This window comes from Emys orbicularis, chromosome 1 (assembly GCF_028017835.1).
Source record: "Emys orbicularis isolate rEmyOrb1 chromosome 1, rEmyOrb1.hap1, whole genome shotgun sequence".
NCBI classification, from domain to species: domain Eukaryota; kingdom Metazoa; phylum Chordata; order Testudines; family Emydidae; genus Emys; species Emys orbicularis.
In genome coordinates this window covers 372,113,726-372,257,904 of record NC_088683.1, presented here as the reverse complement: position 1 = coordinate 372,257,904, position 144,179 = coordinate 372,113,726, and the positions used below count along the sequence as shown (strand labels likewise).

General features: G+C 45.6%; 7 protein-coding genes across 8 annotated transcripts; 5 read left to right on the top strand and 2 right to left on the bottom strand.

The window, feature by feature from the left end:
- The first annotated feature begins 5,868 nt into the window (after nucleotides 1-5,868).
- Nucleotides 5,869-6,858, top strand: LOC135890369 (olfactory receptor 52K2-like). The gene has a single exon (XM_065417767.1). It carries the CDS (start codon nucleotides 5,869-5,871, stop codon nucleotides 6,856-6,858), a length of 990 nt encoding a protein of 329 aa, XP_065273839.1.
- A 23,210-nt stretch (nucleotides 6,859-30,068) lies between these two features.
- Nucleotides 30,069-31,067, top strand: LOC135891506 (olfactory receptor 52M1-like). Its single transcript, XM_065419052.1, has one exon. It carries the CDS (start codon nucleotides 30,069-30,071, stop codon nucleotides 31,065-31,067), a length of 999 nt encoding a protein of 332 aa, XP_065275124.1.
- Nucleotides 31,068-53,264: 22,197 nt separating this feature from the next.
- Nucleotides 53,265-54,212, top strand: LOC135895255 (olfactory receptor 52K1-like). Its single transcript, XM_065423330.1, has one exon. It carries the CDS (start codon nucleotides 53,265-53,267, stop codon nucleotides 54,210-54,212), a length of 948 nt encoding a protein of 315 aa, XP_065279402.1.
- Nucleotides 54,213-83,058: 28,846 nt separating this feature from the next.
- Nucleotides 83,059-84,057, bottom strand: LOC135895660 (olfactory receptor 52K2-like). Its single transcript, XM_065423799.1, has one exon. The coding sequence runs from the start codon at nucleotides 84,055-84,057 to the stop codon at nucleotides 83,059-83,061; it is 999 nt and encodes a 332-aa protein (XP_065279871.1).
- Nucleotides 84,058-110,130: 26,073 nt separating this feature from the next.
- Nucleotides 110,131-111,078, top strand: LOC135883980 (olfactory receptor 52M1-like). The gene has a single exon (XM_065411260.1). It carries the CDS (start codon nucleotides 110,131-110,133, stop codon nucleotides 111,076-111,078), a length of 948 nt encoding a protein of 315 aa, XP_065267332.1.
- A 12,252-nt stretch (nucleotides 111,079-123,330) lies between these two features.
- LOC135894824 (olfactory receptor 52K2-like) lies at nucleotides 123,331-124,329 on the bottom strand. Its single transcript, XM_065423197.1, has one exon. The coding sequence runs from the start codon at nucleotides 124,327-124,329 to the stop codon at nucleotides 123,331-123,333; it is 999 nt and encodes a 332-aa protein (XP_065279269.1).
- Nucleotides 124,330-136,293: 11,964 nt separating this feature from the next.
- LOC135883963 (olfactory receptor 52R1-like) lies at nucleotides 136,294-140,793 on the top strand. Of its 2 annotated transcripts, XM_065411241.1 has the most exons (2): nucleotides 136,294-136,313; nucleotides 139,875-140,793. In XM_065411241.1, the coding sequence occupies exons 1-2, from the start codon at nucleotides 136,294-136,296 to the stop codon at nucleotides 140,791-140,793; spliced, it is 939 nt and encodes a 312-aa protein (XP_065267313.1). The 2 variants fall into 2 exon arrangements, with proteins under 2 accessions (XP_065267313.1, XP_065267321.1); XM_065411249.1 differs by lacking the exon at nucleotides 136,294-136,313 and having other exon boundaries at nucleotides 139,801-140,793.
- Nucleotides 140,794-144,179: the final 3,386 nt, after the last annotated feature.

Genomic DNA, 144,179 nt, shown 5'->3' with positions numbered 1-144,179 from the left:
AGACAAATTAGAGGATTGGGCCAAAAGAAACCTGATGAGGTTCAACAAGGACAAGTGCAGAGTCCTGCACTTAGGACGGAAGAATCCCATGCACAGCTACAGACTAGGGACCGAATGGCTAGGTAGCAGTTCTGCAGAAAAGGACCTAGGGGTCACAGTGGACGAGAAGCTGGATATGAGTCAACAGTGTGCTCTTGTTGCCAAGAAGGCTAACGGCATTTTGGGCTGTATAAGTAGGGGCATTGCCAGCAGATCGAGGGACGTGATCGTTCCCCTTTATTCGACATTGGTGAGGCCTCATCTGGAGTACTGTGTCCAGTTTTGGGCTCCACACTACAAGAAGGATGTGGAAAAATTGGAAAGAGTCCAGCGGAGGGCAACAAAAATGATTAGGGGTCTGGAGCGCATGACTTATGAGGAGAGGCTGAGGGAACTGGGATTGTTTAGTCTCCAGAAGAGAAGAATGAGGGGGGATTTGATAGCAGCCTTCAACTACCTGAAGGGGGGTTCCAAAGAGGATGGAACTCGGCTGTTCTCAATGGTGGCAGATGACAGAACAAGGAGCAATGGTCTCAAGTTGCAGTGGGGGAGGTCTAGGTTGGATATTAGGAAACACTATTTCACTAGGAGGGTGGTGAAGCACTGGAATGTGTTACCTAGGGAGGTGGTGGAGTCTCCTTCCTTGGAGGTTTTTAAGGCCCGGCTTGACAAAGCCCTGGCTGGGATGATTTAGTTGGGAATTGGTCCTGCTTTGAGCAGGGGGTTGGACTAGATGACCTCCTGAGGTCCCTTCCAACCCTGATATTCTATGATTCTATGATTCTATGGTCAGGCTTTTGACTAGGGCAAGATGATGCAGCTCTGCGGTCCTAGGCTGGGGAGCTGGGGGGAACTGGCTGGAGTCTCTCTATTGTTGGTTCATGAGTGGCTAGTAAAAGCATAGATGTAATTGCAGCTGGATGTGTCCCTGTCTTTGTATGGTTGTGTAAATGCAAAACCTGAGAGGATGCAGCTTTTAACAGCCTCACAGAGTGAGAGGGGGCCCAGATTGCTATGCCAGAAGGCTCGGTGGTACTGCAGTTCCGTTTCACTCCAGGAAAATCCATCACATCCAGCCAATGAACAGCCCATGCTAGACCATGGGTCTCTTTCCCTCTTGTCATGCTCTCAGTTACTGATGGAGAGATCATGATTACGACAGGGAAGTCAGGACTCCTGGGTTCTGTCTATCATTCTTTGTGTGACCTTCTCCAAGTCACATCTCCCTTTGCCTCAGTTTACCCAGCTATATAATGGGGATTCATAGTGACTTTTCTTTGCTAGGTGTTTTCAAGGTCCTTCATTGAAAGGTGCTGCACAGTATGATGATAGTTACTGATGAGAATTACTGATCTCTGATCCCTTAGTGACAGCCCCGTGTGCCTGCAGAAAGTGTTCGTATCTCACCTCATTCATCGCTTACTATCTACTTACCCATCCTGGGCATTTACTGGGTATCAGACCCTATGGAGACCTAGGCATTATCCCTAGTTTTCTTACTAATCAACTATAATTTTTAAATATACACAAATACACAGAGCAGCCAATTCCTCTCTGACTCAGCACAGAGCCCAAGAGTTCTCATCTCCCTTTGGGAAGGTCCCTTAATTACTGTTTACTCCTAAAGCTGGAAAAAGAGCACAGAAGCACAGACATGGAAACAGACACATTAGCTAGAGTGTCTCCAGTCTCCAGCCTGTTTGTATTCAGATGCCGCATCTCAGCTATAGTCTGAGCAAACCCCACTGGGACTGCAAGCAGCTATATTATAAACAGTGCAAACCCCTGTGTCGGCTCTCGGCGTGGGATATTTCTGCAGATGCTGGGGTGAGAGAGGTGTGGGGAGACACTTGCATCTCAGAATTCACAGGTACCCATCTCTTACTGAGGAGCTCACTGTGACGACGTTGGAATGTTCTTAATGTTTTATCTGAATACTGTGTGGGTGCCTCAGTTTCCCCTATGCATGTCTTAAGTCTCTAGGTGGTGGGATAAGGGGGTGTGATTGTTGCAGAGCCCTAGAGGGCCTGTGTGATGCTGTCTGCACAGAGAATGGCCGACACCCTGTCTCCTGGCAACTGATGGCTGGGCCCCTCCCCTGAAAGGTGCCAACTGAAGGTGCTGGAGAACAAAGAGATGAGGTGGCCTCCTTGCCCAGGAAAAAGAAAAGGCGAGAGGAGGGGCTGGAGGGTGACTGAGGCTTGGCTGGTGGAAACAAGTCAGTCTGATGTTGGGGGCTCAGGGGGGAAGGGCTCCAGGGCCCTGGACTCTGGATGTCCTCCCCCAGGATGGACTTTGCTGAAAGTCCCTGATTCCTGTGCGAACAAGCTCTGTTCTATGCTGTGCTCCTGTCGACTAATAAACCTTCTGTTTTACAACGCTGGCTGAGAGTCACAGCTGACTGCGAGTTTGGGGCGCAGGCCCTTCGGGAGCTCCCGGTGAGAAGAGAGGTGCTGAACGCTCTGAGGTCAGTCCCAGGAGGCGTTGAAGCCAAGGAGGCTTCCCCAAGCAGAGTGTGCTCTGAGGGGAGTCACACTAAAGAGGGTCCTGCCTGGGTTTGATTCAGAGCAGATCCAGAGCCTACCATGGCCTCCTAATTGTAACACTCTGCCAATCTTTGGGTCATCCACAAATTTTATCTGTAGTGATTTTCTATTTGCTTCCAAATCATTGTGGAAAATATTGAATAGCACCAGGCTACATCTGATCCCTGCAAAACCCTACTAGAAACACCCCTTACAATGGCCTATTAACAACTGCTTTCTGCAAACTGTCAGTTGGTCAGTTTTTAATCCATGTAACGTATGCTCTACTGATAGAGTGCAGTGTTCATTATTTTATCTGAATGTTTTCCCCTACTAAAGCAAATGACTGAGAGATATCAAAATGTATTGCATCTGCATGGTTTCCTTGATCAACCAAATTGTTCTCTCATTAAAGGATCAATCGTTTTTTATTTTTGACAAGGCCTGTTTTCCATAAACCATGTGTGACGATGCTGCCCATGGGAGCCAGCAGAAGTCACTCAATTAGGGTAAACTGCAAACTGAATGGGGTAGAAAACCCCCAAACTAGTGGATATTCCAATACTTAGATTTACCAACCAGCACAAAACAGCTTCTATATTACCTCACTGGTTACTCAGAAGTCCAAATAATGCAGTTCCCTTAAAGTGCCCAGCCTCAGGCCTCCATTCAGACACATATGTCAGCTATGATGATGATTACTGAAAATCTTGTCTCATCATATAAAAGAAAAGGTTCCGCCAATCCCAAAGGATCAGTCACACACCCAGGTCCAACTATAACTTAGATCTTACCCAAAATACATGCTTATAGCCAATTCTAATTAACGAAACTAAAATTTATTAAAAAAGAAAAGAGAGAGAGTGTTGGTTAAAAGATCAATATACAGACAGACTTGAATTCAATTCCTGAGGTTCAGATACATGGCAGAGATGAGCTTGTAGTTGCCAAAAGTCCTTTTAGACATTGGCCATAGGTTATAGTCCAATGTCCATAATCAAGGTGACTCCAGTCAATGACTGGGGATCTCAATCCTTGTGGCTTAAGGTTTCCCCCTCTTGAAACCCAAAGCAGATCTGAGATGAATTAGGATCGTGTCCCAGGGTTTTTATACATTTCCAGCAGCCTTTTGGCCTGAGAAAACAATAGGCTCAACTTTCCTTCTTCTAAACATCATGGCAATTAGCACAGGATAATTTATCCATTAGAGAGTTCAGATACAGGTTACCACAACCTTTAAAGAGACATATAGACAATAATACTATTTCACTGAAGTGTCTTCCTAAATATTAATACTCCTTTTTTGATCTTTGAATCAAAGCCATAATAATAGACAAGACTTGTTTCCTTACATCACAAGACCTGAGCAAACACCTACCCTTCTACCTCTAACAATACAGGCTGCATTTCAAAGCTCTGCTCATTTACATATCTTCCTAACCAGTCTTTAAAGTTCAGCCCAGGGTCAGGTCAGTCTGTGAGTTGATTAAGTCTTTCTGGCCCTGTCACCATTTCATAGACTGTCATTAATTATATTCCTAGACTTTCTTTTAACTAATTTCATACCAGCTTTTCCATTGTTCCATTATCTTGTTAAATCATTCTGTAAACTTTCCCTTAAATTTTTAATAGTGTACGTTTAACACAGAAATGTCCTCTATTTGCCTGATTGCATACTTCTGGTTTCGAATGAGATATGTGGCTGATCGGTCAGCTCATAACTCTGGTGTTCATAAGTCTAAGGTTTTGCATCTCCTCATGTGATATGAGTACCTCTTACTGCTTTTTTCTGAATGCAGAAGAAAAATATTTCTTGAACACATCTACCTTTTCTGCAGCATTAACAAGTTTCCGTTCTCCTTCTAAGAATTGGCCTAAACCTTTGTTAGGATTCTTTCCTCTTAATATACTTAATATACTCCTTTCATAGCCCTGCCAAGCACAGATTTTTTCCTGATGTGTTTAACATCACATATCAATTTTCCTAACTTCCGATTGTATTGTTTGCTATTTTCCCTTTTCCCCATTTGTTATACACCTCTACCCCGATATAACGCGATCCGATATAACACAAATTTGAAAATAACGCAGTAAAGCAGCGCTCCGGGGGGTCGAGGCTGCGTACTCCAGTGGATCAAAACAAGTTCAATATAACACGGTTTCACCTATAATGCGGTAAGATTTTTTGGCTCCCGAGGACAGCGGTATATCGGGGTAGAGGTGTATATTGTTTCCCGCCCCCCCATTGCTGCCTTCATTTTGCCACTGAAGCAGGTGTTTGTCCAAAGTTCTCCACTTCCTTGACTGTGGAATTGTGGCTTTTTAGCTATCTAATAAACTCTTCTTAAAAAACTCAGAATGTTCATTCACGTTGTTCTGTCTAAATTTTTCATCCCAATCACTTTTGATGATATTTTGTTTCAGTTTGGGGAATTAGCCCCTTTGAAACGCTAAATCTCTATTGATGTTACTGGTTGGGAACTCTTCTCTATTTGTCCATTTGATTGTAATCAGTTCAATTCTTTATTTTCCTCTCCTCTATCATATGCCCCCTTATTTGTGTCTTCTCTAAACTAAACTGTCCCAGACTTTTCAATCTGACTGCATATGGTAACCTCCCCCATTCTCACAGCCTGTCTCAGAAATCCCCTTTCTATCTGCTGTATGCTTTATAGAGACTGGGTGATGAAAACTGAGCGCATGTCCAGAGCAGGTTATTCTTCATCCTATTCCTTAGGCATCCGAACATTGTCTTTGTTTTGGCCACTACTGCTGTTAATGTGCAGGTGTTTCCATGGGGCTGCTATCAGTGACACCCAGGTCTATTTCAGATATGCTCTATTTGGGATGCATCCCGTTGGCACATATCTTGGTAAAAGATTGTTTTTTTTTCTACTCTCAGATTCTGAGCAATTGGGTGAATGGGGAACTCCCTACAGCATGGACTGTCTAGCATGGGTTTCATTGAATTAAGGAACTATAATGGATATCCATTCTTGTGTTTCCTGTGGGAGTCTATTAATGTTTCCCACACCACGATGTTTAGGAATTATTGACTCATGGAGCATCATGAAATATGGAATTGGCATTAGTAGGGTCAGTTGTTCATAATTCATTTATCTGAATAATGAAAATGTTATTTTTCACTGTGTGAAGAGCAACCGATCTGCTTCAACCATGAAAACAGCCTCCAATAGTGGACGTAGTGTCTCATATTAACATTGTCTCTCCATCCAGGGATTTGTACTGTGACCATCACCCTAGAGCCTGGGCACATACAGGAAGTCACGGGAAGGTACCGTATATGCAAAAGACACCATTCTGCTTCAGATTTGGACACTGTCTCCCTTGCTCCATGTCATATTCCAACACAACCGACTTCACCAACCCCTCCACCTTCATCCTGCTGGGCATTCCTGGCCTGGAGGCGGCCCATGTCTGGATCTCCATCCCCTTCTGCACCATGTACGCCATAGCCATCTTGGGGAACTTCACCATCATGTTCATCGTAAAGATGGAGCCGAGCCTCCATGTGCCCATGTACTATTTCCTCTTCATGCTGGCCATCACCGACCTGGTCCTGTCCACGTCAGCCCTGCCCAAAATGCTGAGCATCTTCTGGTTCAATTCCAGGGAGATCAATTTCAGTGCTTGCCTCACCCAGATGTACTTCATTCACTGCTTCTCAGTGATGGAGTCTGGGATCTTCATGGCCATGGCTTTTGATCGCTACGTGGCCATCTGCAATCCCCTGAGACATTCAACCACCCTAAGAAACCCTGTGGTGGCCAAGATCGGACTGGCCGTGGTGCTGCGTGGTTGTGTGCTCGTACTGCCTTATCCCTTCCTGGTGAGGCGGTGGCCATATTGCAGAACCAACATCATCCCCCACACACACTGTGAACACATCTACGTGGTGACGCTGGCCTGCGCCGACATCCGTGTCAATAGTTATTATGGCCTCTTTGTGCTGTTCTGTGGGAATGGTCTGGATATGTTTATTATTGCTGTGTCCTATACTTACATCCTCAGGGCCATCTTCAGACTCCCCACAAAGGATGCCCGGCTCAAGACATTTGGGACCTGTGTCTCCCATCTCTGTGCCATCTTAGCCTTTTATATCCCTGGTCTCTTCTCCTCCCTCACCTACCGGTTTGGCCAGAATGTGGCCCGGCATTTCCACGTTCTCATTGCCAATGTGTACCTCCTGGTGCCTCCCATGGTAAACCCCATCATCTACGGGGTGAGGACCAAACAGATCCGGGACAGGCTGCTCCGCCTATTTACTCATTAAAGGATGTAAAATTTTCTCCTGGTGCTCTGGCTCTCAGACCGAGCTCCATGCAGAGCTGGTTGGTGACATGGTGCTGGGCCATCTTCCCTAAATCACTGACTGGACAGTCTAAGAGACATAAAATATTTTCCTGGCCTTACTGTGCTGTGTCAGCGTTACAAACTGGGAAAGTGGTCTGTGTACAGCTCATTAACTCATAAGGTTACCACCTTTCTAATTATAATTGTAACTGGATCCATGGGGCCCTCCCCCTGCCCCACCTCTTCCTCAAGGCCCCACCCATCTCTGTGCCTCTTTCCCCCAAGGCCCCATCCCTGTTACTCTTGCCTGTTCTCCCCCCATCACTCTCTGCATCGGGTCCCCCCTGGGGTGCCACCTGGAACTGAGGTAGATCTGAGCCCTCTGTCTCACCAATATGGGATCCCTCTGGCACGGTGATGTTGTGGCAAGCTGCAAAACCCTTCAAGCTTACACTAACACCGACATCCACAGGCAGGGACCACACCCAACTGTGTTCATGAATGCTCTGGCCAGCTACTCATGAACGCACAATAGAGAGGCTACAGCCAAAATACTCCCAGCTCCCCATCCTAAGACCCCAGAGCTCTACCATCCTGCCCAGGTCAAAACGCGACCAGTATGAATTTATTACCCAGTCTGCCACTGCCACAAAGCCGACTCTTGTTCATCAGCTGAGATTTTCCCACTTTGCACTTCAAACAACACATAGTGATTTAAATCTAAGCCTAATGTGCTAGTTAGTATTTGAATGAAGCAGTGTCTCACCCAATTACATAGCACAAGCAGGTTAGTTTTTTCAGGCCAGCACTTCCCCGCCAGTTCAGTCTTTTTCCTCTGGTACTTTCAGGTGTATTTTTGTAGGGAGAATGAGGACCCCGTCATCATATTGCATCAGGTGGATAGAAAGCTAGCTTTATTGTCAGGCTCAATGGGTAGTGATCAATGGCTCGATGTCTAGTTGGCAGCCCGTATCAAGCGGAGTGCCACAGGGGTCGGTTCTGGGGCCGGTTTTGTTCAACATCTTTATCAATGATCTGGATGATGGGATTCATTGCACCCTCAGCAAGTTCACAGATGACACTAAGCTGGGGGCGGGGGGAGAGGTAGATACGCTGGAGGGGAGGGATAGGGTCCAGAGTGATCTAGACAAATTGGAGGATTGGCCAATAGAAATCTGATGAGGTTCAACAAGGACAAGTGCAGAGTCCTGCACTTAGGAAGGAAGAATCCCATGCATCACTACAGGCTGGAGACCAACTGGCTAAGAAGCAGTTCTGCAGAAAAGGACCTAGGGGTTACAGTGGACGAGAAGCTGGATATGAGTCAGCAGTGTCCCCTCGTTGCTAAGGCCACCAGCATGTTGGCTGTATTAGTAGGAGCATTGCTAGCAGATCAAGGGAAGTGATTATTCCCCTATATTCAGCACTGGTGAGTCCTCAGAAGGGAACATTATGATGATCTAGTCTGACCTCCCGCATGATGCAGGCCACAAAAGCTGACCCACCCACTCCTGGAATAATTCTCTCCCTTGACTCAGCTGTTGAAGTCCCCAAATCGTGATTTAAAGACTTCAAGTCACAAAGAATCCTCTAGCAAGCGACCCCTGCCCCATGCTGTGGAGGAAGGCGAAAAACCTCCAGGGCCTCTGCCAATCTACCCTGGAGGAAAATTCCTTCCCGACCCCAAATATGGTGATCAGCTGAACCCCGAGCATGCGGGAAAGATTCTCCAGCCAGACCCTCCGGAAAAAGTTCTCTGTAGTAACTTTTAATATCCCATCATAGACCATTGTTACTAGTTACCAGCGATGGCACGTTATTGACCTATTGACTAAAATCATGTTATCCCATCAAACCATCCCCTCCATAAACTTATCAAGCTTAATCTTAAAAGCCAGAGAGGTCTTTCGCCCCCACTATTTCCCTCGGAAGGCTGTTCCAGAACTTCACCCCTCTGATGGTTAGAAACCTTCGTCTAATTTCAAGCCTCCTTATCCCTACTAGAAATACCTCGCCTAATGCATCCCAAGACCGCATTAGCTTTTTTCACGGCCACGTCACATTGCCGACTCATAGTCATCCTGCGATCAACCAGGACTCCGAGGTCCTTCTCCTCTTCCGTTATTTTCAACTGATGCGTCCCCAGCATGAGGGAGGATGCCAAGACAGAATGTCTGATTCAGTATCTGTGCTGCCAGGCACCCAACCTGTGGCTCAGATTTGAGACTCTTCTCCAGGGGAGCAGTCACACAACTGACCTCTTAGAGCTAGAGAGAGGGGTGATGGAGGGTACGCCAATGCAGGTCCGGATTTTGCAGGACTTTTTTCCTGACATGCTTGTGAAAACTCTGTCTCTTTAAGACAGGATGTAGATCCTACTGACGAGACAGTTTTTTGTGAAAATGCTAATGACCCATCAGACAGAGGGGAGGAAGTAATTCCTCAGGCTGGTAAGACATACCAAGCAGCTGTGAAAGAGCTGCTTCGAGAAAACACAACTCTTAGCCCAGAAAGCAGAGATCACAACCCTCTACGAAATGGGTGGGGGAAGGTCCCAGTGCTTGGAGTGGGAATCTCAGGGAAAGCCCGTGTCTCTGTGTGTGGATTTTTTGCATGGGAATAACCCTGGGGGTGGGAAACATCTCCACAGAAGGCTAGCAACACTCAAAGTCCCCTTACATCCTTACCTCTCCACACCCTGGCACACCAAGACACCAAAGATGACTTAAGATGGGGATCCATCAAAAGGGGGAACTATACAAAAATGAGGGGGTTATTTAGACAAAAGTTAAAAGGTACAGTGACTAAAGTGAAATCCCTGCAAGTTGCGTGGGCCCTTTTTAAAGACACCATAATAGAGGCTCAACTTCAATGTATACCCCAAATTAAGAAAAACAGTAAAAGAACTAAAAAAGAGCCACCATGGCTTAACAACCATGTAAAAGAAGCAGTGAGAGATAAAAAGACTTCCTTTAAAAAGTGGAAGTCAAATCCTAGTGAGGCAAATAGAAAGGAGCACAAACACTGCCAACTTAAGTGCAAGAGTGTAATAAGAAAAGCCAAAGAGGAGTTTGAAGAACGGCTAGCCAAAAACTCCAAAGGTAATAACAAAATGTTTTTTAAGTACATCAGAAGCAGGAAGCCTGCTAAACAACCAGTGGGGCCCCTTGACGATGAAAATACAAAAGGAGCGCTTAAAGATGATAAAGTCATTGCGGAGAAACTAAATGGATTCTTTGCTTCAGTCTTCACGGCTGAGGATGTTAGGGAGATTCCCAAACCTGAGCTGGCTTTTGTAGGTGACAAATCTGAGGAACTGTCACAGATTGAAGTATCACTAGAGGAGGTTTTGGAATTAATTGATAAACTCAACATTAACAAGTCACCGGGACCAGATGGCATTCACCCAAGAGTTCTGAAAGAACTCAAATGTGAAGTTGCGGAACTATTAACTAAGGTTTGTAACCTGTCCTTTAAATCGGCTTCGGTACCCAATGACTGGAAGTTAGCTAATGTAACGCCAATATTTAAAAAGGGCTCTAGGGGTGATCCCGGCAATTACAGACCGGTAAGTCTAACGTCGGTACCGGGCAAATTAGTTGAAACAATAGTAAAGAACAAAATTGTCAGACACATAGAAAAACATAAACTCTTGAGCAATAGTCAACATGGTTTCTGTAAAGGGAAATCGTGTCTTACTAATCTATTAGAGTTCTTTGAAGGGGTCAACAAACATGTGGACAAGGGGGATCCAGTGGACATAGTGTACTTAGATTTCCAGAAAGCCTTTGACAAGGTCCCTCACCAAAGGCTCTTACGTAAATTAAGCTGTCATGGGATAAAAGGGAAGGTCCTTTCATGGATTGAGAACTGGTTAAAGGACAGGGAACAAAGGGTAGGAATTAATGGTAAATTCTCAGAATGGAGAGGGGTAACTAGTGGTGTTCCCCAAGGGTCAGTCCTAGGACCTATCCTATTCAATTTATTCATAAATGATCTGGAGAAAGGGGTAAACAGTGAGGTGGCAAAGTTTGCAGATGATACTAAACTACTCAAGATAGTTAAGACCAAAGCAGATTGTGAAGATCTTCAAAAAGATCTCACAAAACTAAGTGATTGGGCAACAAAATGGCAAATGAAATTTAATGTGGATAAATGTAAAGTAATGCACATTGGAAAAAATAACCCCAACTATACATACAACATGATGGGGGCTAATTTAGCTACAACGAGTCAGGAAAAAGATCTTGGCGTCATCGTGGATAGTTCTCTAAAGATGTCCATGCAGTGTGCAGAGGCGGTCAAAAAAGCAAACAGGATGTTAGGAATCATTAAAAAGGGGATAGAGAATAAGACTGAGAATATATTATTGCCCTTATATAAATCCATGGTTCGCCCACATCTCGAATACTGTGTACAGATGTGGTCTCCTCACCTCAAAAAAGATATTCTAGCACTAGAAAAGGTTCAGAAAAGAGCAACTAAAATGATTAAGGGTTTAGAGAGGGTCCCATATGAGGAAAGATTAAAGAGGCTAGGACTCTTCAGTTTGGAAAAGAGAAGACTAAGGGGGGACATGATAGAGGTATATAAAATCATGAGTGATGTTGGGAAAGTGGATAAGGAAAAGTTATTTACTTATTCCCATAATACAAGAACTAGGGGTCACCAAATGAAATTAATAGGCAGCAGGTTTAAAACAAATAAAAGGAAGTTCTTCTTCACGCAGCGCACAGTCAACTTGTGGAACTCCTTACCTGAGGAGGTTGTGAAGGCTAGGACTATAACAATGTTTAAAAGGGGACTGGATAAATTCATGGTGGCTAAGTCCATAAATGGCTATTAGCCAGGATGGGTAAGAATGGTGTCCCTAGCCTCTGTTCGTCAGAGGATGGAGATGGATGGCAGGAGAGAGATCACTTGATCATTGCCTGTTAGGTTCACTCCCTCTGGGGCACCTGGCATTGGCCACTGTCGGTAGACAGATACTGGGCTAGATGGACCTTTGGTCTGACCCAGTACGGCCTTTCTTATGTTCTTATGTTCTTATCCCTACTAATTGGGACACTGAGATGAAAGGAAAACCAGTAACTAAACACATGTGAAAGTTCAGGGAGGAGTTGAAAGACACAATGGGTATTGAATAAACCAAACTGTCCAAGAAGAAGGCATGGCATAATAACAATATTTGGAAATGCCTACCTAGCCATAGGAATTATGATATCTACAGATAAATTTCACGGTGCATGACAGAAAGGGGCCATGACCAGGACACATCACAATGCAGAGTCAAAGTGAAGGAGCTGCAGAATTCCTTCCACAAGGCACGGGAGGCAAACCGTCACTCCAGTGCTGTGCCCATGAGCTGCCGGACGTGATACTTCGCGGCGACCCCACCTCCACTGTGAAGACCACTGTGGATACTTCCGTGCTCATTTACCAGTCGAAAGTGGACCAAACCAGGAGGCAGAAATCTTGGGTGGGATATGGAGGAGGACCCAGAGGCAGAGGATGACTTGGAGGCCAGAGATGCATGCAGCCAGGAGCTCTTTTCTACCCCGGAGAAGGCTAGCCAGTCACAGCTGTCAGATGTTGGCGAAGCGCAAAGAGGAGAGGAGGCCACTGGTAAGTGGATTTGACTTTTGGAATCACTGAAGTGAGTTGTTGGGGGCAGGAGGGTTGCAGAAACTAGGCTTGTCTTCCACCGCATGCCTAGCCTGAGCGGTGGAACAGGGTGTTGATTGACTCCCTCACTTCATGGGAATCTGCCTCAGAGATCTCCAGGAAACTCTCATGGAGATACTGGACAATCCACTGCTGCCGGTTCTTCGGCAGACCTGCTTTGTTTCTTGCCCCATTAAGGGTAACTTTCCCACGTCATTGTGCGATCATGGGGGGGGGGAACCATTGCTGCACACAGGCGAGCTGCATAGGGACCAGGGCGGAAGCCGCAGTCTTGGAGAAGACCCTCCCTTGATTCCCTGCTCACTCTCAGGAGTGAGATATCTTCCACAATGAACACAGCCTGTGGAAAGTGTGGGGACGGTAATGATTATCAGCCCCCCCCCCGACAGTGCTGGCTCTCCCGAAGAGCCACATGCCCAGTGTACAGCAGGGTCTGGTAAGAGTGATTTACCCTGCCCCTGTGGCTACTCACCATTTTGGGGGTCTTGTGGCTCATGTGTGCTTGCCTGTGGTCAGTGGTTAGTGGCAGGTGTGTGAGTACTGGCTGTGCTTTAAATCACTGAATCAGTGTTCTCTGTGTTGCAGACAATACTGCTTCTGTAAAATGTTGCATTTAAACTTCACAGAGATGAGATTGGGAGCCCAGTCTCAGAATTAGAAAGCAGCCAAGAAGAACTAAGGAGGACTTTCTCTGTGAGGTTATGATGCACTCTGCCACCGGGAAACAGGAATTGAAGGAGTGCCAGGACAGAGAGAAGAGGGACCGAAAGGAGAATGTGGCGTGCCAGAATGAAGCCATGGAGTGGCTCTTAAATGTTATGGAGTGCCAGACACACTCCAGGCAATACGAGCTCTTCAAACCGAGCAGCTCCACGCCCTCCCTCCCCTGCATCCGCTGTCGCAAAACTCTTTCCCATGCTCCCCCCATACACCACCCACACACTCTTATCAGCCTCCTGGCTCCAGTGTATACCCGCGGCATTCCACTCCACCCCCTCATAGACCAGCACTGCGGACTCTCACTACCCACTGCACTCAACATCCATCCCTCTGCAGTTTGGCCCTGCTGAAGTACAGTACCCGCTGCATTCTACTTCAAAGGAGATGGTTGGATATGATCCATGGGCATACACAAATCTTTAGCCATCCCGGGACCCCTCCTCCTCCTGACACCTTCCCTTCTCCCATCCCCCCTCACTGCTGATGGGTTGTTTTTTTTAGCTTGACTCTCTCCTCCAGTTGTTGCTTTTTAATAAAATAATTGTGTTGGTTTGAAAACAATCTTTATTCTATTAATTGAAAGCAAAAAGCCCTGCAAAGCAACATACAATTATGTTAAACAATATATTGCATTGTCTACACCAATCATCTCCTAGCTTTACAAGCACTGCACTCCCGAGCACAGCAGCAAATATTAGTGGCTTTCAGCTTCAAATTGCTGCCACAAGGCATCACTGATCCTTATGATCCCGTGCTGAACCCCTCTAATAGCCTGAGCCTCTGCGGTCCAGCCCTGAGTGAAGCTTTCACCCATCCCTTCACAAATATTATGGAGTGTACAGCACGCGGCTATAAGCATAGGAATATTGTCATTGACCAGGTCCAGCTTCCCATAGAGGCAGCACCAGCGGGCTTTCAAACCGCCAAAAGCACACTTAAAAGTCATTCTGCACTTGCTCAGTCGATTGTTGAACTGCCCCTTGCTGCTGTCAAGTTGACCCGTGTATGGCTTCATAAGCCATGGCATTAAAGGGTAGGCAGCGATCACAATGTGTCCCAGGATCACAATGGGTATTTTGACTTCCCCTACGGTGATCTTCTAATCTGTGAAGAAAGTCCCTGTTTGTAGCTTCTTGAACAGCCCAGTGTTCCAAAAGATGCATGTACCAGCCTGCGTTAATGTCTGTGAAATGCCCACGGTGATCCACAAGCCCCTGGAAAGCCATTGAGAAATGACCCTTGTGATTAATGTACTTGGTAGCTAGGTGATCTGGTGCCAGAATTGGAATATTTGTCCCATCTATCACCCCTCCACAAAGCCATCTACAATGTCACACACATTGCCCAGACTCATGGTCTCTCGGAGCAGGATGCGGTTAGTGGCCCTGCAGACTTCCATCAACATGAGTCCAATGGTAGACTTTCCCACTCCAAACTGGTTAGTGACCGATAGGTTGCAGTCTGGAGTAGCCAGCTTCCCCAATGCAATCGCCACATGCTTCTCCAATGACAGGGCAGCTCTCATTCTTGTGTCCTTGTGCCACAGAGCTGGGGCGGGCTCATCACACAGTCCCATTAATGTGGTTTTCCTCATCCAAAAGTTCTGCAGCCACTGCTCATCATCCCCGACATGCATCACGATGTGATCCCACCACTCAATGCTTGTTTCCCGAGCTCAAAAGTGGCGTTGAATTGTGGTCAGCACCTCCGTGAATGCCACAAGCAATCTTGTGTTGTAGCTACTACGTGTGGTGAGATCAATGTTGCACTCCTCTTGCCTTTGTAGATTAAGGAATAACTCCACTGCCACTTGTGACATTGTGACATTCCCCTCTGGTGTTATCCGGACCAGTGTTCTGCTAGGTCACTCCAATCCTTGACTCTGGGAGCCAGCCTTACCCTGCTCTGCTGTGAGAACTCCAACTCCTGGGATGTTCACACACAAACTCTGACATGTAAACTGCTCCTTGGAGTGTGGAACCGAAGTGTGACACTAGCCAATATCTCCAGTCCCAGTCAGAACCCTAGGAACCTCTGGCTTGCAGTATCCAGTTATGCCCCCTGGATGCTGCAAGCTTATATGAGTTCATCAATCTAAAAAAGAAATTGATATGTACCAGGCTTGTTATCCCAAGGGGAGTCTCTGACATGCTTCAAAAAAATGCACTGCTTCGGGTAGAATAAACAAACACATTTATGAATGAAAAAGATCGATTTTAAGTGATTATAAGTCAAAGCACAACAAGTCAGATCTGGTCAAATGAAATAAAACCAAAACGCATTCTAAGCTGATTTTAACACTTTCAATGCCCTTATAAACTTAGATGCTTCTCACCACAGGCTGGCTGGTTGCCCTTCAGCCAGGATCTCCCCTTTGATCAGTAAAAAGAACAGGAGTACTTGTGGAACCTTAGAGACTAACAAATTTCAGTCTCTTGGTGTGGTGCCTGTAGATGTAGGTGGAAGAGAGAGGAAGAGCAGGGCAAATGTCTCTCCCTTTTATCATGGCCTTTCTTCCCTCTTGGCTTTGCCCCCCCCTTCAGAGTAGGGGGAACATTACCTCATTGCAGTCCCAAACTGACCAAAGGAAGGGGGTGACTCACTCAAGAATCCAAGAGATCCTTTTTTGTTGCCTAGGCCAGTGTCCTTTGTTCTTGTGAGACTGGGCTGGGTTTGTCCCAAACATGCCCTGATGAGGTGTGAACTCCCCCTCTGCTCTTGGAGAGTTTTTGCCTGGGTTTGCTTTAAGCCATGAAGACACATTTTCAGCCTCATAACTATATACATGAAATTACAACCTATAACATTACTATAACAACAATGCTCAGTGCATCATGAGCCTTCTGAAAACACCCGACATGACAATCTTTGCATTGGATACCACACTATCACATTATAAGAATGAACATGAGGGTGTAGGTTTTTCCCCCGAGGTACAGAGCATCACAAACGTGTTGGTCAGAGTGAGCAGCATTCTGGTCAACAGTTCAGCATCCATTCCTGCAACCCAAAGAGGCAGGGTGTGCAGTACAGAAACTATTGAAAGATGGCACTAAATGCAGACGGAAGCACAGGGATTGCTGGGATGTGCAGCAATGCATTATGGAGCATTAGGACAGGGTCCAGGATGCCCCGCAACCTCCTTTGCCTTCCCAAAACTCTTAGAGGCAGAAGAGAAAGAGGTGCTCTGTGGGATAGCTGCCCAGAGTGCACCACTCCGAATACTACTGCAAGTGTCGCAAGTGTGAATATGCTATTGCGCAGGCAGATGACAGTGTGAACACACAACAGCTCTCTGAGCAGTGCTCTAACTCCCAGCGCTGTAACTCTGCCAGTGTAGACATGCCCTAACTTTTGAGATCACTAGGCTGATCTACAAAGTGTTAAAAGGTACACAGGAATTTGGAAGAATACCTGTGGATAACACTACAATATTTGCAACACTTGGGAGTTGTATGGTCAAAACCGAAAGAGGGTCTTGGGCAAACTGCCTCCGCATTAGTCACTGACTAACACTTCAGCAGTAAACTAAGGGGGGAGGTGTGACATTCTGTGCCCCAAAGCAACACCCTGGCAGCCGCATATGTATCATGGTGATATGATTATGATGTGTTGTATACCAACTATGTTATGTAAGAGATCAATGGAAAAGTTATGATTTCCTGAATGTGATCACCCTATTTGTATGCATGTATCATTTTGTACCTAAAGTTATGTATATTGACTATGTACCAGTATTTCAAACGTGTTTCCTCCTGAGTAATACCCACAAGGTAGTTTTCATCCAGTCTAGCCAGCATATTATGGATGAACCATTCAAGGGAATGGCCCACTAAGGCCGTGGCTACACTCGAAACTTCAAAGCGCTGCCGCGGGAGTGCTCCCGCGGCAGCGCTTTGAAGTGTGAGTGTGGTCGCGCGCCAGCAGTGGGAGAGAGCTCTCCCAGCGCTGCAGGTACTCCACCTCCACGAGGGGATTAGCTTACAGTGCTGGGAGCGCGGCTCGCAGCCCTGGGGCACTGTTTCACTGGTGCTTTACAGCGCTGTAACTTGCTGTGCTCAGGGGGATGTTTTTTCACACACCTGAGCGAGAAAGTTACAGCGCTGTAAAGCACCAGTGTAGCCAAGGCCTAAGAAACATGATAGGCCTTAGAAGAAGCTTATCCACACCTGATAGAGTTTCCTGTGAACATTGTAGCCAGGATATGGGTAATGTCCCATGCTGTGACTCGTCAAATGTGACCAACTGGTGTGACACTGGACTCCATCTTCTTCCTGTATTTTTCCATGAACTGTGCTGGGGACTTTTGCTTGGGAAAATGAATTTCCCTCCACATGAAGAAGCTATAAAATGGGGAAGCGACATCATCACTTGGCCTCATTACCCCCACAACTCAATACTTGGAAACACCTTAGGAAGAAGGACTGAACTGGGGATGTGGTCCCAGGCTGAAGGGAATTCTAGCTTGCCTATGGAAGATTGGTGGACGATTTTTACCATCAGGGTGAGACACTGCTTGATTCAAATCCTGTCTACTGTATAGAACATAGAATGCAATTTTCTTTATTTCTTAGGTAACCAACTTTGATCTGTTTGCTATTACTTAAAAACTATCTTTCTGTAGTTAATAAATCTGTTTTATACTTTTTTTAACCTAAAACATTGTGTTGTTTGAAATGTAAAAGGGAAATCTGCTCAGGAACAGGGGCTGGTGCATTGTCCTCTCCACACTGATGGATGGGCAGACTGGGTAATAAACTTGCACTCATCAGGCTTTTGACCAGGGCAAGATAATACAGCTCTGGGATCCTAGGCTGGGGAGATGTGATGAACTGGCAAGTGAAAGCATTCATGTAACTGCAGTTGGGTGTGTCCCTGTCTGTGTATGGCTGTGTAAGTGGATGACTTGGAGAGGATTGCAGCTTGTCACAGCCACACAGTGTGAGAGATAGCCCAGATTGGTATGCCAGAGGGCTTAGAGGTACCCCATCTCTATGTTGCATCCCAGGGAAGTGAGTCACACCCACTCAATGAACAGGCCCTGCTAGACCTGAGTCCATTTCCCTCTTGCTATGCGCTCAGCTACTAATGGAGAGACTGTGGTCACAGCATGGAATACAGACCCTCGGTTCTGTCTGTCATTCTCTGTGTGACCTTAGCCAAGTCACCTCTCCCTGTGTCTCAGTTTACCTATCAGTATAATGGGGATATATTCATAGTGACTTTCCTTTGCTAGGTGTTTTGAAGATCTTTCAAGGAAAGGTGCTACATGGTATGATGATAGTTACTGATGAGAAGTACTGATCTCTGATCTCTTAGCAACAGCCCTGTGTGTCTGCAGATAGTGTTCCTTTCTCCCCTCATGCACCTTTCTCCAGATGGGACTGTCTACTATCTACCCAGCCATCCTGGGCATTTACAGGGTATTAAATCTTATGGAGAGCTAGACATTTTCCCTATTTTTCTTACTAATCAACTATAATTTCTAAATATATACAAGTGCACAGAGCAGCCAATTCCTCTCTGACTCAGCACAGAGCCCAAGAGTTCTCATCTCCCTTTGGGAAGGTTACTTAATTACCGTTTACTCCTAAACATGGATAAAGAACACAGAAGTGCAGACAGGCTTGTCTTCAGGCTGTTTACATTCAGATGCTGCTTCTCCAGTAGATGCTGAATGAAATGCTTATTCGCTAGAGAGTGAGCAAACCCCACTGGGATTGCACAGAGCTATATTATAAATGGTGCATACCCCTGTTTCGGCTCTTGGCATGGGATGCTGCTGAAAATGCTCAGGTGAGAAAGGTGTGGGACACGGCTACCTGAAGGGGATTCCGAAGGAAGACACTTCCATCTCAGGACTTACAGGTACCCATCTCTTGCTTAGGAGCTCATGTGTTCGACAAACTCAGTGCAACATGGTCATGATGGGATAGAGAATAGGTCTCTTTTCCTTTCCACTCTGCACAGCCATTAAACCCCCCAGGGCTCTTGCAAAAGGTGATGAGCTTGCTTCCATATCACTTACCAAAATGCCCCTCTTTCCTGTGCCTGCCCCCCTCCCCCCGGGCTGATGGCTTCCAGCCCCAAGGTGGCTGCATTTCAGTGTCACAGTGGTTTCTTCAGCATGAAAGTTGTTAGTACACAAAAGATACAAGGTCAAATTCTGAGGCCGTGGCCAGTAGTTTGGTTAGGCCTCACTGAGGAAAAATTCCCCTTGTCATCTCCTCCTCTAGCATCTCCGGGCTCTGCCATCTTTGGGTCATCTGCTAATTTTATCTGCACTGATTTTCTATTTACTTCAGAATCATTGATTAAAATACTGAATAGCATGAGGCCCAGAACTGAACCTGGAAGAACCCCACTAGAAACACCCGCATTTACTGACAGTGACCCATTGACAACTGCTTTCTGAGATCTGTCAGTTAGCCAGTTTTCAGTCCATTTTATGTGTGCTCTATTGCTATTGTATAGTGTTTATATTTTTATCTGAATGTTTTCCCCTACTAAATCAAATGCCTCAGAGAAACAGAAGTCTATTGCAGCTCGGCAGTTCCCTTGATCAGCCAAATGTGTACACTCGTTAAAGGATGAAATTGGGTTTATTTGACAAGACTGGTTTTCCATAAATCGTATTGTTGACTGGCATTAATTATATTCCTAGACTTATTTTTTGAACTAATCTCATATCAGCTTTTCCATTGTTTCTTAACCCTGTCAAACCTTTCTTTAAACTTTCCCTTTATTTTTTTAATACTTTACAGTTAACACAGAACTGTCCTGTATTTATCTTTTTTTTTTTGGCTCTGCTGCTGCCTGATTGTGTACTTCCACTTCCGAATGAGGTGTGTGGTGGATCGGTCAGTTCATAACTCTGGTGTTTGTAACTCTAAGGTTCTACTGTAGATGCTGTTTAACGTCCTCCTTTACTCCTAATGGACTGGAAAGTATTTAATCACCTCATGTGGTATGAATAGGAATTGGTCTACCTTTTCTAGGATTTCTTATGTTCTTAATATACTTAATAACGTCCTTTTTGTGATCCTTATCCCTGCCAAGTATGGATTTTCCCCTGATATCCTTAACATCACTTATCAATTTTCAGTATTTCCAATTTGTATTACTTGCTATCTATTTCCCCTTTTTCCAATTTGTTATATATTTTGTTCCCCCCACAATTGCTGCTTTCCCTTTGCCACTGAACAAGGGTTTTAGCCAGAGTTATCCACTTTTCTGACTATGGAATCGTGACCTATTAGCTATTTAATAAACTCTTGTTCAAGAACTGTTCTTAAAGAACTCCCAAATTTCATTCCCATTTTTCTGTCTAAATTTTTCTCCCAAACAGTTTTGCTGATAATTTGCCTCAGCTTTGGGGAATTAGCACTTTTGGAGCACTAAGTGTCTATCGATAGTACTGGTTGGGAACTGTTCTCTGTTTGTCCAATTGAATGTAATCAGTTCTATTCTTTATATTCCTCTCCTCTATCATATGCCCCCTTCTTTGTCTCTTCTCTAAACAAAACAGTCCCAGACTTTTTAGTTTGTCTGTATATAGCAGCCCCACTGCAATCAGGGGAGATCTCCTGCACTAGGTAAACCAATAGAGAAAGAGCATCAGGCCTCTGTGCTGCTGTATGGCCCATACAAGCCAGGTCTGTGAGAGACTAAGCCCTTCCTGCAGCCTCAGTTTCCCCATCTGTAAAAGGGGGATACTTCCTGGGAGTAGTAAGCAATAGTCTGTGAAGCATGTATCAATGGTGAGCTCTGTGTCCATTTGTCACCGTGTCTCAGCGGGACTCAGCTGAGGATGCCAAATTCAGGCAAACTGCTGAGAAAAAGGGAAGAATCACCCCAGACTGGTGGTTATTCTGTCGCTAGATTACACCAATTCAGTAAGAAATGTAAACTTCTGTCTCACCACACTGCTTAACTAGAAATCAAAAATGCAGTCTCCTTAGGCATCCCAGTTCTTGGCTCACCACCCAGACACTGGACTCCATGATGAGTGATCAGTGAAGACCAGTTTCACCACATATAGGATCCTTCTAATCTCAAGAGCTCAGCCACATAGCCAGGCCAATGTATAACTCAGATCTTACCCAATAATCACACTGTTGCCAATCCATTAGTAACTATGAACTGAAGGTTTAATAATAAATGAAATAGATAAGAATCAGAGCTGTGATGGAATTAACTGCTAGTTTGTAAAAGTCTCTCCGAAATCACCAAATCAGGTTGGGGGTCATCAGTCCTTGTTCAGAGCTTCCTTGTTAGAAATCCAGTCAGAGAAATGAAGCAGGAAATGAAGACAAGATGGGGACATCTCAGGGGTCCTTTTACATCCTCTGCCCTGTGCGTGGAACTTTACTGTCCCAAACAAAGCCAACAGCCTCTGTGTGTGAAAAGTTACTGGCCCAAGATGGAGTCTAGGGTCACATGAGCATATCACATGTACTTACATTATTTGATGACTCACATGGGGCAGCCAGTGCCCGTATTCTTACTGAGGTGTGTTCCTTCTCTGGCCCATTGTGAGAGCTAAGTTTCCTTGATGGGCCATCAACACAGAGCTGTCTGGCCTTATCCATCTGAAAGGTGTTACCCAGGAACACAACACATGTGTAAGATAACAGTATACTGCCAATAACCATAACTTCAGACACACAGATTATATATGCATATAAACAGGATAATCATACTTAGCAAATCATAAGTTTCCCATTGACATCTGACTGGGCTAATTTTGTACAAGATTTGTAGCAATTGTACAAGAGCGGTAGCAACAATGATAAAAATGGTCATATTAAATCATACAGCATCACACCATGTTCTCGTCTCACGATAGAGCTACGGCTGCTAGCCACCTAAGGAAGCGGCATTGTCCAGGTTCTAGAAGGACAAGCAGCGGGGAGGATGGGAAGAGCAGATAAAACCTGTTTTGCCACAGAGAGCCTGGTCCTTGTACAAAGAAAGGAGGAAAGAGTTCTTTAAAAGTGAGAGGTGGACATCCATAAACTTGGCTGTTTCCTGCAAGCATAGCCAGCCAGCCCCCTTAGCTTTCAACAACCTTAACTTGTGTTTGACTAAAGCATCTTCCAGAAAGCTGCCCAGGGCTAGCTCCACAACGGTACTTAGTTAAATACTCAACTTAGGTGCCACTGCCTTTCTCAAAACCCCGGCTCATCTGCTGCCTAACCCTGCAGGAGCCTAAGGGCTGCATTAGTAGGAGCATTGCCAGCAGATCAAAGGAAGTGATTATTCCCCTCTATTCAGCACTGATGATGCCAAATCTGAAGTACTGCATCCATTTTTGGGCCCCGCACTACAGAAAGGATGTGGACAAATTGGAGAGAGTCCAGCGGAGGGCAACAAAAATGATTCAGGGGCTGGGGCACATGACTTACGAGGCGAGGCTGAGGGAACTGGGCTTATTTAGTCTGCAGAAGAGAAGAGTGAGGGGGGATTTGATAGCAGCCTTCAACTACCTAAAGGGGGGTTCCAAAGAGGATGGAACTCGGCTGTTCTCAATGGTGGCAGATGACAGAACAAGGAGCAATGGTCTCAAGTTGCAGTGGGGGAGGTCTAGGTTGGATATTAGGAAACACTATTTCACTAGGAGGGTGGTGAAGCACTGGAATGGGTTCCCTAGGGAGGTGGTGGAATCTCCATGCTTAGGAGTTTTTCAGGCCTGGCTTGACAAAGCCCTGGCTGGGATGATTTAGTTGGGAATTGGTCCTGCTTTGAGCAGGGGTTTGGACTAGATGACCTCCTGAAGTCTCTTCCAATCCTAATCTTCTATGATTCTAATGTCTACACTACAAAATTAGGTCGATTTTATAGAAGTCGATTTTTAGAAATCAGTTTTATATAGTCCATTGCATATGTTACACTAAGCGCATTAAGTCAGCAGAGTGCATCCTAACTACCGTGGCTAGCATCAACTTACAGAGCGGTGCACTTTGGGTAGCTATCCCACAGTTCCCACAGTCCCCGCCGCCCACTGGAATTCTGGGTTAAACTCCCAATGCCTGATGGGGCAAAAACATTGTCATGATTGCTTTTGGGTACATGTCGTTAGTTGCCCCTCCCTCCGTGAAAGCAATGGCAGAAAATCATTTTGTGCAAGACACCAGGGTGAATAGAAGAGCACAGCAAGGCACGCTGTGCATCAGAGAGGCTTTGAAAACCAGTTTCATGACTGGCCAGGCATCGGTGTGACAGTTGTGTGTGTTTCTCCTTTATGCAAACCCGCCCCCTTTGTTGATTTTAATTGCCTGTAAGCCAACCACCCTCCCCGCTTCGAAATGAAGTAGCTATTGTTTTGAAACCATGCATTCTTCCTTTATTAATTAAAAAAAAATGAGATAACGGACAAGGTAGCCCAGGTGGGGTGAGGGAGGAGGGAAGGACAAGGCCACATTGCTTATTGTAGCCACACTAAAAATCAAGCTGTTTGAATGACAGCCTTCTGTTGCTTGGGCCATCCTCTGCAGTGGAGTGGCTGGGTGCCCGGAACCCTTCCCCCCCCTCCCCCGTGTGCTTGAGTGTCTGGGTGAGGAGGCTATGGAACATGGGAAGGAGGGTAGGTGGTTATACAGTGGATGCAGTGGGGATCTGTGCTCTTGTTGGCTTTTCTGCAGCTCCAACATGCTTCATCATGTCCATTTGCTCCCCCATTAGCCTCAGCATCGCGTCCTGCCTCCGCTCTTCGCGCTTACTTAATTCTTTCCTGGCCTCTGCCACTGAATGCCTCCATGCATTGAGCTGTGCCCTATCAGTGAGGGAGGACTGCATGAGCTCGGAAAATATGTCATCATGAGCGCGTTTTTTTCACCTTCTAATCTGCGATAACCTCAGAGACAGATATGATAGGGGAGCATAGAAACATTCTACGCTCTACGATTCTGGGGGGACTGCATGGTCACCCGTGCTGCTGAGTTCGCCACGCTGACAAAACTGGAAATGAAATTAAAAAGTTCCCGTCGTTTTTCCTGTGTACCTGGCTAGTGCATCGGAGTTCAAAGTGCTGTCCAGAGCGGTCACAATGGAGCACTCTGGGATTGCTCCCGGAGGTCAATACCATCGATTTGTGCCCGCACTACCCCAAATTCGACCCAGCAAAGTCCATTTTAGCACTACTCCCCTTGCTGGAGAGGAGTAGAGAAGTCGATTTTAAGAGTCCTTTAGGTCGACGGAACGGGGTTGGTTGTGTGTGTGGACACATTCACTTTTAAATCAACCTAATGCAGCTAAATTCGACCTAGCCCCATAGTGTAGACCAGGCCTAAGGTTCTTACACTAGGCTGCACAAAGCAATCTGAGTGCTGATGTTGCTCCTCTGATAACGAGCTGCTCAGAGTCTTCGTTCAGGCCTCAATTCTGGTGGGATTCTCCAACGAGGTGTTCCCCCAACATCTTCCGAGAATGTGTGTGTGTGTATGTGTATGTGTGTGCATACATGTGTGTGTGCTGTTGTTTCTGTATGTATGTGCATCTGTGTGTGTGTGTATGCACGTGGGTCCATGTGTGTGTGTGTGTGCACCCCCAAAATATCCCATCGCCCAGTGGTTTAGAGCTCTCACCTGGAGTGTGGGAGACCCAGATTCAAATCCCTGCTCCACTGATGGTTTATTTGTACTAAGAAGAACAGCTCCAGACAGACAGATTGAGAGCCTGACCGAGAGCAGCCATTTATGCCTGATGCTCAGGGCACTCATGTGGGAGACCTGCATTTAATTCCTTGCTCTAAATCAGGTACAGCAGAGATTTTAGATCTGGGTCTCCCATGTCTCTTTCTCGTCTCTCACGAGAAAGCGCTGACCTGTCCTAGGCACCTCGCTCTAGGAGAGGGTTCACAGCTGACAGCCCCAAGTGGAAGTAGCTTCCTCTCTCCAGCCCATCACCCAGTCCCCTAGAGACACAAATCATTGTGAATTAGGTTCTTAAAGACCTTTGTGAACCACAATAAGAAACCCTGTTGGATGATGATTCCCCATAGACATCTCCTTGCTGAGATCTATCAGTTAGCCAGTTCTCACTCCAACTAATGAGTGCTCTACTGATACTCTCTAGTGCTAGTTTGTTAATCTGAATGTCATGTGGTACTAGGTCAAACAACTTGCAATGGACTAAGTCTATTCCATCTCCCCAGTTCCCTTTATCAACCAAATTTATTATTGCCTAAAAAGGCATGAATTGTAGCCCCATCTTTTAATTCTTTATTGACTAAATCCCCTATCTGCTTTCCATTATTATGTCCAGGACTAACAACAAGCTAACAGGCATTTAACAGCCAAGTAACCTCTTTTTACATCAGTGTGGCAGAGGTATCCTCAGACAACTCTTTTAGGACTTCTTGGTTGCAAGGTATCTGGCACTGCTAATTTTAAAATATCACTCCCCAGTAGGTGCTGTTTACCATCCTCCATAGCTACCAATGGACTGCAAAGAAGTTCATGTTCATGAGCATTCTGCTTCTTTCTGCATCATTATTAACAGTGTTACCATCTCCATCTAGTAAAGGCCTATACCGCTCTTAGGATTTCCTTTGTTTATAATATACTCAAAAAGCTTATTTTCCTTAGTCCTGCTAGCCATGGATTTGTCTCTGGTGTCTTTTGCTTCCCTTAGCCATTTTCTATACTTCAAAACTTCTAATTTCTATCAATTGGTATCCTCTTCCCCTGCTTTAGAGGCACTGACGGATGATCTCCTCCTGTCAATGGACGGGGGGCACACATCCATGCTCAGCCTCCTGTAACTCATTGCATTATTTGACCCCGTTGGCAATGAAATACTGCTGTCTCACATAAAAGGCACCAGGAGTCTAGAAAGAAGCACTAAAATGGTCCAAATCCTTCTTGGAGGGATGCACCCAATAAACGGTGATGGGAAACTGCACCTCCAGCACTAGACCCCTCCCTTGTGGATTCGCACAAGGATCAGTCCCTCTCTGGGGCTTTTCAACATCTCCAGGCAGCCTCTATGGGAACTGTCATACAACATGGACTCAAACACCAACAAAATGCAGGTGACACCGAGCTCCTCCTCTCTTTCCCATGTGAGCACACCACTATCACCAAGATGGCCCTGTTCTTTGCCTTTAGCTACAGGGGAAGGTCAAACCATGCTTGCCAGTGAAGCTACACTGTGTTGGTAACTTGAATACAGGTGGACACGGTGCCCCCGTTGGGCTTGGACAGGAGAATTTGTTCATTCTCATTCGAGGGCTTAAAAACCCAGGTGCTCCGCAGCAGAGAAATACCTGTGTCAGATGAGCAGGCAGAGAGTTCAGCTATGGGAATCCAACCCCCTCAAGCTGGGGCACTCATAAGAACATAAGAACAGCCGTACTGGGTCAGACCAAAGGTTCATCTAGCCCAGTATCCTGTCCTATGACAGTGTCCTGCTCCTGACCCACTGATGGCCCATCTCCTCCTGTCAATGGACAGAGGACAGACATCCATGCTCATCCTCCTGGACTTCTTTACATTATTTGACACTGTTGACAATGAGATACTGCTGTCTCACCTAAGAGACAGCAGGAGTCCAGAGGGATGCACTAAAATGGTCTGAATCCTTCTTGGAGGGATACACCCAATTAGCAGTGATGGGAAAGTGCACTTCAACCACTAGACCACTCCCTGATGGAGTGCCACATGGATCAGTTCCCTCTCCGGGGATTTTCAACATCTCCATGCAGCCACTATGTGAAGTGGTCATACAACATGCACTCAAATGCCATAATATGCAGGTGACACCAAACTCCTCTTATCCTTCCCGTACGACCACACCACTATCACCAAGATGGCCCAGTTTTTGGACAGAAAAGCTGGCTGAAACTGATCCCAAGCACGACAGAGGCAATGCCAGTGGGCAGAGCAAAACTTTTTGAAGAGTTGGCAGCTATGGTGCAGCCTCCTTTGACTAAAGGTTCACACCCGCAACTGGGCAGTTCAGTCCGTAGTCTCAGAGTGTTCTTCAATATCTTGCTGATGCTGAGCTCTCTCATAGAAGGGTCTGTAAGTAATGCTTTCTACCATTTGCAGTTGACTAGGAGTCTCCATCCTATCCTGTTGGATGATGACCTGGCCTCAGTTATATAGGTCTTCGTCACCTCCTGCCTGGACTGTAGCAATGCAAAATACCTGGGCATCACCCCTTCACTGCTCATGAAATTCAAACTAGTACAGAATGCTTCAGTGCATCTCCTCAGCAACACAGGCCACTGCGAGCACATCAGACCTGTCCTCCGCGCTCTGCACTAGCTTCACAGACAACATCAAGTCAAGTTCAAGGTCTTGGTCCTCATCTTCAAGGTCCACAATAGCCTGGGGACTTACAAACCCTAAAGTTCCAGCAACTTCACTTCTCTGGCACAATGGGACTCTCGACAGCAGGGGTAAAGTTCGTCTGTGCAGGAGACAGGACTTTCTCGGGGGGAAAGTGCAAGGCTGCCCCAGGAACTGAATGAGCTCAGTCTCTTAAAAAGGAGTAGGTTATGGAGTGATGTGATTGCATTCTATCAGCACTTATAATATGGAACATAAATTTGATAACAACAGGCTCTTAAAGCTAGCAGGCAAAGGTCTAACAAGAGATGGTGGCTGGGTGTAGAAGGTAGACAAATTGAGACTAGAGACAAAGTGGAAATTTTTAACAGTGAGGGTAACTGACCATTGGAACAATTTAGCAAGGATCAGGGTTTGTCTCTGTCACTGGCCACGTTTCAATGAAGATGGGATGTTTTTCTCAAAGATCTGCTCTAGTTCAAGCAGGAATTCATCCAGGGCACTCCTATTCATCCACGGCTAATGGCATTTTGGGATGTATAAGTAGGGACATTGCAGCAGATCGAGGAACGTGATCGTTCCCCTTTATTCGACATTGGTGAGGCCTCATCTGGAATACTGTGTCCAATTTTGGGCCCCACACTACAAGAAGGATGTGGAAAAATTGGAAAGAGTCCAGCGGAGGGCAACAAAAATGATTAGGGGTCTGGAGCACATGACTTATGAGGAGAGGCTGAGGGAACTGGGATTGTTTAGTCTCCAGAAGAGAAGAATGAGGGGGGATTTGATAGCAGCCTTCAACTACCTGAAGGGGGGTTCCAAAGAGGATGGAGCTCGGCTGTTCTCAGTGGTGGCAGATGACAGAACAAGGAGCAATGGTCTCAAGTTGCAGTGGGGGAGGTCCAGGTTGGATATTAGGAAACACTATTTCACTAGGAGGGTGGTGAAGCACTGGAATGCGTTACCTAGGGAGGTGGTGGAGTCTCCTTCCTTGGAGGTTTTTAAGGCCCGGCTTGACAAAGCCCTGGCTGGGATGATTTAGCTGGGAATTGGTCCTGCTTTGAGCAGGGGGTTGGACTAGATGACCTCCTGAGGTCCCTTCCAACCCTGATATTCTATGATTCTATGATTCTATGGCGTATGCAATGCAGGAGCTCAGAGCAGATGCCGTTGACTTGAAGGTATATATTGTCCCCAAATGTGAAATAGTTGTGGGTGAGGACAAAGTCACGAAGTTCAGCCACCAGGTTAGCTGTGACATTATCAGGGATACTATTCCTGATGGCTTGTAGTCCATCTTTGTGTGGAATGTTAGTGCAGAGGGCTTCTACATCCATAGTTGCCAGGATGGTGTTTTCTGGAAGATCACCAATGGATTGTAGTTTCTTCAGGAAGTCAGTGGTGTCTCGAAGATAGCTGGTAGCGCTGGTAGCATAGGGCCTTAGGAGAGAGTCTACACAGCCAGACAATCCTGCTGTCAGGGTGCCAATGCCTGAGATGATGGGTCGTCCAGGATTTCCAGGTTTATGGATCTTGGGTAGCAGATAGAATACCCCTGATCGGAGTTCTAGAGGTGTGTCTGTGCAGATTTGTTCCTGTGCTTTGTCAGGGAGTTTCTTGAGTAGATGGCGTAGTTTCTTTTGGTAACCCTCAGTAGGATCAGAGGGTAATGGCCTGTAGAATGTGGTGTTAGAGAGCTGCCTAGCAGCCTCTTCTTCATATTCCAACCTATTCATGATGATGACATGTTATTACTGTTACTCACATCTTTCTGTCAAAAGTTTGAAATCAGCCATCCTGATTATCACTACAATTTTTTTTCTCCTGCTGATAATAGCCACCTTAATTGATTCATCTTGTTAGAGTTGGCAACCCCCATCTTCTCTCTCTCTCTCTCTCTCTCTCTCTCTCTCTCTGTATATATATAAGTATATATATACGTTCCTCAGACTTCCTTTATGTGCCCAGGGTCTAGGGTGATAGTTGCAGTACAGATGCCTGGATGGAGAGACATATCTTCCTACTGTATTTTCCACTCCATGCATCTGATGAAGTGGGTTTTAGCCCACAAAAGCTTATGCCCAAATAAATTTGTTAGTCTCTAAGTTGCCAAAAGTACTCCTCATTCTTTTTTCTCTAGGCTGGGATTACATTGCATTAAGGAACAATGATGGAAACACAGTATCCACACTCGTGTTTCCTGCTGGTACCTATTAAGTTTTCCCAGACCATGACATGTAGAAATTATGGGTGCACCTTCAAATATGGAACTGGGATTAGTAGGGTCAGATGTTCATAATTCATTTCTATTAAAAATGAAAATGTCATTTTCAATGTGTGCAGCGTGACCAATCTGCTTCACCCATGAGAACAGCCTCCAGTAGTGTATGTAGTGTCTCATATTAACATTGTCTCTCCATCCAGGTATTTGTACTGCAACCATCACCCTAGAGCCTGGGCACATACAGGAAGTCTGAGAAACGAATGGTACATGCAAGAGATACCGTTCTGCCTCAGAGTTACACACTTTCTCCCCTACTCCATGACAGATTCCAACACAACCAACTTCACCAACCCCTCCAAGTTCATCTTGCTGGGCATTCCTGGGCTGGAGGTGGCCCATGTCTGGATCTCCATCCCCTTCTGCACCATGTATGCCATAGCCATCTTGGGGAACTTCACCATCTTATTCATCGTGAAGACAGAGCCGAGCCTCCATGGGCCCATGTACTATTTCCTCTGCATGCTGGCCATCACCGACCTGGTCCTGTCCACATCCATTGTGCCCAAGACGCTGAGCATCTTCTGGTTCAATTCCAGGGAGATCGATTTCAGTGCCTGCTTCACCCAGATGTACTTCATTCACTGCTTCTTAGTGATAGAGTCTGGTATCTTCGTGGCCATGGCTTTGGATCGCTACGTGGCCATCTGTGATCCCCTGAGACATTCCACCATCCTAACTAACCCCATGGTGGCCAAGATCGGAATGGCTGTGGTACTGCGTGGCAGCATGCTCGTACTGCCCTATCCCTTCTTGGCGAGGTGGCGGCCATATTGTAAAACCAACATCATCCTCCACACGCACTGCGAACACAGGGCAGTGGTGAAGCTGGCCTGCACTGACACCCGAATCAGTAGCTACTATGGCCTCTTTGTGCTATTCTGCGTGAAGGGTCTGGATGTGTTTTTTATCACCGTGTCCTATACCCAGATCCTCAGGGCCATCTTCAGCCTCCCCACAAAGGACGCCCGGCTCAAGACTTTCGGGACCTGCAGCTCCCACCTGTGTGCCATCTTAGCCTTTTACATCCCACATCTCTTCTCCTCTCTCATGCACCGGTATGGCCACAATGTAGCCCTGCATTTCCATGTTCTCATTGCTAATGTGTACCTCCTGCTTTCTCCCATGCTAAACCCCATCATCTACGGGGTGAGGACCAAACAGATCTGGGACAAGCTGCTCTGGTTCTTTACTCATAAAGGGACCTAAAGTTTTCTCCTGGTACTTTGGCTGTCAGACGAAGCTCTGTGAAGAGCTGTCTGCTGACATGGTGCTGGGCCCTCTTCCCTGAATCACTTACTGGACAATCAAAGAGACATTAAACCCTTTCCTGACTGTACTGTGCTCTGTAAGTGTGACAAACTGGGGACTATCTCTATGTAGAACTCATTGGGTTGTCACATTTCCAATTGCTGCAAACTGGACCCCAAAGAACATAAGAACAGCCATACTGAGGCAGACCAAATGCCCATCTAGCCCAGTATCCTGTCTTCTAACAATGGCTAGTCCGAAGTGCCCCAGAGGCAATGAACAGAACAGGGAATCATCAAGTGATCCATACCCTGTCGCCCATTCCCAGCTTCTGCAAACAGAGGGTAGAGACACCATCCCTGCCCATCCTGGCCATTGATGGACCTTTCCTCCATGAATGTATCTAGTTCTTTTTGAAAGCTATTAGAGTCTTGGCCTTCACAACATCATCTGGGAAAGAGTTCCACAGGTTGACTGTGTGAAGAAACAGTTTTTTTGTTTTGTTTTGTTTTAAATCTGCTGCCTATTTGGTGGCCTAGTTCTTGTGCTATGAGAAGGAATAAATAACACTTCCTTATTTACTTTCTCCACACCAGTCATGATTTTATAGACCTCTATCATATCCCCCCTTAGTTGTCTCTTTTCCAATCTGAAAAGTCCCAATCTTTTTCAATTCTAATATATCTTTTTTGAGATGGGTCAACCAGCTCTCTACACAGTATTCAAGATGTCTGGGTACCATGGATTTATATAGAGGAAATATGATATGTTCTGTCTTATTATCTATCCCTTTCCTAATGATTCCCAAGATTCTGTTCATGTTTTTGACTGTTGCTTCACACTGAGTGGATGTTTACAGAGAACTATCCACAATGACCCCTGGGGCCCCGTCCCTAACCCTGTCTCTTCTGCCAAAGCCCTGCGCCGATACACGTCTTCACTCAAGGCCACAGACACTTCTGCATATTCTCCCACAAGGTCCTGCCCCCTGCTCCACCTATTCCCTCAAAGCCCAGCCCCTGCTCCACCTCTTCCCTCTAGGCCCCTCTCCCTTCTGTGCCTCTTCCCCCATATCCCTGCCCCTGCTGCTTTCTCTTATTCTTCCCTGCCCCATCACTTGCTTGATCCTCTCCACCTCCCTCTTCCCCCCAGCTGGGCTCCCTCTGCTTTGGGATTGTGATGGGAGCTGCTGCAGCCTGACAAGGAGCCTGCAGTGAGTGCATCCAGGATGCAATGCTGGGAACAAGAGGCCAGTCAGGAGCTGAGAGAGAAGCCAGGAAACCTTATAAAATCTGTTCAGGGTCAGCAGGCAGGCAAGGCTGTGCATCATACAGCTTGTGCTTTCAGTTCCCTTTGGTTCCTCCAGGGGGGTCTATAGCAGGCAGAGTCCCTGCAATGGGTATGAGCTGCGAGCCCTTTGTCCTGGGCCAGTCATCTGGGGCAGGGCAAGAGATCAGCTTGGAAGCTAGGTGGACAACAGCTGAGAGAGGTGGAAGGATAAGCCCCTGCATTAGCTGGGAAAGCAGGATGCTGGGAAGAGGCCGGGGTGGCTTCGGAAGCTCACAGGGAGGGGGATAAACAGCACACCTTCCATTAGCCAGGTATTTACATACTTACACGGCACCTCATCTGGAACTACAGGGTCCCCGTTGCCCAGGGGCTGAAGCTGAACAGTGAACCTGAATCTAACGTGCTTTTTGATCACACCATCTAGAAGCTCTTTAGCTAGGCTGCTAGGCAGCATTATATCCGTGTTATGGATGGACTAAGCCATGACACGGTAAAGTTATTTACCCAAGGCTACACAATAAGTCAGTGCCAGAGCTTAGAATAGGAACCAGGAATCCTGACCCCTGTTACCTGGGGTTTTCAGAACCCCCATCAGGGACAACTTAACTATTTCACTCCAGGTGGTGTAAGCAATAAATCAACAGGAAGAGAGCAGTTATGTCTGATAAGCTTCATGCATGTAAGCATGCCCTTGTCTAACACTGCAGTTTATTAGATTTAAGCAAACACAGGCATAAGCAATAGGTGTAGAACATCCCAGATATTTACCTAACATCTGGAATGGTATTGAGTCATTAACATCTGGTTCACAGTGGCCAGTTGCTCACCACCCAGGGAGAAAGAGTGTCAGGAAAAACATCTCTCAAGATGGCTTCAGAGGACTGCTCCCAAGTGCACTCTATTAGCTAATCTTTTATAACTAACTTCTACAAAACACATAGGTCATAATGACCCTACTGGACCATCATTTTTCTAACTTTCAATAAACTTTTAATATCAGAGGCATCTAGACATAAGGTTTTCCAACCACCATGGTTTTCAATCTCAACTGTTTACTTATCTGTCCTCTCCTCCCATTCTGATTAGCAGAAACTGCCAGCTTCTAAAAGCATGTCTCCAAAATAACCCTTAGCTATGTGGTGTTCTGTTTCACTAATTCAGAGTGGCTGAATGCACATAATGTGGATTCAATTAGCTTGATCAGATTCTGGGTTATACACGTCCCCTCAAATCCAGGGCAACAGCACCATTGCTCTGATCATGAACAGGCACTGCTCCTCTGCCTTGTATTAGATGCAGTGAGGCTACTTGTGTGCCATGATCAGTGGAATTGCCGTACTTTTTAAACAGGAGGAATTTATTAAAGAAACAGCAAAAAAACAACAGCCACAAAAACAGGTTTCCACACAGCTCGGTCTTCAGCCTTGTCTTGCTTTTTTACCAGGGATCACATGCTGCCTGGAACTCTACAGAGAGGACCAACAATGTGCTGCAAGGAACCAAATCAATGCAGCATGTGACTCAAAGGCTCTGATTAGGGCGTTTTGGTAGCAGAATATTAGTTATATTAAAGAATAATCTCCATTTAATGCATGGAGAGGCTGTGTCCAAGGTCACCCAGCGAATCTGTGGCAGAGCTGGGACTGTTCACTCTCAGCACACTGGTCTCTGCTGATGCTTTAGCTCTAGTTAAATGACTTGGGCCAAATCCTCAGCTGGTGTAAGTGGTGCAGCCCCACTGAAATCTGGGGAGATCTCCTCGCTGGAGAATCCAGTGGAGAGAGAGCACCAGGCCTCTGTGCTGCTGCATGGACTATACAAGCCCGGTCTGAGAGAGACTAAGCAATAGATGGGCTATGTTCCTGGCTCAAGACATTTCCCTTACTGCTACCTCAGTTTCCCCATCTGTAAAAGTGAGATACCTCCTGGGAGTAGTGAGTAACAGTTTGTGAAGCACCCATCTGTGTCCATGTGTCACCGTGCCTTAGTGGGGCACAGCTGAAGATGCCAAATTCAGGACAAACTGCTGAGAAATAGGGCAGACTTACCCCCCACACTATCATTACATCATGTATGGGGAGATACTGGCAAACCAGTAAAGAGCCTGAAACCACTATGGCTTATTGTTAAAGGCAGCCTAGTCAGCAAGCTGTACATTGGCCATTCAGCAGTCTCAGCCTGACCAAGGCGGCGGGGGGGTTAGGTGCCACAGAAAGGGCAGCTTGACCCCGCGTCCTTCCTGATAAGAATTGTGTTGAAGTTGCTGATACATGCATTTGAAAAGAGCAGGATGTGCCCCAGGAATGTCTATTGGGGTCTCAAGGCTGCAGCCTCTGGAAAAACCCACACCTGGTTAATCAATAATCAGAAGGAGCCTCTTGCTTGACCATTAAAACTGCTTACTTAACAAGTTTTATTTAAGGGACATGTCGTTCTATTACTAATGTACAAATAAGGGGAAAAGTTTGAGGTAGTTGGACTCTTTTTGGACTCTCCCTCTGGATACATCTTGCGGTCGCCACCGGCAGATGGAAGATTTGGCCACCGGAAGCCTACCACAATGTCACTCGAGAGCCACACTCAGCTTTGGTAATTATCGAGGGTTGGGGGTATTTTACTAACTTGTTGCGGACATGTGTAAGTGCTTGAGACTAAGTGAAGTTTAGCTTTAAGTGAAAGCACTCTTGTGTTGTCCTGTTTGTGCCAGCCATCTATCGGTCAGACAGCCGTGTCTCCCCTCATTTATTTTCTGACAACACCTCGCACAGAGTAAAAGTTACCAAGAGGTTTGCGTTGAAAGAACCCCAGGTAACAGAAATTGGAGGCCCCAGCGAGGAGTGGTGGAGAGGAAGGAGACGGATGGTACAAACAGTTTGTAGTTTGTCCATTGCAATAGGAGGTAAAAGACGGCGGGGTGGGGTCGCTCCCTACAAGTTCCCGTGTCGCAGTTTGTGAGTTAATCTACAGATACATTCCATTACTGGGACTCAGAACTCAGGCTGATTGCCTGCTCAAGTGCAGAAATTATGTCCAGAGACAGGGAAATAACTGGAAAGAATGAACGGTTGAACATGATGTTGGGAAACAGCTTGACAGATTTTGTACAAGAGTATGGGGGTAATGGATCCTGGAAGCCCGGTGCCTTCACTGGCCCCGGAGCCTTCCTGCAGCTCCACAAGCGATGGGATATCTGGGTTAGTGCAGGAAGGTGGTGGGGGGGGGGTCCGAATGTTAGGGCAAAGAAAAAGGCTGCTTTGCAGGGGTTGTGGATGGTTGTGACAACACTAGATCAGGAGATCGGTTAAAAGACCAGGTGCAGGAATTGGAAAGAATCAGAGCTGAAAAGGAAAGTGAAGTGATTCATTTGAAGGCAGAATCTGATGCTCTCAGAGCTACGTCTCTGACACAAGCAACACAGATTGCAGGAATGCAGAAGCAGGTATGTGACAGTGAGTGGGTCAGTAGTAAGTTGCAGGGGGAAGTGTCTGAGTTGAAACAGCAGCCAATGGAGAGCAAAGCTGCAGTCAGAGCCCTTTTGAAGGATTCACAGAGCAGAAGCCAGGCAGACCATGGGGAATGCCGGAGACAGATTTGTGCCCTTAAGGCTCAGTTGGGAGAGCAAAGGGGGATCGTGGCAGTGATCAGAGGGAATTGTAGCTGGGAGGAAGACATAGAATCAGAGGAGGATCCTAATGTATCCCCCCCTTATTGCAATTATGAGCTGACGGACCCTGGTGAGTTCACCCTGGATCCCATCAGGCAGTCTCAATATAGCCCCCTACGGGAATCACTGGAAGAGCTGCAAAGGCCTCCCCTGATGGCCCCAATAGACAGTACCTCTGTCACAAAAAGGGGACCCCAGGGAGGTCGGGGAGGAACAGAGGAGGAGTGGAGACTAGACCCTATACCCCTGACCAGGTTAGGGCAGTAGGGATCAGTTGGCCCACTGAATAGGAGCACAGCCTTGGGGTGGATGGTAAGAGTATCTGGCATGGCTGGATTCACTCTAGCTGATGTGGCAGCTATATGCAGGGAGTGTATGTCCCCCGAGGATTTTGCAGGGCTCCCTTATGAGATCCAGATGGGGCCCCCCCTGGAGCAGATGATACAGAGAAGCATATAAATGTGCAGAGAGAAGTAATACACACCCTCTTCCCGGGAGAAAGCCCCACAGTTATATTCCACCAGGAGAAGCAACAGGCCGGGGAGAGAGTAGACAGTTATGTAGCCAGAAAGAAATTGGCATGGAGACATTCTGGGCTGACAAATGTTGTTAACCCAGACTTTGCAGCCCTCCCTTTAAAACAAGCTTTAATCCAAGGATTTCTCCCTTTGATTCATATGGCCTTAGTGGGTGTGGATCTAGCAGCAGTTCGAACAAGAGATATTGAGGATAGAGCAAAGCAGGCCTATGAGGTCCAAAAGGACATGCATCCTCCTTAAAGGAAACCTGATAAGGTGGCTGCTAGAGCCCCTCCAGGTAGCACACAGGGAAAGGAAAAAGGAGACAGACCCCATAAGGGTGGAGGCAGAACCCCCGACCCATGGCGTGGGGAAATTTGGAAGAGGCTTTTAAAATACACCTCTACCCCAATATAACGCAACCTGATATAACACGAATTTGGATATAACGCGGTAAAGTAGTGCTCCGGGGGGGCAGGGCTGCGCACTCCGGTGGATCAAAGGAAGTTCGATATAACGCGGTTTTACCTATAACACGGTAAGATTTTTTGGATCCCGAGGACAGCGTTATATCGGGGTAGAGGTGTATGAGCAAAAGGAAACGATAGACTGGCTGCCTACTGCTGAACTTCTAGCGAAATTGGCAGAACATGAACTGGCCGAGCATCGAGGGAAAAGCACCAGTGCACCACCGATCACTGCCCTATAGGGAGGCCGGGCACCCCAGGATCCCCCAATTGTGGCACACACAAACACCGATAAGTGGGGGAGGTTCACGGTTTATGTGAAGTTTGCAGGAGGGGCGTTCTGACAGAATTTACTAGTGGATTCAGGTGCCACCTACTCCCTAATTAGTACCCAAAATAAGCACCTGTTTGGCCCTCCGGCTGGAGTCAAAACCTTACAGGGATTTAATGAGGCACAAAACATCGTCCCCTTCTGTAAAGAAATCCCATATAGTGTGGGGACAAGGAAGAACCAAGGGCAAATTGGCTTGATGGATGTGGGGAGAGAAGGCATTCTAGGAATAGCTGCTCTGAGGGAATTGAGAGTGCTGGTTGATTGTGCTAACAGGGTTTTGTGGGAAATGTCTCCTTGCACCCCATGGGAGCCTGTGGAGCTTTCAGCCAACTATCGAATAGCAGCCCTTAAGTCATCTAAGGAACTGGAATGGCCTGCCTGGCCCCCAGCAGTTTTGGCAATTGCAGAGGAATACCGGGAGGTGTGGGCCCAGAATAAAATCGAATGTGGTAAAATTGATGCAGAAATCCTAGTCACAGGCCCTGATCCTCCGCCCCAGAAGCAGTATCGATATCCAAAGGAGGCGGGAGCCAGCCTGAAGGAAACAATTGATGGGCTTCTGAGCCAAGGAGTTTTAGTGGAACAGCCCAGCACTAACAATGCTGCCCTGTGGCCTGTCCTTAAAAGTGACGCCAAAACCTGGAGGCTTGTGGTGGATTTTTGCCCCCTTAACCGGGTGACTCCACCTATGGCCCCCATAGTGGCTAAATATCAGGAGGTGATGGCTTCCATTGTAGGAGGGGCCCAGTGGTTTTCAGTTTTAGATTTGGCTAACGCTTCCTTTGCTATCCCCTTACACCAGGACAGCTACTATAAATTTGCCTTCACCTTTCAGGAAAAACAATTGTGTTTTGCCTGGGTTCCCATGGGCTGGAATAATGCATCTGTTATCTGCCATGCCCATGTAGCAAAAATGTGGGAGGGAATGTCTGAAAAGGATAGTGTGATTTCTTATGTGGATGATGTCCTGGTCTGCACACAGACCCAGGAGGAAAATTTAAAGGTGTTGGACAGAGTGCTGCAAAAGATTCAGGAAACAGGGTTTAAAGTAAGCCCAAAGAAGGCCCTACTGTGATCCCAGCAGGTACACTATCTTGGGGTAACCCTGGGACAAGAAGGGCGCTCTCCTGACCAACAGAGGGTTGAGTTGATTCTCAAACTCCCAGCCCCCACTAACATAACAGGTTTGTCCCCTGTGTTACTAAAAACAACCCACTCCCCAGTGAAGAATGTACTCACTGGTAAAATCAACAATGGCCACTTATCTAGCCCTCGATTGGCAAAATGGACCCTTGCTTTGTTAAACAAAAATGTAGATATAGAAAAAATCCAGTACTGTCCCCAATACGTTACGGCCTCCTGATAGAGGGGGAAGAGCACGAATGTCCATTACCTGAGCCACTGCCTCGGGAGCCGTCGCTCTTCAAGGGAGGGGCCGTGCTGAGTGAGATGCTGGGAATAGCAGATGTTGTTTGGTTTGTGGACGGCTCTTGTTTTTACGAAAATGGCCATCCACATGTGGGCTTCGCTGCTATAAAAGTGCCTACGGGCAAGGTGCTGAGGGGACAGTGTCCACCATTTTCTGCCCAAGCAGCTGAAATTGTGGCTATAGCAGTAGCACTGGAAAATACCCCCACCACTCAGGAGGTAGCCATTTTCACAGACTCAGACTGGGTCCTTCGGTCCCTAGTGGATTGGGTTCCAGAATGGAAAAAGAGAGGGATGAGGTCTGCAGACAGGAAACCCACAGCCCATGCTGACAAACTGACATAAGTGTGAGCATTGGCGGAGGCCCGGGATACTGTGGTACACATGGGGAAAGTCAGAGCACACAAAAAGGGGACTGAGGAGTCAAAATGGAATAATCAGGCAGATGAGGAAGCAAGGAAGGGGGCCAGAGAAGGAAAATTGTGGCAGCCAAGAAATGGGGGAGGTATAGCTCCTATAGCAGCAGCCAGAAAAAGAGACTCAGTTCAAATAGATTTAATAACCCTCCAAAGCCAGGATCCCAGCCTGACAGTTAGTGAAAAAGGGAAAGCACCGGGAATGGAAAGTGTGGCAGAATGAATCAAAATTCATTCTGGCAGCTAAAGAAGGGGAACCAGAAGCAGTCTGGGTAGTTCCTGCAGCCTTAAGAACAGAAATGATTTCCCTAGCTCACGATCAGGGACACCTAGGAGTAGAGAAAACCTTAACCGGATTGCAGGCTGCTGGCTGGTGGCCACACATGAGCAGCGACGTGGAGCAGTTTGTAAATAACTGTCTACCATGTGCAGCCAATAATGCTGATCCCAAAATAATCAAAGGACCTCTGAGACATCAGAGAATAGAGGGACCATGGGCCCAACTGCAAATTGATTTTACTGGGCCCCTACCCAGGACCACAAGAGGTAATCAGTATTGTCTGGTGATTGTTGATCCCTTTACTAAATGGATTGAGGCCATCCCTATTTGAAATAACACCGCTCAAACCACAGCCCCTGGAAACAAAACAATCCGATTTAAATTAGAATATGCCGTCTATCTCACTGGGAAGCAGACGGCTTTGAAAAAAACAGAATTGCAAATAGTCACACCAGGAGGGGAATGGAAGATCCTCCTGTCCTGTTCCAACAGGAACCAGTGGCCGCTCAAAGAGGATTTCCTATCTCCGTGATGTGGAGAGCAGCATCAGTTAATCTGGTGTCTGGTGAGGAAATTATCACCATGCAGGTTAGCATGACAGGAAAATGGCTTCTGCGAGGGCCTCATGGGGTAAAAAGTTGCAATGTTTGGGTTTTGAACCCACCAGTCACCAATTTAATTGGTCCCTATGTTGTCCAAACCAATGTCAAAAAGCAATTGGTGACTGACCCTACTCACTCCCTCAAAAAGGTCATTCTAGACCTAAGTTTTACAAAGGTCTCAGTGATGGAGCCCCGGTGTAGGCAATTTGTTCCGCCCTTATTTGAAGGTTGGAAAAATTGGATGGAAACACACAATATTCCCAACCAGACAGTTCTAGCAGGGAACGTAGAAGGGTAAAAAGAGACTTATGGGGAGCAGTTGGAATGGGAGGAACAGTCTTTAACAGCTGTTGGCACTCTGCAAGCTAACACTTCCTTAGCTATGGCATGTATGCAAATACAAGTATGGATGATTGATGTAGTAAAAGATATGATTTGCGACGGTATGAATGGGGTACTCCCAGTTGAAATTAGAAGCATCATTTGGAAAAATTCCACCCAAACTGAAAGAGATGGTAAATTTCACCTATAATCAAGAGTCAGAGGAAATCATGGTCTTTGTTTTGCTAATGTCCCAAGCAGAAATAAAATGGGTTTCTCCCATTGTGGCTTTAGGCCTCAATATTAATCAGACCATAATGGAACCTATCAACCACAGAGTGTGGGTGGTGAAAGATGATCAAAAATGGAAAACAGTAGAATTGGGAGCCTGTTTACGGGAGTCTGGAATTGGATATGAATGTAACAAAAATGTCCTCCAACCTCAGGATATATGTTTAGAAGTAACTGAAGGAAAATGTCATTATGCTACTAACCCATTTGAAAGTAACAGTTCTGTGTTTGTGTATCTAGGAAATCATTATGTATGTCTTAGGAGTTGGTGTCCTTTGTTTCTTGTTAATTTTATGCATAAAGGAAATCATAATCCTTATGAGAATAAGTGTTTCTGTCATATTGTAGCAATTAGGGGATGTGATTTTGAATTTCATGTACCCGAATTTAAATATAGTCAGTTAAAAGTGTCTTATACTTTGTATTCTATTGTAAAACCTGTGCCTCTTAGAATGGATCTAACTGCTTTACAAACATTGCTTGTACACCCTGATTTACAGAACCAGCTAGATACTGCAAAACAGGAAGGGCGCAGAGTCATGGTTACCATGCATCATAATGCCAATGAAATTAAATGGATATTTGCCAGAATTGGCCAGGACCTGTCACACCACTGGTGGGAAGTGTTATTGGGATGGTCCCCCACTGGCACAGGCATCCTGAATTTGGCCCTACACCCCATCATAGTAATCTTGGGGTGCCAAATAGTAGTGGTTTTTGTTACCAGCCTAATGACATGCTGGACCTGGCGCAAAATCCGGCAATTGCAAGTCCCCCGACAGATGAGTCAGTGGTTACTGCCACCGGCACTCATACCCCCACGGTAGGAATATATCGAACTTGTCACCCCTCCCTCAAATGGGAAAGGAGGCTAAGGCGATCACTTGTCAATTGCTGTGCCGGTGTGCTAAGTATGGGATGCCAACAAGAAGATAATTTGCTCAGTCTCGGCTGAGAGCCTTGAGCTTTCATTGGATCTCAACTCAGGTGCATCCAGACAAGGTGTGACAGCGATCGTGTAAAGGCCCCCTTGTGTGAAAGGTGGCCTTTAAGGAGGGGAAACTGTACGGGGAGACTTTGGCAAACCAGTAAAGTGCTTGAAACCACTATGGCTTAATGTTAAAGGCAGCCTAGTCAGCAAGCTGTAAACTGGCCATTCAGTAGTCTTAGCTTGACCAAGGCAGGAGGGGAGGCAGGGCCGGCTCCAGCATTTCTGCCGCCCCAAGCAAAAAAAAAAAAGCCGCGATCGCGATCGGCGGCGGGGCAATTGGAAAAAAAAAAAAAAAAGCCACGATCGGCAGCGCAGTTCAGCGGCAGGTCTTTCGCTCCCAGAAGGAGCGAGGGATCTGCCGCCCCCAAATTGCCGCAGGTGCCGCCCCTCTCCCTTGGCCGCCCCAAGCACCTGCTTGTTAAGCTGGTGCCTGGAGCCGGCCCTGAGGGGAGGTGGTTTTGGGGTGCCCCAGAAAGGGCAGCTTGACCCTGCATCCTTCCTGACAAGAATTGTGTTGAAGTTGCTGATACATGCATTTTAAAAGAGCAGGAATGTTTATTGGGGTCTCAAGGCTGCAGCCTCTGGAAAAACCCACACCTGGTTAATCAATAATCAGAAGGAACCTCTTGCTTGATCATTGAAACTGCTTACTTAACAAGGTTTCTTTAAGGGACATGCCATTCTATGACTAATGTATAAATAAGGGGGAAAAACTTGGGATAGTTGGACTCGTTTGGGGACACTTTTGGACTCTCCCTCTCGATACATCTTGCAGTCCCCACCGGCAGATGGAAGATTTGGCCACCAGAAGCCTGCCGCTGTGTCACTTGAGAGCCACACTCAGCTTTGGTAATTATTGTGGGTTGGGCATGTTTTACTAACCTGTTGCGGACGTGTGTAAGTGCTTGAGACTAAGTAAAATTGAGCTTTAAGTGAAAGCACTCTTGTGTTGTCCTGTTTGTGCCAGCCATCTATCGGTCGGATGGCCGTGTCTCCCCTGATTTATTTCCTGACACCTCTTCACACAGAGTAAAAGTTACCAAGAGCTTTGGGTTGAAAGAACCCCGGGTAACACATTGTGTTCACTGAGGGGCCGTCAACTTGAATAGCCCATGTAAAGTACTTTGTGGGAGGAACCACAGGAGGAAACACACTTTAAATACAGGTACATAGTCAATATTCATAACTTCAGATACAAAAACTGAGACATGCATACAGATAGGATAATCATATTCACCAAACCATAACTTTTCCATAGACACCTCACATGAAATATTTTGGACAAAATTTGTTGCAATTAAATAATAGTGGTGAATATGGGGGTGCCAGGGTGTTGCTTTGGGGGTACACAGTGTCACAGCAATATATCTATTGAACTAGAGCTCTCTGAGATCTAATTTTATATTTTTCATATTCTTCCATCGATCTCATGCTGTCTACACTGGGTTAAGGTTGATAAAGCGACATCTGTCCGGGGTGTGGATTTTTTTGCTATTGCAAAAAAGCAAATGCACTTTTGTGTTGCCTTAATAGAGGCTGTCATAGGTTTCACCCCCACTCTGGACTTTAGAGTACAGATATGGGGACCTGCATGTGAACCCCTAAACTGAATTACCAGTTTAGATCTGGTTTTGCTGCCACCACTCCCAAGTTCTAACTCCTTTCCCTAGGTAGCCTTGAGAGACTTCTTCACCAATTTCCTGGTGAACACCGATCCAAACCCTTGGATCTTAACACAAGGAGAATTTAACCATCCTCCGTCCTTTCCCCCACCAATTCCTGGTGAGTCCAGATCCTATCCCCTTGGATCTTAACACAAGGAAAAATCAATCAGGTTCTTAAAAATAAGACTTTTAATTAAAGAAAAGAAAGGTAAAAGAAATCCTCTGGGAGATAGCATACAAGCTGATCTCACAGACAACAGATTCAAAACACAGAAGATGTTCCCCTGGCAAAAACTTAGTTACACAAAAACTACCCAGTTTGATTATTCCCTAATGCCCAAGACAAGTTACAAAGAAAATAAACATAAAGCTATTTATTCCCTTCACTAATACTCACTACTTGATAAGAGGCTGAATTCTGGAGCTTTCCCACTCTGGGCAAAACTTAAACTAAATTCTAAACAAAGGAAACTTCCCTCCTTCCTTTTGAACCATCTTATCCCCCATTGGTTCCTCTGGTCAGGTGTCAGCTAGGCTAGGTGAACTTCTGAACCCTTTACAGGTAAAAGAGGCATTAACCCTTAACTATCTGTTTATGACAGAGGCATAGCATGCAAGTCATGGGAGGTGATAGTGTTCCTCTACTCAGTGCTGGTTAGGCCACAGCTGGAGTACTGTGTCCAGTTCTGGGTGTCACATTTCAGGAAAGATGTGGACAAACTGGAGAAAGTCCAGAGAAGAGCAAGAAAAATGATTAAAGGTCTAGAAAACATGACCTATGAGGGAAGATTGAAAAAATTGGGTTTGTGTAGTCTGGAAGAGAGAAGACTGAGCGGGGACATGTTAACAGTTTTCAAACACATAAAAGGTTGTTACAAGCAAAAGGAAGAAGAATTGTTTTTCTTAACACCTGAGGATAGAACAAGAAGCAATGAGCTTAAATTGAGGCAAGTGTGGTTTAGGTTGGACACTAGGAAAAACTTCCTAACTGTCAGGGTGGTTAGGCACTGGAATAAATTGCCTAGGGAGGTTGTGGAATCTCCATCATTGGGGATTTTAAGAGCAGGTTGGGGATGGTCTAGATAATACTTAGTCCTGCCATGAGTGCAGGGGACTGGACTAGATGACCTCTCGAATCCCTGCGGTGCAACACTGCTGTGATTCGGTGCCCACTCCCCACACCCTTCCTGCCTAGCTGACATTTCGAGGTTCCTTCCAGTCCTCTGATTCTATGATTCTATGCCTTGGCCATGTTGAAAAATTCTTAGAATTGTTCTGGTGAGGAGCCCTAACACCTCCTTACTTTCCAGCAGATAAAAGTCAGATAACGGCTCCCTTCTCTCCCCTTACCCCCATTAACAGCCAGAGCCCTGAGATGAAAGAGCAGAACGTGACAGTGTCTGTGCATTAACACACAGCTGGTTCCTGAGATCTTTACCCAGTGCAACATGGGCATGATGGGACAGAGAATAGGACTGGGGTCCTTTCTGCTCTGCACAGCCACTAAACATCCCAGGGCCCTTACCACAGGGGATGAGTTTGCTCCAGTATCACTGGCCAAATTTTTTTCTTTTGTGTGCAACCCTTGCCCACCCAGGTTGATGGGCTCCAGCCCCGAGGTGGCTGCATTTCACCCATTCTTCAGTCACACACAGGAGTTCAGCCCAAATTCAGTGCACCTGGAATGATAGATGCAAAGCACCAGACACACAACGGTTTGGTTCGTGCACTGAAGGACACTGAGAGTGTTATAGAGAGAGACATAGGAGTGCACAAAGAATCACAGGCAGTCTGGTTCATTTCCTATCCGTGGCATTGAATAGCAAGCATCAGAGGAACAGAAATTTGATAATAGCGGGCTCTTAAAGCTAGCAGGCCAGGCAAAGGTCTAACAACAGTCAGTGGGTGGGCGTTGAAGGTGGACAAATTGAGACTAGAGATAAAGAGGACATTTTTAACAGTGAGGATAATTGACCATTAGAACAATTTAGCAAGGATCGTGGTGTGTCTCCATCACTGGCCACATTTCAGTCAAGATGGGATGTTTTTCTCAAAGATCTGCTCTACTTCAAACAATATAAATGGTCAGTTTTCAGAATGGAGAGAGGTAAATAGTGGTGTCCCCCAGGAGTCTGTACTGGGACCAGTCCTATTCAACGTATTCATAAATGAGCTGGGAAAAGGGGTAAACAGTGAGCTGGCAAAATGTGCAGATGGTACAAAACTGCTCAATATAGTTAAGTCCAAAGCAGACTGTGAAGAGCTACAATGGGATCTCTCAAAACTGGGTGACTGGACAACAAAATGGCAAATGAAATTCAAGGTTGATACAAAGTAATGCACATTGGAAAACATGATCCCAACTATTAATTTCATTTCGTGACCCCTAGTTCTTGTGTTATGAGAAGTAGTAAATCACACTTCCTTATCTACTTTCTCTACAACAGTCGTGATTTTATAGACCTCAATCATATCTCCCCTTCGCCGTCTCTTTTCCAAATTGAAAAGTCCCAGTCTTATTAATCTCTCCTCATATGGAAGCCGTTCCATACCCCTAATCATTTTTGTTCCCCCTTTCTGAGTCTTTTCCAATTCCAATATATCTTTTATGAGATGGGGCGACCACATCTGCACACGATATTCAAGATGTGGGTGTACCATGGATTTATATAGAGGCACCATGATATTTTCTGTCCTATCAGGTATCCTATCAGGTATCCCTTTCTTAATTATTTTCTGTCCTATCAGGTATCCTATCAGGTATCCCTTTCTTAATTATTCCCAGCATTTTGTTTGCTTTTTTGACTGCCACTGCACATTTAGTGGATGTCTTCAGAGAACTATCCACAGTGACTCTAAGATCTCTTTCTTGACTGGTAATAGCTAATTTAGATCCCAGCATTTTATATGTATAGTTGGGATTATGCTTTTCAGTGTGCAATACTTGGCATTTATCAAAATTAAACTTTATCTGTCATTTTGTTGCCCAGTCACCCAGTTTGATGACATCCTTTTGTAGCTCTTCGCAGTCTGCTTGGGACTCAACTATCTTTAGTAATTTTGTATCATCCGCCAATTTTGCCACCTCACTGGTTACCCCTTTTCCCAGATCATTTAAGAACATGTTCAATAGGACTGGTCCCAGTGCAGACCCTGAGGGACACCACTATTTACCTCAGTCCATTCTGAAAACTGATAATTTATTCCTACCCTTTGTTTCCTATCTTTCAACTTGTTACCAATGCATGAGAGCACCTTTCCTCTCATCGCATGGCAGCTTACTTTGCATAAGAGCCTTTGGTGAGGGATCTTATCAAAGGCTTTCTGAAAATCTAAGTACACTAGATCCACTGGATCCCCTTGGTCCATATGCTTGTTGATCCCCTCAGAGAATTCTTGTAGATTGGTGAGGCATGATTTCCCTTTACTAAAACCATGTTAACTCTTCCTCAACAAACTATGTTCATCTATATGTCTGACAATATTGTTCTTTATTATAGTTTCAACCAGTTTGCCCAGTACTGAAGTCAGGCTTACCAGCCTGTAATTGCTGGGATCACCTCTGGAGCCCTTTTTAAAAATTGGTGTCACATTAGCTATCCTCCGGTCATCTGGTACAGAAGCTGATTTAAATGATAGGTTACAGACCACAGTTAGTAATTGTATAATTTCACATTTGAGTTCCTTCAGAATTCTTGGGTGAATACCATCTGATCCTGGTGACTTACTGCTGTTTAATATATCAATTTGTTCCAAAACCTCCTCTAATGACACCTCAATCTAGGATAGTTCCACAGATTTGTAACGTAAAAAGAATGGCTCAGGTTTGGGAATTTCCCTCACATCCTCAGCCATGAAGACCGATGCAAAGATTTCATTTAGTTTCTCCACGATGGCCTTATTGTCCTTGAGTGCTCCTTTAGCACCTCAATGATCCAGTGGCCCTACTGGTTGTTTAGCAGGCTTCCTGCTTCTGATGTACTTACATTTGTTTTTGGTATTACTTTTGAGTCTTTGGCTATCTGTTCTTCAAATTGTTTTTTGGCCTGTGTAATTATATTTTTACACTTCACTTACCAGAGTTTATGCTCCTTTCTATTTTCCTCACTAGGATTTAACTTCCACTTTTCAAATAATCCTTTTTGACGCTCTCTGCTTCCTTTACTTTGTTGTTTAGGCACAGTGGGACTTTTTTGGTTCTCTTACTGTGTTTTTTTAATTTGGGGTATACATTTAAGTTGAGTCTCTATTATGGTGTCTTTAAAAAGTTTCCACGCAGCTTGCAGTGATTTTACTTTCGGCGCTGTACCCTTTAATTTCTGTTTAACTAACCTACTCATTTTTGTGTAGTTCCCCTTTCTGAAATTAAATGCTACAGTGTTGGGATGCTGTGGTGTTTTACCTGCCAGAGGATTTTTAAATTTAATTATACTATGGTCACTATTACAAAGCAGTCCAGCTGTATTCACCTCTTGGACCAGATCCTGTGCTCCACTTAGGACTAAATCAAGAATTCCCTCTCCTCTGGTGGGTTCCAGGACCAGCTGCTCCAAGAAGCAGTCATTTAAGGTGGCAAGAAACTGTATCTCTGCATCCCATCCTGAGGTGACATGTACCCAGTTAATATGGGGATAGTTGAAATCCCCCATTAGTATTATTGAGTTTTTTATTTTAATAGCCTCTCTAATCTCCCTGAACATTTCACAGTCTCTATCACCATCCTGGTCAGGTGGTCAGTAATATATCCCTACTGCTTTATTTTTATTATTTGAACATGGAATTTCTATCCATAGAGATTCTATGGTAAAGTTTGATTAATTTACGATTTTTAATTCATTTGATTCTATGCTTTCTTTCACATATAGTGCCACTCCCCCACCAGCACAACCTGTTCTGTCCTTCCAATATATTTTGTACCCTGGTATTACTGTGTCCCATTGATTATCCTCATTCCACCAAGTTTCTGTGATGCCTTTTGTATAAATATCCTCATTTAATACGAGGCACTCTAGTTCGCCCATTTTATTATTTAGACTTCTAGCATTGGTATATAAGCACTTTAAACTTGTCTCCTGTTAGCTTTCTGCCATTACACGATGTAATTGAATAAGATTATTTTTATTGACGTTTTCTGATCAGACCCTGCCTGTATTTTATCATCTTCCATCCTCTGGTCCTCACTAGGAGAAGAGTGGAATTCTTCCATCAACCTAGTTACCATCTCTTGGGGAGGTGAGCTATCTATGCGGATCGGAGAACCCTGTTATCGGTGTAAATAGTGTCTACGCAGAAGCACTATGGCAGTGCTGCTGTAGAGTTTTGAGTGTAGACAAGCCCTCAAGCAGATCTTCCAGGAAAGCATCCAGTCTGGATCTGCCGACACGGGGAGTTGGAGAATCCACCACTTCCCTTCGCGATTTGTTCCAAAGGTTAATCATCCTCAGTGCTAAACATTTGGCCTTTAATTCCAGCTGGCATTTGTCTGGCTTCAGCTTCCAGCCATTCAATTGCTCTGCCTTTCTCCACTTTACTAATGATTTTCACCCCAAGAAAGTCTCCACTTGATCGTTTTTTTGATAAGTTAAATATCTGATGCCCTTTTAGTCTCTCACTGTACGGGATTTTCTCCAGCCTCCAATCAGTTTTGTGGCTCTTTTCTGCACCCTCTCCAATTTCTCAACAGCCTTTTTGAAATGTGGACCCCACAAAGTGGACGCAGTTGGTTTCACCAATGCCATGTGCAGACGCAAAATCCTTCCCCTGCTCCAACTCACCACTCCCCTGTTTATGCATCCAAGGATCACATCAGCGCTTTTGGCCACAGCGTCACCCTACTCACAATAAGATGGTTGACCACAATGACCCCTAAAGCCTTTTCATGGTGCCTGCGTTCCATAATACAGTGCCCTAATCTGTTTATTCGGCCTGCATTCCCTCTTCTGAGAAAATAACTTTTCATGTGACTGTATTAAAACATGTTGTTTGTATGGGCCTATGCTCCTGATCAATCGGTGTGCCTGCCCTGGCCTCCTCATTGTAACCAGTGATTTTCTATTTCCTTCCAGATCATTGATGATCATCAGGCCAAGAACTGATGCCTGCAGAACCCCACTAGAAACACCCCCATTCACCCCCTTGACAACTGATTTCTGAGATCTGTCAGTTAGCCAGTTTTTAATCCACATTACATGTGCTCTATTTATATTGTAGACTGTTCGTTTTTTATCTGAACGCGGCGGCCAGAACGGCAAAGCAAAAAAAAAAAAAAAACCTGTGATGCGGCCGGAGCCAGGGTGCAGGGGGATTCCTTGCCCTGCAGATGTGCCCCGACTAGCGGGGAGAGGGGGAGGGAGTGGGGGAGAGAGAGAAGGGGGGCAGCAGGGCTTCAGCAGGGCGCTGCCACGCGGCCCCTCCCGCCGTGCCCCCTGCCGGGAGAGCGCCGCACTGCTCCGGTCGGCTGGGATGGAAGGATGCGGGCCACAGGGCGCTCCCATCCTCCATGCCGCTGCCCCCTACAGGGCGGCCGGAGCGGAACAACAAACAAACAAACAAACAAAAAAAAGCGGCAGTGCCACCCTAGGATTGGGTGGAATGCCGCCTCCTACAAGCTGCCACCCCAAGCACCAGCTTGCTCAGCTGGTGCCTGGAGCCGGCCCTGACTGAATACAATGTCTCAGAGAAATTGAAGTTTATTGCATCTGTGCAGTACCCTTGGTCTACCAAACATGCACTTTCATTAAAGGATGAAATCAGTTTTATTTGACAAGTCCTGTTTTCCATAAACCAGGCTGTTTTCTGGCATTAATTATGTAAGCAGAGTCAGGATGAGCTCTACCCTGAAATCTGGTGGTGAATTATGGTGAGTGTGGAAAAGAACTCCAGGGTCTGATCTTGTTTGCATAGGCACACCCACTCGCCTGGCATGGAACAACAGCAACTGAAAGTGGTTACTTTGGCTGGTGTGGGATCCCCAGTTTCTCTGTTATTGGGGCAGGAAGAATAAAGTTTTGTTACCCTGATTCTGTGAATCAAGGCCAGTGGAACTGTTGTATGACAGAAGGACTGAGTGAGTCCTTCACCATTACCTAAGTAGCACTTGCTTGACAAGGGGCATGGGTTACAAAACCCAGTGAATTGAGAGAGGAGGGGGACAGGTATTTGTACCTGATGGTATGGGCCCACCTCTGAGGGTTTGAAACACCAATTGCACTACCTTCTCTCTCCACTGTTGAATGTCAGAGCTAACCTTGATTCCATTAGGAGTCTAGTTACAGGCTGCTGAGCTGAATTCACTTTGGGCCAATGGTGCACCAGCACTGGGGCTCCCCTACTATACTATGAGCTGAAATCACAAAAGAGCTAAAGTTATTAAGAGCTGAGTGCTGTGTTAACTAGTGGGGGAGCCTGAAGCTATATTGCTAAGCAGCTGGCGGAGCAATTTGTGGGGACGACTGGAGGAGCAGCGAGCGGCGCGGAGCCTTGTGGGACCGGTTGGAGCAGCCCAAGGAACGGCGAGCGGAGCTGTTTGTGGGGACGGCTGGAGCGGCTCACAGATCGGTGAGCGGAGCGGAGTGGAGCGGAGCAGCTTGTAGAGCGGAGCAGTTCGTGGGACGGCAGGAAGTGGACTGGCTTGTGGTGAAGGCTGCGGAGGAACCCCCACGGAGAAATGGCTGGCCCGCCTCGGATCATGTAAGGTGCCCCTTAACACCCGGCATGCCCCCCCTTTTACTCTGGGGCTGCACTGGCAAGGGACAGAGACTTTGGGTTTTGTTGGACTTTTGGGACTTTGGGTGGTTGCTGGACCGAAGAGACTTTGGGGGTGTTGGACTTTGGGGACTCTGGGTGATTTTTGGGTTGCTGGATTCAAGAACCAAAGGGAAAGGACACAGCCCAATTTGCTGGGGTGGGTTTTTTTGCTCATGGTTTGTGTTATGAATCCTGTTTGTGGTGTTTTTCCAATTTAATGCTGATGTCGTTTACCTCATGTTATTAAACATTTTCTGCTACACTCAGACTCCGTGCTTGCAAGAGGGGAAGTATTGCCTCTTAGAGGCACCCAGGGGGTGGTATGTAATTGTCCCAGGTCACTGGGTGGGGGCTCGAGCCGGTTTTGCATTGCGTTATTGAAACGGAACCCCTAGATACAGAACCTGGCCCTTGTTGCTGCCAACTTAGATGGGCAGAAGGGTTACAATTATATTCCTAGACTTTTTTTTAACTAATCCCATACCAGTTTTCCATTGTTTCCTAACCTTGTCAGATCTTTAATACTTTACATTTAACATAGAACTGTCCTGTATTTGACTTTTTTTTAACTCTGCTGCTGACAGATTGCATACTTCCACTTCTGAAGGGGATATGTGGTTGATCGGTCAGTTTGTTACTCTAGTGTTCGTAACTCTAAGCTTCCACTGTAGATGCTGTTTAACATTCTCCTTGGCAGCTACTGGACTGGGGAATATTTCATTACTTCATGTGATATGAGTACCTCATACTGCTTTTTTCCAAATGCAGAACAAAACTATTTATTCAACACATATATGTTTTCTGCAACATTAAGAGGTTTCCTTTCTCCCTCTAGGATGTGGCCTAAACCTTTTCTAGGATTTCTTTTGTTCTTAATATACTTAATAACCTCCTTTTTGTTATCCTCAGCCCCACCAAGCATGGATATTTCCCTGATGTCTTTAACATTCCCAATCAGTTTTCATATCTTCCAATTTGTATTGCTTGCTATCTATTTTCACTTCTTTCCCATTTGTATATATTGTTTTTCCCCATATAACTGCTGCCTTCACTTTGCCACTGAATTGGGATTTTAGCCAAAGTTCTCCACTTCCTTGGTTGTGGAATCATGACTTTTTAGTTATCCAATAAACTCTTCTTAAAGAACTCCCAAGGTTCAGTCCCATTTTTCTGCCTAATATTTTCCTCCCAATCAGTTTTCTTGATAATTTTCTTCTGCTTTGGGGAATTAGCCCTTTTGAAGCACTGTGTCTATAGATGTTACTGGTTGGGAACTGTTCTCTCTTTGTCCAATTGAATGTAATCAGTTCTTTTCTTTATATTCCTCTCCTCTGTCAACTGCCCCCTTCTTTGTCTCTTCTCTAAACGAAACAGTCCCAGAATTATCAGTTTGTCCGCATATGACAGCCTTCCCCATTCTCATAGCCTGTCTCGGAAATCCCCTTTATAATGCTGTATCCTTTTTAAGAGACTGGGTGACCAAACTGAGCACATACCCAGAGCAGGTTTTCTCCATCCCATTTCTTAGGCATCCAAACATTGTCTTTGATTTGGCCACTACTGCAAATGAGTATGTGTTTTGTTGACCTGCTACCAATGACACCCAAGCCTTTTCCCCGAGGTGTGTTCTAGTTGGGATGTTTCTCCCTGGCACATGTCTTGGCAAAGGTTTGGGTTTTTTTACAAACTCAGATTTTGAGCAACCAAGTGAATGGGGAACTCCCTACAGCATGGACTCCCTAGACTGGCTTTCATTGCATTAAGGAACAATGATGGATAACCAGTATCCACACTCACGTTTCCTGCTGGTGCCTATTAAGGTTTCCCACACCACGACATGTACAATTATTGACGCATGGAGCACCATCAAATATGGAATTGGCATTAGTAGGGCCAGTTGTTCATAATTCATTTCTCTGAACAATGAAAATGTCATTTTTCAGTGTGTAAAGAGCAACCAATCTGCTTCACCCATGAGAACAGCCTCCAGTAGTGCATGCAATGTCTCATATTAATATTGTCCCTCCATCCAGGCATTTGTAGTGCGACCATCACATGGGCACATACAGGAAGTCAGAGGAAAGTACGGTACACGCAGGAGACACCGTTCTGCCTCAGAGTTGGACACCTTCTCCCCTACTCCATGTCAGATTCCAACACAACTGACTTCACCAACCCCTGCACCTTCATCCTGCTGGGCATTCCTGGCCTGGAGATGGCCCATGTCTGGATCTCAATCCCCTTCTGCACCATCTATCCCATAGCCATCTTGGGGAACTTCACCGTCCTTTTCATTGTGAAGAGGGAGCCGAGCCTCCATGAGCCCATGTACTATTTCCTCTGCATGCTGGCTATCACTGACCTGGTCCTGTCTACATCCACCCTACCCAAAATGCTGAGCATTTTCTGGTTCAATTCCAGGGAGATCGATTTCAGTGCCTGCATCACCCAGATGTACTTCATTGCCTGCTTCTTAGTGATGGACTCTGGGATCCTTGTGGCCATGGCTTTGGATCGCTACGTGGCCATCTGCCATCCCCTGAGACATTCCACCACCCTGACAAGCCCTTTGGTGATGAAGATTGGCCTGGCCATGGTGCTGCGTGGCAGCATGCTCGTACTGCCCATTCCCTTCCTGGCGAGGCAGTGGCCATATTGCAGAACCAACATCATCCCCCACTCGTACTGTGAGCACATGGCCGTGGTGAAGCTGGCCTGTGCTGACATCCGCATCAGTAGTAACTACAGCATCTCTGTGGGATTCATAGTGACTGGTCTGGATGTGTTTTTTATCACTTTGTCCTACATCCAGATCCTCAGGGCCATCTTCATCCTCCCCACAAAGGATGCCCAGCTCAAGACTTTTGGGACCTGTGTCTCCCACCTCTGTGTCATTTTATCCACTTACATCCCATCTGTCTTCTCCGCCCTCATGCACCATTTTGGCCACAATGTGGCTGTACATTTCCATGTTCTGATGGCCAATGCGTACCTGCTCATGCCCCCCATGCTACACCCCATCATCTATGGGGTGAGGACCAAACAGATTCGGGACAGGCTGCTCCAGCTCTTTACCCATAAAGGAATCTAAAATTTTCTCCTGGCGCTCTGGCTCTCAGACCGAGCTCTGTGCAGAGCTGTCAGGTGACATGGTGCTGGGCCCTCTTCCCTGAAAAACTTACCGGACAGTCAAAAAGACATTAAATCCTTTCTTGACCTTACTGTGCTGTGTGTCAACACGATAAATTGAGGAATAGGGCTATGTACAATTCAGTGGGTGGCCACCTTTATAATTGCTGGTAACTGTAGCCCCAAAATCCCATCCCTTGCCCCACATCTTCTGCTAAGGCTCCGACCCTGCTTTACATCTCCCCCCTCAAGGCCCCGCCCCGTCATAGAATTATAGAATATCACAGTTGGAAATATAGAATATCAGGAGGTCATCTAGTCCAACCGCCTGCTCAAAGCAGGACCAATCCACAACTAAATCATCCCAGCCAGGGCTTTCTCAAGCCTGACCTTATAAACCTCTAAGGAAGGAGATTCCACCACCTCCCTAGGTAACCCATTCCAGTGCTTCACCACACTCCTAGTGAAAAAGGTTTTCCTAATTGTGACGCATTCTATATGATTTTATGAAAATATGCTAATGAGTGGGAATATAAATATGCTTCATGCAAAAGGTCTCTTGTACGGTATTATTACAAAGCTTATAATCTACCGAGTGTGATCATCCTATTTGTATTAATGTACCACTCTTGTATCTGTAACTAGAAATATGAAATATAACTCTGAGGGCCTATTATAATTATGCAAAGTGTGGGCCATTAATGGTGGTTTGGAATCTTGATGATCCCCATTAACCAGGACAATTGACTGCAGATGGCTCTGTTTTACCTGTAAGTCTTCATGTATACATGTGGGCTGGAAAGTTGGTAATGAAGTCTTACAGTGACATGTGATCATGTCACCTGAACTGGAATCCATCTTTAACCTGGTGTCTTTCCATTGAGAAGGGGGGTGGGTGGGAACCCAGAGGGACTAAGGATTCCTGCCTTATGCAAAAGATATATAAGTGAGTGGAACAGAGAAAAGAGGGAGCCATCATGAGGAATCCCCTAGCTAGCACCTGAGCTATGGATAGGATACAATGCAGGCAGAAGCCCAGCAGCAGAGTGGGGGCTATCCAGTTTATTGCACCGACTGTTGCATGTATGATTACCTGCCCTGTGGGCGGGTGGCGTATGTGTGCAGTCGGTGCAAGGAGCTCCTGGCCCTCAGAGACCATGTACGGACTTTGGAGGCCAGGGTGGCGGAACTGGAGGAGCTGAGAGAGGCAGAGAGGTATGTTGATGAGGCTTTCCGGGACACTGTAGAATTGTCCCACCTCCGCTTAGACAGCACCTGTGCTGTTAAGGAGGAAGAAGGGCCCAGGGAAGTAGAGCAGTCAATGGGAGCAGAGGGAAACTTTCCCGTAGTTGGGACCCTCCTTCCAGATGGTTCTGGGGTTGCCTCTCGCACTGAGGTTGCCTCTCCGGGGGAGGGAACTCCAGTTTCTAGGAAAAGGCAGGTGTTAGTAATGGGAGATTCGATTATTAGAAATGTAGATAGCTGGGTCTGTGATGACCGGGAGAACCGTATGGTGACTTGCCTGCCTGGTGCGAAGGTTGCGGATCTCTCGAGGCATCTAGATAGACTTATGTGTAGTGCTGGGGAGGAGCCGGTGGTCGTGGTACATGTAGGTACCAATGACATAGGGAAGGGTAGGAGAGATGTCCTGGAAGCCAAATTTAGGCTGCTAGGGAAGAGACTGAAATCCAGGACCTCTATGGTGGCATTTTCAGAAATGCTCCCAGTTCCACGCGCAGGGCCAGGTAGGCAGGCAGAGCTTCAGAGTCTCAATGCGTGGATGAGACGATGGTGTAGAGAGGAGGGGTTCACGTTCATTAGGAACTGGGGAAACTTCTGGGATGGGAGGAGCCTATACAGGAGAGATGGGCTCCACCTAAACCAAAGTGGAACCAGACTGCTGGCACTAAACATTAAAAAGGTTGTAGAGCAGTTTTTAAACTAGGAGATGGGGGAAAGCCGACTGCTGCAGAGGAGCGTGTGGATCGGACACAGACTTCCCTTAGGGGAGAGTCTGATGATAGAGAATCTCCAGGTTATAGTCAGGAGCAGAGGACTGAAAAGTATAATGTAAGGGCCGGATCAGATGATAAACAGCCACATAAAAAAGAATCTGGCACATCAGAAAAAGACAGGCTAATAAACAGGGACAAGTTTTTAAAGTGCTTGTACACAAATGCCAGAAGTCTAAATAATAAGATGGGTGAACTAGAGTGCCTTGTGATAAAGGAGGATATAGATATAATAGGCATCACAGAAACCTGGTGGACTGAGAGCAATCAATGGGACACAATCATTCCGGGGTACAAAATATATCGGAAGGACAGAACAGGCCGTGCAGGGGGAGGAGTGGCACTATATGTTAAAGAAAGTGTAGATTCAAATGAAGTAAAAATCTTAAGCAAATCCACAGGTTACATAGAGTCTCTATGGATAGAAATTTCATGCTCTAGTAAAAATATAACATTAGGGATCTATTATCGACCACCTGACCAGGACAGTAATAGTGATGATGAAATGCTAAGGGAAATTAGAGAGGCTATCAAAATTAAGAACCCAATAATAGTGGGGGATTTCAATTATCCCCATATTGACTGGGAACATTTCACTTCAGGACGAAATGCAGAGATAAAATTTCTCGATACTTTAAATGACTGCTTCATGGAGCAGCTGGTACGGGAACCCACAAGGGGAGAGGCGACTCTAGATTTAATCCTGAGTGGAGCGCAGGAGCTGGTCCAAGAGGTAACTATAGCGGGACCGCTTGGAAATAGTGACCATAATACAATAGCATTCAACATCCCTGTGGTGGGAAGAACACCTCAACTGCCCAACACTGTGGCCTTTAATTTCAAAAGGGGGAACTATAGAAAAATGAGGGGGTTAGTTAGACAAAAGTTAAAAGGTTCAGTGACTAAAGTGAAATCCCTGCAAGTTGCGTGGGCCCTTTTTAAAGACACCATAATAGAGGCTCAACTTCAAATTAAGAAAAACAGTAAAAGAACTCAAAAAGAGCCACCGTGGCTTAACAACCATGTAAAAGAAGCAGTGAGAGATAAAAAGACTTCCTTTAAAAAGTGGAAGTCAAATCCTAGTGAGGCAAATAGAAAGGAGCACAAACACTGCCAACTTAAGTGCAAGAGTGTAATAAGAAAAGCCAAAGAGGAGTTTGAAGAACGGCTAGCCAAAAACTCCAAAGGTAATAACAAAATGTTTTTTAAGTACATCAGAAGCAGGAAGCCTGTTAAACAACCAGTGGGGCCCCTTGACGATGAAAATACAAAAGGAGCGCTTAAAGATGATAAAGTCATTGCGGAGAAACTAAATGGATTCTTTGCTTCAGTCTTCACGGCTGAGGATGTTAGGGAGATTCCCAAACCTGAGCTGGCTTTTGTAGGTGACAAATCTAAGGAACTGTCACAGATTGAAGTATCACTAGAGGAGGTTTTGGAATTAATTGATAAACTCAACATTAACAAGTCACCGGGACCAGATGGCATTCACCCAAGAGTTCTGAAAGAACTCAAATGTGAAGTTGCGGAACTATTAACTAAGGTTTGTAACCTGTCCTTTAAATCGGCTTCGGTACCCAATGACTGGAAGTTAGCTAATGTAACGCCAATATTTAAAAAGGGCTCTAGGGGTGATCCCGGCAATTACAGACCGGTAAGTCTAACGTCGGTACCGGGCAAATTAGTTGAAACAATAGTAAAGAACAAAATTGTCAGACACATAGAAAAACATAAACTCTTGAGCAATAGTCAACATGGTTTCTGTAAAGGGAAATCGTGTCTTACTAATCTATTAGAGTTCTTTGAAGGGGTCAACAAACATGTGGACAAGGGGGATCCGGTGGACATAGTGTACTTAGATTTCCAGAAAGCCTTTGACAAGGTCCCTCACCAAAGGCTCTTACGTAAATTAAGCTGTCATGGGATAAAAGGGAAGGTCCTTTCATGGATTGAGAACTGGTTAAAGGACAGGGAACAAAGGGTAGGAATTAATGGTAAATTCTCAGAATGGAGAGGGGTAACTAGTGGTGTTCCCCAAGGGTCAGTCCTAGGACCTATCCTATTCAATTTATTCATAAATGATCTGGAGAAAGGGGTAAACAGTGAGGTGGCAAAGTTTGCAGATGATACTAAACTACTCAAGATAGTTAAGACCAAAGCAGATTGTGAAGAACTTCAAAAAGATCTCACAAAACTAAGTGATTGGGCAACAAAATGGCAAATGAAATTTAATGTGGATAAATGTAAAGTAATGCACATTGGAAAAAATAACCCCAACTATACATACAACATGATGGGGGCTAATTTAGCTACAACGAGTCGGGAAAAAGATCTTGGCGTCATCGTGGATAGTTCTCTAAAGATGTCCACGCAGTGTGCAGAGGCGGTCAAAAAAGCAAACAGGATGTTAGGAATCATTAAAAAGGGGATAGAGAATAAGACTGAGAATATATTATTGCCCTTATATAAATCCATAGTTCGCCCACATCTCGAATACTGTGTACAGATGTGGTCTCCTCACCTCAAAAAAGATATTCTAGCACTAGAAAAGGTTCAGAAAAGAGCAACTAAAATGATTAAGGGTTTAGAGAGGGTCCCATATGAGGAAAGATTAAAGAGGCTAGGACTCTTCAGTTTGGAAAAGAGAAGACTAAGGGGGGACATGATAGAGGTATATAAAATCATGAGTGATGTTGAGAAAGTGGATAAGGAAAAGTTATTTACTTATTCCCATAATACAAGAACTAGGGGTCACCAAAAGAAATTAATAGGCAGCAGGTTTAAAACAAATAAAAGGAAGTTCTTCTTCACGCAGCGCACAGTCAACTTGTGGAACTCCTTACCTGAGGAGGTTGTGAAGGCTAGGACTATAACAATGTTTAAAAGGGGACTGGATAAATTCATGGTGGCTAAGTCCATAAATGGCTATTAGCCAGGATGGGTAAGAATGGTGTCCCTAGCCTCTGTTCGTCAGAGGATGGAGATGGATGGCAGGAGAGAGATCACTTGATCATTGCCTGTTAGGTTCACTCCCTCTGGGGCACCTGGCATTGGCCACTGTCGGTAGACAGATACTGGGCTAGATGGACCTTTGGTCTGACCCAGTACGGCCGTTCTTATGTTCTTATGTTCTTATGAGCTGGAACAAGGGCTGTACCAGCGGAAAGGACTGTGCCCAGACTAGGAAGGCATCCAGTATGTGAAAGAAACATACTGAAACATATCTGAGGGTGAGATCTTATCTGTATTCAGTTTCTTACTGTATTAGGCTCAGACTTGCCTGTTTTATTTTATTTTGCTTGGTAATTCACTTTGTTCTGTCTGTTACTACTTGGAACCACTTAAATACTACTTTCTGTATTTAATAAAATCACTTTTTTACTTATTTAATTAACTCAGAATATGTATTAATACCTGGGGGGGGGGGAACAGCTGTGCATATCTCTCTATCAGTATTATAGAAGGCGAACAATTTATGAGTTTACCCTGTATAAGCTCCCATTGGGAGTTAGGCATCTGAGTGTTAAAGACAGGAATACCTCTGTAAGTTGCTTTCAGTTAAGCCTACAGCTGTTAGGGGACATGGTTCACACCCTGGGTCTGTGTTGGAGCACATGGGCGTGTCTGGCTCAGCCTCTCCTCATAAGTCATGTGCTCCAGCCCACTAATCATTTGTGTTGCCCTCTGCAGGACTTTTTCCTATTTTACCACATCCTTCTTGTAGTGTGGGGTCCAAAACTGGACTCCAGATGAGGCCTCACCAATGCCGAATAGAGGGGAACGATCACGTCCCTCTATCTGCTGGCAATGCCCCTACTTATTCAGCCCAAAATGCCTTTAGCCTTCTTGGCAACAAGGGCACACTGTTGACTCATATCCAGCTTCTCGTCCACTGTAACATCTAGGTCCTTTTCTGCAGGACTTCTGCCTAGCCATTCGGTCCCTAGTCTGTAGCTTGCTTCTCTATTCCCCTTCCCATGTCAGTTGTTGGATCATTTCCACCTCCCTCCCCCCACCCGAAATACAAGGAAGCCATTTCAGATTTTGGTAGGGGTGGCAACTTTAACCGTGATTCCAAGGGCTATTTAGGGTCTTGAAAACTCTAGTTTTTTTGGCAGATAACTTAGCAATTATCTGACAGGAGAACTCTATCTAATTCTGATATAAAAGAAATAAAATAAAAGAAATATTAGACCCACTCAGCTCTAATACTAACATGTTCTGACATCTTGTGCCAAGTCACTTAAGGGACTCTGGTTAGGTTGAAAATATTAATATATATTCTTACTTTGTTACTAACTCTGCAGAGAGAGCGAGAGACCCCAGCAGGAGTCCTAGGTTCTATCTCAGCCCTGGGAGGGGAGTGAGATCTAGTGCGTTACAGCGGGGGCGGGGAGGGTGGAGATACATCTGGGGTTTCTATAAGAATATCAGAATGGACATACTGGGTCAGACTAATGGTCTATGTAGCCCAGTATCATGTTTTCCAACAGTGGCCAATGCCTGGTGCCCCAGAGGGAATGAACAGAACAGGGAATCATCAAATGATTCATACCCTGTTGCCCACTCCCAGGTTCTGGCAAACAGAGGCTAAAGACAGCATCCCTGCCCATCCTGGAGAATAGCTATTGATTGAGATATACTCCATAAACTTATCCAGTTCTTATTGGAACCATGCTATAGTTTTGGCCTTCACAACTTCCCCTGGCAAAGAGTTCCAGAGATTGACTGTGAAGAAATACTTCCTTTTGTTTGTTTTAAATCTGCTGCCAACTAAATCTATTAAGTGACCCCTAGTTTGTGTGTTATGAGAAGGCGTAAATAACACTTTCTTATTTACTTTCACCACACCAGTCATGATTTTATAGACCTCTGTCATATCCCCCCTTAGTCATCTCTTTTCCAAGCTGAAAAGTCCCAGTCTTATTAATCTCCGCACACAGTATTGAAGTTGTGGGCGTACCATGGATTTATATAGAGGCAATATGCTATTTTCTGTCTCATAATCTATCCCTTTCTTTATGATTCCCAACATTCTGTTCGTTTGTTTGATTTCCACTGCACATTGAGCAGATGTTTTAACCCTATTAACTCACATTAGATTGTATGAACTGTCTGTAGCCTTATATCTTTGGGCTTTTCCTGAATTCTTCACTGATGCTCCTTGTACTAAGGGGTACTGTAGTAGTAGGATTTTGTTTGTATTTTATATAATTTAAAATAAAAAATAAAGAATAATAATGTAGCATGTATTAAATGTATTGGAGTATGATTTAATTATATCCTGACAGTCATCCTTTTTAAATAGCAGAAAGGAATGGCCTAGTGGGCCATTGGTAAAGATGCATCAGCCAGAATCTGCATCTGAGTTGATTTCAAGGCAGTAAAAGACCTTTTAGGGTGACCACTTCGTTGTAGGTTTAGCATTTTAAAATAATTAAAAGAATGCCATGATTGGTTTTCTCTTGAATTGCAATTTGATGTTCCTGTTCAAATGTTCTGTGTAAATCAATTCTGTTTTGTCTGTGAATGAGGAATGTGTGCGTTAGAAAATAAGTGTAAAGGCCATCACTGAACCAGATGTTCTAGGGAGGAACCGAGGACAGACTCAAGGGTGCCAGAAAATTACAACACGCCCCAATTGAAATGTCAGAAAAGGGCAAATTAAGAACTCTAAAAATAAGACAGGCACCTATCAATGGGGACAAAATAGCTGTAATCAAAACCAGCATGGGGTAACTCCCTAAAAAACATAATAAAAAACAAAATAGAAAAATAAAAACAAAACAATTTAAAAAACAAGTACTTGTCAAACAACAATTGATTACAGCATGACAGTGCAAAACTCATTGGTCCCAATTAACAACAAATCACTATAAAAAGAGGGTGCATTGCTGTGAAACTTAAACACAGCCCACAGCCCAGGTGCCTGGAACATTACTGGCCCAAGTTGGAGTCCAGGGTCTCATGAGCATATCACATGTCCTTGCATGCTTTGATTACTCACAAAGGCAGTCATTGAACATATTACAGAGGAGTGTTTCCTCTATGGCCCATTGTGAGAACTAAGTGTCCTTGTTTGGCCCTTGTGACAGGGTGCTTGTCAAGGAGTGCTTAATCAGCCCCCTGCCACACCTGCTTCAATTAAGGGGGATAGATTGGAGCTCGCTGAATAGACCTGTGCCTACCTGGCAACTAGAAACAGCCTGCCCACTTCCTGGATCCCAATAGGAACTAGAAACAGCTGCCAGTTTAATTAACCAGGGGCTATAAAGGCTGGAAAGAAGGGGGGAAGAGAAAGGTCAGAGACTGAGAGGGACTGGTGGCTCTGGTCTGCTGCTTGTGATGCCTGGTTGTGAAATCCAGTATATAAATAGTAAGGTAGTGGTGGGAAATAACTATAAATTAAGTACACTGGTGATTGCATCTACCTGAGGCGTCCCTGATTGGTTTGTGAGGGAAGCAGGGGCAGAAGCAAGAGGGGCCCAGCTGCGCCTCGCTATATGTGGCGGCATGTCCAGGACCCAGAGCCAGCATGAGTACGTGGCGGCCCAGAGATGGAAGGGACTCTGCAATGGCTGGCGAAGCAACAGGAGGAGATGCAAAAGGTGCTGTGAGCCTTCCAGAAATCCCACCAACTGGAGAAGAAGACCTTACCCTCCTGGCAGGTGGAAGAGCAGAAAACCTTGCAGGACTTTATAAGGGAGCAAGACAATGTGCAGCAGCAGCTCCTACAAAACTGGTGAGTCCCACCTCAGCATCGGGGTTGGGACTGTGTAAGATGGGCTCCACTGATGAGCTGGACTATTCCTCTGCACCTTTGAGTGGGTAGCCATGGGTGCCAGATGGAATAGGTTAACCTGGGCCGTATGGCTGGCTCCCTATCTGGCCAGGCAAGGCTCAAGCGGCCTATATGACCCTCAGTAAGGACCTACCTTTATATTTAATATTTTAAATGTTTCTTTATTAACCTACCTTTATTTTTTTTATCATGTGCTTACTAAACAGTCTTCACTTTATAAACTTCCCTTTTTTATAGCATGTGTTCTTTTTGAACCTAACTTTATATTTAATAAACCTTTTAAATTTATATCATTTTTAAAATTCTTTAATAAGGAGGCAAACTTGTCCTTTAAAATCATCTCTCCTTAATAAACCTACCCAAAAATCTTTCTTTTCTTTAATAACTTGCCTCTATTCTTTCATATTAAGCTTTTAAAAACAAAAATATTTATTTTCCTTTAAGTTCTCCTTTTCCATTTTAATAACATTCCTAACTAGTCCTTACTAAACCTTACCAAACAATCTTTCTTCCGTTTAATAACCAATCATAGAATCATAGACTTTAAGGTCAGAAGGGAACATTATGATCATCTAGTCCAATCTCCTGCATAATGCAGGCCACAGAATCTCACCCACTCACTCCTGAAACAAACCATGACCTATATCTCAGCCATTGAAGTCCTCAAATCATGGTTTAAAGACTTCCAGGTGCAGAGAATCCTCCAGCAAGTGAGCTGTGCCCCACGCTACAGAGGAAGGCAAAAAAAAAATCCCCAGGGCCTCTGCCAATCTGCCCTGGGGGAAAATTCCTTCCCGACCCCAAATATGGCGATCAGCTAAAACCTGAGCATGTGGGCAAGACTCACCAGCCAGACACCCAGGAAATAATTCTCTGTAGTAATTCAGATCCCACTCCATCTAATATCCCATCACAGGCCATTGGGCATATTTACCGCTAATAGTCAAAGATCAATTAATTGCCAAAATTAGGCTATCCCATCATACCATCCCCTCCATAAACTTATCAAGCTTAGTTTTGAAGCCAGATATGTCTTTTGCCTCCTCTGCTCCCCTTGGAAGGCTATTCCAGAACTTCACTCCTCTGATGGTTAAAAACCTTCTTCTAATTTCAAGTCTAAACTTCCTGATAGCCAGTTTATATCCATTTGTTCTTGTGTCCACATTGGTACTGAGCTTAAATAATTCCTCTCCCTCCCTGGTATTTACCCCTCTGATGTATTTATAGAGGGCAATCATATCTCCCCTCAGCCTTCTTTTGGTTAGGCTAAACAAGCCAAGCTCTTTGAATCTCCTTTCATAAGACAGGTTTTCCATTCCTCGGATCATCCTAGTAGCCATTCTCTGTACCTGTTCCAGTTTGAATTCATCCTTCTTAAACATGGGAGACCAGAACTGCGCACAATATTCCAGATGAGGTCTCACCAGTGCCTTGTGTAACGGTACTAACCTCCTTATCTCTACTGGAAATACCTCACCTGATGCATCCCAAGACCGCATTAGCTTTTTTCACAGCCATATCACATTGGCCGCTCATAGTCATCCTATGATCAACCAATACTCCAAGGTCCTTCTCCTCCTCTGTTACTTCCAACTGATGTGTCCCCAGCTTATAACCAAAATTCTTGTTATTAATCCCTAAATGAATGACCTTGCACTTTTCACTATTACATTTTATCCTATTACTATTACTCCAGTTTACAAGGTCATCCAGATCTTCCTGTATGATATCCCGGTCCTTCTCTGTATTGGCAATATCTCCCAGCTTTGTTTCATCCGCAAACATTATTAGCACATTCCCACTTTTTCCCCAAGGTCAGTAATAAAAAGATTAAATAAGATTGGTCCCAAAACTGATCCCTGAGGAACTCCACTAGTAACCTCCTCCAGCCTGACAGTTCACCTTTCTGTATGACTTGTTGTAGTCTCCCCTTTAACCAGTTCCTTATCCACCTTTTAATTTTCATATTAATCCCTAACTTTTCCAATTTAGCTAATAATTCCTCATGTGGAAACGTATCAAATGCCTTATTGAAACTGAGGTAAATTAGATCCACTGCATTTCCTTTGTCTAAAAAATCTGTTACCTTCTCAAAGAAGGAGATCAGGTTGGTTTGGCACAATCTACCTTTTGTAAAACCATGTTGTATTTTGTCCCAATTACCATTGACCTCAATGTCCTTAATTACTTTCTCCTTCAACATTTTTTCCAAGACCTTGCATACTACAGATGTCAAACTAACAGGCCTGTAGTTGCCCGGATCACTTTTCTTCCCTTTCTTAAAAATGGGAACTAGGTTAGCAGTTCTCCAGTCGTACGGTACAACCCCTGAGTTTACTGATTCATTAAAAATTCTTGCTAATGGGCTTGCAATTTCATGTGCCAGTTCCTTTAATATTCTTGGATGAAGAATATCTGCCCCTCCCCAATTAGTCCCATTAAGCTGTTCGAGTTTGGCGTCTACCTCGGATATTTGGCTATCTACCTCCATATCCTCATTCCCATTTATTACCCTACCATTATCCCTAAGCTCCTCATTAGCCTCATTAAAGACTGAGGCAAAGTATTTGTTTAGATATTGGGCCATGCCTTGATTATCCTTAACCTCCACTCCATCCTCAGTGTTTAGCGGTCCCACATCTTCCTTCTTTGTTTTCTTCTTATTTATATGGCTATAGAACCTTTTACTTTTGGTTTTAATTCCCTTTGCAAGGTCCAACTCTACATGGCTTTTGACCTTTCTCACTTTATCCCTACATGTTCTGACCTAAATAAGGTAGCTTTCCTTGCTGATCATTCCCATCTTACACTCCTTGTAGGCTTTCTGCTTTTCTTAATCACCTCTCTGAGATGCTTGCTCATCCAGCTTGGTCTACAAGTCCTGCCTATGAATTTGTCCCCCTTTCTTGGGATGCAGACTTCTGATAGTTTCTGCAACTTTGACTTGAAGTAATTCCAGGCCTCCTCCGCCTTTAGATCCACAAGTTCTTCAGTCCAATCCACTTCCCTAACTAATGTCCTTAATTTTTTAAAGTTAGCCCTTTTGAAATAAAAAAACCCTAGTCACAGAACTATTTTTGTTTATCCTTCCATTTAGTTTGAACTGAATTAGCTCATGATCCCTCGAACCAAGGTTGTCCCCTACAATCATTTCTTGTATGAGGTCCTCACTATTCACCAAAACCAAATCTAAAATGGCATCCCCTCTTGTTGGTTCAGCAATTACTTGGTGAAGGAATCCATCAGCTATTGCATCCAGGAAAAACGGAGCCCTATTATTATTACTAGCACTTGTCCTCCAGTCTATGTCTGGGAAGTTAAAGTCTCCCATGATCACACAATTCCAATAAGTATTTACGTCACTAAAAACATTAAAGAGGTCTCTATCCCTATCGAAATCAGATCCCAGTGGTCTATAGCACACCCCAAGCAATCCCAAGGGAGGAACTAGTAGCTTTCTTCCCCAATGTGATTTTTGCCCAAGCAGACTCTGTTTTATCCATTCCATCACTTCTTATTTCTTTACAGTCTACCTCATCATTGATATACAATGCTACTCCACCACCTTTGCCTTTATTTCTGTCTTTCCTAAACAACACATACCCTTCAATATCTGTACTCCAGTCATGATTACTATTCCACCACGTTTCTGTTATCCCTATAATATCTGGTTTCAGTTTCCTGCACCAGTAGCTCTAGTTCCTCCATTTTGTTACCTAGGTTCCTTGCCTTAGTGTACAAGCATATTAATTTTTGCTGTTTGGCTTCGCTCACATTCTTTACGCAATTAGGCATTGCCATTCTATCACCAGTATCACCTATTAGACTGGTATCTACACTACCCTTCCTCCTTATGTCCATTCTCCTACCCATGGCTGTATCCTTTCTTACTTCGTTTTCTTCCCTCTCAATGTTAAAATCTAGCATGGAGATTACCTGTACCTCTCCCAACCATCTCGCCCAAATTCCTAGATTAAAGCTCTCTTAATCAGTTGTGCCAGCCTCTATCCTAGAAGTCTATTTCCCTCCCTACTCAGGTGAAGTCCATCCTGAGAGAACCGTCCTCTGTCCATGAATGCCTCCCAGTGGCCATACATACCAAAGCGCTCCTTATAGCACCACTGCCTGAGCCATCTGTTGAGCATCATAATCTTATCACACCTTTGTTGCCCTTCTCTAGGAAGAGGCAGAATCCCACTGAAGATCATGTGAGCCTTGAATTCCTTAAGCATCTTCCCAAGCCTGGCATAGTCTCCCTTGATTCGTTCCAGTGAGAATCTAGCAGTATCATTTGTTCCCACATGAAGAACAATCAGTGGATTCTTTCCCGATCCCATTAAGATCCTCTTCAGCCTCACATCCACTTCCTGTATCTTTGCACCTGGCAGACAGCTCACCCTTCTGTTCTCTGGATTAGCTCTGGTTACAGGCCTGTCTATTCTTCTCAGTAAGGAGTCCCCAATCATGTAGACCTGCCTTTTTTCTGGTGATGGTGCGATTCTCCGGTCTATCCCCTGTTCCCTCTGGCTGCAAGTCCTGTCGATTCCTGTTCTCCCTTGCAATCCTTTGCAACCCATCCCGCATCCTCCTGGGGCTCATATTTGGTGTTATCTCCATTGACTCTTCCCATCTTCCTATAGGACTGTCATAACTATAAAGGGAAGGGTAACAGCTCTCCTGTGTACAGTACTAAAATCCCTCCTGGCCAGAGACTCCAAAATCCTTTTACCTGTAAAGGGTTAAGAAGCTCGGGTAACCTGGCTGACACCTGACCCAAAGGACCAATAAGGGGACAAGATACTTTCAAATCTTGGGGGGGGGGGAAGGCTTTTGTGTGTGCTCTTTGTTTGAAGGGGTTGTTCGCTCTTGGGACTGAGAGGGACCAGACATCAATCCAGGTTCTCCCCATCTTTCTAAACAAGTCTCTCTTATTTCAAACTTGTAAGTAAAAAGCCAGGCAAGGCGTCTTAGTTTTACTTTATTTTCTCAACTTGTAAATGTACCTTTTACTAGAGTGTTTATCTTTGTTTGCTGTACTTTGAACCTAAGACAGAGGGGGGGGTCCTCTGAGCTCTTTAAGTTTGATTACCCTGTAAAGTTATTTTCCATACTGATTTTACAGAGATGATTTTTACCTTTTTCTTTAATTAAAAGTCTTCTTTTTAAGAACCTGATTGATTTCTCCTTGTTTTAAGATCCAAGGGGGCTTGGATCTGTATTCACCAGGAGTTGGTGAAAGGAAGGAGGGGGGAAGGGTCAATTTCTCCTTGTTTAAGATCCAAGGAGTTTGGATCTGTATTCACCAGGGAATTGGTGAGAGGTTTCTAAAAGCTTCCCAGGGTAGGGAATGGTGGCAGCGGACCAGAACTAAGCTGGTAGTTAAGCTTAGAAGTCCTCATGCAGGCCCCCACTCTTGTACCCTAAAGTTCAAAGTGGGGATACAGCCTTGACAAGGACTCACTGTTCTTCTCTTCTTCCTTGCCCTCTCACCTTCAGTGACCACCTGCTGTGCCCCTTCTTCATTTTCCAACTCCACAAACTTGTTCCTGAGCTCTATTTCTCCTTCACTAGCCTGTCTTTTCCTCTGCCTGGTTCTCTTAGTCACATGCTTCCACTATCCACTGTCTTCACCAAGCAGTCTCCCCTCAGAGTTCTTTGGTCCTGCTTAAGTCTGAAAATCTCAACTTTTCCCTTCAGCCTCCTCATGTCTTTGCTCCATCATTTGCTCAAACCCCCTTCTAAACTCAACCAGAGTTTCCACCTGCATCTCCAATCCTCGGATCTTTTCTTCCATCAGCTCTATTAGGCAGCACTTTATGCAGATGAAACTCTTTTCAGGTACCCCTCCAGGATCATGTACATGCCGCAGCTTCCACATCCAGTCATCTTCATTGTGTCTTCCACTGCTTGGGTCACTACCACTGCTGCCTCTGTCATAGCCTAGTTGTAGGTGGACAAATTGAGATGAGACGAAGTGGAATTTTTTAACACTGATGGTAACTGACCATTGGAACAATTTAGCAAGGAATGTGGTGTGTCTCCATAACTGGCCACGTTTCAATCGAGATGGGATGTTTTCCTCAAAGACCTGCTCTTGTTTAAATAGGAATGAATCCAGGGCAGTCCTATGGCCTCTGTGATGCAGGAAGTCAGAGCAGGGTCGTGCCTGGCCAAATAATCTATGTATCTATATACAGTCCCCTGCAAGGATAATATTTGTGTGGGCCTCATTCTGGGTCCTTGTCACACCCTGGGTACCACAGTTTGGGTCTGGGAGGGTTCAGAGGAATACAAGAAATTCAAAGCTCAACAGTGCTTGCTACTCAATGTGGCTTTTAAGAAATGAACCAGACTCTCTGTGATTCTTTGTGCACCCCTACTTCTCTCTGTATGACACGCCGAGCGTCCTCCAATGCACAAACTGAACCAGTGTGTGTCTGGTGCTTTATATCTATAATTCCATATGCACTGAATTTGGGCTGAACTCTAGCATGTGACTGAAGAGTGGAATGTGTAAGCTCTGTATAAAGAGGAATGTTGGCCCCTTACTAAAACTGATAATCATTCCCGTCCCCACACTTTCCACAGGATGTGATCTTTATGGAAGATATCTCACTGCTGAGGGTGAGCAGGGAATAAAGGGAGGGTCTTCTCCAAGACTGCAGCTTCTGTCCTGGCCCCTATGCAGCTAGCCTGTGTGCAGCAATGGTCCATCCCCCCCTCCCCCGTGATGGCACAGTGGCATGGAAAAGTTACCATTAATGGGGCAAGAAATAAAGAAGCTCTGCCAAAGAATCTGCAGTAGTGGATTGTCCAGTATCTCCACGAGAGTTTCCTGGAGATCTCTGAGGGAGATTCCCATGAAGTGAGGGAGTCAATCAAGAACCTGTTCCACCGCTCAGGCTAGGCATGCGGTGGAAGACAAGCCTGGTTTCTGCAACCCTCCTGCCCCCAACAACTCACTTCAGTGATTCCAAAAGTCAAATCCACTTACCGGGGCCTCCTCTCCTGTTTGCGCTTCGCCAACATCTGACAGCTGTGACTGGTTAGCCTTCTCTGGGGTACAAAAGACCTCCTGGCTGCCTGCATCTCTGACCTCCAAGTCAATCTCTGCCTCTGGGTCCCCCTCCACATCCTCATCCAAGATTTCCTCCTCCTGGCTTGGTCCACTTTTGACTGGTACATGAGCCACAGAAGTGTCCACAGTGGTCTTCCCAGTGGAGGTGGAGTCGCCGTGGAGTATCACGTCCGGCAGCTCATGGGCGCAGCGCTGGAGCGACAGTTTGCCTCCTGTGCCTTGTGGAAGGTATTCCGCAGCTCCTTCACTTGGACCCTGCACTGTGGTGCGTCCTGGTCATGGCTCCTTTCGGTCATGCACCGTGAAATTTCTCTGTAGGTATCATAATTCCTATGGCTGAAGCACAGCTGGGACTGGACTGCCTCCTCTCCCCAGATGCTGATGAGGTCCAGCATCTCAGAATTGATCCAAGCTGGGGATCATCTGGTGCATGGAGCAGGCGTGGCCACCAGGAAAGATGCGCTGAGACCACTGCACGCGTCACCAAGCAAACAGGAGGGGGACTTTCAAAATTCTAAAGGAATTTACGGGGTGGGGATGACAGTTGGTTTTCTGAGGGCAATTCAGTAGAGTTCAAACCAATGACCACAGAGGCAAGAATTGACCACGGTGTCTTCACTGGCACCACAGTGCTGTATCCCCAGCACAGAGAGCCTTTTGTTGGGGTGGTGTTTTTACAGCACTACAACTGCACAGTTTCTGCACCCTAAGTGGCTTGGGAGTGTGCACACCTTGGGAGTTAGAGTGCAGAAAGCTGCTTTACTGCACAGAAACTTGCCTGTGTAGACAGAGCCTTAACAAGTGTGCCTTCCCTGGGTCACTAGAAAACCTCTCTGTGTATCTGTGAAGCACTGTTAGCCATTGTGCTTTTCCAACAGGTGATAACTGAATAGAGATACTCATATATGCCATGAGGTCGTGGGCCTCAGTTTCCCCTTCCTCAAGAAGACCAGGCTTATTATGGTTTCCCTGCTGTGACAAGCTTTGAGCCCGTTACAGGCATTAGCTGAAAACAGGATCCCCATAAGGCTTCTTGTTTACTACCCCTAGCATGTCCAAAAGCTTTCCCCCAAACTCATGCATGTTACACCTTTTCATAAGATTTACCATCAGTATCAAACTCTTTATTATAAGGTTCACCATTAGCAACAATCTTTCAATTATGAGATTTAACAATAACACCAAACCTTTTATCATAGGTAGGCATTTCCAAATATTGTTGTTATGCCATGCCTTCTTCTTGGACAGTTTGGTTTATTCAATACCCATTGTGTCTTACATGTGAAAGTTCAGGGAGGAGTTGAGTTTAGTTACTGGTTTTCCTATCCTCTCAGTGTCCCAATCAGTAGGGATCTCCATCTTAGGTAATCTTTGGGGTCTTGGTGTGCCAGGGTGTGGAGAGGTAAGGATGTAAGGAGACTTTGAGTGTTGCTAGCCTTCTGTGGAGATGTTTCGTACCCCCAAGGTTATTCCCATGCAAAAAATCCACACACACACGGGCTTTCCCTGAAATTCCCACTCCAAGCACTGGGACCTTCCCCACCCCTTTCCTAGAGGGTTGTGATCTCTGTTTTCTGGGCTAAGAGGTGTCCCTTCTCCAAGCAGCTCTTTCACAACTGCTTGGTATGTCTTACCAGCCTGAGGAATTACTTCCTTCCCTCTGTCTGATGGGTCATTAGCATTTTCACAAACAACTGTCTCTTCAGTAGGATCTACATCCTGTCTTAAAGAGACAGAGTTTTCACAAGCATGTCAGGAAAAAAGTCCTGCAAAATCCGGACCTGCATTGGGGTACCCTCCGTCACCCCTCTCTCTAGCTCTAAGAGGTCAGTTGTGTGACTGCTCCCCTGGAGAAGAGTCTCAAATCTGAGCCACAGGTTGGGTGCCTGGCAGCACAGATACTGAATCAGACATTCTGTCTTGGGCATCCTCCCTCATGTGATCAGTCATGAGACATTCCTGTTTTCCCCCTATTCCTCCCCCAGTTTCCTCCTCTGGGCCCCCTTTTAGGATACATACACCTATGCTTTCTAGAGTGGGATCTGTCCCCTTTCAGCTGTAAAGGACTCACAGCTAACAGCCTGGACAGTTATCTCAGTGACACGTGCTTCAGCCCCTGCCCTTCCTGAGGTGGTGTTGCCTCCAGCTGCAGAGTTAATGGAACTCTCACCCACCTCCTCAGTTGTTTCCAAGATTCCATCACCCTTCTCTGGGATCCCCTTTTGTGCACACCTCCCTATGCTCCCTAGAGCAGGATCTATCCCTGCTTTAGATGAGACAGGCTTGCAGCTAACAGCTAGAACAGACTTCTCACTGACAGGCAATAAACTCTCCACCCTCTCTGAGAAGACAACACCTTCCGCTGCAGGGCAGGAGCTAGTCTCATCCACCTCCACCGTTGGAACCCCATGCAGTTCCTCAGAGCTGCAGAGGAATCAAGAACTTTCTCCCATTCCCTCAGGAGTTCATGGGATTTTCCCCTTTCCCTCTGGATTCCCAGCTGAATGCTCTTTCTTGCTGTGAGTAAACCCCTTAAGAGTCCGAGCTTCACAGAAGAAATCAGTGCCAATTAGCATATCAATACGGCTATTATCTACTACCCCCACTGATAATACAGCTTCCAAAGTCTCAATTTCTATGTGCACGTTAGCCAAAGGCACAAGGATTTTGTAGCTTCCTACTAACAAAAGCTCTGCAATCAGTCCCGGCAGTATGTCACCTTCTTGCACTATATTGCACCTAACCAAACAAATTTCTGCTCCTGTATCTGCCATTAATGCTGACAGCCTTGACATGCTTCATGACTGGTTATGCAGAAGCTAATTTTACAGACCTGGTATGATAAGTAACAGATGCCCGAGGGGACCCTCCTAGCATTCCCATGGGCTATCTGCTGCCTGCTTCCTCCCAGCACAAGCCATTTATTCCTCAGGCGATCAGTGGAATTACAATGATAGCACCTGCTGGACACTTCCATTCCTTCTGGACACTTCTGTTTTTACAGGAGATTTGGGTTGGGAACTAGAGGAAGTTTTGGGAAGGTGAGTGCCCATCTCCCAGCCAGCCTCTTTCTTCCCAGGCTTAAAACAGGAACCCTGCTTCCCACAAAGTTTAAACCCCTTTGTCTGGGGTTTGTTCACAATAGATGCCTGGGTTTGCTGAAAGTCATCAGCTAGAGAACCCATCTCATTAAGAGTTTTCACCATTTTGCCCCATAGACACTGTTTTACATCACCTTTACATATGTTTAGGAAATGCTCCTGAGCAAGAACGTCAAACGTTCCCTCACAGCTTGTAAAACCTTTGCCCCTTACCCACTTTCCTTTCAAATCTTTCAATTTCTTTACATTTCCCACATTACTCATATCAGCACCATGTTTAGGATTCCTAAATTCCATTGTATATGTTTTAGGGGGAATCTCAAATTGTTTCAAAACCATTTCTTTGAATTTACAATAATCCAAAGTGCCCTCAATTGGCATTTTATTGAATGCCAGAAATTTACCAGTTAACTTTAGGAACATAAGAACAGGCATACTGGGTCAGACCAAAGGTCCATCGAGCCCAATATCCTGTCTTATGACAGTGGCCAATGCCAGGTGCCCCAGAGGGAATGAACAGAACAGCTAATCATCATGTGATCCATTTCCTATTGGATCCATTTCCTATTGGATCCATTCTTAGCTTCTCGCAAACGGAGGCTCGGGACACCATCCTTGCCTACACTGGCTAGTAGCCATAGAATCATAGAATACACTGGTCTACAATTTTTGAGAAGTCGTCTGCTTCAGAGATAAAATGTGCTATTTATTATGTATTTTGATGTGCTGAATTCAAATATGACAATTAAAACAACTGATTGGCTACTGTTTCTAAGATATTTAAGTTTTTACATTTTATGTCTATGTATATTGTGTAGATAGTAGAGTTTTAATCATAAATTGTAAACCTAGGTCTTTTCATGTGTTTATGGTTGCTTTACATGATAATATTTCACCTGTCCTGTTTATGTAACACTTCAAAAATCAGCAAAAGGGTTATATAAATAAAATTTATTATGAAACAAAAGGCAAAAAACTATTATGTACATAGTTTAGTCCTATTCAGTGTCTACTCAGCGCTTCTTGGCTTGTCTCTTGTATTCATTAAATGGAGCATCTCTTGTCACTGTCCAGCAATAGTCTGCAAGCATTGATGGGCTCCATTTGCCCTGATAGCGTTTCTCCATTGTTGCAATGTCCTGGTGAAATCGCTCGCCATGCTTGCCGCTCACTGCTCCGCAGTTCGGTGGAAAAAAATCTAGATGAGAGTGCAAAAAATGTATCTTTAGTGACATGTTGCAACCAAGGCTTTTGTATGCCTTGAGGAGGTTTTCCACCAACAACCTGTAGTTGTCTGCCTTGTTGTTTCCGAGAAAATTTATTGCCACTAACTGGAAGGCTTTCCATGCCGTCTTTTCCTTGCCACGCAGTGCGTGGTCAAATGCATCATCTCGAAGAAGTTCATGAATCTGAGGACCAACAAAGACACCTTCCTTTATCTTAGCTTCACTTAACCTTGGAAATTTTCCACGGAGGTACTTGAAAGCTGCTTGTGTTTTGTCAATGGCCATGACAAAGTTCTTCATCAGAACCAGCTTGACGTGTAAGGGTGGTAACAAAATCTTCCTTGATTCAACAAGCGGTGGATGCTGAACACTTTTCCTCCCAGGCTCCAATGACTGTCGGAGTGGCCAATCTTTCTTGATGTAGTGGGAATCTCTTGCACGACTATCCCATTCACAGAGAAAACAGCAGTACTTTGTGTATCCAGTCTGCAGACCAAGCAAGAGAGCAACAACCCACAAAGCTGCCACTGATGTTGGTCATAGTTTATGCACCTCAAAAGTTGTTTCATGTTGTCATAGGTTTCCTTCATATGGACTGCATGACCAACTGGAATTGATGGCAAAACATTGTCATTATGCAGTAAAACAGCTTTAAGACTCGTCTTCGATGAATCAGTGAACAGTCTCCACTCATCTGGATCGTGAACGATGTTGAGGGCTGCCATCACACCATCGATGTTGTTGCAGGCTACAAGATCACCTTCCATGAAGAAGAATGGGACAAGATCCTTTTGACGGTCACGGAACATGGAAACCCTAACATCACCTGCCAGGAGATTCCACTGCTGTAGTCTGGAGCCCAACAGCTCTGCCTTACTCTTGGGTAGTTCCAAATCCCTGACAAGGTCATTCAGTTCACCTTGTGTTATGAGGTGTGGTTCAGAGGAGGAGGATGGGAGAAAATGTGGGTCCTGTGACATTGATGGTTCAGAACCAGAAGTTTCATCCTCTTCCTCGTCTGACTCAAGTGAGAATGATTCTGGTGCATCAGGAACCGGCAGTCCTTCTCTGTGGGGTACTGGGCGTATAGCTGATGGAATGTTTGGATAATGCACAGTCCACTTTTTCTTCTTTGACACACCTTTCCCAACTGGAGGCACCATGCAGAAGTAACAATTGCTGGTATGATCTGTTGGCTCTCTCCAAATCATTGGCACTGTAAAAGGCATAGATTTCCTTTTCCTGTTCAACCACTGGCGAAGATTTCTTGCACAAGTGTTGCAGCATATGTGTGGGGCCCACCTCTTGTCCTGATCTCCAATTTTGCAGCCAAAATAAAGGTGATAGGCTTTCTTAACCATAGTGGTTATACTGTGCTTTTGTGATGCAAAAGTCACTTCACCACAAACATAGCAGAAGTTATCTGCACTGTTCACACAAGTACGAGGCATCTCTGCTCACTTTGGCTAAACAGAAATGTGTCCCTTTGCAAAATCAAACACTGACAAATAAGAGAGCACGACACTGTATGATTTCTAGAGCTGATATAGGGCAATTTGTTCAGCAGAGTGATGTAAGCTTCGTTATGATTGCATCATCCATGACTTCTAGGAATAACATGATTCAATTCATCTCATGTATGATGCAATACCAGCGTCAGAATGCATCATTCATTGTTTTGCCTAAAAAGCAAGTACTGTCCAAACCCAGTCATAGATTTATTCATAGATCCAGTCAAAGATGTATTTTAGTCATTTCTGGTTTAAATTGAGATCCCTTCCCTTTATAACTCACTTATCCTCCGCCATTCCCAAGTCAAGGGTCGTATATACTGACCCAATAGCATATCTTGAAAACTAGAGCCAATCAACAATTTTAAGCATCATTTTCGTTCTCAGTGACCCAGAATTAGTAAAGTTTGACTACATTTATTTCAGAAGCATTTTGGCTGTAGAGCAGTGATATCTGGGTTGGAAGGGACCTCAGGAGGTCATCTAGTCCAACCCCCTGCTCAAAGCAGGACGAATTCCCGATTAAATCATCCCAGCCATGGCTTTGTCAAGCCTGACCTTAAAAACCTCTAAGGGAGGAGATTCCACCACCTCCCTAAGTAACCCATTCCAGTGCTTCACCACCCTCCTAGTGAAAAAGTTTTTCCTAATATCCAACCTAAACCTCCCCAACTGCAACTTGAGACCGTTACTCCTTTTTCTGTAATCTGCTACCACTGAGAACAGTCTAGATCCATCCTCTTTGGAACCCCCTTTCAGGTAGTTGAAAGCAGCTATCAAATCCCCCCTCATTCTTCTCTTCTGCAGATTAAACAATCCCAGTTCCCTCAGCCTCTCCTCATAAGTCATGTGCTCCAGCCCCCTAATCATTTTTGTTGCCCTCCGCTGGACTCTTTCCAATTTTTCCACATCCTTCTTGTAGTGTGGGGCCCAAAGCTGGACACAGTACTCCAGATGAGGCCTCACCAATGTCAAATAGAGGGGAACGAACATGTCCCTCGATCTACTGACAATGCCCCTACTTATACAGCCCAAAATGCCATTAGCCTTCTTGGCAACAAGGGCACACTGTTGACTCTTATCCCCTAGGTCCTTTTCTGCGGAACTGCTCCCTAGCCATTTCGTCCCTAGTCTGCAGCAGATGGGCCTATGCTCCATGAATTTGTCTAGTTCTTTTTTGAACCCTCCTATAGTCTCGGCCTTCCCAGCTGTGACGTTGCACCCCATTATGCTTTATGGAAATATGCGTATGAATGTATATATGACAGAACTGGAATATGTTTTATGCTACATATGCCATGTAACATATCTCTGTAAAGGTTATGATCTACTGAATATATTCATCATATTTGTATGCATGTATCATTTTGTATTCGTAGTTATGAATATTGGCTATGTACTTGTTTAATTTTAAGTAGCCTCAGTGAAGCAGTTGGTCAGCTTCCTGAGAAAAGACTATTCTCAGTAAGTGCCCAATCAAGGAATAATTAACCTAACAATGAACATGGAGATGCCAATCCAATCTGAGCTTTCCCAGGAATGTGGCCTGGCTGGTAAGGAGCTCAGTCATGCATGGTGAGGAGGGAGAAACAGTAACAGGAAACTTGGAAATGGCAGGTTTCAGAGTAGCAGCCGTGTTAGTCTGTATCCGCAAAAATAACAGGAGTACTTGTGGCACCTTAGAGACTACCAAATTTATTAGAGCATAAGCTTTCGTGGGCTACAACCCACTTCTTCGGATGCATATAGAGTGAAACAGATATTGAGGAGATATATATACACACATACAGAGAGCATGAACAGGTGGGAGTTGTCTTACCAAGTCTGAGAGGCCAATTAAGTAAGAGAAAAAAACTTTTGAAGTGATAATCAAGATAGCCCAGTACAGACAGTTTGATAAGAAGCAAGTGTGAGAATACTTACAAGGGGAGATAGATTCAATGTTTGTAATGGCTCAGCCATTCCCAATCCCTATTTAGCCCTGAGCTGATTGTGTCTAGTTTGCATATCAATTCCAGCTCAGCAGTCTCTCGTTGGAGTCTGTTTTTGAAGTTTTTCTGTTTTAAGATAGCCACCCGCAGGTCTGTCAAAGAATGGCCAGACAGGTTAAAGTGTTCTCCCACTGGTTTTTGAGTATTATGATTCCTGATGTCAGATTTGTGTATTTTTTTGGAAATGGCAGAAATGCTTAATGACTTCTTTGTTTCGGTCTTCAGTGAGAAGTCTGAAGGAATGCCTAACATAGTGAATGCTAATGGGAAAGGGGTAGGTTTAGAAGATAAAATAAAAAAAGAACAAGTTAAAAATCATTTAGAAAAGTTAGATGCCTGCAAGTCACCAGGGCCTGATGAAATGCATCCTAGAATACTCAAGGAGCTAATAAAGGAGGTATATGAGCCTCTAGCTATTATATTTGTAAATTCATGGGAGACAGGAGAGATTGCAGAAGACTGGAAAAGGGCAAATATAGTGCCCATCTATATAAAGGGAAATAAAAGCAAGACAGGAAACTACAGACCAGTTAGTTTAACTTCTGTGTCAGGGAAGATAATGGAGCAAGTAATTAAGGAAATCATCTGCAAACACTTGGAAGGTGGAAAGGTGATAAGGAATAGGCAGCATGGATTTGTAAAGAACAAATCATGTCAAACCAATTTGACAGCTTTCTTTGATAGGATAATGAGTCTTGTGGATAAGGGAGAAGCGGTGGATGTGGTATACCTAGACTTTAGTAAGGCATTTGATACTGTCTCGCATTATATTCTTATCAATAAACTAGGCAATTACAACTTAGATGGGGCTACTATAAGGTGGGTGCATAACTGGCTGGATAACCATACTCAGAGAGTAGTTTTTAATGGTTCCGAATCCTGCTGGAAAGGTATAACAAGTGGGGTTCCGCAGGGGTCTGTTTTGGGACCGGCTCTGTTCAATATCTTCATCAATGATTTAGATATTGTCATAGAAAGTATGCTTATTAAGTTTGCAGATGATACCAAACTGGGAGGGATTGCAACTGCTTTGGAAGATAGGGTCATAATTCAAAATGATCTGGACAAATTGGAGAAATGGTCTGAGGTAAATAGGACGAAGTTTAATAAAGACACTTAGGAAGGAACAATTAGTTTCACACATACAGAATGGGAAGAGACTGTCTAGGAAGGAGTACGGCAGAAAGGGATCTAGGGGTTATAGTGTACCACAAGCTAAATATTAGTCAACAGTGTGATGCTGTTGCAAAAAAAGCAAACATGATTCTGGGATGCATTAACAGGTGTGTTGTGAGCAAGACACAAGAAGTCATTCTTCCGCTCTGCTCTGCACTGCTTAGGAGCAACAAGAATTATTAAAGGTCTACAGAACATGACCTATGAAGGAAGGCTGAAAGAATTGGGTTTGTTTAGTTTGGAAAAGAGAAGACTGAGAGAGGACATGATAGCAGTTTTCAGGTATCTAAAAGGGTGTCATAAGGAGGAGGGAGAAAACATGTTCATCTTAGCCTCTAAGGATAGAACAAGAAGCAATGGGCTTAAACTGCAGCAAAGGAGGTCTAGGTTGGACATTAGGAAAAAGTTCCTAACTATCAGGGTGGTTAACACTGGAATAAATTGCCTAGGGAGGTTGTGGAATCTCCATCTCTGGAGACATTTAAGAGTAGGTTAGATAAATGTCTATCAGGGATGGTCTAGACAGTATTTGGTCCTGCCATGAGGGCAGGGGACTAGACTCGATGACCTCTAGAGGTCCCTTCCAGTCCTAGAATCTATGAATCTATGGATATGTGACTTGCCCATGTGACTCCAAAACTCCATCTTGGAGCTAAATTCTCGATAGGAGAGAGGAGGGGGGTCTCCACCAACAAGAGAAAGTCTATTTAAGCTCCTGGGAGACCCCTCCATTTTGTCTTCAGCTGGCTCAAGAGATAGCCTCTCCAACCCCAAAGGATACCTGAAAGAGACTGGAACAAAGGACAATAATCACAGGGGGTGGGAGTGACTGCTGGACCCAGACCAGAAGGAGGCTAGTCTGTAAAGGAAGCTTACTGGAACATCTCTGAGGATGAGATTTCATCTGTAATCACTTTTCTTTTCTTTGGCAATTTACTTTGTTCTGTCTGTCATTACTTGCAACCACTTAAATCCCACTTTTTTGTATTTAATAAAATCACTTTTTACTTATTAATTAACCCAGCTGTGCATATCTCTCTATTAGTGTTATAGAGGGTGAACAATTTATGAGTTTACCCTGTATAAGGTTTATACAGGGTAAAACAGATTTTTGGGGGTTTGGACCCCGTTGGGAGTTGGGCATCTGAGTGTTGTAGATAGGAACACTTCTTAAGCTCTTTTCAGTTAATCCTGCAGCTTTTAGGGGATGTGGTTCATATTTGGGTCTGGGTTTGAAGCAGGCTAGTGTGTCTGGCTCAAACCAGGCAGGGCACTGAAGTCCCAAGCTGCAAAGGGAAACAGGATCAGGGGTAGTCTCGGCACATCAGTTGGCAGTTCCCAAGGGATTTTCTGTGATCCAACCCATCACAGCTTGAATGTGCACTGGGTGATGAAATACTTGCTTTTGTTTGTTTTAATCCTGCTGCCTATTAATTTCAATTGGTGACCCCTAGTTCATGTGTTATGAGAAGGAATATATAACACTGCCTTATTTACTTTCCCCACACCAGTCATGATTTTATAGACCTCTATCGTATCTCCCCTTAGTTGTCTCTTTTCCAAGCTGAAAACTCCCAGTCTTATTAATCTCTCCTCATACGGAAGCCATTCCATACCCCCATTCATTTTTTTTGCCCTTTTCTGAACATTTTCCAATTCCAATATATATTTTTGAGATGGGGCGACCACATCTGCATGCAGTATTCAAGATGTGGGTGTGCCATGGGTTTATACACTGCCTGCTACAGGCTCCCAACCAGGAGGAACAAAAGGGAGCTGAAAGCTAAGGAAATAAGCCACACAATGGTCTCATCCCTCAGGACTTTGAAGCTGAGCTTTAGGGCCCACAAGCTGTATGATGCGCAGCCTTGCCTGCCTGCCTTGGAACACTGCTTCCAAACCTCAGCTGCTTTTATATGGCTTCCTGGCTTAGAATAATAGAATCAAAGACTATTAGAGACTTCAGGAGGTCATCTAGTCCAATCCCATGCTCAAAGCAGGACCAACACCAACTAAATCATCCCAGCCAGGGTTTTGTCAAGCCGGGCCTTAAAAACCTCTAAGGATGGAGTTTCCACCACCTCCCTAGGTAACCCATTCCAGTGCTTCACCACCCTCCTAGTAAAAAAGTTTTTCCTAATATCCAACCTAAACCTCCCCAACTGCAACTTGAGACCATTGCTCCTCGTTCTGTCATCTGCCACCATTGAGAACAGTATAGCTCCATTCTCTTTGGAACCCCCCCTTCAGGTAGTTGAAGGCTGCTATCAAATCTCCCCTCACTCTTCTCTTCTGCAGTCTAAATAACCCCAGTTCCCTCAGCCTCTCCTCATAAGTCATGTGCCCCAGCCCCCTAATCAGTTTCGTTGCCCTCCACTGGAATCTCTCCAATTTGTCCACATCCCTTCTGTACTGGGGGGACCAAAACTGGACACATTACTCCAGATGAGGACTCACCATCGCTGAATATAGGGGAATAATCACTTTCCTTGATCTGCTGGCAATGCTCCTACTAATACAGCCCAACATGCTGGTGGCCTTCTTGGCAACGAGGGCACATTGCTGACTCATATCCAGCTTCTCATGCACAGTAATCCCCAGGTCCTTTTCTGCAGAACTGCTGCTTAGCCAGTTGCTCCCCAGCCTGTAGCGGTGCATGGGATTCTTCTGTCCTCAGTGCAGGACTCTGCACTTGTCCTTGTTGAACCTCATCAGATTTCTTTTGTCCAATCCTCCAATTTTACTAGGTCACTCTGGACCCTATCCCTCCCCTCCAGCATATCTACCTCTCCCCCCCAGCTTAGTGACATCTGCAAACTTGCTGAGGGTGCAATCAATCCCATCATCCAGATCATTGATAAAGATGTTGAACAAAACTGGCCCCAGGACCGATCCTTGGGGCACTCCGCTTGATACGAGCTTCCAACTAGACATAGAGCCATTGATCGCTACCTGTTGAGCCAGACAATATAGCTAGCTTTCTATCCACCTGATGCAACATGATGACAGGGTCCTCATTCTCCCTACAACAATACACCTGAAAGTACCAGAGGAAAAAGACTGAACTGGCAGGGAAGTGCTGGCCTGAAAAAACTAACCTGCTTGTGCTATCTAACTGGGTGAGACAAATACTAACTAGCACATTAGGCTTAGATTTAATTCACTATGTGTTGTTTGAAGTGCAAAGGGGGAAAATCTCAGCTGATGAACAAGAGTCGGTGCACATCCACTTTCCTTTGTGTAAGTGGCAGACTGGGTAATAAATTCATACTGGTCGTGTTTTAACCTGGGCAGGATGGTAGAGCTCTGGGGTCTTTGGCTGGGGAGCTGGGAGTATTTTGGCTGTAGCCTCTCTATTGTGCGTTCATGAGTAGCTGGCCAGAGCATTCATGAACACAGTTGGGTGTGGTCCCTGCCTGTGGATGTTGGTGTTAGTGTAAGCTTGAAGGGTTTTGCAGCTTGCCACAACATCACCATGCCAGAGGGATCCCATATTGGTGAGACAGAGGGCTCAGCTCTACCTCAGTTCCAGGTGGCACCCCAGGGGGGATCTGATGCAGAGATGGTGCAGAGAGTGATGGGGGGAGGAGAGGCAAGAGTAACAGGGATGGAGCCTTGGGGGAAAGAGGCACAGAAGTGGGTGGGGCCTTGAGGAAGAGGTGGGGCAGGGGGCAGGGCCCCATGGATTCAGTTACAATTATAATTTGAAAGGTGGTAACCCTATGAGTTAATGAGCTGTACACAGACCAATTTCCCAGTTTGTAACGCTGACACAGCACAGTAAGGCCAGGAAAATATTGAATGTCTCTTATACTGTCCAGTCAGTGATTCAGGTAAGAGGGCCCTGCACCATGTCACCAGCCAGCTCTGCATAGAGCTCGGTCTGAGAGCCAGAGCAACAGGAGAAAACTTTAGGTCCTTTTATGAGTAAAGAGCTGGAGCAGCCTGTCCCGGATCTGTTTGGTCCTCACACCATAGATGATGGGGTTTACCATGGGAGGCACCAGGAGGTACACGTTGGCAATGAGAATGTGGAAATGCCGAGCCATATTCTGGCCAAACCGGTATGTGAAGGAGGAGAAGAGACCAGGGATGTAAAAGGCTAAGATGGCACAGAGGTGGGAGACACAGGTCCCAAATGTCTTGAGCCGGGCATCCTTTGTGGGGAGTCTGAAGATGGCCCTGAGGATGTAAGTATAGGACACTGCAATAATAAACATATCCAGACCATTCCCACAGAACAGCACAAAGAGGCCATAATAACTATTGACGCTGATGTCGGCACAGGCCAGTGTTACCACATAGATGTGTTCACAGTGCGTGTGGGGGATGATGTTGGTTCTGCAATATGGCCACCGCCTCACCAGGAAGGGATAAGGCAGTGCAAGCACACAACCACGCAGCACCACGGCCAGACCGATCTTGGCCACCACAGGGTTTCTTAGGGTGGTTGAATGTCTCAGAGGATCACAGATGGCCACATAGCGATCAAAACCCATGGCCACGAAGATCCCAGACTCCATCGCTGAGAAGCAGTGAATGAAGTACATCTGGGTGAGGCAAGCACTGAAATTGATCTCCCTGGAATTGAACCAGAAGATGCTCAGCATTTTGGGCAGGGCTGACGTGGACAGGACCAGATCGGTGATGGCCAGCATGAAGAGGAAATAGTACATGGGCACATGGAGGCTCGGCTCCATCTTTACGATGAACATGATGGTGAAGTTCCCCAAGATGGCTATGGCGTACATGGTGCAGAAGGGGATGGAGATCCAGACGTGGGCTGCCTCTAGGCCAGGAATTCCCAGCAGGATGAAGGTGGAGGGGTTAGTGAAGTTGGTCATGTTGAAATATGACATGGAGCAAGGGAGATAGTGTCCAAATCTGAAGCAGAATGGTGTCTTCTGCATATACGGTACCTTCCCGTGACTTCCTGTATGTGCCCAGGCTCTAAGGTGATGGTCACAGTACAAATCCCTGTATGGAGAGACAATGTTAATATGAGACACTACATCCAGTATTGGAGGCTGTTTTCATGGTTGAAGCAGATCGGTTGCTCTTCACACAGTGAAAAATAACATTTTCATTATTCGGATAAATGAATTATGAACAACTGACCCTACTAATGCCAATTCCATATTTCATGATGCTCCATGAGTCAATAATTCCTAAACATCATGGTGTGGGAAACATTAATAGACTCCCACCGGAAACACAAGAATGGATATCCATTATTGTTCCTTAATTCAATGAAACCCATACTAGAGAGTCCATGATGTAGGGAGTTCCCCATTCACCCAATTGCTCAGAATCTGAGAGTAGAAAAAAAACAATATTTTACCACAATATGTGCCAACGGGATGCATCCCAAATAGAGCATATCCGAAATAGACCTGGGTGTCACTGATAGCAGCCCCATGGAAACACCTGCACATTAACAGCAGTAGTGGCCAAAACAAAGACAATGTTCGGATGCCTAAGGAATGGGATGGAGAATAACCTGCTAAGGACATGCACTCAGTTTTCATCACCCAGCTTCTAGAAAGGGGATTTCTGAGACAAGCTGTGAGACTGGGGGAGGTTACTATATGCAGACAGATTGAAAAATCTAGGACTGTTTAGTTTAGAGAAGACACAAATAAGAGAAGAGGAAAATAAAGAATTGAATTGATTACAATCAAATGGACAAACAGAGAAGAGTTCCCAACCAGTAACATCTATAGAGATTTAGCGCTTCAAAGGGGCTAATTCCCCAAACTGAAACAAAATATCATCAAAAGTGATTGGGAAGAAAAAATTAGACAGAAAAACGGAAATGAACATTCTGAGTTTTTTTAAGAAGAGTTTGTTGGATAGCTAAAAAGCCACAATTCCACAGTCAAGGAAGTGGAGAACTTTGGACAAAAACCCAGTTCAGTGGCAAAGTGAAGGCAGAAATGGGAGTACAGGAAACAATATATAACAAATGAAGAAAAGGCAAAATAGCAAACAATACAATCGGAAGTTAGGAACATTGATATGTGATGTTAAAGACATCAGGAAAAAATCTGTGCTTGGCAGGGCTAGGAAAGGAGGATATTAAGTATATTAAGAACAGAAGAATTCCTAACAAAGGTTTAGGCCAATTCCTAGAAATAGAATGGAAACTTGTTAATGCTGCAGAAAAGGTAGATGTGTTCAAGAAATATTTTTCTTCTGCATTCAGAAAAAAGCAGTAAGAGCTACTCATATCACCTGAGGACATGAAAACTTTTCCAGTCCATCAGCAGTCAAGGAAGGTGTTTAACAGCATCTATAGTAAAACCTTAGACTTATGAACACCAGAGCTATGAGCTGACCGATCAGCCACATATCATATTCAGAACCAGAAGTACACAATCAGGCAAATAGAGGACATTTCTGTGTTAAACGTACACTATTAAAAATTTAAGGGAAAGTTTAAAGAATGATTTAACAAGATTATGGAACAATGGAAAAGCTGGTATAAAATTAGTTAAAAGAAAGTCTAGGAATATACTTAATGACAGTCAATGACATGGTGTGACGTTATGAGTGTAATATAATATCTCACTGAAAGGTGACAGGGCCAGAAAGAGTTAATCACAGACTGACCTGACCCATGGCTGAACTTTAGAGACTGGTTAGGAAGATCTGTAAATGAACAGAGCTTTGAAATGCAGCCGGCATTGTTAGAGGTAGAAGGGGAGGTGTTTGCTCAGGTCTTGTGATGTAAGCAAACAAGTCTTGTCTATTACTATGGCTTTGATTCAAAGATCAAAAAAGGAATATTAACATTTAGGAAGACACTTCAGTGAAATAGTATTATTGTCTATATGTCTCTTTAAATGTTGCAGTAACCTGTATCTGAACTGTTTAATGGATAAATTACCAATGCTAATTGCCATGATGTTTGGAAGAAGAAAAGTTAAGCCTATTGTTTTCTCAGGCCAAGACGTTGCTGGAAATGTATAAAAGCCCTGGGACACGATCCTTCTTCATCTCACATCTGCTTTGGGTTTCAAGAGGGGGAAACCTTAAGCCACAAGGATTGAGATGCCCAGTCACTGACTGGAGTCACCCTGAATATGGACATTGGACTATAACCTATGGACTATTTCTAAAAGGACTTTTGGCAACTACAAGCTCATCTCTCCTATGTATCTGAACCTCAGGAATTGAATTCAAGTCTGTCTGTATATTGATCTTTTAATCAACAATCTCTCTCTTTTATTTTTTAATAAATTTTAGTTTCGTTAATTAGAATTGGCTATAAGCATGTGTTTTGGGTAAGATCTAAGTTATAGTTGGACCTGGGTGTGTGACTGATCCTTTGGGATTGGCGGAACCTTTTCTTTTATATGATGCGATCAGATTTTCAGTAATCATCATCATATCTGACATATGTGTCTGAATGGAGGCCTGAGGCTGGGCACTTTAAGGGAACTGTGTGGTTTGGACTTCTGAGTAACCAGTGAGGTACTATAGAAGCTGTTTTGTGCTGGCTTGGTAAATCTAAGTATTGGACTATCCACTAGTTTGGGGTTTTTCTACCCCATTCAATTTGCAGTTTACCCTAATTGAGTGACTTCAGCTGGCTCCCATGGGCAGCATCGTCACACATGGTTTATGGAAAACAGGCCTTGTCAAAAAAACCCGATTGATCCTTTAATGAGAGTACAATTTGGTTGATCAAGGAAACCATGCAGATGCAATACATTTTGATATCTCTGAGGCATTTGCTTTAGTAGGGGAAAACATTCAGATAAAATAACGAACACTGTACTCTATCAGTGGAGCACACGTTACATGGACTAAAACCGACCAACTGACAGTTTGCAGAAAGCAGTTGTTAATAGGCCATTGTAAGGGGTGTTTCTAGTAGGGTTTTGCAGGGATCAGATGTAGCCTGGTGCTATTCAATATTTTCCACAATGATTTGGAAGCAAATAGAAAATCACTGCAGATAAAATTTGTGGATGACCCAAAGATTGGCAGAGTGGTTACAATTAGGATGCCATGGTCGGCTTAAGAACATATAAAAACATGAGAATGCCCATACCCATACTGTGTTAGACCAAAGGTCCATCTAGCCCAATTTCCTGTCTTCTGAGAGTGGTTCTATGCCAGGTGCTCCAGAGGGAATGAACAGAACAGGGAATCATCAAGTGATCCATCCCCTGTCACCCATTCCCAGCTTCTAGCAAACAGAGGCTAAACCCCTCCTCCCTACACCATAGTCTCATCCATGCTTTGATACCTTGCATGTCTGCCTGTTTAACTGGTTCTGCACATGGAACTGGGAGCATTTCTGACAATGCTACCATGGAGGTCTTGGACTTCAATATCTTTCCTAGCAGCCTAAATTTGGCCTCCAGGAGCTCTCTCCTATCCTTCCCTATGTCACTGGTACCTACATGTACCACAACCATTGGCTCCTCCTCAGAACTACAGATAACTCTGTCTAGATGTCTCAAGAGATCCACAACCTTCGCACCTGGCAGGCAAGTCACCATGCAGTTCTTCTGGTCAGCGCAAACCCAGCTATCAATATTTCTAATGATCAAGACCCCCAAAACTATTACCTGTCTCTTCCGAATAACTGGAGTTCCCTCCCCCGGAGAGGTATCCTGAGTGCAAGAGGAGACCATGACATCATCTGGAAAGAGCGTCGCAACAGCTCCAGTTGGATGTTCTCCTTCCCTGAGACTTCCATCTTCTGAACAGCACAGAAGCTGTCAGACTAGGGGTGCGACTATTCTACTGTGGTCCCAGAAAGTCTCATCTATGTACCTCCCTGTCTCCCTTAGCTCCTCCACTTCAGCCACTCTGGCCTCTAAACCTTGAACACCGTCTCTGATGTCCAGAAGCTGCTTACACTAAATGTACACATACACACCCTGCCCATACATGCTGCATTGAGTGCAGTAAACTGGATAGCCCCCATTTTGTTACTGGACTTCTGCCGGCATTCTCTTTTTTTCATCCTGCAGCTCATTCCTTTGTTGTTCCTTTGCTTTTAACAGGGGGTGCTTTTAGTCTTAAGTTTAAAGAATGTTAAGTGTATCTACCCCCTCCAAACTCCCTCACAAGAGTCCCCTGTGCACTTGCTCCTCTGCTCACTTAGGAGTGGGCTTTTTAAAGCCCTGGGCTTCCTGAGTAGCCCCGCCCCCTGGTTAAGGGATCAGAGCCTCGTTAAGAAGTTCTCAGTGTTGCCTAGCAGGCCGCTAGGCTCAGCACACGGTCCCCCACACGGTATATTTCAGTCAAGCAGCAAGCCCACCACAAACACAAACACACACACAGATAACAAACTTACCCCAAGCTAATCTTGATCGGGAGCATTTGGTGAGCTGGGCCAATGGAAACAAAATGTTCTAATACAGTTCAAATGCAAAGTTATCCTCTTGGAACAGGGAATGTAGGCCTGACCCACAGACTAGGGCACTGTGTGATGGAATGCTGTAACCCACAAAAGGATTTAGGGGTCACTGTGGCTGCACATGGCTTTGGTGAAACCGACTGCATGCAGTCAGAGGATCCACATTTCAGAAAGGATGTTGAAACATTGGAGAGGGTGCAGAAAAGAGCAATAAAACGATTGGGCCCTGGAGAAAATCCCGGGCAGTGAGAGACTTAAAGCTCTTCATCTATTTATCTTATCAAAAGGACAATCAAGTGGAGACTTTCATGGGGAGAAAACCGTGGGTAATAACAGGCTCTGTAATGTAGTGGAGAAAGGCAGAGCAAGACTCAAAGGCTGGAAGCTGAAGCCAGAGAAATTCCAGCTGGAAATAAGGGCCAAATGTTTTGCACCGAAGGTGACTAACCATTGGAAATACTGTGAAGGGAAGTGGTGAATTCTCCAACTCCGCAGATCCAGACTGGATGCTTTTCTGGAAGATCTGCTTGAGGGCTTGTCTACACTTCAAATTCTAAAGTGGCACTTCCAAAGCACTTCACAGGAGACACTACTTGCACTGACAGCAGGGGTTCTCCCATCAGTGTAGGTTGGTAGCGAAGTTAATGGAAAAATTCTTCCATCGACCTCATCCTGTGTACACTGGGGTGAGGCCGATATAACTACATCTCTCAGGGATGTGGATTTTTTTTCCTCTTTCAAAAAGGCAAATGCAAAGTTAGGTGAGTGGGACTCACAAATGGACTGGCCATTGTAGGTGGCCATTGTAGATAGTGATGGTGGCACCACCTTTTTTTCAGTCTGTCTGACAGCTTCAATTAGAAGACCTCATTTTCTGTTACTTGTAAGTTTGCCAAACTTTAACCATTTGGTGTGAAATTTCCCATGCTGGGTATCTGCTTCCCGATGAATTGTTGTTTTTTTAAATGTTTTAGCCATAACAGTTCAGCCTACTTCTCAAATGAAGCTGGCAACAAATATGACATATCCATGTTGAAAAATTCTTAGAATTCTTCCAGTGAGGAGCCCTAGCACCTCTATGCTTTCCAGCAGATAAAAGCCACCCCCATTAACAGCCAGAGCCCTGAGGTGCAAGAGGAAGAGGTGACAGTGTCTGTGCATTATCACACAGTGGACTCCTGAGTACTTTACTCAGTTCTTACTACAAAGGGGAGTTTTGCCTCAGTGGGGCCTGAGGAAATTATGGGCCATAACCTCAATATTTGGACTTGTATAACTACTAACACTTTCAATTCGGAAGGATCCACTGTGCCATTGAAATGCAGCCACCTCGGGGCTGGAGGCCATCAGCCGGGGGAGGCAGAGGTCACACAGAAAAGAGGGATATTTTCGCCAATGATATTGGAGCAAACTCATCCCCTGTGGCAAGGGTCCTGGGATGTTTAATGGCTGTGTAGAGCAGAAAGGACCACAGACCTATTCTCTACCCCATCACACCCACATTGCCCTGGGTTTGTTCAACAGGTGCGTGTCACAGAGGTCACAGGTTCAGAGCTCTGGAACTGCTCTGAATCAAACCCAGGCAGGACCCTCTTTAGTGTGATTCCCCTCAGAGCACACTCTGCTTGGGGAAGCCTCCTTGGCTTCAATGCCTCCTGGGAGTGACCTCGGAGCGTTCAGCACCCATGTTCTCACTGGGAGCTCACGAAGGGCCTGCACCCCAAACTCGCAGTCAGCTGTGACTCTCAGCCAGCGTTGTAAAGCAGAAGGTTTATCAGTCAAGAGGAGCACAGCGTAGAACAGATTTTGTTCGCACAGGAATCAGGGATTTTTAGCAAAGTCCATCTTGGGGGAGGACATCCAGAGCCCAGGGCCCTGGAGCTCTTTCTCCCCTGAGTCCCCAACAGCAGACTGACTTGTTTCCACCAGCCAAGCCTCAGTCACCCTCCAGCCCCTCCTCTGGCCTTTTCTTTTTCCTGGGCAAGGAGGCCACCTGATCTCTTTGTTCTCAAACACCTTCAGTAGACACCTTGCAGGGGAGGGGCCCAGGCCATCAGTTGCCAGGAGACAGAGTGTTGGCCATTCTCTGTGCAGACACCATCACACTGGCCCTCTAGGGCTCTGCAACAATCACATAAGAACATAAGAACATAAGAACATAAGAAAGGCCGTACTGGGTCAGACCAAAGGTCCATCTAGCCCAATATCTGTCTACCGACAGCGGCCAATGCCAGGTGCCCCAGAGGGAGTGAACCTAACAGGCAATGATCAAGTGATCTCTCTCCTGCCATCCATCTCCATCCTCTGACGAACAGAGGCTAGGGACACCATTCTTACCCAACCTGGCTAATAGCCATTTATGGACTTAGCCACCATGAATTTATCCAGTCCCCTTTTAAACATTGTTATAGTCCTAGCCTTCACAACCTCCTCAGGTAAGGAGTTCCACAAGTTAACTGTGCGCTGCGTGAAGAAGAACTTCCTTTTATTTGTTTTAAACCTGCTGCCTATTAATTTCATTTGGTGACCCCTAGTTCTTGTATTATGGGAATAAGTAAATAACTTTTCTTTATCCACTTTCTCAACATCACTCATGATTTTATATACCTCTATCATGTCCCCCCTTAGTCTTCTCTTTTCCAAACTGAAGAGTCCTAGCCTCTTTAATCTTTCCTCATATGGGACCCTCTCTAAACCCTTAATCATTTTAGTTGCTCTTTTCTGAACCTTTTCTAGTGCTAGAATATCTTTTTTGAGGTGAGGAGACCACATCTGTACACAGTATTCGAGATGTGGGCGTACCATGGATTTATATAAGGGCAATAATATATTCTCAGTCTTATTCTCTATCCCCTTTTTAATGATTCCTAACATCCTGTTTGCTTTTTTGACCGTCTCTCCACACTGCGTGGACATCTTTAGAGAACTATCCACGATGACGCCAAGATCTTTTTCCTGACTCGTTGTAGCTAAATTAGCCCCCATCATGTTGTATGTATAGTTGGGGTTATTTTTTCCAATGTGCATTACTTTACATTTATCCACATTAAATTTCATTTGCCATTTTGCTGCCCAATCACTTAGTTTTGTGAGATCTTTTTGAAGTTCTTCACAATCTGCTTTGGTCTTAACTATCTTGAGTAGTTTAGTATCATCTGCAAACTTTGCCACCTCACTGTTTACCCCTTTCTCCAGATCATTTATGAATAAATTGAATAGGATTGGTCCTAGGACTGACCCTTGGGGAACACCACTAGTTACCCCTCTCCATTCTGAGAATTTACCATTAATTCCTACCCTTTGTTCCCTGTCCTTTAACCAGTTCTCAATCCATGAAAGGACCTTCCCTTTTATCCCATGACAGCTTAATTTACGTAAGAGCCTTTGGTGAGGGACCTTGTCAAAGGCTTTCTGGAAATCTAAGTACACTATGTCCACCGGATCCCCCTTGTCCACATGTTTGTTGACCCCTTCAAAGAACTCTAATAGATTAGTAAGACACGATTTCCCTTTACAGAAACCATGTTGACTATTGCTCAAGAGTTTATGTTTTTCTATGTGTCTGACAATTTTGTTCTTTACTATTGTTTCAACTAATTTGCCCGGTACCGACGTTAGACTTACCGGTCTGTAATTGCCGGGATCACCCCTAGAGCCCTTTTTAAATATTGGCGTTACATTAGCTAACTTCCAGTCATTGGGTACCGAAGCCGATTTAAAGGACAGGTTACAAACCTTAGTTAATAGTTCCGCAACTTCACATTTGAGTTCTTTCAGAACTCTTGGGTGAATGCCATCTGGTCCCGGTGACTTGTTAATGTTAAGTTTATCAATTAATTCCAAAACCTCCTCTAGTGACACTTCAATCTGTGACAGTTCCTCAGATTTGTCACCTACAAAAGCCAGCTCAGGTTTGGGAATCTCCCTAACATCCTCAGCCGTGAAGACTGAAGCAAAGAATCCATTTAGTTTCTCCGCAATGACTTTATCATCTTTAAGCGCTCCTTTTGTATTTTCATCGTCAAGGGGCCCCACTGGTTGTTTAGCAGGCTTCCTGCTTCTGATGTACTTAAAAAACATTTTGTTATTACCTTTGGAGTTTTTGGCTAGCCGTTCTTCAAACTCCTCTTTGGCTTTTCTTATTACACTCTTGCACTTAAGTTGGCAGTGTTTGTGCTCCTTTCTATTTGCCTCACTAGGATTTGACTTCCACTTTTTAAAGGAAGTCTTTTTATCTCTCACTGCTTCTTTTACATGGTTGTTAAGCCACGGTGGCTCTTTTTTAGTTCTTTTACTGTTTTTCTTAATTTGGGGTATACATTGAAGTTGAGCCTCTATTATGGTGTCTTTAAAAAGGGCCCACACAACTTGCAGGGATTTCACTTTAGTCACTGTACCTTTTAACTTTTGTCTAACTAACCCCCCCATTTTTGTATAGTTCCCCCTTTTGAAATTAAAGGCCACAGTGTTGGGCAGTTGAGGTGTTCTTCCCACCACAGGGATGTTGAATGCTATTGTATTATGGTCACTATTTCCAAGCGGTCCCGCTATAGTTACCTCTTGGACCAGCTCCTGCGCTCCACTCAGGATTAAATCTAGAGTCGCTTCTCCCCTTGTGGGTTCCCGTACCAGCTGCTCCATGAAGCAGTCATTTAAATTATCGAGAAATTTTATCTTTGCATTTCATCCTGAAGTGAAATGTTCCCAGTCAATATGGGGATAATTGAAATCCCCCACTATTATTGGGTTCTTAATTTTGATAGCCTCTCTAATTTCCCTTAGCATTTCATCATCACTATCACTGTCCTGGTCAGGTGGTCGATAATAGATCCCTAATGTTATATTTTTACTAGAGCATGAAATTTCTATCCATAGAGACTCTATGGAACCTGTGGATTCGCTTAAGATTTTTACTTCATTTGAATCTACACTTTCTTTAACATATAGTGCCACTCCTCCCCCTGCACACCCCCTTATCCCACCACCTAGATACTTAAGAAATGCATAGGGGAAACTGAGGCACCCACACAGTATTCAGATAAAACATTAAGAACATTCCAACGTCATCACAGTGAGCTCCTCAGTAAGAGATGGGTACCTGTGAACTCTGAGATGGAAGTGTCTCCCCACACCTCTCTCACCCCAGCATCTGCAGAAATATCCCACACCGAGCGCCGACACAGGGGTTTGCACTGTTTATAATATAGCTGCTTGCAGTCCCAGTGGGGTTTGCTCAGACTATAGCTGAGATGCGGCATCTGAATACAAACAGGCTGGAGGCTGGAGACAGTCTAGCTAATGTGTCTGTTTCCATGTCTGTGCTTCTGTGCTCTTTTTCCAGCTTTAAGAGTAAACAGTAATTAAAGAACCTTCCCAAAGGGAGATGAGAACTCCTGGGCTCTGTGCTGAGTCAGAGAGGAATTGGCTGCTCTGTGTATTTGTGTATATTTAAAAATTATAGTTGATTAGTAAGAAAACTAGGGATAGTGCCTAGATCTCCATAGGGTCTGATACCCTGTAAATGCCCAGGATGGGTAAGTAGATAGTAAGCGATGAATGAGGTGAGATACGAACACTTTCTGCAGGCACACGGGGCTGTCACTAAGGGATCAGAGATCAGTAATTCTCATCAGTAACTATCATCATACTGTGCAGCACCTTTCACTGAAGGACCTTGAAAACAACTAGCAAAGAAAAGTCACCATGAATGAATCCCCATTATATAGATGGGTAAACTGAGGCAAAGGGAGATGTGACTTGGAGAAGGTCACACAAAGAATGATAGAGAGAACCCAGGAGTCCTGACTTCCCTGCTGTAATCATGATCTCTCCATCAGTAACTGAGAGCATGACAAGAGGGAAAGAGACCCACCGTCTTGCAGGGGCTGTTCGTTGGCTGGATGTGACGGATTTTTCTGGGGTGAAACATGGAACTGCGGTACAACCGAGCCTTCTAGCATACCAATCTGGGCCCCCTCTCACTCTGTGAGGCTGTTAAAAGCTGCATCCTCTCAGGTTTTGCATTTACACAACCATACACAGACGGGGACACATCCAGCTGCAGTTACATCTATGCTTTTACTAGCCACTCATGAACTCACAATAGAGAGACTCCAGCCAGTTCCCCCCAGTTCCCCAACCTAGGACCCCAGAGCTGCATCATCGTGCCCTCGTCAAAAGCCTGACCACTGTAAATTTATTACCCGGTCCGCCCCTCCCTCAGTGTAGAGAGGACAATGCACCAGCCACTGTTCCTGAGCAGATTTCCCTTTTACTTTTCAAACAACACACTGTTTTAGGTAAAAACTATAAAAAAGATTTATTAAGTACAGAAGGATACATTTTAAGTGATTCTAAGTAATAGCATACAGGTGAAAGTTGGTTACCTAAGAAATAAAGGAAACCACAATCTAAGTTCTATACCCCAGCCAGTATTTGAATCAAGCAGTGACTCACCCTGATGGGACAAACAGTCCACCAGTCATCCATACACAGGCTACAAATCCCTTCACTTTAGGACCACAGCCCCAGTTCAGTCCCCGTTCCTAAGGTGTTTCCATGTGTTGAGTTGTGTGGGGAGTGAAGCCAAGTGATGTCTCTGCCCCCTTTTGTAGTTTCTGTCATATGGAGGGAACTTCATTTTTCCAAGCAAAAGCCCCCAGTGCAGTTAGTGGAAAAGTACAGGAAGAAGATGGATTCCAGTGTCACATGAGCTAGTCTCATGCCCTTGCATGCTTCGATGAGTCATAGCAGGGGCCATTACTCATTTCCTGGCTAGAATGCTCACAGGAAAGTCCATCAGGTGGGGATAAGCTTCTTTTAAGGCCTATTATGTTTCTTAGTTGGCCATTACCTTGAATGGTTCATCAAACTGGATGTAAACTACCTTGTGGGTGTTACCAGGATCAAAAACATTCGAAATACTGGTATATAATCAATAGTCATAACTTTAGTTACAAAAATGACATATGCACATAAATAGGGTAATCACATTCAGGAAATCATAACGTTTCCATTGATATTCTTTATATAAAATACATAATCATACAATCATAGGACTGGAAGGGATTCAAGAGGTCTGCTAGTCCAGTCCCCTGCACTCATGGCAGGACTAAGTATTATCTAGACCATCCCTGACAGGTGTTTGTCTAACCTGCTCTTAAAAATCTCCAATGATGGAGATTCCACAACCTCCCTGGGCAATTTATTCCAGTGCTTAACCACGCTGACAGTTAAGAAGATTTTCCTAATGTCCAACCTAAACCTCCCTTGGTGCAATTTAATCCCATTGCTTCTTGTCCTATCCTCAGAGGTTAAGAAGAACAATTTTTCTCTCTCTCCTTGTAACAACCTTTTATGTACTTGAAAACTGTTATCATGTATCTTCTCAGTCTTCTCTTCTCCAGACTAAACAAACCCAATTTTTTCAATCTTCCCTGATAGGTCATGTTTTCTAGACCTTCAGTTATTTTTGTTGCTCTTCTCTGACTTTCTCCGATTTGTCCACAGCTTTCCTGAAATGTGGCGCCCAGAACTAAACACACTACTCCAGTTGAAGCCTAATCAGCACGGAGTAGAGCGGAAGAACTGCTTCTCGTGTCTTGCTTACAACACTCTTGCTAATACATCCCAGAATCATGTTTGCTTTTTTTTGCAACAGTGTCACACTGTTGACTCATATTTAGGTTATGGTCCACTTTGACCCCCAGATCCTTTCCACCGTTCTCCTTCTTAGGCAGTCATTTACCATGTTGTATGTATGCAACTAATTGTTCCTTCCTAAGTGGAGCACTTTGCATTTTTTCAAATATAATCGCTAATGGCTCAGATATCTCCTCAGTCAGCTCCTTGAGTATTCTAGAATGTGTTTTAACAGGCCCTGGTGAATTGAAGACATCTAACTTGTCTAAGTAATTTTAACTTGTTCTTTTCCTATTTCAGCCTCTGATCCTACCTCATTTTCACTGACATTCACTATGTTAGATGTAAAATCGTCACCAACCTTCTTGGTGAAAACTGAAATAAAGAAGTCATTAATAACCTCTGCCATTTCCACATTTTCTGTTATTATTCCCCCCACCCTCATTGAGTAATGGGCAAACCCAGTCCTTGGTCTTCCTCTTGCTTCTAATATATTTGTAGAATGATTTCTTGTTGCCCTTTATGTCTCTAGTAGTTTGATCTCGTTTTGTGCCTTGGCCTTTCTAATTTTCTCCCTATTTACTTGTGTTATTTCTTTATATTCATCCTTTGTAATCATATCACAATGGTAAATATGGGGGTGCTAGGGTGTTGCTTTGGGGCACAGAATTTCACACCTCCCCCTTAGTTCATTTCAGGAACTTTAGTCACTGACTAATGTGGAGGCAATGTGCCCACGGCTCTCTTTAGGTTTTGACCATACAACTCCCCAGTGTTGCAAAACATTGTAGTGTTATCCACAGGTGTTCTTGCAAAGTTCTGTGTACCTTTTAACACTTTGTAGATCAGCCTAGTGATCTCAAAAGTCAGCAAATATGCCTTCTCTGGGTTGCTAGAAAACCTCTCTTTATATCTATGCAGCATTGTTAACCGTTGTGCTTTTCCAACTGGGGATAACACAATACAGATATTCATAAATGCAATGAGGTGGTGTACCTCAGTTTCCCTGTCCACAAAGCAGACTGGGTTTATTATGGTTTCCCTGCTGTGACAAGCTCTGAGCCTGTTTACAGGTGTTAGCTGAGATGCAGTATTCCCATAGGGCTGCTTCTTTACTAGTCCTAGCATGTCCAAAAGCTTTTCCCCAAAATCGTGCATGTTACACCTTTTCATAGGATATACCATTAGAACCAAATTCTTTCTAATAAGCTTTACCATTAGCAACAAACTTTGCATCATGAGATTTAACAGTAACACAAAATCTTTTATCACAGGTAGGTCTTTCCAAGTATTCTTTATTACTCCACGCTTTCTGCTTGGACAGTTTCATTTGCTCAATGTGCATTATGTCTTTCAGCTCCTCCCTGAAACTTCACATGTGTTTAGTTACTGGTTTTCCTTTCCCCTCAGTGTCCCTTTCCTTAGGGAGCTCTGTCTAAGGTCATCTTTGGGGTCTAGGTATGCCAGGGTCTGGTGACGTAAGGGTGTAAGGGGACTTTGCATGTTGGCTAGTCCTCTGTGGAGCTGCTTCCCAACCCCAGGGTTATGCCCATACAAAAAATCCATTATCCCTCTTGGGCTTTCCCTGTGATCCCAACTCCCAGTACTGAGTCCTCCCTCCCCACACCCCATTTCCCAGGGGGTTGTGATCTGTGTTCTCAAGGCTAAGAGGTTTGTCTTCTCCAAGCAGCTCTTTCACAGCTGCTTTCTGTGTCTTCCCAACCCAGGGAATTTCCTCCTCCCCTCTGTCTGGTGAGTCATTAGTATTTTCACAGACAATAATTTCTTAAGTAGGATCTACATCCTGTCTTAAAGAGAGAGAGTTCGTTTTCACAAGCACAACAGGAACAAAGTCCAGAAAAATCGGGACCTGGATTGGGGTACCCTACATCTCCCCTCTCTCTATCCCTGAGAGGTCACTTGTGTGACTGCTCCCCTGAGCCACAGGTTCAGTGCCTGGGTGCACAGATGCTGAACCAGATATTCTCTCCTGGGCATCCTCCACATGTGACGAGTGAGGAGACATTCCTGGTCTCCCACTCTTCCTCCCCCAGGTTCCTACTCTGCCCACCCCAGACATATACCCTGTGGTCTCTTGAGTTGGATCTGTGCCCTGCTCAGCTGTGAAGGGCTCACAGCTAATAGCCTGGACAGTTGTGTCACTGGCAAGCTCCACACCCCTATGCCTCCCTGAGGGGACACCCCCTTGAGCTGCAGGACAGGATGTGGTCTAAACCACCCCCACCCCTGGAAGCATGCAGCTTCCCACTTGCTGCAGAGGACTCAATGATACTAAGGGTACATCTACACTACCCGCCGGATCGGCGGGTAGTGATCGATCTATTGGGGATCGATTTATCGCATCTATTCTAGACGTGATAAATCGATCCCCGAATGCGTTCTCTGTCGACTCCAGAACTCCACCTCCGCGAGAGGTGGAAGCGGAGTCAACGGGGGAGCAGCGGCTGTTGATCCCGCGCCACGAGGACGCGAAGTAAGTCAATATTAGTCAGTGGGTGGGGCTATCATGCAGGCCAGGGCTTTATAAAGCAGTGTGCAAGCAACCAGGGGCTGCTAACAGGGAGTTTCGCAAGGGAGTTTGGAAGGGGAGCGGGAAGGGGGCAAGGGCCCCTTGCTGTTGTTTTTGCTTTAAAACCCATAGACCAAACTACAGTCAAAACTTCTTGCTTCAGACAACCCCTTCATTAACTAGGAGGCAATGCAGGCAGAAGCCCAGCAGCAGAGTGGAGGCTATCCAGTTTATTGCGCTGAGTGCAGCATGTATGATTACCTGCCCTGTGGGCGGGTGGCGTTTGTGTGCAAGCGGTGCAAGGAGCTCCTGGCTGTCAGAGACCGCGTACGGGCTTTGGAGGCCAGGGTGGCGGAACTGGAGGAGCTAAGGGAGGCAGAGAGGTATTTTTGATGAGGCTTTCCGGGACACTGTAAAATTGTCCCACCTCTGGTCAGACAGCCCCTGCGCTGTTGAGGAGGTGAAAGGCCCAGGGAAGCAGAGCAGTCAACAGGAGCAGAGGGAAACATTCCCATAGTTGGGGCCCTCCTTGCAGATGGTGTTGGGGTTGCCTCTCGCACTGAGGTTACCTTTCCCGGGGAGGGAACTCCAGTTACTAGGAAAAGGCAGGTGTTAGTAATGGGAGATTCAATCATTAGAAACATAGATAGCTGGATTTGTGATGACCGGGAGAACCGTATGGTGACTTGCCTGCCTGGTGCGAAGGTTGCGGATATCTCGAGGCATCTAGACAGACATACGTGTAGTGCTGGGGAGGAGCCGGTGGTCATGGTACATGTAGGTTTCATGTATTTTCATGTATATAGTTATGAGGCTGAAAATGTGCCCTCATGGCTTAAAACAAGCCCAGGCAAAATTCTCCAGGAGCAGAGGGGCAGTTCACACCTCATCAAGGCATATATGGGAGAAACCTAGGCAGCAACAAAGGATTTGTTGGACTTTCAAGTGAGTCACCCCCCTTCCCTTGGTCAGTTTGAGACTACGCTGAGATAACGCTCACCTGACTCTGAAGGGCGGGGCAAAGCCAAGAGGTAAGAAAGAACATGATCAAAGGGAGAGACATTTGCCATGCTCTTTCTCTTCCACCTCCATTTACAGACACCACCACCAAGTGTCTGAAGCGCCTATCAAAGGGGAGAGCCTGTCTGAAGGATAAACAGCCAGCCTGTGGTGAGAAACATCTAAGTTTGTAAGGGCACTGAAAGTGTTAAGATTGGCTTAGAATGTGTTTTGCTTTTATGTCTTTTGACCAAATCTGACTTCTTTTGCCTTGACTTATAATAACTTAAAATTTATCATTTGTAGTTTTCCCCAACCTGAAGCACAGCAATACTAAAATGAGAGCTGCTCTGACAGTTGAGAAGCGATAGCTCTGTGGAAGCTTGCAATGGCACACTGCTACCAGTCAGTGGGGAATAAATTTGGAGTGGATAAATCTACTGTGTGGTCTGCTGTGATACAAGTTGCCAGGGCAATCGAAAGACTTCTGTTAAGAAGGATAGTGACTTTGGGCAACATGGGGGAGGGATAGTTCAGTGGTTTGAGCATTATCCTGCTAAACCCAGGGTTGTGAGCTCAATCCTTGAGGGGGCCACTTAGGGACCTGGGGCAAAATCAGTACTTGGTCCTGCTAGTGAAGGCAGGGGGCTGGACTCGATGTCCTTTCAAGGTCCCTTCCAGTTCTAGCAGATAGGATATCTCCATTAATTTATTTTTTATGCTGGACATAGTGGATGGTTTTGCCACGATGGGGTTCCCTATCTTTGGTGAGGCTATAGACGGAACACACATCCCTATCTTGGCACCATACCACCTTGCCAAAGAGTACATAAACCGAAAAAGGTACTTCTCAATGGTGTTGCAAGCGCTGGTGGATCACAGGGACTGTTTCACCGACATCAACATGGGATGTGCGGGAAAGGTGCATGACGCGCGCATCTTTAGGAATTCCAGTCTGTTCAGAAAGCTGAAAGCAGGGACTTTCTTTCCAGACTGCAAAATAACCATTGGTGATGTTGAAATGCCAATCGTGATCCTGGGAGACCCAGCCTACCCCTTGCTCCCATGGCTCATGAAGCCATACACAGGCCAGCCTGGACAGCAGTAAGGTTCAAACACAGGCTGAGCAAGGGCAGAATGGTGGGGGAATGTGCCTTTGGATGTTTAAAAGACCACAGCATTGTTTGCTTACTAGATTAGTCCTCATTGTTATTGCTGCCTGCTGTGTGCTTCATAATATTTGCGAGTCAAAGGGAGAAAGGTTTCCAGCAGGGTGGGGGGTTGAGGCAGATCACCTGGCAGCCAATTTTGAGCAGCCAGTGACCAGGGCTATAAGAAGAGAACTTCAAGGGGCTCTGAGTCTCCATGAGGTGTTGGCAACCAGTTTCAGCAATAACCCAGAGTAATGTGACACTTATCAGTGTTGTTCCTTATGAAGCTTCCCCCTTCGTTGCATGTCTTCCCCTGTAAACTACACCCCTGCTAACCACTGTGTGCTGAATGAATTTTCTCCCCTGTAAATTCCACCCTCACTAATCACAGAGACAGCAAAGAAAAGTAAGAGAACCTGGAGCAAAAGAGCTGTTAACACTCGGGGGGGTGGGGGGGAGACAAGGACAACTTGCTTACAATGGTACTGCAATAGCAATCAAAAGTGTGGGAATGGGCACCTTCTGGTCCTTGTACCCTCCCCTGGAGTTGCGTGGAAGGGTTACCGGACTTCTCCCCTCCCCACATAGTAGGACATTTTGGAGAGGAGGATGTGGAACTTGGCAATGTTCAGCAAGTTCAGCATAGGCTGCAGCGGTACTCTAGAGTCCAGATGCCATTCTTGAACCTCAACCAGATGTCTCAACATGTCTGATTGCTCCCTCATAATCCACAGCATCTCTTCCTGCGTGGCACGCTCTTGTTCCCTGAATGCTCTCCTGTCCTCATGCAGGTTGTCGGGCAATATAATCCTTCATGTGCTGTGCTCCATCTTGTCACTCTTGGAGGCGCACATTAATGCATTGAGCATGTCCTCCTGAGTCTTCTATTTCCACCTTCTAATCTGGGAATGTCTCTGTCCTGCTGTGGAGGATGCGCCAATGAACAAGGTTTCAATTGCAAAGAATACAAAGCACAAGAGTAGCATTGACAGTCCATACATTGTTTCTGGTGCAAAGTTAATTCTTTTTATAAAAAAACCACCACTCAATGCACTTCCCTGCAAGCCACAACATCATGACAACTGCTGGCTACTGCAAGAGTCAGTTTGCTGGTCCAGCCATGGTGAGTAAGGCCACAAGGCACAGGCGAGAGGTCTTGTGCTGCAGCTTTTGTGATGACATCCTTGGGATCAATAGTTGCAACTTCAGAAAAGCCCCCTTTCATTAGCAACCTCGATGGTGCGTGAGGGCAGGCACCAGTGTAAAGCCCCCCAAATAGTTTGATTTTTACAAAAGTGGCACCAGGTTGGGGCAGGGAAGGGGGAGAAAGACAAACAAGAAGCCAAATCTTGTTCAATTGCTTGCGGTTTAAGGGCTAGCATTTAAAACTTTCTCCGTTTCCCCTAGGTGACCATATGCAATATAACTCTCCTGTGCGTAAGAGCGGCAGAAAGGGAGCAGATGCTGCAAACATCTGGGTACAGATCTGGTCTTTATGCTGCAATGGTGTGTGCTGCAATGATGCCAGAAGAATTAATACTGGAGTGGTGTGGCAAAGAGACATGATTTCTTTTGTTAAGTGATAACAGATTTGGGTGATAAAGGGAACTGGGGAGATGGAATAGATTTATACCATTGCAAGTTGTTTGACCTAGTACCAGATGATATTCAGATTAACAAACTAGCATTAGACAGTATCAGTAGAGCACTTGTTAGATGCAGTAAGAAATGGCTAATTGAGCTCAGAAAGGAGATGTCCATGGGAAATGATCATCCAACAGGGATTTTTCTAGTGGTTCACAAAGGACTCCTGGGACAGTCCTGGAAAGTGTGACTCAGTCTGAAACATTGGATTTCAATTCCAGCTGGGAGAGACTGGGAGGAAATGAACCGAGAGAGAGAGAAGAAATCCAATGCAAACACTCATTTAGTCTCTATGCTTCCTATAGGACCTCCCTTGTTCCAGGGCAGCTTTGGGGGGAGGGCAAGGCCTCTGTTCCCAGGACAGAACTCCGACTGCACTCTATCTACAGGAACAATCTGTTGGTGTTGCTTTTACTGAGACTGTTTCCCGAAGCGACCCCAGTGACTGTGATGCGTTGGCAGGTTTCTGAGTGGGAGCAGAAGTGGAATCCCAGAGTTCACACTTCCCAGGAGCGGGGAGCTCACAAACTCCAGCTAGATCTGACAACCTCAGATTCACCTTGAGAGGAGAGTAAAGGCTCAGGCTCCCTCTTCCTGCCTTTCCCCTGCATCCCACCCAATGAACATTCCCTGCCATAGTGATAGACCATTTCCCTCTTGGCATGACGGAGAGACCATGGTTATGGCAGGGAAGTCAGGACTCCTGGGTTCTGTCTATAATCCTTCCATTCAAACTCTGTGAGACATTTGCCAATTCATTTCTCCCTGTGACTCAATTTACCTATCTGTATAATGGGGATATGTTCATAGTGACTTTCCTTTGTTAGGAGTTTTGAAGATCCCTCAATGAAAGGTGCTGCCCAGTATGATAATAGTTACTGAGTGCTGATCCCAAAGCAACAGCCCTGTGTACTTGCAGAAAGTCCTTGTGTCTCCCCTCAGTCATCTATCTCCAGATCTGTCTGTCTGCTATCTACCCATCCCTCCTGGGGATTTACAGGGTATCAGACCCTATGGAGACCAAGGCACTATCCCTAGTATTCTTAATAATCAACTATAATTTTTAAATATACACAAATACACAGAGCAGCCAATTCCTCTCTAAATCAGTGGAGATCCCAAGAGTTGTCATCTCCCTTTGGGAAGGGCCAGTAATTGCTGTTTACTCCTAAAGATGGATGAAGAGCACAGAAGAGCAGACAAGCCTGTCTCCAGGCTATTTGCATTCAGATGCCCGCTTCTCCCCTAGAGGTTGAACAAATCCCACTGGGACTGCCAGAGGTATATTATAAACAGTGCACACCCTTGTGTTGGCTCTTGGTGTGGGATATTGCTGCAGATGCTGGGGTGAGAGAGGTGTGGGACACGTCTACCTGAGAGGGATTCCCAGGGAAGCCACTTCTTTCTCAGAATTCACAGGTACCCCACTTCTTGCTGAGGAGCTCACCTGCTCGATAAATGCAGTGTTATGTGAGCATGATGGGATAGAGCAGTGGTTTTCAAACATTTTGCCTGGTGACCCAGTTGAAGAAAATTTTTGATGTCCGCGACCCAATGGATCTGGGGATGAGGGGCTTGGAGAGGGGCTCAGGGCTGGGGCAGAGTGTTGGGGTGTGGGGGTGATGGCTGTGGGTTGGGGCCAGAAATGGGGGGTTTAGGGTGTGGGAGTGGATTCTGGGCTAGGGCAGGGGTGGAGGTTTGGGAGGGAGTCGGGGCTCTGGGCTGCAGGTGCAGGCTCTGAGGTGGGGCCGGGGATGAGGGCTTTGGGGTGCAGGAAGGGGCTCCTGGTTGGGGGGGGCTAAGGGCTGGGGCAGGGGATTGGGGTGTGGGATTGGGGTGCGGGCTTACCTCCAGCAGCTCCCAGTCAGTGGTGCAGTCAGGGTGCAGAGGCAGACTTCCCACCTGTTCTGGCACCGCAGACTGCACTGTGCCTTGAAAACAGCCAGCAGCAGGTCCGTTTCTTAGGCGGAGGTGCGCAAGCAGCTACACGCGGCCCTTACCCGCAGGCACTTCCCCCCCTGCTCCCATTGGCAGGATGGAGCCAGTTCTCGGGGTGGGGGCAGTATGCGGAGCCCTGTGGCCTCCCCTGCCTAGTAGCTGGACCTACTGCTGGCCACTTCCAGAGAGCAGCGTGGTGTCAGAACTGGTAGGAATTATCCTGCCGTAACCAGGCAGCACCTCTAATGGGACTTTTAACAGTCCGGTCGACGATGCTCACCAGAGCCACCGAGACCCAGTCCCTTCCATTCTGTGACCCAATTCTGGGTTGTGACCCGCAATCTGAAAACCTCTGGGATAGGGAGTAGGACTGTGGTTCTTTCCACTCTGCACAGCCATTAAACATCCTAGGACCCATTCTACTGGTGATGAGTTTGCTCCAGTAACATGGACCAAAAGGTCACTCTTTTCTATGAACCCCCATCTGCTGGCTGATGACCTCAAGCCCCAAGGTGGCTGCATTTCAGTGGCAAAGTGGATCATTCAGGAAGAAAAGTGTTAATAAATGTACAATACAAGGCCAAATTTTGAGGCCGTGGCCTGTACTTTGCTAAGACCCCACTGAGGTAAAGCTCCCCTGGGGGAAAGAACTGACTAAAGACGTCAGTCATCAGCTATGTGTTAATGCACAGACACTGTCACCTCCTCCTCCTGAATTTCAGTCCAAATGCTTAAAATTTGGCAAACTTATAAGCAACTGAATATGAGGTCTCCTAATTGAAGCTGTCAGACAGCCTTAACTAATGGTGCCACCAGCACCACCTACAACAGCCAATCCATTTGTGAATCCCATTCAGCTAAGCTCTTTGCTCCAATAATGTCAGTGCCAAGGAGTTCCACAGGCCAAATATGGGGTATATAATTTTTTTTTCTTTTATCAGTGTTATATGTTCAGACTTTCAATGTAACAGAATGTTTCCTTGTTCATGTGTTGTGACACTTTCTTTATTGATAGATTTATAGTGCAGAAGGGACCATTAGATCATCCAGTCTGAATTTCTGTATAACACAGGCCATTAAATTTCATACAATAACCCCTGTATTGAGCTTCATAACTTGAGTTTGACTAAGGCCTGGTCTAGACTAGGATTTTACATCATAGAATCATAGAGTCACAGGGTGAGAAGGGACCACAGTGGTTCTCTAGTCTAATCCCCTGCCAGATGCAGGATGTGTTCTGTCTAAACCATCCAGGACAGATGACTATCCAGCCTCCTTTGGAAAACTTCCAGCAAAGGAGCTTCCACTACCTCCCGAGGCGTCTGTTTCATTGTCCTATTCTTCTTACAGTTAGGCAGTTTCTCCAGAGATTTCATCTAAAACTTCTGTGCTGGACTTTGAGCCCATTGCCTCTTGTCCTGCCTTCTGTGGCCAGAGGGAACAACTTTTCTCCATATTTTTCAAGTACCTGAAGACAGCTATCATGTCATACTTAAGCTCCTCTTTTCCAAACTAAAAATAACTAGTTTCTTCAGCTTCCTCTTATGGCTTGTATACCATCCCTTGGATCATCTTTGTTTTTCACCTTTGGATCCTTTCCAGTTTCTCTACATCCTTCCCATACATTAGTGACCCAAGCTGGTCACAATACTACAGCTGAGGCCTGATCAGCATCAAATAGAGGAGTACGATCACCTCCCGTGACTTGCATGTTAATGCAACACAAAACTCCATTTTCTCTTTTTACACTAGGAGACATGTCCACACCCCTGACAGGTGTAGTTATATCAAGCTTACACCAGTGTAAACAGTATGAGGTCGACGGAAGAATTATTCCATTGTCCTTGCTACCACCTCTCAGGGAGGTGGATTACCTACGCCGATGGGAGAACCCCTGATGTCAGTGTAAGTAATATCTACACTGAAGCGCAACGGCAGAGCTGCTGTAGCATTTTAAGTGTAGACAAATCCTCAAGCAGATCTTCCATAAAAGCTTCCAGTCTGGATCTGCAGATATGGGGAGTTGGAGAATCCACCACTTCCCTTCGCAGTTTGTTCCAACGGTTAATCACCCTCAGTGCTAAACATTTGGCCCGTATTTCCAATGGGTTTCAGCTTTCAGGTATTGGGCCTTGCTCTGCTTTTCTCCACTAGATTACAGACCCCATTAGTACCCATTATTTTCTCCCCTGGAAAGTCTTGCTTGATCATCTTTTTGATAATATAAATAGATAAAGCTCTTTAAGTCTCTCCCACTGTCCGGCATTTTCTCCAGCCTCCATTCATTTTTGTGGCTCTATGCTATACCTTCTCCAATTTTCAGAAATGTGGACCGCAGAACTGCACACAGTCAGTTTCTCCAATGCCATGTGCAGAGGCAAAATCCTTCCCCTGCTCCAACTCACCACTCCCCTGTTTATCCATCTGAGGATCGCATCAGCCCTTTTGGCCACAGCATCGCACTGGGAATTCACGATGAGCTGGTTGTCCACAATGTCCCCTAAATCCTTTTCAGTGTCCTTGCATTTCGTAATACAGTGCTGTAGTCTGTGCGTCCTGCCTGCATTCCCTGTTCCGAAAGGATAATTTTGCATTTGACTGTATTAAAACATTTTGCTTGCATGGGCTCCTCTTATCAATGCACCGTATCAATCAGTATGCCTGCCCCGGGCTCCTCATTGTATCCACTCTGCCAATCTTTAGGTCATCTGCAAATTTTATCTTCAATGATTTTCTATTTCCTTCCAAATCATTGATGAAAATATTGAATAGCATCGGGCCTAGAACTGATCCCTGCAGAACCCCGCTAGAAACACTCCCATTCGCTGACAATGGCCCATTGACAACTGCTTTCTGAGATCTGTCAGTTAGCCAATTTTTAATCCACTTTACATGTGCTTTACTGATATTAGCAAAAAGAACAGGAGTACTTGTGGCACATTAGAGCATAAGCTTTCGTGGGCTACAACCCACTTCTTCGGATGTTTACTGATATTGTAGACTGTTCATTTTTTTATCTGAAAGTTTTCCCCTAATTAATCAAATGTCTCTTGTCTCTGGATCCTTTCCAGTTTCTCTACATCCTTTCTATACATTTGTGACGAAACCTGGACATAGTACTGCAACTGAAGCCTGACCAGCACCGAGTAGAACAGTACTATCACTTTCCATGACTTGCATTCTATGCCTCTGCCAATGCAACTGAAAATTGCATTTGCTTTTTTTTTTTTTTGCAATAGCAAAAAAATCCACACCCTGAGAGATGTAGCGATATCATCCTAACCCCAGTGTACACAGTGGGAGGTCAACGAAGTTTGTCCTAATGGTCAGTCGCCCTCAGTGCTAAACATTGGTCCTTATTTCCAGCTGAAATACGTCTGATGTTTAGCTTCCACCCATTGGGCCTTGTTCTGCCTTTCTCCTCTTGATCTAAGAGCCCATTATTACTATTTAAGATAAATACATGAATTTCTTTCAGTCTCTCTCTCACTGTCCAGCATTTTCTCCAGCCTCCAAAAATTTTTGCGGCTCTTTCCTGCACCCTCTCCAATTTTTATGCATCCCTTTTGAAAGGTAGACCCCGGGACTGCCCATCGTTCGTTTCACCAATGCCAGGTGCAGAGGTAAAATCTTTCCCCGGCTCCAACTCACCATTCCCTTTTTTATGCATCCAAGGATCGCAACAGCCCTTTTGGCCACAGCATCACATTTGAAGCTCATGATGAGTTAGTTGTCCACAGTGACCCCTAAATCCTTTTTGGGGTCCCTGCATTTCATAATACAGTGCCCTAGACTGTTTCACTATATTAAAACATTTTGTTTGCACGGGCCCAGCTCACCAAACGCTCCATATCAATCGGTATGGCTACCCTGTCCTCATAATTTTAACCCCTCTGCCAACCTTTGGTCATCTGCAAATTTTATCTGCAATGATTTTCTTTTTGCTTCCAGAAAATATTGAATAGCATCAGGCCTAGAAGTGATCCCTACAGAGCCCCACTAGGAACACCCCCATTTGCTGACAATGGCCCATTGACAACAGCTTTCTGAGATCTGTCAATTAGCCTGATTTTAGTCCATTTGACATGTGCTCTACTGATATTGTAGAGTGTTCAATTTTTTATCTGAATATTTCCCTGTACTAAATCAAATGCTGCTGAGAAATCAAAGTCTATTGCACTTGCATAGTTCCTTGATCAGCCAAATGTGTACTTGCATTAACGGATGAAATTCAGTTTATTTGACAGGACCTTTTTTCCACAAACCATTTTGTTGACTGATATTAACTATATTCCTAGATGTTTTTTAACTAATCTCATACCAGCGATTCCATTGTTTTCTAACCTGGTCAAATCTTCTTCTTTTTTATTTCCCTTTATTTTTTAAAAATAGTTTACATTTAAGACATTACTGTCCTGTATTTGCCTTTCTTTTGGTTTGGATCTGCTGATTCATTATTGCATACTTCTGGTTCCAAATGAGATGTGTGGCTAATCGGTCAGTTCATATCTCTGGTGTTCATAATTCTAAGGTTCTACTGTAGATGCTGTTTAACATCTTGACAGCTAATGGTCTTGGAAGTATTTTATCACCTTATGTGATATGAGTGCCTCATACTGCTTCTTTACAAATGCAGAAAAAACATATTTCTCAAACCCATCTACCTTTTCTGCAACAATAACGAGTTTCCTTTCTCCGTCTAATAATTGCCCTATACGTTTTCTAGGATTTTTTTTGTTCTTAATATAGTTAATAACATCCTTTTTGTTATCCTTAGCCCTGCAAAGCATGAATTTTTCCCGGATGTCTTTAATGCCCCATATCAATTTTTATAACTTCTGATTTGGATTGATTTCTATCTATTTTTTTCTTTTTCCCAGGTGTTATATATGAATTACCCCCACCCTAATTGCTACCTGCCCTTTCCCACTGAACCGGGTTTTTAGCCAAAGTTGTCCACTTTCTAGACTGTGGAATCCTGGCTTTCTGACTTGAAGAAGTCCCAATTTTCAATCCCATTTTTCTTTCTAAATATTTCCTCCCAATAACGTTTGCTGATAATTGGCCTCAGCTTTGGAGAATTAGCCCTTTTGAAGAATTAAGTGTCTATAGATATTACTGGTTGGGAACTGTTCTTTGTTTGTCAATTTGAATTTAATCAGTGTCATCCTTCATTTTCCTCTCTTCTATCATATTCCCCCTTCTTTGTCTCGTCTCTAATCTAAATAGGCCCACTTTTCAGTCTATCGGCATATGGCAGCCTCCCCCATTCTTAGAAATCCCCTTTCTATCTGTTATATCCTTAATAGAGACTGGGTGACCAAAACTGAGCACATATCCACAGCAGGGTATTCTCCATCGCATTCCTTCAGGCATCTGAACACTGTCTTCGGCCACTGCTGTGAATGAGCAGGTGTTTCCGTCGAGCTACTATCAATGATGACCAGGTCCTTTCCCTGAGGTGTGTTCTAGTTGGGTTGTTTGCCCCGGCACGTCTTGGAAAGGGTTTGGTCTTTTTCCACTCTCAGATCTCCCTAAGCATGTGCATGTAGTTTCTCATATTAACTTTGTCTCTCCATCCAGGCATTTGTCCTGAGACGAACACCCTAGACTCCGGGCACATACAGGAAGTCAGTGGAAAGTACGGTACATTCCGGAGACACCGTTCTGCCTCAGATTTGAACACCTTCTCCCATACTCCATGTCAGATTCCAACACAACCGACTTCAACAACCCCTCCACTTTCATCCTGCTGGGCATTCCTGGCCTGGAGACGGCCCACATCTGGATCTCTATCCCCTTCTGTGCCATGTATGTCATAGCCATCTTGGGGAACTTCACCATCCTGTTCATTGTGAAGAGGGAGCCGAGCCTCCATGGGCCCATGTACTATTTCCTCTGCATGCTGGCCATCACTGACCTGGTCCTGTCTACGTCCATCCTGCCCAAAACACTGAGTATCTTCTGGTTCAATTCCAGGGAGATCGATTTCAGTGCCTGCCTCACCCAGATGTACTTCATTCACTGCTTCTCAGTGATAGAGTCTGGAATCTTTGTGGCCATGGGTTTTGATCGCTACGTGGCCATCTGCGATCCCCTGAGACATTCCACCATCCTGACAAACCCCATCGTGGCCAAGATCAGCCTGGCCGTGGTGCTGCGCGGTGGCATGCTCGTAATGCCACATCCCTTCCTGGCGAGGCGGCGGCCTTATTGCAGAACCAACATCATCCCCCACACACTCTGTGAGCACATGGCCGTGGTGAAGCTGGCTTGTTCCGACATTCGCGTCAGTAGTTACTATGGCCTCTTTGTGGTATTCTGCGTGCTCGGTCTGGATGTGTTTTTTATCGCTGTTTCCTATATTCAGATCCTCAGGGCCATCTTCAGTCTCCCCACAAAGGATGCCCGGCTCAAGACATTTGGGACCTGTGTCTCCCACCTCTGTGCCATCTTAGCCTTTTATGTCTCAACGATTTTCTCTTCCCTCACATACCGGTTTGGCCAGAATGTTGCCCTGCATTTCCACGTTCTCATTGCCAATGTGTACCTCCTGGTTCCCCCCATGCTCAACCCCATCATCTACGGGGTGAGAACCAAACGGATCCGGGACAGACTGCTCCAGCTCTTTTCTCATAAAGGGACCTAAAAGTTTTCTTCTGGTTCTCTGGCTCTCAGTCCGAGCTCTGTGCAGCGCTGGCTGGAGAAATGGTCCTGGGCCCTCTTCCCTGAATCACTGACTGGTCAGTCAATGAATCATGAAACTCTTTCTGACCATACTGTGCTGTGGCAGGGTGACAAACTGAGGAATTGGTCTATGTACAACTCATTAATTCATAAGGTTGCCACCTTTGTAATTACTGGTAACTGGACCACTGAAGCACTGCCCCCTACCTCGCCTGTTTCCTGAATCCCCATCTCCTTCTCTGCCTATTCCCTCTGGGCCCTGGCCCTTGTTGCTCACTCCTCCCCTCCATCTGTCATGCACTGGATCATCTCCACCTCCCTCCTCCCCTCAGCTGGGCACCCTCTGCTCCTGCACTGGGAAGGGAGCAGCTGCAGCCTCACAAGGAGTAAGTGTAATGAGCAAGCAGTGCTGGGGCTGACAGGCCAATCAGGAGGAGAGAGGGAATCCAGGAAGCTGTGAAAAGAGCTGAGTGTTAGGAGTAGGGTTGTGTGGCAGATGGTCCAGATTGTTCATCGTACAGTTCGTGGGCCCTAAGGCTGAGCTACAAAATCCTGAGGGAAGAGATCATTGTGTAGCTTATTTCCTTAACTTTCAGTTCCCTTTTGTTCCTCCTGGCTGGGGGCCTGTAGCTGGCAGGGTCCCTGCAATGGGTGTGGGCCCCTGGGGACTCGGGGGCAGGGCAAGGGATCAGTTTTGAAGCTAGGTGGACAATAGCTGAGAGAAGTGGAAGGATAAGCCCCTGCATTAGCTGGGAAGGCGGGATGGTGGGCAGAGGCCGGGGTGGCTTTGGTAACTCACAGGGAGGGAGATATATGGCACACATTCCATTAGCTGGCTATTTACACGTGTACACGGCACCTTATCTGGAAATACAGTATATAGTAGGAAGAGAGCCTGAGACATAAGCCCTTGTTTCAGAGGCCTGGTATGAAGCACAACCTGCTCAGAGAATCTTGCAAAAACACGGATGATACTGGAGAAATACACATTCCTAAGAAGTGCCAGTCACAGAGTAATCACGCAAACACATCCTGATATAAAGTGGTACCAGAATATCCCGATATCAAGGATGGTACAAAAACATTCCCCCAGGATAACAGGAACACACTGACCCCTACTAAAAGATAAGTTCAGAATGACAGTCTGTAATAGAGATGTTTTAATCAAACATGTACATGATGATGGGTGATAATTAGCCACATCAGGGGGCAGTAAGTAACTTGTTTGTGTTGGGGTATAAAGATGTCTCGCAGAGGGAGTATCTTTGTCTGGCCTAGGGAGAAACAGAAATTCCTGCCATTCACTTGTGACGGGCATACATGTATTAGTCTGTGGGATACTGGTACCAGGCTTTGTCGACAATAAAGCTGGCTTGCTGCCTTCATCCCTTAAAGTACCTTATGGTCATTGGATGGTTCATGTGAGGTCTGCTGTGCCAGCTGTCTACTCAGGGCTGGGATGGCACACAGAGGGAACACACACATGGAGTCAAACATCTGTCAGTACAGGTTACCCAGGGGCTGAAGCTGAACAGTGAAGCTGAGTCTAACATACGCTCTGCGTGATGCTTTTGATCATGACATGTAGAAGCTTTTTAATGTTTGGCTGGGATAGGGATGGTATCCCTAGCCTTTGTTTGCCAGAGGCTGGGAATGGGTGACAGAAGATGGATCATTTGATGTTTGTCATTTCTGGTCATTCCCTCTAGTGCACCTGGCATTGGCCACTGTTGGAGGACAGGATACTGGGCTAGACCTGTTACTCATAGAGACTCATAGACTTTAAGGTCAGAAGGGACCAATATGGTCATCTAGTCTGACCTCCCGCATGATGCAGGCCACAAAAGCTGACCCACCCACAACAGAATCCTCCAGCCTGTGACCCTTGCCCTATGCTGCGGAGGAAGGCGAAAAACCTCCAGGGCCTCTGCCAATCTACCCTGGAGGAAAATTCCTTCCCGACCCCAAATATGGCGATCAGTAGAACCCCGAGCATACAGGCAAGATTCTACAGCCGGACCCTCATTTTACCCGCGATGGCACGTTAATGCCTAATTGACTAAAATCACGTTATCCCATCAAACCATTCCCTCCATAAACTTATCAAGCCTAATCTTGAAGCCAGAGAGGTCTTTCGCCCCCACCGTTTCCCTCGGAAGGCTGTTCCAAAATTTCACCCCTCTGACGGTTAGAAACCTTCGTCTAATTTCAAGCCTAAACTTCCCCACGGCCAGTTTATATCCATTCGTTCTCGTGTCCACATTACTACTGAGCTGAAATAGTTCCTCTCCCTCCTTGGTATTAATCCCTTTGATATATTTAAAGAGAGCAATCATATCCCCCCTCAGCCTTCTTTTGGTTAGGCTAAACAAACGGAGCTCCTCGAGTCTCCTTTCATACGACAGGTTTTCCATTCCTCGGATCATCCTAGTGGCCCTTCTCTGTACCCGTTCCAGTTTGAGTTCATCCTTTTTAAACATAGGAGACCAGAACTGCACACAGTACTCCAAATGAGGTCTCACCAGCGCCTTGTATAACGGAAGCAGCACCTCCCTGTCCCTACTAGAAATACCTCGCCTAACGCATCCCAAGATCGCATTAGCTTTTTTCACAGCCACGTCACATTGCCGACTCATAGTCATCCTGCGATCAACCAGAACTCCGAGGTCCTTCTCCTCCTCCGTCACTTCCAACCTATGCGTCCCTAACTTATAACTAAAATTCTTGTTAGTCATCCTAAATGCGTCACCTTACACTTCTCACTATTAAATGTCATCCTATTATTGTTACTCCAATTTACAAGGTCATCCAAGTCTCCCTGCAGAATATCCCGATCCTTCTCCGAATTGGCAATACCTCCCAACTTTGTGTCATCCGCAAACTTTATCAGCCCACTCCTACATTCGGTTCCAAGGTCAGTAATGAATAGATTAAATAAAATAGGACCCAAAACCGAACCTTGAGGAACCCCACTGGTGACCTCCCTCCAACCCGACAGTTCACCTTTCAGTACTACCCGCTGCAGTCTCCCCTTTAACCAGTTCTTTATCCACCTCTGGATTTTCATATCGATCCCCATCTTTTCTAATTTAACCAATAATTCCTCGTGCGGCACAGTATCAAACGCTTTACTAAAATCGAGGTAAATTAGATCCACCGCATTTCCTTTATCTAGGTCTGTTACTTTCTCAAAGAAGGAGATCAGGTTGGTTTGGCACGATCTGCCTTTTGTAAACCCATGTTGTAATTTGTCCCAATTGCCATTCACCTCAAGGTCCTTAACTACTTTCTCCTTCAAAATTTTTTCCAAGACCTTGCATACTACAGAAGTTAAACTAACAGGCCTGTAGTTACCCGGGTCACTTTTTTTCCCCTTCTTGAAAATAGGAACCACATTAGCTATTTTCCAGTCCAACGGTACCACCCCCGAGTTTACAGATTCATTAAAAATTATCGCTAAGGGGCTTGCAATTTCTCGCGCCAGCTCCTTCAATATTCTAGGATGAAGATGATCCGGTCCGCCCGATTTAGTCCCATTTAGCTGGTCAAGTTTGGCTTCCACCTCTGATACTGTAATGTCAATCGCCCCTCCTTTATTCCCCTCTGTCCTGCTCCCTCTATTCCTAAGCCCTTCATTAGCCTTATTAAAGACCGACGCAAAATATTCATTTAGATATTGTGCCATGCCTAGATTATCCTTAATCTCCACTCCATCTACATGCTTCAGCGGTCCCACTTCCTCTTTCTTTGTTTTCTTCCTATTTATATGGCTATAAAACCTCTTACTATTGGATTTAATTCCCCTCGCGAGGTCCAACTCTACACGGCTTTTGGCCTTTCTCACCGCATCCCTACATGCTCTGACCTCAATAAGGTAGGTTTCCTTGCCGATCTCTCCCCTCTTCCATTCTTTGTACGCTTTCTGTTTTTTCTTAATCGCCCCTTTGAGACGCCCGCTCATCCAGCTAGGTCTAATTCTCCTGCCTACTAACCGTTTCCCCTTTCTCGGGATACAGGCCTCGGACAGCTCGTGCAACTTCAGCTTGAAATAATCCCAGGCCTCATCTGCCTTTAGCTGTCTAAGTATGTTAGCCCAATCCACTTCCCTAAGTAGTTGCCTTAATTTATTAAAGTTGGCCTTTTTGAAATCGTAAACCTTAGTCACAGTTTTATTTCTGTTAATCCTTCCATTTAGTTTAAACCGAATTAGATCATGGTCACTCGAGCCAAGGTTGTCCCCTACAACCATTTCCTCAATGAGGTCCTCACTGCTCACCAGCACCAAATCTAAAATGGCATCCCCCCTCGTCGGTTCAGCTACTACTTGATGAAGGAATTCATCTGCTAGCACGTCTAGGAACATCTGAGCCCTGTTATTGTTACTAGCATTTGTTCCCCAATCTATGTCTGGGAAGTTAAAGTCCCCCATGATTACACAGCTCTTATTAGTTTTTACTTCCTTAAAAACATTAAATAGTTCTCTGTCCGCATCCAGGCTAGATCCCGGCGGTCTATAGCACACCCCAAGCAGTATCTCAGGGGAGGCTCTAGTAGTTCTTTTGCGCAGTGTAATTATTGCCCATACAGACTCCGTCTTATCCATTCCATCACTTATTATTTCTTTACATTTTAGCTCATTATTGACATACAATGCCACACCCCCACCTTTACCTTTTTTCCGGTCATTCCTAAACAGCACATACCCTTCCATACCTGTACTCCAGTCATGACTACAGTTCCACCACGTTTCGGTTATTCCTACGATATCAGGTTTCATTTCTTGGACCAGGAGCTCCAATTCCTCCATTTTGTTACCTAGGCTTCTCGCATTTGTGTATAAACATCTTACCGTATGCTGTCTATCCTTTCTCCCTTTATTTATGCAATTTGGTACGGACCCCATACTGTCCATCCGCCCCCTCCTTCTTATGTCCAATTCCCTACCCCTACCTATATCTGTGCTTATCTCTTCACCCTCTTTTTCAGTGTTGGAATCTGGCGTGGAGATTAACTGGACATCTCCCAACCGTCTCCCCCAAGTTCCTAGTTTAAAGCCCTTTTGATGAGATGAGCCAGCCTCCCTCCCAGAAGTCTATTTCCTTCCCTACTCAGGTGAAGTCCATCCCGTGAGAACAGCTGTCTGTCCCCGAAAGCCTCCCAGTGGCCATACATCCCAAAGCCCTCCTTATAGCACCACTCCCTTAGCCAGCTATTTATCCTCACAATCCTGTCAGCCCTTTGCTGTCCTTCTCTAGGAACAGGCAGATTCCCACTGAAGATAATCTCAGCCTCGACTTCCTTAAGCGTCTTCCCCAGCCTGGCATAATCTCCCTTGATTCTCTCTAGCGAGAACCTAGCCGTGTCATTCGTTCCTACGTGAAGGACGATCAAGGGGTTCTTACCTGCTCCTTTTAGGATCCTTTTCAACCGCAGGTCCACATCCCGTATCTTAGCGCCCGGCAGACAGCACACCCTTCTGTTTTCTGGGTCCGCCCTGGTCACAGGCCTGTCTAACCTCCTCAGTAAGGAGTCCCCAATCACATAAACCTGCCTTTGCCTGGGGGCAGCGCAATCTACTAATCTATCCCCCGTTCCCTGCGGCCGTAATTCCTGTCTGTCTCTATTTTCCCTTATAGTCCCCCTATTGCCATCCTGTATTGTCCCGGGGCCGAGTATCGATGCTGTTTCCATCAACTCCTCCCCCCTGTCTATTGGACTAGCTGCCCTTCTTTTCTTCCTCTGCCTCCCACCATCAGTTACCACCTGCTGCGTCCCCTCCTCGTTAGCCAAACACCCAAACCTGTTCCTGAGTTCTATTTCCCCCTCACTAGCCCTTCTTTTCCTTGGCCTGCTTCTCACGGTCACATGCTTCCACTGCTCTTGTTCTCCCCCCGACATTCCCCCCTCACAGACATAGCCCCTGCTTCCATCTGCACCCCTGAGCATTCCCCTTCAGCCACCCCTTGCCTTTGCTCCATTAGCTGCTCGAACCCCCTTCTAAACTCAACCAGGGTCTCTATCTGCATCTCCAACCCCCGGACCTTTTCCTCTAACAGGGCAATTAGGCGGCATTTCATACAGACATACCTCTGATCAGGTGCCCCTGCTAGGACTATATACATACCGCAGCTGCTACATGCTTTCATCTGCATTGTGTCCCCTGCTGCTTGGCTCATGACTGCTATGGTCTCTGCCTGCAGCCTCTGGGGCAACAGAGCACACCGACCGCAGCACCCTCCTGCCCTTCCACCTCCCCCTGTAAACTCCCACTTAAACTCCCCTGTTAGCAGCCCTGTTGGCCGGCTCCTGGGGGCCGCTGCTCGCTGCTGTTACATTTCCTTTCCACCTTTGGGAAAACCAATTTCCATCATTAGCCCTCTCCCACTGGGCTGCAAGGACCCTCCCCTCTGTCACGTCCTCTGGTTCTGTCAGCAAGTGTAGCTTCAAGTTCTGACGGCTGCACATGATGGAGAAATGCTCGAGGGGTACTTTTTGGTCCCCTACCAGGGGGCCCAGTACCAGGTACACTATTCCTCAGAGGAGGCCCAGTGCTACCTCTGCCAGGTGATGGGGCATGTCCAGAGGGAGTGCCCCCTGGCCCTGCATGGAGTAGCGTCCAGAACTCCCGAGCCCTGGCAGGCTGCCGGCCCCATCATCGCCAGCAACCCTTGTTGCCCAGCTTCCATAGTTGCCCCTCCTCCTTCCCTGCCTACCACTGCTCCTGCTTGGGCCCAGGGGGCAGCCCTACTTGCATGCCCAGATGAGCGTGTGAGCCCCGCCTTTGCTGCGTGGAGTACAGATGTCAGCTATCCACCAATCCCTGGTGGACCTCAAAGTCATCGACCCAGAGGCCCAAGTAATGGTGCAACCCTTTAAGGCCAACTCTTAACTTGCCTACAGCCAAGTTGACTGTCCAGTACAAGCACCTGGGAGCTGTTAATTACCTCATAGCATTCCCAGACCCTATCCTAAAGCCTAAAGTATACCATGTTAATTCTCTAAAGCCCTTTTATTCCTGAAAAATCAAGGCTATCCAGTTTACAGCCCAGGAGAGAGATCACACTGAGTGTCCTGAAGGAGTCTACTATGAAGGAAAAAGCAATGGTGACGTAGAAGACGTGAGCCTTTCCATCACACTTGGGTGTAAGCAGTGACAGCAAATCCAGGCGTTGTGCACCAGCTTCGCACCAGTGTTTTCAGCCACCCCAGGATGGACAGAACGGCGTACCACTCCATTGACACAGGTGATGCTCACACGATTAGAGCCCTACCGGATAGCTCCTCATGTGAAAACTGCAATAGAAAGGGAGATCAAGGACATGTTACAGATGGGTGTAATCTGCCCCTCTGAGAGTCATGGGCCTCTCCAGTAGTTCTAGTTCCCAAACCTGATGGGGAAATCCACTTTTGCGTGGACTACCGTAGGTTAAATGCTGTAACTCGCCCAGAAAACTGTCGAATGCCACACACAAATGAGCTATTGGATAAACTGGGACGTGCCCAGTTCATCTCCATCTTAGACTTAACTAAGGGGTACTGGCAAGTGCCACTAGATGACCCAGCCAAGGAAAGGTCAGCCTTCATCACCCATGTAGGGCTGTTTGAATGTAATGTGCTCCCTTTCGGACTACAAATGCACCTGCCACCTTCCAGAGACTGGTAGATAACCTTCTGGCTGGATCTGGGGAATTTGCAGTCGCCTACCTTGACGATGTGGCTATATTCTCAGATTCATGGGCAGAACAGCTGGAACATCTTCAAACTGTCTTCCAGCACCTAAGGGACACAGGCTTAACAGGTAAGGCCAAAAAATGTCAAACAGGCTTAAAAAGGGTAATGTACCTTGAACACCAGGTGGGTTAAGGTACTATCAACCCCATACAGGCTAAAGTAAATGCTATCCAGAATTGGCCTGTCCCTGAGTCAAAGAAGCAAGTCCAATCCTTCTTGGGCTTCGCCAGGTATTACCGACGATTTGGGGGAAAAAAACAGCCAAATGCAGTTCAGTGGTCTGAGAAGTGTCAAAAAGCCTTTAACCAGCTGACCCTGTACTAAGGGCCCCGAACTTCGACCAACCATTCATCGTAACCATAGATGCATCCGAGCGTGGTGTAGGAGCAGTTTTAATGCAGGAATGACCGGATCAACAATTCCATCCTGTTGTGTTTCTCAGCAAAAAACTTTCTGAGAGGGAAAGCCACTAGTCAGTCTCAGAAAAAGAATACTATGCCATTGTGTATGCTCTAGAGAAGCTATGCCCATACATTTGGGGATGGCATTACCACCTGCAGACTGACCATGCTGCACTAAAGTGGCTTTACTCAGTCAAAGAAACTAACAAAAAACTTCTTCAGTGGAGTTTATCTCTTCAAAACTTTGTATTTGAAATACATCACATTTCAGCAGCCTCTAACAAAATGGCTAATGCACTCTTCCGGAAAGGTTTCCCAGAATCAGCCAGGTAAAAATGTCCCTGTATTCTAAGTCATTGTAGTTCTTTAAATGTGAAAAAGACTGTTTAGTTCTTCATGTGATTATTACTAAAATTAGAGGTGCATGTATCTTATTAACTCTGTTTCCTAAACCTCCAGGAAGAAATCCCAGCCGATGTGGACTCAACCTATTCCAAGCTTGCAAGCACCATCTGTGATTTGGGCGGTGTGTGATAAATGAAGGGGAGGGGGGTAGCTCCATATTATGGACACCCAGTCAACCAGTTAGCTATAAAATCCCTGTTAGTAGCTTTTCTCTACTTGCTTTACAGGTAAAGTGTTAAAAAAGTCCACAGGTAAAAGGAAGGGAGTGGGCACCTGACCAAAAGAGCCAATGGGAAGGCTAGAACTTTTTAAAATTGGGAAAAAACTCTCCCGTCGTCTGTCTGTAGTTGTTCTCCAGAGAGTGGAGACACATAGCAGCAATGATATAAGAAGCTTTAAGCCAGGTATGAAAAATCATCAGATCATACCTAGAATTACTTATTTGAAACCCCCAGATACGTAAGTAGATCAGGAAATGTCCAGGAAGACGTGATTAGGTTTATATCTTTTATTTTGTAAAGCTTGTGGATTCCTCTGTGCTAGCCCCAGGTGCTTTTGTTGTGCTTGTAACCTTCTAGCTGGACCTCAAGAAAGTTATTTTGATGCATAGTCCTCAAAAGTGGTTCTTTTTAAATATAGGAAAAAGCCTAAGTTCCAAATGTATTTTCTTCTTTTTTGCTTTTAATAAAATGTACCTTTTTTTAAGAACAGGATTGGATTTTTGTGTCCCAAGAGGTTTGTTCATAGGTTGTTTAATTAGCTGGTGGCAACAGCTGTTTCCCTTTGTTTTATTTCTCAGCTCTTCCCTGAAGGGGGGGTGAAAGGGCTTCAGGGTACCCCACAGGGAGGAATTCCCAAGTGCACCTTCCTGGGCTTTCAAAAGGGTTTTTTTTTTGCACTTGGGTGGTGGCAGCATTTACCCATCCAAGGCCAGAGAGAAGCTGTAACCTTGGAAGTTTAATAGAAGCCTGGAGTGGCCAGTATTAATTTTTAGAATAATTGCAGGCCCTCACCTTCTGCACTCGAAGTGCCAGAGTGGGGAATCAGCCTTGAAAAGGTCTGACACATGGTCAGAAAGGGTTATGCAACTGGCAGGCTAATTGACGCACATTCAATGTTTAAGACATATTAGAGAACTATATAAATGGTAATTAGAGCTATTCCTTATAAATAGCTAACTTAGCCATGGTAAATGGACTAGAGCATGGAAATATCTCTCAATTGTTAGAGAATTAGAGGTAATACTAACTGGATGTATTTATTTATATCTTGTTAGATGTTAAACATGTAAACAGATGGTTCCTGTCTGTTGCTATATCTGTTGATTCAAAGATCAAAAGTAAATACCAACGTTTAAGTGAAACTTGAGTGTAATAATGTTATTGTCTATATGTTTCTTTGAAGTTTGTAGTAAACTGCCTATGAACCACTTAATGGATAATTGCCCGTTTGCTGATGAATGGAACTAGTTATCTGGATATATATAGAAAACAGGTAATTCTACTTCAAAGCAAGTATTCTTCACTATCATAGCTTGCCAGTGGTCTATAAAGGAATGCTTGGGCCTTGATCCACTCATCTCAAATCTGCTTAAGCTTCATCAGGGGAAGCTCGAGTCACAAAATTGAGGTCTCCAGTTCCATTCTGGATGATCCTGATATTGGACATCAACCTACGACCAGTATTGAAAGAACTCTTTGCAACGTTAAATCTCATCATCTCTACCATGAAACTGACTTAAGAACACTATTCACGTTTGTATGTATAATTACCTTTTAACCAATACTCTCTCCCTTTAAATAAATCTTAGTTTAGTTAATAAGAATTGGCTGTAAGCATGTGTTTGGGTAGGATCTGAAATATTCCTTGACCTGGGGGTAATGTGTCCTATCCTTTGCAATTGGTAGAATTTTCTATATGATGAACAAGATTTTCAGTAATCTTCATCATATTTGATTTGGCTGTCTGGGAGGAACCCCATGACTGGTTTGCTTTAAGGGCTCTGGCAGTGTCCAGTTACTGCAGGACAGAGGAAGGCCTTGGGATATTAACTGGGGCTGCCTCCTACCTGCAGGCAGGCTCCTTGTCAGGCTGCAGCAGCTCCCATCCCAGCCCTGGAGCAGAGGAAGCCCAGTTGTTGTGGGGTGGGAGGTCGAGATTGTCTTGGGATGTACCCCCAGGATGAAGCATAAAAGCTGTTGGAACTGCTGTGCCCCCTAACTATTCAGCTGTGTTGGCCTATCCCCCTGCCCTGCTGGTGATACACAGTCCAGCCAGCCCCTCCAGGCCCTGTTGTCACCCAATAGGACAGCAGGTGGTGCCACACACCCAACTGAATTACCTGAGTTCTTTACCTAAACCACTCATGCACCAACAATGGGGGACCTAGCCCATTTCCCAGATCCACAGCCTTGCACCCCCGCTGGAGTATAAACCCAGAATTATACCATTTTGCCCTGCACAGGGAGCCGTATGGTTCAAACTCATTAAACAATTTACTCCCCACTTGATGTGGGGAAGATATGCAACAGTCCTTGTTCACAAAGTGAAGATTCCCAAGGACTTCACTCAAAAACACATTGGTTAAGATAAAACATAAAACAGATTTATTAACTACAGAAGGATAGATTTTAAGTGATTACAAGCGACAACAAACAGATCAAAGCAGGTTACCTAGGAAATCAAACAAAATCACAATTTAAGACTTATACAAACTAAATAGGATTTGAATCAGCAATATCTCACCCTGACTGATGATACAAGCAGGCTTACAGATTCTTGAGACACAGACTACATCTGCTTTGCAGCTTGGAATCCCCTCCCCCATTCCAAGTCCTTTGTCTTCCAGAGGTTCCGTCACATGTTGAGTTGTGGGGGAGTGACGACAAATCATTATGTCACTCCGCATCTTTTATAGTTTCTTCCAGCTTATTGGAAAGTTTCTTCCAGCTTGCTATGCATGTGACAGGAGGGGTCCACCCCCATTGGTCAAATATTCTTCATTGTCCCCGTGCTCCCTTACACAGAGTCCCGTGTTAGTGAATTCTTCCGAAGATGGGTGTTGATGACAGCAACTAACACTGTCTGGATACTCTGTTGTTCTACCTGAAAGGCTGGTTGTGGGTGTTTCCAGCCTCACACCATACTTAAGTAACTTACACGTAGCAAGATTTCATAACTTCATAGACAATGAAAGTGCATACAGCCCAACGAGGTATTAATGTTTAGCTTATCAAGACTTTGAGAATGATACTTCACAAGACATACTTTGTACAAAACACACCATAATTACATCACCATGGTAAATGAGGGGTGCTTTGAGGTGCAGAGATCATCCAGAGAGTGACAAGGTGAGGGGAGGAGATGAGCGAGCGACAGAGGTGGGGGGCCTTGAGGGGAAGAGGCAGAGCAGGGGTGGGGCCTTAGAGGAAGAGGTGGGGAAGGGTTGTGGGGCTAAAGAGGTCAAGTTACCAGGAATTAGAAAAGTGGCAAACCTATGAGTTGTACATAGACCTATTCCCCAGTTTGTCACACTGACATAGCACAGTAAGGTTAGGAAAGGATTTAATCTGTCTTTGACTGTCCAGCAAGTCATTCAGGGTAGATTACCCAGCACCATGTCATCAGCCAGCTCTGCATGGAGCTCGGTGTGAGACCTAGAGCAACAGGAGAAAACTTTAGGTTCCTTTATGAGTAAAGAGCCCAAGAAGCCTGTCCCTGATCTGTTTGGTCCTCACCCCGTAGATGACGGGGTTTAGCACGGGAGGCACCAGGAGGTAGACATTGGCCATGAGAACCTGTAAATTCAGGGCCACATTCTGGACAAAACGGGACATGAGGGAGGAGAAGAGACCTGGGATATAAAAGGATAAGATGGCACAGAGGTGGGAGCTGCAGGTGCCAAAAGTCTTGAGCCGAGCATCCTTTCTGGGGAGGCTGAAGATGGCCCTGAGGATCTGGATATAGGACACTGTGATAAAAAACACATCCAGACCGAGCACACAGAATATCACAAAGAGGCCATAGTAACTACTGACGCGAATGTCGGAACAAGCCAGCTTCACCACGGCCATGTGCTCACAGTGTGTGTGGGAGATGATGTTGGTTCTGCAATATGACCAATGCCTCGCCAGGAGGAGATAGGGTAGTATGAGCATGCTACTGCGCAGCACCACAGCCAGTCCAATCTTGGCCACCACAGTGATTGTCAGGGTGCTGGAATGTCTCAGAGGATTGCAGATGGCCATGTAGCGATCAAAAGCCATGGCCACTAAGATCCCAGACTCCATCATGAAGAAACAGTGAATGAAGTACATCTGGGTGAGGCAGGAACTGAAATCGATCTCCCTGGAATTGAACCACAAGATGGTCAACGTTTTGGGAAGGATAGATGTAGGCAGGACCAGGTCGGTGACAGCCAGCATGCAGAGGAAATAGTACATGGGCCCATGGAGCCTCGGCTCCCTCTTCACGATGATGAGGATAGTGAAGTTCCCCAACAGGGCTATGACATACATCGTGCAGAAGGGGATGGAGATCCAGACATTGGCCACCTCCATGCCAGGAATGCCCAGAAGGATGAAGGTGGAGGGGTTTGTGAAGTCGGTTGTGTTGGAATCTGACATGGAGTAGGGGAGAAGGTGTCCAACTCTGAGGCCAAATGGTGTCTGCTGCATGTGCCGTATGTTCTCCTGAATTCCTGTATTTGCCCAGGCTCTAGGGTGATGGTCACAATTCAAAGGCCTGGATGGAGAGACAATGTGAATATGAGACACTACATGCACTACTGGAGGCTGTTCTCATGGGTGAAGCAGATCGGTCGCTCTTGAAACATTGAAAAATGATGTTTTCATTCTTCAGATAAATGAATTATGAACAACTGACCCTACTAATGTCAATTCTATATCTGATTGTGCTCCATGCATCACTAATTGCTACATTTCTTGGCCTGGGAAACCTTAATAAGCACCAGCAGGAAACACAAGTGTTGATACGGGTAATCTAGAATTGTTTCTTAAGGCAATGAACGTCAAGTTAGAGAGTCCATCATGTAGGAAGCTCCCCATTCACTTGGTTGCTCAAAATCTGAGAGTGGAGAAAAACCAAAGCTTTGCCAAGACATGTGCCAAAAGGAAACATCCCAGTTAGAACAGACCTCAGGGAAAGGACTTGGGCATCATTGATAGAAGCTCCAGGGAATCACCTGATCACTTGCAGCAGTGGCCCAAACAAAGCCAATATTCCAATGTCTAAGGAATGGGATGGCAGATAACCTGCTCTGGATAAACTCAATTTTGGTCACCCAGGGTACGTCTACACTACCCACCTGATCAGTGGATAGCGATCGATCTATCGGGGATTGATTTATCACGTGTACTGTAGACGCGATAAATCGATCCCCGATCGCTCTCCCATCGACTGCTGAACTCCAGCTCAGCAACAGGTGGAAGCAAAGTCGACGGGGGAGCCGCAGCGCGCAACGAGGATGCAAAGTAAGTAATTTTAATTCGATCTAAGTACGTCGACTTCAGCTACGCTATTCTCGTAGCTGAAGTTGCGTATCTTAGATCGATTCCCCCCCCCCCCAGTGTAGACCAGGCCCCAGTCTCTATAAAGGATATAGCAAATATCAAGGGGAGTTCTGAGGCTATGAGAAATGGGGAGGCTGCCATATGCAGAAAGATATAAAAGTCTGGGCGTGTTCATTATATAGAAGAGACAAATAATGTTAATGTGATAAAAGAGAACAAAATAAAAGAATGGAATTAATTACATTGTAATGGACAAATAGAGAACAGTTCCCAATCAGTAATATCTAAAAGCACTTAGTGTTTCAAAATGGCTAATTCCCTAAAGCTGAGGAAAAATATCACCAAAACTGATTGGGAGGAAAAATTGAGACAGAAAAATGGGAATGAAAATTGGGAGTTCCTTAAGAGGAGATGATTAGACAGCCAAAAATCCAAGATTCCATAGTCGAGACAGTAGAGAACTTTGGACAAAACCACGGTTCAGTTGCAAAGTGAAGGCAGCAATAAGTGGGGAAGGAAAGGAATATATAACAAATGGGAAAAAGGGAAAATAGATAGCAATTAATACAAATTAGAAGTTATGAAAATTGATAAGGGATGTTAAAAGCATCAGGGAAAAATCAGTGGTTGTAAGGGCTAAGGATTAGTAAAAGGAGGTTATTCAGTATATTAAGAACAAAAGAAATCCTAGAAAAGGTTTAGGGCAATTACTAGAGGGAAAAAAGGAAACTTGTTAGTGTTGCAAAAAAAGTAAATGTGCTCAAGAAATAGTTTTCAAGGGGGATATTAAACAGCATTTACAGTAAAACCTTAGAGTTACGAACACCAGAGTTATGAACTGACCAATCCACAACACATCTCATTTGGAACCAGAAATACACAATGAGGCAGCAGTGGAGCCGAAAAAAAGCAAATAGAGGACAGTACTGTGTTAAACGTAAGGAATTAAAAAAAAATAAGGGTAAGTTAAAAAAAAGATTTGACAAGGTTAGGAAACAACGGAAAAGCTGGTTTGGGATTAGTCAATAAAAAAGTCTCAGAATATTATTAATGCCAGGCAAAAACATGGTTTATGGAATCCAGGTCTTGTCAAATAAACGTGATTTCATCCTTTAATGAAAATATGTGTTTCGTTGATCAAGGGAACTGTGCAGGTGCAATAGATTTTTATTTCTCTGGAGCATTTGATTTAATAGGGGAAAACATTCAGAAAAAATGAACACTATAAAATATCAGTAGAGCACATGTTAAATGGACCAAAAATAGGCTAAGTGACAGATCTCAGGAAGCAGTTGTCAATGGGACATTGTCAGTGAACTGGGCTGTTTTTAGTGGAGTTCTTCAGGGATCAATTCTAGGCTCAATGCTATTCAATGATCTGGAAGAAAATAGAAAATCATTGCAGGTAAAATTTGAGGATGACCCAAAGATTGGCAGAGTGGTTACAATGATGAGGTCAGGACAGGCATACTGATTGATCTGGAGCTATTGGTGAGGTGGGCACATGCAAACAAAATGTTTTAAGACAGTCAATTGGAACACGGAAAACAGGCTCAACCCACAGAGTAGGGCACTGAATTAAGGAATGCAGGGATCCTGAAAAGGATTTAGGTGTCATTGTGGAAAACCAACCCATTGTGAGCTCCCAGTGCATAAATTGATCAAGTGGAGAGTTTCATGGGGAGAAAGGCATGAATAAGCACGGGCTCTGTAATCTAGCGGAGAAAGGCAGAGCAGGGCCCAATGGCTGGAAGCGGAAGCCAGACAAATTCCAGTTGGAAATAAGAGCCAAATGTTTAGCACCGAGGGTGATTAATCATTGAAACAAACTGAGAAGGGAAGTGGTGGAACCTCCAACTCCCCATATCTGCAGACCCAGACTGGATGCTTTTATGGAAGATCTGCTTGAGGGTTTGTCTACACTTAAAATGCTACAGTGACCCTGCCTTATCACTTCAGTGTAGACACTATTTACACTGATAACAGGGGTTCTCCCATCCGCGTAGGTAATCCATCTCCCCAAAATGTGTCAGCTAGGTAGATGGAAGAATTTCTCCATTTATGTCATGCTGTCTACACTGGGGTTACGTTGATATAACATCTCAGAGGTGTGGGTTTTTTTTTTTTTTTTTTTTTTTGCTGTATAAAAAAAGGCAAATGCAGTTAGGTTGCATTATCAGGGGCATATCATGCAAGTGATGGTAGGTGATAGTACTACTCTATTCAGCGCTGGTTAGGCCTCAGCTGGAGTATTCTGTCCAGTTTTGGTCACCAAGGTATAGGAAGGATGTAGAGAAACTGGAAAGGATCCAGAGGTAAGTGACAAAGATGATCCAAGGAATGGAATACAAGTCATATGAGAAAGCTGAAGGAACCACATATGTTTAGTTTAGAAAAGAGGAGATTAAGGGGACATGATAGTCTTCAAATACTTGAAATAAGGTGGCGGAAAGTTGTTCTCTCTTACCACAGGAAAAGAGGCAATAGGTTCAAACTCCAACATAGCAGATTTAGATGAAATCTCAGGGTGGATAGTCAACTCTCTGCGATGGCTTAGACACAACAAATACTGCATATTGGCAGGGAGTTAGACTAGCTGACCCTTGCGGTTCCTTCTCACCCTGTGGCTCTATGATTCTATGATGTAAAATCCTAGTGTAGACCAGGTCTTAGTCAAACAGAAGATATGGAGCTCAATACAGAGGTAACTGTATGGAATTTAATTATCTATGTCATACAGGAGGTCAGAGTAGATGATCTAATGGTCCCTTCTGACCTTAAACCCTATGTATCTATTGATAAAGAAATTAGATCAGGCATTTATATTTAATGTGTCTCATAACACATGGAAAAGGGAACCTTCAAACTCCTTGCCACAGACATTCATAGACTATCAGGGTTGGAAGGGACTTGAGGAGGTCATCTAGTCCAACCCCCTTCTCAAAGCAGGACCAATCCCCAACTAAATCATCCAAGCCAGGGATTTGTCAAGCCTGACCTTAAAAACCTCTAAGGAAGGAGATTCCACCACCTCCCTAGGTAACCCATTCCAGTGCTTCACCACCCTCCTAGTGAAAAAGTTTTTTCCTAATATCCAACCTAAACCTCCCCCACTGCAACTTGAGACCATTACTCCTTGTTCTGTCATCTGCTACCTCTGAGAACAGTCTAGATCCATCCTCCTTGGAACCCCCTTTCAGGTAGTTGAAAGCAGCTATCAAATCCCCCCTCATTCTTCTCTTCTGCAGACTAAACAATCCCAGTTCCCTCAGCCTCTCCTCATAAGTCATGTGCTCCAGCCCCCTAATCATTTTTGTTGCCCTCCGCTGGACTCTTTCCAATTATTCCACATCCTTCTTGTAGCGTGGGGCCCAAAACTGGGCCTCCAGATGAGTACTCCAGATGAGACCTCTCCAATGTTGAATAGAGGGGAATGATCACGTCCCTCGATCTGCTGGCAATGCCCCTACTTATACAGCCCAAAATGCCATTAGCCTTTTTGGCAACAAGGGCACACTGTCGACTCATATCCAAAGCAAGCAAAGAGTTTAGCTGACAGGGATTCACAAATGGATTAGCCATTGTAGGTGGTGCTGGTGACACCACCTGTTTAGTTGCTTATAACTCTCCCAAACTTAACCATATAAACTGAAATTTCCCATGGTGGGTGTGTGCTTTCTGCTGAACTGTTTTTTGTTTTTGTTTTTTGAAAATTTTAGCCATAACAGTTCAGCCGAGTTTTTGAACGAAGCTAGGAGAGAAGATGTCTTGCCCATGTTGAAAAATTCTTATAATTGTTCCACTGAGGAGCCCAGGCAACTCCATGCTTTCCAGCAGATGAAAATCAGGTAAGAACAACCCCGCCCCCCCCCCCCGAGCCGTGAAATGCAAGAGGAGGTGGTGAGAGTGTCTGTGCATTTACAGAGCACTGGCTTCTGAGGTGTTTACTCATTTTATACTTAAAAGGGAGTTTTGCCTCAGTTGGGCCTGAGCAAACTAAGGGCCAAGGCCTCAGAATTTGGCCTTATATTGTACATCTACTAACAGCTTTCACCCTGAAGGATCCACTGTGCCACTGAAATGCAGCCACCTCTGGGTTAAGCCATCACTTAAGCCATCAGCTGGGGGAGGGGGAAAGCAAAGAGTGACATATTGGCCTGAGATATTGGAGCAACCTCATACCCTGTGGTAAGATCCCTGGGATGTTTAATGGCTGTGTGGAGCAGAAAGGACCACAAACCTATTCTCTATCCCATCACGCACACATTGCACTGGGTTTGTGGAGCAGGTGAGCTCCTCAGCAAGAGATGGGTACCTGTGAATTCTGAGACAGAAGTGTCTTCTCTGGGTATCCCCCTCAGGTAGCCGTGTCCCACAACTCTCTCAGCCCAGCATCTGCAGCAGCATCCCACGCTGAAAGCTGACACAGGGGTGTTCACCATTTATAATATAGCTCTGTGCAATCCCAGTGGGGTTCGCTCAGCTTCTAGTGGAGAAGCGGCATCTAAATGTAAAGAGACCGGAGACAGGCCTGTCTGCGCTTCTGTGCTATTTATGCAGCTTCAGGAGTAAACAGCAATTAAGGGACCTTCCCAAAGGGAGATGAGAACTCTGGGGCTCTCCGCTGAGTCAGAGAGGAATTGGCTGCTCTGTGTATTTCTGTGCATTTAAAAATGATAGTTGATTAGTAAGAAAACAAGAGATAATGCCTATATCTCCATAGGGTCTGACACGCTGTAAATGCCCAGGAGGGCTGGGTAGATAGTAGTTAGACACATCTGGAGACAGATGACTGAGGGGACACAAACACTCTCTGCAGACAACCAGGGCTGTTGCTAAGGGATCAGAGATCAGTAATTCTCATCAGTAACTATCATCATACTATGCAGCACCTTTCATTCAAGAATCTTCAAAACACCTAGCAAAGGAAAATCACTATGAACATATCCCCATTATACAGATAGGTAAACTGAGGCACGGGGCGACATGAATTGGCCAAGGTCACACGGAGAATGAGTGGATGGATCTCTCCATCACACCAAGAGGGAAATGGACCCACGGTGTAGTATGGACTGTTCTTTGGGTGGGATGCAGAGGAACTGCTGGAAGAGGGAGCCTGAACCTTTGCCATCCTCTGAAGGTGAATCTGAGGTTTTCAGAACTAGCTGGAGTTTGTGAGCTCCCCGCTCCTGTGAGGTGTGAACTCCGGGACTCCACTTCTACTCCCACTCAGAAACCTGCCAACGCATCACAGTCACTAGGGTCGCTTCGGGGGAACAGACTCAGTAAAAGCAACACCAACAGAATGTTCCTGTGGATAGAGTGTAGACACGGGCCTGTCCTGGGGACAGAGGCCTCCCCCTCCCCCCAAAGCTGCGATGGAACAAGGCAGGCCCTATAGGCAGGATAGAGACTGCATTAGTGTTGGCACTGGATTTGTTCTTTCCCTCTTGGTTCATTTCCTCCCAGGTGGAATAGAAATCTATTGTTCCAGCCAGAGTCAGACATTCCAGGACCGACCTGCCTGGAGGGTGCTTCTGTAACCCACACACCTCCTGGGTGTAGTGCTCTGTCCCATCTAGTAGCACCAAGACCACTTAGTGCGAGATTGAGTCTGCTTTACAGCCGTAGCTAAGTACTATGTGGCTTTTAGCTCATGCAGTAGAGGCTTCAGGTGTCCCAGGTTCAATCCTGCACGCTGACAACCGGGGTCTGTCAGTGTTACAAGTGGGGGCTCATCTGGGATTTGAACCCGGGAAGTCTCAAGCTTGGGACATGCTTCATCAGCTAGGGGAAGTATGTAACCTACACACCTCCTCGGAGTGATGCTCTGTCCCATCTAGTGACACCAAGACCACTTAGAGCTAGATTGAGTCTGCTCTGCAGCCTTAGCTAAGTACTCTGTACTTCTAAGCTCGCACAGTAGAGACTCATGCACTAAGCTTCAGTGGTCCCAGGTTTGATCCTGGGTTTGTCAGTATTACACTTGGATTCCCATAGCTGAACTCTCTGCCTGTTATCAGGGGTATTTCTCTGGGGCGGAGCACCTGGGCGTTTAAGCACTGGAATAAGACTGAACAAATTCTCCTGTCTGAGCCCAACAAGGGCACCGTGTCCACCTGTATTCAAGTTTCTAACACACTTTAGCTGGCAAGCCTGGTTTGACCTTCGTCTGTAGCTAAAGGCAAAGGGGGTCTAGGCCCTAATTCGGCTGGATTATTGTGTCTATAATTTATTATTATTATCTGAATTGTGGAAGCCTCCAGAGACGCCGCTCGAGTTCAGGGCTCCTTGTGCTGGGCCCTTCACATACACAGAAGGAGAAACAGCCCCTGCCCCAAGGAGCTTAGAAATCAAATTCTGACAAGACACAGCTACTGGTTCATTTGCTATGAGTGGCATTGAGTAGCAAGCATCATTGGGCTTTGAATTTCCTGTATTCTTTTCAACCTGCCCAGACCTGAACTGTGGCACCCAGGGTGTGACAAGGACCCAGAATGAAGCTGACAAAAATATTGTCCTTGCAGTGGACTCTAGATAGATTTTTAGATTATATGGCCAGGGGGGAATCATTGTGATCATCTGCTCTGACCTCCTGTATCGCACAGGCCGTAGGACTGCCCTGGATTAATTCCTGTTTGAACTCGAGCAGATCTTTGAGAAAAACATCCCACGTCGACGGAAACGTGGCCAGTGATGGAGACACACCACGATCCTTGCTAAATTGTTCCAATGGTAAATTACCCAGTGTTAAAAATTCCCACCGGCTCTTGTTAGACGCTTCCCTGCTAGCTTTAAGAGCCCGGTATTATAAAATGAGTTCCCCATTAAAAGTGCTGATAGAATGCAATCCCATCTCTCCATAACCATCTCCTTGTTAAGAGACTGAGCTCATTGAGTTACTGGGACAGCCTTGCATTGCCCCCCACCCCCGAGAAAGTTCTGTCTCCTGCACAGATGAGCTTTATCCCTGCTGTTGAGAGCCCCATTGTGCCAGAGAAGTGCAGTTGCTGACCATGATTTATCCTGGAACTTCACTGTCTGTGAGTCCCCAGGCCATTGAGTACCTTGAAGATGAGGAGCAGGGCCTTGAGCTTGACTTGATGTTTTCTGGGGAGCCAGTGCAGAGGGCGGAGGACAGGTCTCGTTTGCTCGTGGTAGCCTTTGTCGCTAAGGAGACTCTCTGCAGCAGTCGGTACAAGTTGGAGTTTCGTAAGCAGTGAAGGTGTCATGCCCCGGTATTTATTATTGCTACAGTCCAGACAGGAGTGATGAAGTCCTATATAACTGAGGCCAGGCCATCATTCACCAGGATGGGATGGAGTCTCCTAATCAACCAGATATGGCAGAAAGCACTACTCATAGACACTGCTAGTGGTGTGTTCATATGGGAAGGACAGGAGGAGCATTTGAATCCATGCTCTATGGCCAGTTCCCGTAGTGGCTGCATGGAGATGTTGAAAAGCCCCAAAGAGAGAATTGATCCTTGTGGGACTCCACCAGGGAGAAGTCTAGTGCTGGGAGGTGCAGTTTCCCATCATCGTTACTTGACTGCATCCTGCCAGGAAGGATTAAGACCATTTTAGTGCATCCCTCTGGACACATGCTGCCTCTTAGGTGAGACAGCTCTATCTCACTGCCAAGAGTGTCAAATAATGCAAATTGGTCCAGGAGGCTAAACATGTATATCTACCCTCCATCCATTGACAGGAGAAAATGGTCCATCGGTGTCTCTAGAGCAGCTGAAGTGGAGATAAATTGATAGAAATTAGAAGGTGTGAAATATAGACATTTGATAAGGGAAGCAAACGACACCAGAAACAAATCCATTGTTAGGAGCCTAAGGAAAATAGGAAGATTTTAACTATATTAAAAACAAAGGAAATCCTATGAATGGTATAGCCCATTACTAGATTGAGATGGTTGTGATGGGTTGTCAGGCTGGGGTGCAGTCTGGGAGCTGTTAGAACCACTGTGCTAAAAGTCCTTCAGCAGGGTTGGCCTTTCCCATGCTGCTCTGCAACCCTCTCCAGGGATTGTTATGATTTACAATGGTGCACCAGCCAAGTTGCGGGGAGGGATAGCTCAATGGTTTGCACATTGGCCTGCTAAATCCAGGGTTGTGAGTTCAGTCCTTGAGGGGGGCCACTTAGGGAACTGGGGCAAAATCAGTACTTGGTCCTGCTAGTGAAGGCAGGGGGCTGGACTCAATGACTTTTCAGGGTCCTTTCCAGTTCTATGATATAGGTATAAGTTCTTGGAATGTATTGGAGACATTTCTTTTTTATTTCAGAAGGTGGAGAAAGCTACTAGGGGAGAGGCTGTTCTAGATTTGATTTTGATAAATAGGGAGGAATTGGTTGAAAATTTGAAAGTGCAACTCAGCTTGGCTGCAAGTGATCATGAAATGATAGAGTTCATAATGCTAAGGAATGATAGGAGGGAGAACAGCAAAAAAAAAAAAAAAAAAAAAGACAATGGATTTCAAGAAGGCAGACTTTAGCAAACCCAGGGAGTTGGTTGGTGTTAGAGGGCTGTTTAATAAATTTTAAGAGTGGGTCAGAGAAGTGTCTAGAGTGGAGAGAGCACTCCAGAGTGGGGACACCTTAGCCCCTGTCCTAAGTAACCACAGAGGGGTTGGGGTTTGAGCCCCCCCCCCCAGGAATCCTGGGCCTTGCCATGTCATGGTGATGAGGACTCTTTCGCCCAGGAGAGTTGAAGGGGAGCTCTCGAGTTCAGGCAGGTCTCTGTGTAAAGGGAGTGGGAGCAGGGGCTCAGATTCTTTTGGTAGCCAATTCCACCGGAGTGGTGTATAAGCCACGGACATTCCCCACAAGAGGGGACCATTCCCCCGCTTCCATCTGTTAGGAAATCTTTAAAGGACTCACCTTACTTTTCTCTTCTAAGGTGAAACTTTTCCCCTTGGAATGTTTTGCTCTTTTGCAGAATGCAAAGCTCTTCAAATATCTGCAAAGCATGGAATAACCTGCTCCCTCTGCCTCACTGAGGCCATGTCTACACTACAGATCTCACAATCACACAGCTGTATCACTGCAACGGCGCCGCTGTAAGTTCTCCCGCATAGCCGCTCTATGCCAATGGGAGAGAGCTCTCCTGCCAGCACAATTAAACCAACCCCAATGTGTTTTTCACACCCCTGACCAAGAAAAGTATTATCAACAAAATAGATAGTATAGACAAAACCTGAGTTTCATGATAGTAAACACATCCACTGCCTCACGTTCTGCACTGTTTAAGAAGATTGTAATTTTCTTCTGCTCTTCTTTCTCACAAAACCCATCTGCTTTCATAGATATTTCTCAAAACTCTGTCTGAATCTCTTTCCGGAGTCTGCTGCATTACTCGAGAAGTTCAACTTCTTGGGGGTTGCAGTTGTTCCATCTACAGGATGGCCCATTCACACCAGCCCCAATCTAGTTCCCCTGAACATTTGCTCTTCTCTTAAAGACCTAGTACACAGGGCCGGCTCCAGCATTTTTGCCGCCCCAGGCGAGAAGAAGAAAAAAAAAAAAAGCCGTGATCGTGATCGGCAGTGGCAATTTGGCAGCAGATACTTCGCTCTGAGAGGGAGTGAGGGACCCGCCGCCGAAGAGCCGGACGTGCCGCCCCTCTCCGTTGGCCGCCCCAAGCACCTGCTTGTTAAGCTGGTGCCTGGAGCCAGCCCTGCCAGTACATATTTCAAATGGGCAGGGCAGAGCTGTGCATTTTAGCTGTCTCATACCCATCCAGCCATTCTTAGTGCTGTTACTCCCGCATCTCCCCGCCTACCCCCTTACTGGTTTGTTACACACAGTAGCTGTGTCTTCTCTTGAGTTTCTTTTAAATGGGAAGGGGATGTTTCTCCCTCTGTGTTTGCAAAGGGCCCAGCACAAGGGTCCTGAACTGGAGCGGGGCCTCTGGAGCCTTCCACAATACAAATAATGATCATAAATAATGAGCAGAATAATCCAGCCAAATCAGGGCCTAGCCCCCCCTCACACCTCTTTTCCTTTAGCTACAGACGAAGGTCAAACCATGCTTGCCAGCTACAGAGTGTTAGTAACTTGAATACAGGTGGACTTGCTTCCCTTGCTGGGCTCGGACAGGAGAATTTGTTCAGTCTTATTCCAGTGCTTAAACGCCCAGGTGCTCCGCCCCAGAGAAATACCCCTGATAACCCAGATGAGCAGGCAGAGAGCTCAGCTATGGGAATCCAAGTGTAATACTGACAAACCCAGGATCAAACCTGGGACCACTGAAGCTTAGTGCATGAGCCTCTACTGTGTGAGCTTAAAAGTACAGGGTCCTTAGCTAAGGCTGCAGAGCAGACTCAATCTAGCTCTAAGTGGTCTTGGTGTCACTAGATGGGACAGAGCATCACTCCGAGGAGGTGTGTAGGTTACATACTTCCCCTAGCTGATGAAGTATCCCGAGCTTCAGAGAAATCCTGGGTTCAAATCCCAGATGAGCCCCCACTCGTAACACCGACAGACCCCAGTTGTCAGTGTGCAGGATTGAACCTGGGACATCTGAAGCTTAGGGCACGTCTTCACTACCCGCCGGATCGGCGGGTAGCAATCGATCTATTGGGGATCGACTTATCGCGTCTAGTGAAGATGCGATAAAATCGATCCACGATGGCTCTGCTGTCGACTCCGGAAATCCACCGCGGCAAGAGGCGGAAGCGGAGTCGACGGCGGCGCGGCAGCGGTCGACTCACCGCCATCCACACAGCCAGGTAAGTCGACCTAAAATACGCAACTTCAGCTACACTATTCACGTAGCTGAAGTTGCGTATCTTAGGTCGACCCCTCCCCCCCGTAGTGTAGACCTAGCCTTAGTGAATGAGCCTCTACTGCATGAGCTAAAAGCCACATAGCCCTTAGCTAAGGCTGTAAAGCAGACTCAATCTCGCAGTAAATGGTCTTGGTGCTACTAGATGGGACAGAGCACTACACCCAGGAGGTGTGTGGGTTACAGAAGCACCCTCCAGGCAGGTCGGTCCTGGAATGTCTGACTCTGGCTGGAACAATAGATTTCTATTCCACCTGGGAGAGACTGGGAGGGAAATGAACGAAGAGGGAAGGAACAAATCCAATGCCAACACTAATGCAGTCTCTATCCTGCCTATAGGGCCCCCCTTGTTCCATGGCAGCTTTGGGGGGAGGGGGAAGCCTCTGTCCTCAGGACAGGCCCCTGTCTACACTCTGTCCACGGGAATGTTCTGTTGATGTTGCTTTTACTAAGTCTGGTCCCCCAAAGTGGCCCCAGTGACTGTGATGCATTGGCAGGTTTCTGAGTGGGAGCGGAAGTGGGGTCCCAGAGTTCACACCTCACAGGAGCGGGGAGCTCACAAACTCCAGCTAGTTCTGAAAACCTCAGAGTCACCTCCAGAGGATGGCGAAGGTGCAGGCTTTCCTCTGCATCCCATCCAACAAACAGTCCCTACTACACCGTGGGTCCATTTCCCTCTTGGTGTGATGGAGAGATTATAGTTCGGGCAGGGATGATAGGACACCTGGGTTCTATCTGTCATCCTTCCACTCATTCTCTGTGTGACCTTGGCTAATTCATGTCTCCCCATGCCTCAGTTTACCTATCTGTATAGTAGGGATATGTTCATGGTCATTTTCCTTTGCTAGGTGTTTTGAAGATTCTTGAATGAAAGGTGCTGCCCAGAATGATGATAGTTACTGATGAGAATTACTGATCTCTGATCCCTTATCAACAGCCCCAGTTGTCTGCAGAGAGTTTTTGTGTCCCCTCAGTCATCTGTCTCCAGATGTGTCTAACTACTATCTACCCAGCCCTCCTGGGCATTTACAGGGTGTCAGACCCTGTGGAGATCTAGGCATTATCCCTTATTTTCTTACTAATCAAATATAATTTTTAAGTATACAGAAATGCACAGAACAGCCAATTCCTCTTTGACTCAGCGGAAAGCCCAAGAGTTCTCATCTCCCTTTGGGAAGGTCCCTTAATTGCTGTTTACTCCTGAAGCTGCATAAATAGCACAGAAGTGCAGACAGGCCTGTCTCCAGCCTCTTTACATTCAGATGCCGCTTCTCCACTAGAGGCTGAGTGAACCCCACTGGGATTGCACAGAGCTATATTATAAATGGTGCACAGCCCTGTGTCGCTATCAGCGTGGGATGCTGCTGCAGATGCTGGGGGGGAGAGAGGCATGGGACACGGCTACCTGAGTGGGATTCCCAGAGAAGTCACTTCTGTTTCAGAATTCACAGGTACCCATCTCTTGCTGAGGAGCTCACCTGCTTGACAAACTGAGTGCAACGTGTGTGTGGTGGGATAGAGAATAGGTCTGGGGTCCTTTCTGCTCCACATAGCCATTAAACATGCCAGGGATCTTACCACAGGGTATGAGGTTGTTGCAGTATGTCACTCTTTGCTGTCCCCCCAACTGATGGCTTAAGTGGTGGCTTAACCCCGAGGTGGCTGCATTTCAGTGGCACAGTGGATCCTTCAGGGTGAAAGCTGTTAGTAGATGTACAATACAAGGCCAAATTCTGAGGCTTTGGCCCTTAGTTTGCTCAGGCCCAACTGAGGCAAAACTCCCTTTTAAGTATAAAATGAGTAAACACCTCAGAAGCCAGTGCTCTGTAAATGCACAGACACTCTCACCACCTCCTTAGGCATTTCCGGGCTCTGGCTGTTAATGGGGGGGGGGGGAGCGGTGTTCTTATCTGACTTTCATCTGCTGTAAGGCATGGAGGTGCCTGGGCTCCTCACTGGAATAATTGTAATAATTTTTCAAGATAGGCAAGACATCTTCTCTCCTAGCTTCAATCAAAAACTCGGCTGAACTGTTACGGATAAAATTTTCAAAAACAAACAAACAAACAATTCAGCAGGAAGCACACACCCACTGTGGGAAATTTCAGTTTATATGGTTAAAGTTTGGGACAGTTATAAGCAACTAAAATGAGGTCTTCTAATTAAAGGTGTCATACAGCCTTTACTACAGGTGGTGTCACCAGCACCACCTACAATGCTAATCCTTTTGTGAATCCCTGTCAGCTAAACTCTCTGCTTGCTTTGGATATCAGTTGACAGTGTGCCCTTGTTGCCAAGAAGGCTAATGGCATTTTGGGCTGTATAAGTAGGGGCATTGCCAGCAGATCGAGGGACGTGATCATTCCCCTCTATTCAACATTGGTGAGGTCTCATCTGGAGTACTGTGTCCAGTTTTGGGCCCCACACTACAAGAAGGATGTGGAAAAATTGGAAAGAGTCCAGCGGAGGGCAACAAAAATGATTAGGGGTCTGGAGCACATGACTTATGAGGAGAGGCTGAGGGAACTGGGATTGTTTAGTCTGCAGAAGAGAAGAATGAGGGGGGATTTGATAGCTGCTTTCAACTACCTGAAAGGGGGTTCCAAGGAGGATGGATCTAGACTGTTCTCAGTGGTAGCAGATACCAGAACAAGGAGTAATGGTCTCAAGTTGTAGTGAGGGAGGTTTAGGTTGGATATTAGGAAAAACTTTTTCACTAGGAGGGTGGTGAAGCACTGGAATGGGTTACCTAGGGAGGTGGTGGCATCTCCTTCCTTAGAGGTTTTTTAGGCCTGGCTTGACAAAGCCCTGGCTGGGATGATTTAGTTGGGAATTGGTCCTGCTTTGAGCAGGGGGCTGGACTAGATGACCTCCTGAGGTCCCTTCCAACCCTGATATTCTAGGATTCTATGATATGCCCCCTTCTTTGTCTCTTCTCTAAAGTAAACAGTCCCAGACTTTTCAGTCTGCCCACATATGGCACCCTTCCCATTCTTGTAGCCTGTCTTTGAAATCCCCTTTATATCTGCTCTACCCTTTATAGAGACCAGGTGACCACAACTGAGCGCTTGTCCAGAGCAGGTTATTCTCCATCCCATTCCTTAGGAATCCAAACATTATTTTTGGTTTGGCCTCTGCTGCAAATAAGCAGGTGTTTCCGTTGATCTGCTATCAGTGATTCCCGGTTCTTTCTCCCTGAGGTATGTTCTAGTTGGGATGTTTCCCCCTGCCCATGTCGTGGCAAAGCTCTTTTTTTTTCCCACTCTCAAATTTTGAGCTACCAGATGAATGGGGAACCCCTACAGCATGGATTCTCTAGCCTGGGTTTCATTGCATTAAGGAACAATGATGGATAACCAGTATCCACACTCGTGTTTCCTGATGGTGCCTATTGAGGTTTCCCACACTACGACATGTAGGAATTAGTGACTCATGGAGAACCATCAAATATGGAATTGGCATTAGTAGGGCCTATTGTTCATAATTCATTTATCTAGGTACCCAGAGTCGTGTGCCCTTGTGGTGCCTCTTAAGTTTCCCCCCTCCACGATGATCAGGAATTATTGATGCATGGAGAATCATAAAATAATAAATACGCATTAGTAGGGTCAGTTGTTAATAATTAATTTATCTGAGTAATGAAAATGTCATTTTTCAGTGTGTGAAGAGCGACCAATCTGGTTCATCCATGAGAACAGCCTCCATTAGTGCATGTAGTGTCTCATATTAACATTGTCTCTCCATACAGGCATTTGTACTGCAGTCATCACCCTAGACCCTGGGCACATACAGGAAGTCAGGGGGAACATACGGTACGTGCAATAGACACCGTTCTGCCTCAGAGTTGGACACCTTCTCCCCTACTCCATGTCAGATTCCAACACAACCGACTTAACGAACCCCTTCACCTTCATCCTGCTGGGCATTCCTGGCCTGGAGGCAGCCCATGTCTGGATCTCCATCCCCTTCTGTGTCATCTACCTCATAGCCGTCTTGGGGAACTTCACCATCCTGTTCATCGTGAAGAGGGAGCCAAGCCTACATGGGCCCATGTACTATTTTCTCTGCATGCTGGCCATCACCGACCTGGTCCTCTCCACATCCACCCTGCCCAAAATGATGAGCATCTTCTGGTTCAATTCCAGGGAGATCGATTTCAGTGCCTGCCTCACTCAGATGTACTTCATTCACTGCTTCTCAACGATGGAGTCTGGGATCTTCGTGGCCATGGCTTTGGATCGTTACGTGGCCATCTGCCATCCCCTGAGACATTCCACCATCCTGACAAGCCCCGTGGTGGCCAAGATTGGCCTGGCCATTGTGCTGCGCAGTGGCATACTTGTATTGCCCTATCCCTTCTTGGTGAGGCAGTGGCCATATTGCAGAACCAACATCATCCCCCACTCTTACTGTGAGCACATAGCTGTGGTGAAGCTGTCCTGTGCCGACACCCGCATCAGTAGTTACTATGGTCTCTTCGTGCTATTTTCTGTGATTGGTCTGGATGTGTTTTTTATTGCAGTGTCCTATACTCAGATCATCAGGGCCATCTTGTGCCTGCCCACAAAGGACGCCCGGCTCAAGACTTTTGGGACCTGCAGCTCCCACCTTTGTGTCATCTTAGCTTTCTACATCCCAGATTTCTTCTCCTCCCTCACACACCGGTTTGGCCACAATGTGCCCCTGCATATTCTCGTTCTCATTGCCAATGTGTACCTTCTGGTGCCCGCCTTGCTACACCCAATCATCTACGGGGTGAAGACCAAACAGATCCGGGACAGGCTGCTCCGGCTCTTTACTCATAAAGGGACCTAAAGTTTTCTCCTGGTGCTCTGGCTATCTGACCAAGCTCTGTGCAGAGGTGGCTGGTGACATGATGCTGGGCTCTCTTCCCTGAATCACTTACTGGGCAGTCAGATAGACATTAAACCCTTCCCTTACCTTACTGTGCTGTGTCAGCATGACAAACTGGGGATTCAATCTGTGTACAATTCACTGGGTTGCCACCTTTCTAATTCCTGGAAACTAGACCCCGAAACCACACCCCTTGCCCCAGCTCTTCTACCTAGGCTTCACCCCTGCTCTGCCTCTTCCTCGCAAAGACTCCGCCCATGTCACTTGCTCCTCTATTCCCCTACCCTTTTCTGTCGCTAGATCATTTCCACCACCCCTCCCCCCCACCAGCTGCAAGGGAGCCATTTCAGATTTTGCTAGGAGTGACAACTTTAACCGTGATTCCAGGGTCTACTTGGCTCTTGAAAACTCTAGGTTTTTTGCACATAACTTAGCTATTAGATGACAGGAGAACTGTATCTAATTCCTATATAAAAGAAAGAAAATTAAATACATATTAAAGCCACTCAACTCTTATACAAATATGTTCTGACATCTTGTGGAAAGTCACTTAAGGGCCACAGCTTAGGGTTAAAATTTTAATGTAGTTTCTTACTTTGCTACTAAATCTGCAGAGGGAGAGATGCCATCAGTACTCCTGGGTTCTGTCTCTGGGAGGGGAGGGGAGTGGGGTCTATATCAGAAATTAGAACGGCCATACTGGGTAAAATGAACAGTTCATCTAACCCAGTTCATCTAACCCTGTCTTCTGACAGGGGCCAAAGACAGGTGCCCCAGAGGGAATTAACAGAACAGGTAATCATCAAGTGATTCATGCCCTGTCACCCACTCCCAGCTTCTGGCAAACAGAGGCTAAGGACACCATCCCTGCCCATCCTGGCTAATAGCCATTGATTGACCTATCCTACATGAACTTATCTAGTTCTTGTTGGAACTGTGTTATAGTTTTGACCTTCACAACATCCTCTGGAAAAGAGTGCCACAGGTTGACTGTAAAGAAATTCTTCCTTATGTTTGTTTTAAATTTGCTGCCTATTAATTTCATTAGGTTCCCCCTAGTTCTTGTGTTATGTGAAGGAGCAAATAACATTTCCTTATTCAATTTTTCTGCACCATTCATGATTTTATAGACCTCTCTCATATCCTCCCTTAGTCATCTCTTTTCCAAGCTGAAAACTCTCAGTCTTTTAATCTTTCCTCATATCAAAGCTGTTCCATACCCCTAATCATTTCTGTTGCCCTTATTTGTTCCTTTTCCAATTCCAATATATCATTTTGAGATGGGATGCCCAGGTCTGCATGAAGGGGAAGGGGAGAGGATGGGAAGGAGTGGGGAGGGGTGGATTGGGGGCAGGGTCTGGGGCAGAGCGGGAGTCGAGCACCCCCCCAGGTTCTGGAGAATTCGGCACCTCCGCTCCTAGTGACCCTCAGATTTACTGGGCCCTCACTGGTCTTCTCCAGAAAGCAACTGGTCACTTGATGCTGGATCCACCTCCATGTTTCCTGTCACAAAATTGCCACTAAAAATACAGACTATGCTCAGTGCTTAATTTGTAATGAAAGAAATGCCGGGGCTCAAGCAATTCAGTGCCTGGGCTCAGGCATTTTTTTTTACATTCATAACTGATGCAGCAAGCCCAGAGGTCCTGGAGCTCTGAACTGCCAAGCCTAGAGGTGTCAGGGGTCATTCCTGGCAAGTCCTGGAGCAAGCTGAGCACTGACTATACTGTCCTGATGTTCCCTTTCCATCTCTGCCATTGCTGTCATCACCACGGGCGTTCATTGTGATTGTGAATTTGAGGGGAGGTCTCCATGGAGATGCGGAGTTGACAAGGAGGACTCCATAGTGATGGTGAATGGGAGGGGAGGGTCCATGAGACAATCTCTCATTAAAATGCTTCCCCCTATGGAATAGCATGAAATCCCTGGCTTAGAAGACCCTGGGGACCATTTGATAGATCTTTGTGGTTCTGGCCCCTGTGACAAAAGTTCCTTCTCTGCCTTGGTGGATCTGTCACTTTCTGGCGGATTTGCTCACCTCAAAGGTTCACGGAAGTCATCAGTTTGGCTCCTTTTGTTAGTCACACAAACCTGCCGTTCACTTAGCAAACCTCATCACTGACCAGCATGGGGAAAGGGAGGAGAACAATCACCTCAGTCTCTGCTGACCCATCTAGTGGGTTGGGGGATAGGCCAGAGACCTTCCCCTCTGGTGGGACCCACAGCCCAGGTCAACTCTTCTTGTATCAAATAGGGAGTTGGGGGGGTGGAGGAACCAGGGCCCACCCTCTACTCCGGGTTCCATCACAGGGCCCTGTGGATTGCAGCTGTCTATAGTGCCTCCTGTAACAGCTGCATGACAGCTACAACTCCCTGGGCTACTTCCCCATGGCCTCCTCCAAACACCTTCTTTATCCTCACCACAGGACTTTCCTCCTGATGCCTGATAATGCTTGTACTCCTCAGTCCTCCAGCAGCACAGCCTCTCACTCTCAGCTCCTTGCGCCTCTTGCTCCCAGCTCCTCGCACACCTCTTGCTCCCAGCTCCTTGCACGTCCCTCACTAACTGAAATGTTCATTTTAATGCAGCTGGAGATCTGGCCCATTGCAGACAGCTGAGAGAGAGACCTGATTCAAATCATTCTTGCTCACTGTGCATTGCTTCCTATGGAGAGGAGTGAATACCTGCAACAGAGGAGGGAAGGGATTGTGATGTGAGGATTACCATCCATGTGGGTAATGGGATTGGATGGCTCAGCCCTGACACTTATGGGACAATGGTGGCTAATTATTCCCCTGGAAGGAATCTCAGCAGAGAGGAGATGGGTCGAACAGGCCTGGGAGACTCAGCTGCACTCCCTGTCCTTAGTTGCAGCAAGGGCAATGGATTCTTCCTTAAACTGGGGGGGAGGCATGAGGCACCACCCCCTCTGTGGACCCGCCACTCCTCTTCCCCCCAAGTTCCCGCCCCACTGACAAGCCAGGAGCCGCAGCTGGGCCGGGGAACCCAGGCCCCTCCATCTGCCCAGAGCGGGGGGGCCCAAGAGCTGCCCCCGGCCCAAGTCCCCACCCACTGGGCCTCCTGCCCAGGGCAGGTGGAGGGTCAGTGGCTCCCCACAGCTGCCCACATGGCTCTTACCCCAACCCAGCTCCAGCTTCTGGCCTGGGTGGGGCCTCAGGGGCTGAAGAGCCACAACAGGGCCATGGAAAGAGCATCCCAAGCAGCTATGGGGAACTGTGGACCCTCCACCTGCCCTGGACAGGGGGCCCTGGGGGCAGGTCCATAGGCTGTTCTCGGGCTGGTCTCGGGCTGTCCCACCCTGGGGAGATGGAGGGGCCAGGGCCCC

What these genes read in the sequence shown, in the direction of transcription:
- LOC135890369 (XM_065417767.1), top strand. Translation starts at nt 5,869, where the DNA reads ATGCAAAAGACACCATTCTGCTTCAGATTTGGACACTGTCTCCCTTGC.
- LOC135883980 (XM_065411260.1), top strand. Translation starts at nt 110,131, where the DNA reads ATGTCAGATTCCAACACAACCGACTTCAACAACCCCTCCACTTTCATC.
- LOC135895255 (XM_065423330.1), top strand. Translation starts at nt 53,265, where the DNA reads ATGTCAGATTCCAACACAACTGACTTCACCAACCCCTGCACCTTCATC.
- LOC135883963 (XM_065411249.1), top strand. Translation starts at nt 139,846, where the DNA reads ATGTCAGATTCCAACACAACCGACTTAACGAACCCCTTCACCTTCATC.
- LOC135891506 (XM_065419052.1), top strand. Translation starts at nt 30,069, where the DNA reads ATGCAAGAGATACCGTTCTGCCTCAGAGTTACACACTTTCTCCCCTAC.
- LOC135895660 (XM_065423799.1), bottom strand. Translation starts at nt 84,057, where the DNA reads ATGCAGAAGACACCATTCTGCTTCAGATTTGGACACTATCTCCCTTGC.
- LOC135894824 (XM_065423197.1), bottom strand. Translation starts at nt 124,329, where the DNA reads ATGCAGCAGACACCATTTGGCCTCAGAGTTGGACACCTTCTCCCCTAC.